The following is a 144,179-nucleotide window of genomic DNA, read 5'->3' on the forward strand; positions in this document are numbered from 1 at the left end:
TCAGTTCTGGCCCTCTGGACACAGCTGAGGACTTCTGAAAATGCACTTTTTTTTTTTTTTATAGTGCCATTGAGAGAGATGATACAGGATATTAGGGTATAAACTAGCATCTCATAAAATAACAGTGATTGCTATTCCACAGTGATCTCTTCTTACTGTACTAATCACTCATGATCGTTTTAAATGGGGAGCTGATGTACGTCCTTTGTAGGCTGGCTGGGAAATCAGATGATCTTAACAAACGGAGAAGCCACAAATGTTCGTGGACATTTTATAAACCGGAAAAATTCCCCACTCATGCATTTCTGTCCATATTAGTATTCCAGGCTTTTATTTCCCCATTAAATGCTACAAAGGACATGTAAAATGCTAGGAATGGTCTCAAAAAGGTTGTCCCTGCAAGGATATGCCATTCATCTTTTTATTTCTGCTTCCCAAAGATCAATAATAAGCATCTTATTTCAGGGTTGAAAGAGAAGATTTTTAGTATCCGGCAGGACATCTGAGTTATTGACCTTGAACACTAATCAGTATGTTTGAATGTTCTCACCAGGTTTAGAGCTGAGGCTAAAAAAAATCTAATTAAATCAGCAGGGGGCACGATTTCTTCAAAATATCACAGGATTATCTTAGCAATGTGTTGGGTTTTCTTTCTGTTACACAGCACAAGGCTGCTCACCAATACTATCTTTAAAGATCTAATGTAATTTCTCTCAGTTAACCTGTTCAGGCCATTGCCATGAACTCATGATTCCCTTAGGGCCTTTTAGGGGGCCCTGGATGGTCTTTGGGGGCAATAAATAGTCTGAGGCTGCAATGCCCTCAGCTGCCCAAAGGGAAAACTCAGATGTTCATTAATGTCGTTCATGGTGCTGCAGGAGGACCCTTGGCCCCAGAAGTGGGTCAGACCTGCAGGGTGAGGGAGTCACTCTGCATTTGTCATCTTGGAGTCCTTTTTTCATCTTTTTCTGGATGTCCCAATTTCATGGGACATCCAGGGGGGCCTTGGCTTCCTCTGCATTAACCTGCCGTATGCCAAAGAAGTGCTAGATCGCATCTGCCCATGGCAGCAAGTGCAAGCAGGGTGCTGGGTGCACCAAGCCAGAAAGTCCTGGGGGTTGGCTTGAGGCTTGCCCACACCCATGAAATCCTTGTTAGCAATATGCAAACAGTAAGGCAAAAGCAAGATGAACACATACTAACATGAAAAATCTAGGATATGTAGCTGTCCCATTTCTGTAGACAGCATAAGGAAAATTTGGGGGGGTTATTACAGCAGTGTAAGAACTGCCACACCAGATGATACCCTAGATAAGGTTAGAGAAAGATCCACCCAGCTCAGTTGGCTCAGGCTGATTCAGTCCATCATGCCTTATAACCACAAGTGTTTTTATTCTCAGAGAAAGACCTCAGGACCCAGCCTGTAGTAGAGAGGCAAGCAAAGCATTTGGGGTTACTACCCTCCCATCTGAGTCTAGCTATGGCTTGCTATTTTGTACCAGATCTCAAATCTTTAAAAGCTTGATTTTTTGGTCCTGTTTTTTCCTGAAAGCTTATCTTTAAATGATAGGAGCTCAAACTCTCCAGCAACACTTGCTGTCCTGGGAGAGCACTGGCTTTCATAAAATCACCTAAATCGTGACTGTGCCTGAAGCTTATTCCTGCTTGCAGGTTGGCGTTAACACCCTGAGGAACCTATGGAGTTAATGCAAAATTGCTAAGTAGAAAAAGAGTAGATGGGCTCAAAAGATGTTTCTCCTGAAAACTCTCCAGACCCCTCTCTCCTTTTAATCACCAGTACCATAATCAGGCTTTCAGTGTAATAGGTACTGTTGGCTTTGATAGCCTTTCTAGACCATTGATTATCCAGACTTGGCAAAAGTAAACGTAAATGGAGCCTTGATGCTGTTATCAGTGACTTCTCTAGGAGCAGAGAAGGAACTCTTAATTCTGTATTTGGAAATGGAGCAAGTGGCTGGCTGGGCTGGCAGCAATTCCCTGCTGGACTGGGATGGTGAGAAAGGGTTTTGCAAACCAGTCCTGCCCTGTGCGATGGAAGGCAGTGAAAACTGGCTTTTACTCACTCCGCTACTGGTTTTACAAACAAAAGAAGGGATGAATTCTTGGGAATTTCAGCTCTTCTCATTTGTAATTAGCAAACTCCTATTAATTGCTGTGAGTAGCTTTATGTGTGTGTTTTGTTTCCTTCACAGAAGTTTTTGTGAAATGGCTTTACTCATTTCCAGTAGGTGTTTTGCATCTCTGTCTGGATACAGACTGTGAAGACTGCTATTGCACCTGCCCTGTATAAAGAGATTGCTTCTCCTGCTTGTACGTAACTACGCACACTAGGACTCAATGAGACAAATAGGACCTTCAACTCCAAGCTGTATATTTCTGTGCAAGATATGTATATATTATGTATATATATGTGTATATCATATACATATAAACATGTACATATACACATCTCTATTTATATTGCATGCATATAGATATACACATACATATATGTATAGTGTAGGTATAGTTGTTTCAGCTTTCCTTTGAATTCACTTTGGCAGCCAAAGCCCCTTCCTTCTTAGCCTTACGTGACAGGACCAGTGGACAGAAGGGCTGGCTTTCATCTCACCTTACGTTAGCCATTTGCAGAGTAGGCGTTTGCCTGCAAATGACTCCCTTTGTATTTAATGGAGCGAAATGGGCAAGTTCTTGTCCCAGTTCATCTCATGGCTGAGTATGTGTGAGGTAGACATCTAAAATCGGTGAGCCAGTGCTCTAGAAATGCCTTTTTTTCCTCTTGTTTATTGATTGTAAACAGATTGGATTAAAAAATAAAGGATAAAGCAAATGTTATATCCAGGGATAGCTGTAAGGGAATAGAATTTATCCACTTTTACTTTGGGATAATGCAGTTTTCCCATTTCTCTAACATACCAGCTATGTAAATTTGTCATTCCTTTACCAATTACACCACTGGCTGGTTTTCATGGTCCCCCGTCTACAGAGCAGTCAGGACAAGAGCCATGAGCATGCAGAAGGTGGCCAGCAGGATGGTGTTTTAAGGTAGGAAGCGGTCAGGCCTGAGTGTCCACAATGATATAGACAGATTAAAAAAAGAAAGGGAGATTTTCCTTTTTTTGTCCTGTGTGGTTTTCTGTACCTGATCCAAAGGCTCATGCCATTTTCATTATGAAGTCTTATTCAAGCTCTGCTTCAGGGTTCTTGGAAAGTCCAAGTTCACCTTCAGTCTTTGATGATTAGAGAAGAGGATTTTCTCCTTGGTAACTGTAACAAGGAAAGCACATAGATTTGGATGCTCAGATCAACTGTTTGATTTTTGACTTGGCTATGAAAATTGACATTATAACATAACTAGACAAGTAAATCAAAGTTCAGAATATAGTATAAGCCTAAAGATATTGTGGTTTATCGTGGTTTATAAAGCAACATTAGTGATTTTAATAATAACACAGTGTCTTTTTGTTTCATCCAGATTCCCTTCCTTCACTTCAGTGCACTTATCCAGGCTTCTAATTAGGTGCCTTTGATTCAGCCATTAGTAACCTTTCATGTGCATCTCCCCCTTCCCATCTTTTTGGTACTTCAGAAAATAAAATGGGGCTGGTAACAAGCCTGTTCAGGCTTCATTAAACAAGTCTAGGTGACAATATGATATTCCAGTTTTTTCTAAGATGATATCAGGAGGAGACCTGCACTGTAAAACAGGTTTCCCAGATGAAGCACTTCAGATCTGCTGTTTGCCCCGTGAATATGCAGGTGTCGATAAAGGGCCCCCCATCTGTTTCTGATCTCAGGGATAAATCATGTGCTCTGAAGTGGGTGCGTGTAACTGTTGCTGCCAGTTGCTGGAAAACCTTGGTGATGCTTTTAAAAAGAGCTATTAAATGCTGAGAAAAACAAAATAAACAAACAACCGTTTTCCACTGGAGAAATATTTCCTGACAAGCTTTAACGAAAATGTGGAGGTGATGGGAACCAGGCTGCAACCCACGAGAAATTCTCCCTCTGCCAGCCCCAACCTCCCTCTGCACGTGCACGTCTTCTGCACACACACCCCTATGACTTCCCAGTCTGAACTGGTAGGTCTCTACATCTCCTGCCTACAGTCAAGATCTGTAAACCAGTCAGAGGGGTGCTTACACCTGCCTCGAATCCCTCTGAGACCTCATTGTAGCTGTATGTGCCAAGTGAGTTGACTGGACTGGATTGCTCAGTAAGCATGGTCCTAGCTGTTTAAAAAACAGTGATCAAAGGAAGAGTTAATAGTCTCATCACCCAATCTTACCAACTTACTGTCAGGGTATTACTGAGAGAAGGGAAAAAGAAGATGTACATAAGTAAAACCTGGACTTTGTAGCTTCATGGCTAAGGAGGGGAGCAGGAATTCCATATTTGCTTACCATATTGGTCTTGTATCTCAGTCAGTGCCTATAAATTAAGGAATATGTCTGTAATCTTGGTAGCCCTTGGTCTTATTTTTCATGCATTGTGGTTTATTCTCTGAGCTGGCTTCTACCAGTGCACAATCTCCCCAAAGGCTGTGCAAGCAAACCTTTGCCAACCCAGACCATGGCAGCTGGCCGTTATGTATTGGCATCTCTCGGCAGGCTGCTAAGGAGAGGACGTACATCTGGAAGGGTGGACAATAGGCTGATATGCAATTTGCAACTGCCACAACATAGATCAAGGTCTCTAAAGTCTCCTTGCACTTCTGAGAATAGCTGAAAGCCCTCTACCTCCAGCTCAGGGTTCAGCTGAGAGGGGCTTTTCCCTGTGGTCACTCATTTGCTCACCTATTTCTGGAGCCCATTAGTTTCTGCTTCATGTACTTTAAGATGAGGTGACCAAAACAGGATAAAACATTCAAAATGCAGGAGAACCACCGATTTGTTAAGCGGGATTTTCTCACTTCTCTATCCCAATCTTTTCTTTGTTCTAATCAGGGTGACTGGATTAGAGCTTTCACTGGATTCTAGCTCCAAAGGTTGCCCATGTCTTCTCCAAGAATGCTTAGTTTTAACTGAGAAACAAACAAAGAGACAGAACAGTTCAAATTATTTATTTTAAAGCTCATTACCTCATACTAAAAACAGCCAATTTTCTCTATCATCATGCTTCCCAAGTACCTATTTTTAGGCACTTTCTCCTGCATTTCCGCAGCCCAGGAAAGACTGATTTACCTAAAAAAATGCTGTCATGTGCAAATTGTAACCTTTGGGTTTGTAATTCTAAGATCTCTAAATGTGTTTTAAAATGGTTGGTACACTTGCTTTCCTCCAGTCTCTCACAGTAGTGTCTACTTTTACTAAGCATTTGATTTTTTTTGTTTTTGTTTTGTTTTTATTTTCCCTTTGTAAAAAGCTGAAGAAATCTCTTCTTTTTAGCTCCAGCCTTTTAGCCAAAATCATAACTGGTGTGTGCTCTTATTTACTTAACTCTCTGGTCTTATTTGCCCCTTGAGCAATAGCTGCAGGACATAATGAGCAAAATTAGTAATGACTGAGCTTGGCAATCCTTGACAGTTTGCTCTGAAAGTACATTGCTACCTTTTGCCCCATTTACAAAGGCACTAAGATCTCAGGCACTCTGAAATAATATTTGCTGTAGTGAAAATAAAAAAAAGATTTTTTGAAGAAGTATTTTCTTTATTTGGGAAAAGAAACAGTACCTGTAATGAAACCATAAATGATTCCCATTTGGGCTCTAATTATTGGTAAATGTTATCATAAGGAAACTATTGGTTGAGTCCTTGATGATAACCCATAAATCTAGTTCTTGTTCTCTGGCAACTACTGATGTCCATTTGGCACAAAGAGCGATTTACAGATAGCTCTTCCCATCTTGCTGGATACAGGACTAGCACTGAGACAGAGTATGCCTTTTTCAAGAAATCAGTTCACTCTGCTCCCCCAAGATGGGAAGAGCTTTTCTAGTCTAAATGAGAGCAAAGGCTCCTGTCGCCACCTCTCCCTGGGCAATTGTTTGCCCAGGGCTTGATGTACCAGCCTCTTCATCTTCAGCACGATACTGGTCCCACTTCCCCTTAGGTTTCCTTTTCAGTCTTTAAGAGATGCTTATTAATATCTGTCCTGGACAGAGTAACAGGAAAGCAGAAAAATGTTAAAAGAGTAGGATAATAGAGGAATGAAATGTGTCAAAGTGAAAGAAATCATTTTACAAGCCATGGGTTTCTTTATTATATAAAGTCTCTTTATTAAAATTTCTTCATTAGGTTCTTTATGAAATATTCACTTATGCCATATTTATTTACTTTAAAGTATCTTCCTGCAAACATTTAAGTGTGCCCTTAGTTTTCTGAATAGAATGATCCCAGGGAAGTAAATGTGCATAAAGTTAAATGAATATATTGTCAGATCTTGACCCTGACTTCATATGTTTTTATGAAGTTGATTGTTTCACCTCTATAGCATCAAGGGAACAATCATTTACTAAATGTATGAAATAGTTCAGCCTGGCAAATCCTTGAAAGTCTTCCAGAAACATCTGCAAAAGGTCACTGGAGCGAGCAGGGGAATCTCTGCATATGGTGTGAAAGCTATGCAGACAAACCTTCAAAAATCAATTTTAGATTTTTTCTTGCAAGTGATTTTGTGCTGTACAATAAGCTTTCCATCTAACATTAAATGGGAAAGGCAGGATCATGTTCCAGGATAATTTTATGTTTAAACAGAGGAAAGTTGTAACATCAGTAAATATATTTAAAATGGAGGTGAGGTGGCAAGGGGCAGCCTTAACTCCCGATCCAAGAGGGTCATTTACTGCCAGACTCTTTCCTCAGCCCACCACTGGTGCCAGGGGTGCCTCGGTCTCCCAGCTTGCTGCCACTGGTGGGCGACTTGTGCTGGGAGGCCCCACAGAGAGCCAAGCTCAGAGAAGACAGAGACCCTGTCTCCCAGGGCAGGAGGACAGTGGCTTGAGCAATGCCTGTTTGTAATAAACAGGCTACAGCTGCAACCTAGTGACTCACTGCTGGGCTGCAAGACTGCAGAAATGCTCCTTTCTGAGCAGTGTAAGTGCCATGCCACGAGTGCCGGTGAGAGACAGTAGAGGCTGTGAACCAAGAAGAGCTGTGCTTTGGGGCATTTGAACAGGAGGGAGCAGGGGTAAACCCCAAACTTTAAGTCACATGGCTCACATGCCTCCATTTCAGGTTGAAATGAATTCAGGTCAGACTGTCATTGAGTCTACTGAACATCCTCCCGGTTTAATATTCAGATAAAAGAAGCTGTGAGTCTTTTTCATATGACATTTTAAACCTCATTCATGGATATCTAATAGCAGCACTTTTCTGTCACAGTCCTGGGGCAAAGCTACTACTGGAGCTGGGTACCAAACAGAGGAGATGCTGTGTGAAAGGGAGGAGAATTGTGAGGGCTGAGGTCTCACAGGAGCTGCCCTTGGGTTGGAGCCCTGAAGGAGAATTGCATCCTTTCAGTCTATATAAGTGACACTCCACATATTATATGCACCCATTGGGTTAAATTTCTCAAGCAGAATGAGCGACTTCAGTGAGATTACAGAGGAATGCTTTCTTTCCGTTTACTAGGTTGTGTCATCATACTGATGTATGAACTCCCAGGAATGCATCTGTCTTGATTTACTCATTACAAATGGGCAATACTCTCTTTGTTTTCCAACTTCTCAGCAAAGCAGGCCATTAATTAAAATATATGGCTCTCTCAAGTGCTATTTTAATTGCATTTCAATTCCAAATTAAAGGGCCAACAGATAATAAAGCTGGGTATTATGTACATTCTGAAATGTTGAGAGGTGTAGAGAGAACAGACAACCTCTGCAATCAATTTATTCCCCGACACTGCTGGAATTCCTGGGAGTGCCATTTGTTTGATTAATGAGTGTTATTTTTTCTGTAAAATTCAACAATTTTTTTATTGTTTTCTATCACAAACTATTTGTGTCTTAAGGAGGCAGCTCTTTAGCATCTATCTATCTCACATGATGGTGAAATCATTAACCAGAGCAGTCTCTCCTGAACCTGGCCTGCAAGGGGCAGGAGCTGTACCTGGCATACAGCTCTGAAGGATTTGCACCTCGAGCTCCCACACCTAGGAGTGCCAGCACCCATAATATCTTTACATTTATATTCAACTTGCTGGTGTCCAAACCTACATCACTTGTGGTTCATCCACCACCCCTCCTCCCTGTCTCCTCCATCAGGAGGGGAAGGTGGCCGAGCCCGGGTGCTCTCAGCAAAGAGATTGTCCCTGCAGGGCTATAAGGAGCTACAGAGTTGTGTTGTGAGCTCTGTACATCACAAGGGCATGTACGGTCTTCCACAGGAACCTCCTTTCCAAGCAAAATGTACCTTGCCTCATTCTCACTCAGCTGTTATCAGCAGAGCTTTAAACTTTCCCTCCTCAATCAATACTATCTTATCATGGTTTTCTCTTGATAGAGAGATTAAGTAATTATGTTATGACTGAGCAGTTGCATCATGCTCCTAGATGCCACTGACTCCTTCAGAAACTCCTTCTGTCAGCATTTACTCTCACACTTCAGTTTTCTTTCTCCACAGGAAAATAAGAAGTCAGAGGAAAATTGTGGGATTGAAAGCTCTTTTCAAAGTTCCCGTTAATGTTCTTACCTGATCTACAGACAATATTTTTTTAATTACTGGAAGAACTCTCCAAAAACACAGTCTACTTCTTGCTCCTCACAGAGGTTGTATCTCCATCTGTATTTCATTTGACCTGGCCAGTGCAAATGGGCTGGAGCCTGCAGTCAGCCTCTTTGGTCTTTGGTTAACCACCCTGACATCTGCTGGTGGGAGAACACAGCAGGGCACAAGCAATCCAGCAGGTTTCTGGAGAGCATCAGTGATGACTTCCTGATACAGGTGATAGAGGAGCCAACAAGAAAAGGTGCTCTACTGGACCTTGTACTTACAAACAAGGAAAGACTGGTTGGGGATGTGAAGGTTGGGGGCAACTTTGGCTGCAGTGGCCATGAGATGGTGGCATTCAGGATCCTGAGAGGAGGGGGCAGGGCAAAAAGCAGGATCACTACCCTAGACTTCAGTAGAGCAAACTTGGGCTTCAGGACCTGCTTGGAAGAATCCCATGGGATAGGGCCCTAGAGGAAAGTGGGTCCTCAAAAGGTGGTTGATATTCAAAGATCACCTCCTCCAGGCTCAAGAACGGTCCATCCCAATGAGTAGGAAGTTGAGCAAAGGGGGCAGGAGACCTGCATGGATGAGCAAGGAGCTCTAGAAAAACTCAAACAGAAGAAGTAAGTATACAGAAGGTGAAAGCAGGGACAAGTAAACTGGGAGGAATATAAGGACATTGTCTGAGTATGCGGGGCTGGGGATGGGAAGGCCAAGGCCCGTTTGGATTTTAATCTGGTGAGGGATGTCAAAGACAGCAAGAAGGGCTTCTATATATCAGTAACAAAATGAAGACCAGGGGAAATGTGGGCCCGCTGCTGAATGGGGCAGGGGCCCTGGTGACACAGGGCACAGAAAAGGCAGAGATGCTGAATGCCTTCTTTCCCTTCGTCTTTACTGGTAAGACAGGCCCTCAGGAACACCAGGCCCTGGAGAAAAGGCAGAAAGCCTGGAAAAAGGAAAACTTTCCCTCTGTGGAGGAGGATCAGGTTAGGGGACATTTAAACAAACTGGACATGCACAAGACCATGGACCCTGATGGGATGCACCCACGAGTACTGAGGGAGTTGGTTGATGGCATTGTGAGACCACTCTTCATCATCTTTGAAAGGTCATGGTGATCAGGGGAGGTGCCTGAGGACTGGAAGAAAGCCAACATCACTCCAGACTTCAAAAAGGGCAAGAAGGACGACCCAGGGAACTACAGGCCAGTAAGCCTCACCTCCATCCCTGGAAAGGTGATGGAACAGGTCATCCTGGATACCATTTCCAAGCTGATGAAGTATGGGCTAGATGAACAGACAGTGAGGAGGATTGAAAATGGGCTGAAAGGCAGAGCTCAAAGGGTTGTGATCAGTGGTGCAAAGTCTAGCTGGAGGCCAGTAACTAGTGGTGTCCCCCAGCTGGGTCAATACTGGGTCCAGTACAGTTTACAGAATATCTTCATTAATAACATGGACAATGGGACCAATTGCACCTTCAACAAGTTTGCTGATGATACAAAACTGGGAGGAGTGGCTGATACACCAGAGGGCTGTGCTGCCATTCAGAGAGACCTGGACAGGCTGGAGAGGTGGGCAGAGAGGAACCTCATGAAGTTCAACAAAGGCAAGTGCAGAGTCGTGCTGCTGGAAATCAGCTATGCAGAGATGGCCCTGGGGCTCCTGGTAGACAACAAATTGACCACGAGGCAGCAGTGCGCCCTTGCAACAAAGAAAGTCAATGGTGTCCTGGGTTGCATCAGGAAGAGTGTTGTCAGCAGGTCAAGGGAGGTGATCCTCCCCCTCTACTCAGCCCTGGTGAGGCCACATCTGGAGTGCTGGGTCCAGTGCTGGACTCCCCAGTACAAGAGAGACATGGAGATACTGGAGTGAGCCCAGCAAAGGGCTACAAAGATGATGAGGGGACTGGAGAACCTCTCATATGAGGAAAGGCTGCAAAAGCTGGGCCTGTTTAGCCTGGAGAAGAGAAGACTGAGGGGGGATCTTATTAATGTGTGTAAATATCTGGAGGGAGGGTGTAAAGAGGACCGGGCCAGACTCTTCTGGACGAGAGGCAACAGGTACAAACTGAAACACAGGAAGTTCTGTCTGAATATGAGGAAAAACTTCTTTACTGTGAGGGTGACAGAGCACTGGAAAAGGTTGTCCAGAGAGGCTGTGGAGTTTCCATCCTTGGAGATATTCAAAATCCATCTGGACATGATCTTATGCAACCTGCTCTGAGTGACCCTGCTTGAGCAGGGGGTTGGAATAGATGATCTCTAAAGGTCCTTTCCAGCCTCAGCCATTGTGTGATTCTGTGATGCTGTGGTCAGTCTCACGCTTGGGGTTTCATGTGCTGGGACGCTGCTGTGCTATTTGTTTGGAAATGGAGTAGACGAAAGCTTACAAAGCAGTTTCCATTAGTGATGACATGAAAATTAGACAAAACTAGGTGTATGTATGTATGTGTGTGTGTGTGTATGTATATGTGTGTGTGTGTGTGTGTGTGTATATGTATATATATGTGTGTGTGTATATATATATATATATATATATATAAAATAGATAGAAAGATACTTACATTTTTTGTTGTCTTACATAATCTGAATTCTGAGTTAGATGTCTCCTGACTGAGGCCCTGCAAGTGCTGTAGTGTTCATGCAAGACAGCAGCTTCACAGCCCCAGAGATGACAGTCCTGGCAGGCTGCCCAGTGGTAGAGGCAGCGGTCAGGTGGACAACAGCCACACTGCTCACAGGGACAACAGGCGGCCCGAGTGCTGAGGCTGGTTGCCGGAGGTTTGCAACTTGCTGCCTGTGCTGAGACATACACTGCCCTTCAAGGCAAGCTGTGAGAAGGGTCCGACAGCTGAGAGGTGATTTTGGTTGCAGGAAACTCCTGGTTTCAGGTTTGTCAGAGACTTGGTGCGTAACCTGGAGAAGGCACAGGTCAGCTGGTGAGGAAAGCCGTCCTCTTCCAGCTCCTGCCTTCCTTCGAGAACTCAGTTCTTCACCTTGCTGATCCCCATTTTCAAAATGCTGCTAACAATTTTTCACAGCTTCACAAGGGGACGGTGGTTCACAAAGGTTTCAACATGTTAAAGGCTGTAAAACATTTAGATAAACATATGTTTAAAGTCAGTATATATCAATATATATAGTTTAAAGTCAATATATGCAGGAGCAGTACTTGTAACAGGAAGTCACTTCTCCTGCTTTACATTTATAACTTCCCAAGCACACCCTCTTACTCATGCTGAGTACAGCACACAGGTATTCCCACTGATTTCATGTTCATCCATATATATGAAAATTAGGGTTCTTAAATTATCATTGTAGAGGAAATGTTTTTCTTTATTAACTATTAGCCCCAGAGTGGCCCATTTGAATGCAGTTCACTCTTCACTCATATAAATTTTATACCACTCTTAGGATTGTATAGATTGGTCCTTTGTTTAAGAGCACAGCTGGTATCAAAAAAGATGAGCAGATGAAGAAAGACCATTGACTTTGACAAGAAGAATCGTTATCATTCTCGTATAAGCAATTGCAATGGGCAATGTGTGATGTCCTGCTGTAACAACCCAATCAGACATGCTTATCACATATACGAACTGTGAGCTTAATACAGTTCACGCCAACACCCTAAATTCTCACATGGGGACTTCTAATTTTCTATTTGAACTGCTGAGTTTTATTGTTTTGGCAAACACAATTATTAATCAAAAAAAACCAATGGCAACAGATGCTTCTTTAACTTATGGTATATAATAATTGTGCTGCTTGTTTAGTCACTTGTTTCATAATATTTGTTCCAATTTGAGACCTTTGTGCCACATGTTAAAGCTTGTCTCCTTTAATTGAGGAGCGTATTCCTGATTTAGGCAGTAGCAGACTTCTGATTTATTGAGATTTCCTCTACCTCTCTTTTATTAAGACTAACAAGAGTCAGTTCATACAGAGTGTCTAACCTTAATTTGTCTAGTATTCCTTTAAATATTCTAGTCAGAGCAGTGGGAGGGGGAAGCTTGGTCTCATTAATCGGTACACTGAAAATGTTCATGGATAAGTTCCTGAGGGAAGAATTGCAGGATGTGAGTTATTTTAAGCAGCAGTTGTCTGCCTGTGCGGCAGTGAAAATACGTGTGATCTACAACGGTTGACAAATAAAAATTTGAGCAATTATGTGAAACCAAGGAAACCTATTCTGTGCTGAATTACAAATCACTCTACATGGACAGGACCGAGGGAGCAATTCCACCGACTAATGAAAGTCCAAACAAGTCTAATTACATAACAATGACATCAACTCCAACTTTTTATCTCTCCTCCGACCCACATAAATATGAGGAAGGGAAAATCTTGGAATGTTTAATTCATTATCATGCATTTAAAATGTATTAAACACCCTGGGAGCCTTAAGAACTTAAAATCTATGCTATTTTGGACAAATTAAAGTTGGCTATGAATAAATATTAATTTTCCTTTCATGTGTTGCCTCTTAACTCAGTAATGTGTCATCCAAAATCCTTTACCCAGAATAAACTCTCAGTGAAGTGCGCCTGGGCATATTTGGTTGCATCAGTCACATACTCTGTGTGGGTTATGGTTAAATTGTTTGAGCCCCTACTAGATAGATACATAGGCTTACTAAAAGCATGTTTTAGGACAATGGTTATCCATAATTTAACAGCTGAATTACCAAAGACACCCAAAATACTACCTGCCAGGCTATTTGACAAATGTTCCCTTTGATGGCTCCTGCCCCTCCCCGTCTCTCACTGCTCCCAGCCCCTTATCACCTGTCCCAGTTCTGCCTGTACAACTTTGTGGGACCATAAAATGGACCTGATCTGGGTTTGAAATAAACTTTCTTTTCTGTATTATTTCTAACTAGATCAGGTCCTCAGTCTGGTTCCATATATGGCCCCACTCAAAAGAAGTGGAATGGTTTGTCCATCAACTGTAAATGCTGCTTATCATTTATCTGAATGATTATTAGAGTTATCTATAGCATTTATGAATTGCAGAAATAAGTAAACAAATACATAAATAAAAGATAAGAGTCTCCACCCAATTGGCCAACTTGTATAAAACTGCATAAAACTGTGGCCAGAATAAATAGTTCTATCCTGATTTACAACATTGGGGATTCCAGATCCCCTCTACCTGACCACATACAAACATAGGAGACTTAGATAGCATCTAGAAAGAGTTACCAATTATCTTAGTACTAATAAATCAATTAAGCTGATAGTTATGCAGCTGAATCTCCTATTACTGCAGTACTTCAGCTCACTTACATGTTTTACCCTAACAAGATCACCATGAGCTAAGGACATATCCTCAGAGGTACAGAAGCACTGAGATCTATAGAGATAAGAAGCTGGCTTTTAAAATATACATTGGCACTCAGAGATGCAGGGTGACTCTCTGAATTTGCAAAAACACCTGACATGCTGAACTACCACTGAAATGAACCTATCCATATCCAAGTAAATTGTCCAAAATCACACAAGATATTTATGGTGGAATTGAATACAAATAGGTCAACTCCTCAGCCCCAGTTTAAGCAACGTGTCAACATTACTATTTCATTTTTATCTCTGAGGATGGTGTGTAATCACAGAGAGGCATTGAGAATGACTATTCTAGACTCAGTGGCCATACCCGTGTTAATAAATAAAATGGACCAGAGCTCATTTTTAGTCTTTGAGGTCAAGTGGTATAGCAGAGTCCACACAGGGCTAAATTCCCTTCCTCTTCGCCCAGCACACCTTGTGTATCCCTGTCTATACTGCCTCTTGGAAAGGGTCTGAAATGCATGCTGTTCCCCAAAACGTACCCAAGCACTGCCTGAGAGATTGTAGTTGGCTCAGGCTAGAGACAAGCCAAGGAGCGTGCTAGCATTTGAAAATTATGTATGATCATGTGCCAGTATTTCATCCAGCACCCCGGCTCCATTTTATTTTCTGCTATAGACATAGCTGTTGATTATCTGAGTGAAATAATAATAAAGTAATTAAAAAGTGATTGAACTGAAGATTGAAAGTACAGTTAAGGTTCAAGATATAAGGCAGGAATATTATGATCATTTCAGTAAATGTAAAAATACAGAACAGTTAGTTTATGAAAAAATACTGCCTATGCCCACTCTTCCAGCTTATTTAAGCTGATTCTGGCCATTGATACCAAACCACAAGAGTCCATGCAGGAGGTTTTCATAACCATAACTTCAAACCCAATTCAGAGCAGCTAAAAAGCAGCTGTTTGGAATATGCGTATTGAGATGAACAGGCTGTGGGGCGGCTTCTTCTAACACCAGGAGACCCTGCTGTAGTTACTTGGAGGAAGTCACACATCCCATAAGGTTTCCTTCAGCATTCCCAGCGTGGAGCTGGGGTTAGGCATGAGCACAAGGAGAGGAGCCAAAACATTTGGGAGACTCTGGGAGATGCTCCCTCTTTCCCACTGAAGGACAACTCTAGAAACTTCCCCAGCCAATCTCTTGCACCTGGAAAATTTGGCATAAATATGACTGAAAGTCAATAAACAAGAAGAAAAGCAATGGATGGCACAAAGCATCAGCAAGGATGAGGGAAGGCATCCAGTTTATAACCCACCCCCATCTTTGCCGGGGGTGATGCCAAAACGAAGCCTCCTCAGAAGAGGGCGACAGCAGCCCCACAGGAACAGAGGGCCCCGAGCTGCCAGGGTCCCTGCAAAGGGCACAGCTAGTCGCAACCAGAAACCATCGGCATTGCCAGGTTATGCCAACTGCAGGGCTCACGGAGAAGAGCATCTTCTAGGGGAAGGAGACCATTACTAGGAGACTTGTTTTAATGCTGCTGTGATGTGTTTTACCCATTTGTCTCTTCTTAACACCCACGCACCACAAGTGCAGAATGCAGCTGTCAAAGCACACAGCTGTAGAAATTAACTCCTCCAGAGAAAACAAATAATGATCCTGCTTCAAAACAGTTGATTAAATTTTATTTCAAGAGATAGCATTACCTGGCTTTAGTACCAAACTTCCTTGAGCTGATTTTTTAAGCTTCTGAAGCTTGTTATGCTTGCTGGACAGCGAGTGATAAAATGGACACCAAAACTGCAGCTGGAATATTTAAATAGATGAGCTTCTATGAAGTATAATTTTAATGTCAGATAATGAAGGTTGGAACTTAGTTTAAAATTCAGGGTTTTCAGCAAAGTACTAGATTTCTACTTAGAGTGCAAGGATTTCTTATAAAGAAGTACTTGCAACCTCCCATGGCTTCTTCAAAAGTCTCTGTCATAGCCTAACTATTTGCAGGGATATTATATTAATAATGACACAGACTGCATTAATGTTTATGGACACCAGATTCATGCAAGACACTGTACCTGTTAGAGAAAAGATCCCTGGGCCAAAGAGTTTGGCCCAACTCTGTAGACACTGGGGAGCTTAAGGTAACTGTGAAACAATTCAAAGCTATGTAAAAGCAGTAGCCCTTTTTTGCAGTGGCAAAATATTTTAATTGTTGCTTGGGCTATATCTAGACGCTGTAATTGTGACCATGAAATCAAGCTGGGAATTTGGAAGAGAATAACATGGTGGACATATGAGAGAGTTTTGCAGGCTATGTTTTATTTATTTGAACTTTTCATTGCTCAAAACTTACCCCTGAAGCTATTTAATGTCTTGGGCTGCCATGGTCCAGACATACTAATCTTTAACACCATCAAATACTGTGACTTAAAGAAGAAAGACAATATCTTTAATTACTGTTGTTCTAATGGATCCAAAAAACAACCTAAAAGAGGTGAGAGACAATGCTTGCTAATATTGTTCTTTGAGTTTATTTTAGCAGCTGTACAGAACAGGTTAGTGATAAAATTGAAAAAGCCAGCAAGCTTTATTCAGTGTTAAAACAATGACAATATTAATTGAAAAGAAAATCTAAAACACATATTGTCAAGGGATTGATGATGAAATGCATGTGGTTTGTATATAAACTATGCTAAGGGAGAAATTTTGAAATGTTGTCTCAAAGGGACAAAGCTATGATTATCTCTACTGACATATCCTAAGAGAAGGTAGGAAAAGTGAGATGGGACACTCTGTGCTTTTGTATTTCTCTTTCTCTCAGCATAACAAACCAATATACATAAAAAAGCAGTTGGTCTTCTTCCCCACCCCTTCTCTTAAGAAAAAAAAGTAAACACATTTTTCCAACCAGCAGGAAGATGATGCGAAATAATTATAATGTCTGTAATCTAGGAATGAACAAAAACACCAAATACCATAGCAAGCTACTTCATATGCAATCTTTTGGGAAATCTTAAATTTCTAAATAATGCTATCTAATTAGAATCTGACTGTAACTGAACATCTATGCACATAAAACTAAATATTAAAAGAAGTGCAGTGGCTGGAACCCAAATATAAGAGGTTCCATAAAATGAAAATGGTGGTTTGTTTCTGGTAAGCCCAGCTTTAAAGAGCAGTAATGCAGCACTTCAGTGTTGCTGATTTTAGGGTTGCTATCTTCTGTTTGTAGTGTGCTTCTGCTTGTACCTCACACATACTCTTCACAGAATAACGGAGATTTGTTATGTGTCTCTGATAACACAGTGCCATATCCAAACTGTGTGCTATGGCACAAAGGGAGATTTTTAGCATCTGCCACAGCAGAAAGCACCAAGTCGTTCAGACTTCCAAAAACCTGGGGGTGGTCCCACCCCAGTCTTGGTAGACCTTGGATAAAAGGGCCATATTCACACAGACTATGACTGGGTGTCTAGCTGGGGTATCATGCTCAGCTCTTTCCATCGGTTACAGGAGGGTGGAATACAGCAATAGGGCGTCTAAATCAGCCATTGCTCTCTGTAACTTTGGCTTTGCAGAAGACGGTCTGAATATGTCCTACCATGACTAGCAGCTGTTGATCTTTATTCAACTGAGGTCTGTTTTGTATTTATTTCTCTGCTATTTAATAAAGCAAGATACCTTGTATACATGTGAAAATAAAGCTCGGATTTCAGCTACCCATTCTTCTGCTTTAGCCACAGCTCAGCTGTTTGGTGCATTGCTCTGGACGATGGAAATATCATCTCATGGCATCAGTAATCTAATTCACTGCACTGATGTTTGTGATGATTAAAGCTAAATGCTACACAATTGAGAAGGAGGATGGAGATGTCCCCGTTGCTTTCACTGTGCTGCTGATTGTGAGAGTATCAGAAGAAACGGTCCTAGTCCATGCACATGCAATAAGGAACAGAGAGTAATGTCTGGCTGGAGCATCTTCTTCAGACTTCAGGTAGTGCAGAATTTTTCCAGTGGAGGGGTTCAGAGTGAATCTTAAAAACCTACATGTTTGAGCAAAATTCACTGAAGCTTCCTTCTTGCTTTTCCTCCCCGAGTTGTGAGTTTGCCTCAGGCCAGCTATTTCACAGGTAGCTGTTTACCTTAATCATCCTGTGCCTTAGAAAGGTGGGAAACGAGGCTAGCAGCACCTCTCTGCCCCTGTAGGCACGCTGTAAAGATAATTTAATTAACATCTGTGAAGCAGTCGCATTATGGGGTGATGAATGCCACAGGAAAAAAAATATCTGGGAATTAGCACTTCAGAGCAGGGTTTGACTAGCATGCAGTAAATAAGGCCTTGGGCCACACATTCAACACTGAGGAAAAACAAAATATTGAGTCCCTATTCCTAAAGTGAACCTAGGCCCTTCCCAGCTCCGGAGGAGGCAGAAGTCCTGTGGGAAAAGTGAGACCAGGTAAGGAGGGATGGCCACAAACAGGTACCAAAGGGCTGCGGACAGGCTGCGGAGGCAGGTGTGTGTGTATGATATTACCTCTACGAGAAGAAAAGGAAAATGAGCTGAGCTGAAGCTCGTAACCTCTTTCTCTTTGAGAGTCTGAAGACAGTGCCAGCAATGCAGGTCCACAGAAAAGTCTGACACTGAGATTTTCTATATTCCCTGCTCTATCAGGGCTATTACACAGACTTAAGCACTACTGAGACTAACGTGAGAGAAGGTTATTTCAGCCTTCATTCGTTAACTCTTCTTTTGTCTGTTGAAGCACTTGGGACAGTGTAGAAGTATATTTTGGTGATGGAGAGAGGTTATGGTGAGTAAATCATGCTAGCAGCATACACCACATTGTCATCAACATTCGTCTAACTACCACAGCATCTCACTACACTTCAAGCTCTCCCCAAGAAATAATATTTGTATGAAAGGAGAATTGTTGTGACTGCAGAGAGGCAGAGGTCCTGATTTACTTATCATGGAAATTTAAATGGTCAAGGAAATATAATATAGATGCCTCCAACTTTAATGTGAAAAACATACTTCAAATCAGTGAGGGGAGGAGGGGAGAAAAAGTCTAATTTAAATCCTGAAAAAACACTAATTTGTTTCTGTGTGAAACCTACAGACATGGAAATACATCTTGCTGCTGGTACCTGGATGTCAGTGTGGAAGGTGTGTTAATAGCATACAAATACCTTATCGTGTAAACACTCTAGCTGGATTTAAATCCAAAGTAACCAGCTTCCAGCAGGAGTGCTGAGAGAGCAATAACAAATGACTCTATTAGTATTAATGCAGTCAGCTTGTACTGTTTATAATGTAAATATCATCTGAGTATAAAAATTGCCTCATTGGCAGAACAGAGTTAAAATTTCCATTCATCAAATTTTAAAATAGCCTAATCACACAATATGTACTTGGTAACCATAAATGAAAGGGTTTTTTTAACATTAAGATGATTAATAATAGGCAGTGTTATGTATTTTCCTACTGAGGGAAAACATAAATATTTTGTCCTAAACACAAATACTCTCATTGTATAATGAAGTGTTTACATTAATCTATCGAATAATTTCTTTTTATTCCTGCAGGGATTAGGGCCTTTAAAAGCACATAAAGGAAACATGATTATATCTTATTTGACTGAAGAATGAAATCTACCGAATAAGCTGTACCTGCAGTTAAGGTTTTAACGCTGTTACAGTCCACATCACCTGGGACTCAAACTGCTCCGAGGTGGGACACTTGCCCACCGGCTCCAGCCCTCAAACAGTGGTCCCATTTTGACCAGAGGTGTTTGGCTGATTTTATTACACAGATGATGCTGTTATAATGCAGTCAGTAGAGCAGTGGTCAGAAGGTGAAGGAAAGCCCTTTTTAGGGTGCAATGCCTCTTCACATTTTGTTTTTAGCCTTGGAAGCATGCGTATTTGGAAAATTAAGTATGAAGTAATAAAAATAGCTCCCTCCCAAAGGCTCCTTGGGCATTTGAAAGTAGGGCTAAACAGAAGATACAGCCTGTTGGGAGTGCAAGCACAGTCTGCCTCTCTGCATGCATGCAGGGGTCTACTGCCTTTGCTGCAAAAACACCCCCTGAGCAAGATTTTGGCTCTGGGACAGAAAACACATGTACAGCCCATCTCTGGCTAAACCAGGGTGATGCCAAAGCCCTTCCTTAAGCTGCAGGGAGGAAGCTCAGAGCCTCAAAGGGCAGAGGTGCCTGACTGCCCACACCTGTGACCAATGCTTACGTGCATATATAGCCTCCAAACCATGGTCAGCTGCTGTTTTACCACCCCCTTGGTTGCCATATTTCTTCTAGGGAGTATGTGTGCTGTCAGAAAGAGCCTGACACTTCTAAGCTGCTCAGAGCTTTATCTCCTATCTCATCCACAGGAGGTTTTTTAAGCTAGGCGTTTCCCCACCTGCCTTGTCTGCAAAGCCCTGCTGGCCTGAGAGCTTTTCTCAGAGCGGATCTGCTGATTCAGACTCTGAACAGAAGATGCAAGTGGCCAAAACATACCTGAAATATAAAAGTATGTTTTAAGACCCTGCCTTCCCCTGTTCAATCTGGTCACTATCTGGATGGACCTCCCTGTCCAACCATGGTCTGACATGCATTGGTGATCACCGAAGCAAAAAGTGTCTGAAAGGAAGCTAGCATGAGGTTCCAAGTGTCCTGTCCCTAGCGCTGTGATTCAGACTATCCCATCCATATCTAGCACATAATTCCTTGCAGGTAAGGCAACTTATAATGTACTCTACTCCCAGAAATATAGGACTGAGGGAGATACTTGAGCAATTGGGTTAGCTCTAGAACAGCTGGCAGGCATATTATCCGATACCTTTCATATATTGTTTAAATTCTGCTTTGGAAACAGTTGTGTTTTCTGTATTCAGCTGAAAGTTTTTCCAAAATTCATAATTCAAAACAACATCTAGTTAGAAATCTGTTCTTTCCCAGTGTAAGTTTACTCATGGCCAGTTTATACCACTTGTTCTTGTGCCTGTCATCAGAAGCACAAATAGCTCCATCCTTTCTGTTTATCCTTTCCCACCCTTGAAATGTCCAAATGCAGTAAAAATATCTCCTCTCTGCCTTATTTTGCTAGGTGAAACAAGCCAACCTGCCTCAATGGCATCCAATAAGATCATGAGGGGAAAGAGAGTGTAATGGACCTTTTTTGCATCTATTCCATTTTTTTTCATCTTCTTTGAACATGGAAGACCAGGACTATGCACAGCATGCCAAACAATGTCTCTTCCCTTTCTTGCTAGTATTTCCTGCTTGCTACTTTGGGCAATTTTCAGTTCAGTTGGGTGGCTCTGCAATGCCCTGAAGTGCCATCTTTCCCCCAAGGAATGCAGGCACATGACGTGCACTGAGGCCAGGATGACGAATGGGTGCGTGCCACTGCTCCTGCACCTCACTGCAGATTGAGCCTTTACCCCTAGGAGCTGCTGCGGGTTTCAGACCTGGAGAAGGCAGCTGGCAGAGGCGGCCCATTAGGTAGTTTGGTGATTCAGCTGAAGGTGCCATCTATATTTTCAGATGTGCACGTCTGGTTAAAAATATTAACCCAAAGTTGGTAGAGGATGACAGGGCCTAGGTGGGTGTTTGAAGCAGTAGATGGGAAAAAAGATTCAGCTGAATCAGAGACTCTTTTTGCCCCATTTTAATTAAAGATTCACTAAAATGGGAAACAAAGCTTGGCAGAAACAATGAGGATCACCCAATTTCAGACTGCTCACACCAGTTGGTAGGAATTATTTAAATTCCAAATAATGTTCAGGAAAAGTAAGCTTTTGTGCCAAGATTCATTTCAGAATAAAACAACTTTGGACATTGCCGTGCTTCTCTATCAGTTGGAGGTACGTATCATCCTTAACCTATTTCAGAGTTAAGCTTACAATTACCTGTTCATAAGAACTGCCAAAACTCACAATTCTGCCTCTTATATCAAAAAGGCTCCTGCTAATCCAAAAGACTCAGCAGAACAAGCAAGGTAGGTTGGTTATGATGTAAGTAAAAATAGTAGCAAGCAGTGCCTACTCTTTATTCAAGTTCCCCTGATAGATTCTCAGAAGAGGTGGGAGACTGTGATGAAAAAATGCATGTTACCACACACCATACCTGCATCTTTAAAACGTAGCATCTCATACTCATATACACCTTACAACAGCAGGGTTGTACCGACTTCCAGTCCAGTACCCTCTCAGGAACTAATGTGGTGTTTGCTAGGGGTTTGCTAGGGATTTGTTAAGGATCCTCCAATTCTGCAGTTCGAAGGGAGCTGAAGACCACTATTCCCTATGCCCCAGCAAACACAGACATAAGGGATATAATTTTGAACAGATCCTCAGTGAGTTTGGTACACAAAAATAACTTAAAATGTCATATAAACTTGTTCCATATAAAGACCGGCATAAACACTGCCTAGCTTCCACTAGACACAGCTTAATTCTAAATATTTTGCTCCTCAGACGCTCACGCACACACTTCTACCACCCGTCTGGGATACTCTGATGTTTGTAGTGATTTCCCTTTCTGTCAATAAATTTTGCAGGACACCTTAAAGGGCGTTTCAGGATGAGGCTGGACCAGCTTGTTCCTGTACACCCACAAAGATGGAGAAGCCGCTTTGCTATTTCACCCACAAGGCCTGGCCCGGAGGCCTTTCAGAGGACACTGGCCAGGTCTCATCCCTGCAAATCACTGCTGAAGAAGGTGATCAGCACCCAGAGGAGATCACCCTTCTCCAGGCTCAGGTAACCCCAGTGACCTAAAGGGCTCTGTGACGGTGTGCTCCTCCTCCCCCACTGATGTGCTCTCTCCCCCTCAACTTGACCTCCCTGTAAACAGCACATATGTAGGGGCTGGTTGAGCGTGTGCCAACTAAGGCCCGTCTAGTATGCAAATATGACTATGAGTCAATCATCTCCCCCCCATAAATAGGGGGCAGCCCAGAGCCCCTTGAGCTCTCCTGCACGGCAGCAGGCTGCACTGCAGAACCTCCCCTTGAGCAGGGACGCCTCTCAAGGTTACTCCTCGAGGTTGAGAGATTCCTTACCTGCGACAGATCCTTGGTAAGTGATTAACAGCATGCTGAACTTTTGCGAACTTCGTGAAACTTTGCTGAGTTATATCTCTGACTAATTGCGCACATAATCCCTTAGACATAAACCGTTGACCAAGTCTGAGACTAGGACTGGATCCAGCCGCACCTAGGCTCCTCTCCGAAGGAGTTTAGAAAGCAAGGGGGTCCCAGTCTGAACCTCGTGACTCAACGGGAGGGTCTCCGTTGCATACACATCTGACCCTGTCCTTCATGCGGTAAATAACTGAGTGAACCTTGCCAATCGAACCTCATTAAATTGTTCTTATTTACGACTGAACTTTGTTAAGTCGCTGTCTTACTACAATAAACTTAGTCCTGCTTCCCTCTTACGAGTGAAGTGCATCACTCCTTTCACGACAGGCTCAAACCCACTGGGGTGCATTGACGCTTTGATAAATGCTCGAACCATGAGGTGAGACTGCTTCAAACTGTCTTCCTGGCTAAATATTGCATGCAGGGACTTGGCTTCCAATGTTATCTCCAGTGGTTATTTAAGGGACTGAAACAGGCACCTCCACAGTGCCTCAGCCCCTTGACAAAGGTATCATTCCCTCTGTCCCGTCTTTAGCTAGACAAGTGATATTTACCTGATTCTCCAGTCTTTTTATGCCAAGCAAACAAGTTATGTTCACAGTGCAAACAAAACTATACAAGCTATTGGCCTAATTTCCAAATTCCTATGTGTATTATGATTAATTCTGTTTCTCTTTAATTTGAAAATTAGAGCTGAAGTAGGGAATTTATCCAAAAGAAAGAAAAAAAAATACACTGGGCTATTGATTCAGTATATAGTATTACTTATAACTTACATGGAAAAAGTTTTTGTTTCACCTGGTTGGTAACGATAGCAAGGTTTGGCTACAAGTCTTTCAGGCAAAAGAAGGTGAACATTCTTCTCAAATCCTCTGATCTTTCCCTGACCAGAAAAGAAAAGCAAAAGAAAATATGAGAATTCAAAAAGTGCATATAAAATCACGGTGAAATGAGATATAGATTTCCCTCATCCTATAGGGCTGATCACTTGAAAATAACTGAAATAAAAGTGTTTAGAATTGGAGTAAAATTTGATATTGGAATGGGCACTATGGAGTAAACTCTCCTTTTTTGTAACTACCTCATGAGTAAGATACTTTACAAGATGATCATTATCTTTCAAGGAAAACCAGGCTCTAGCCAATTTTTTTGGTGTGTGTCTTAGTAGTAAAAAATCCTCATAGGAGCAAATCACCTGGAAAAATAATTTGTCTGTTCTCCAGCAGAGATAACACAAGCTAATAGAGCAGAGTTTTCAGTGAAATGCTGAGAGCAGGTTGTATCCACTGGCTTTATGAAAGATACCTTTCAATCACGCAGCTCACTTACATGCCTGCTTTATCAGTGGCAATCAATTAAAAATCATGCAAAATGAATTAGAAGAATAGAGTGGAATAGATTCAGTCTAAGTAACTTTTCAAGTTACTTGCCAAAAAATGGAAAGAACTGTAAAAGACACCTTGATTCAAGATCTGAAAGATGTAATCATAAACTAAACATGCAATTGGAAAATGGAGATCTTGAGAGCATCATCTCCCAGAGGAGTGAGGCAGGAATGATCAGACAAGATCACAGACCTGAGACAGGTTCTCAAAGAAGAAGAAGAGCACAGGAGAGCATGATAACAAATATGTAAAAGGCTATCACAAAGAGAAAGTGAATTACCCATTCTCATGCATACGGTAAATAGGACAAAGAGCAAAAACTTAACCACAAGAAGCTGGGAAGATGTAGCTGAAATGTTAGGAAGAGCTTTCTAGCTGTAATGATAATGAAGCACTGGTGTGGATCACCCAGGGAGCATGAGGAGTCTCAGGTATTGGCAGGTTTTGGGGTTATTCAGACCTCTGGTTTAGGTATAGCTTATCCTGCTCTGGAGCTGGAGGATGGGTTAAATGGTCTCCTGAGAGCCTATTTTTTATAGCTGTATATTCATAATCTTCCCCAGCTACAATAAAATCCTAGTACATCACTGAAAATAAAAAAGAACAAAATGTAGGCTTACCCAAACATGTTTTCTATATCTGCTCCAAATATTATTTAAAGGGAGGCATCATGTTGGAGTGGGGCCCTGGTAGAGCACAGGCATTGATTTCTGCTGCACCACTGGGCATTACCATGTCCCTTTGCTCTCTCTCAGAGGGCATGAGGCCCATCTTCCCAAACATGCTTGGCCACAGCAGCCTCCACAGGCAAGAAAGCAACACCTTCCTTCTTGCCCTTTCTGTAATTCCCAGAAGCACCTTCAGTCAAGGTAAGTTGTGTCTTTACTAATTTGAGCCATCTAGGAGGGGGCACCTGGTCATCTAGGCTTTCTTGGCAGTTAGAGGTGAGAAACAGGACTGAGCCAAAATTTATCTTATTTTCGTTGCAGGAGACCTGCAATAACATCTATCAATCAGCTGCAGTAGGCATGATCCTGGAAATCTGCCTGCCCAGGATGGATTAGGACACAGACACATCCTACCTCCACCTAGAGTTTAAATCAGTCATTTAACCTTTGTGCTTTAAGATGTAAGGTGGTGAGATATAAATTTGGAATAATATTGAAACATAATTCTTAAACAACTCTCTTGATGCATATTGTGTTAAGTATAAAGTATCTTTCCCTTGCTGGCTGTTGAGGAGCTGAACTCACAATTCTCACTCCCATCCAGTCATTATTACTTGAAGTGAATGAATTAGATACCTAAACTCCATTAAAGCAGAGAACATTTTTTAGATTATATGACAATGGTTAGGGAGATCAAAGAAGGGAGAAGAGAGGGAGGATTAGAAGAGACACAGAAGTAGACTTAATAATATGAGCTCTCATTAGATGATATTTCTGCTCTTTTGTAACCATCCATTAAAATTTCTGCTGTAATTTTCTAAAAGATATCATTTGGGAATCTGACTTCAGGCATCTCCTATTGCAATTCATGTTCTTGGCCAATCCCCTCTGGTAAAACTTTTCACGATCAACTTTAATCTACCATTTAGCAATAAGTGTCCAAATTCTTTGCAAATGAGAGTTTTGGACCTAAACCCCTTATGTAATTTTTACTATTTTGCATTTTGTTATAAATTGCTGGATTTTCTTAGTGGAATGATGAAATTGTCCAAGGCTAAATAACTTTCAGCATTTTCTAAAGATGTCCAAATTGATTATTCTATGTTTGATTTAAAGTAATTAGTCATCCACACTATGCTATTAGCAGCAAATTCTTATCTTTGTGTGGAAATTCAACTCTACTCTCAAGTTACAAGTTTGCTTAACTTAGAACTTGAAGTGGAGATTTATTTTTAGAAAAAATGTTTAAATCTGATTCTACCTATTTTATATAGAAACACATTTATGTTTTGGTTCTAAAACAATCCTGAAAAAAGACATCACACAGTCCTGCTTTCATGCAGTGTTGTCCATTCTGAAATGCAATCAGAAGCCGGTGTTCATTTTGGAAGGTTTACCGGAAGCCACATTTTAAACCCTTTTCCTCATAGGTCCTGGGACAGACAGGGACTGGGACTCAGATTGCATTAGTTCTCCTACAGTTTGATTTTAAAGATATGCTGCTAAATCCAACTTTATCCCTTCCTGTCTATTCTAAAACAGTGGGCTAATGCAGAGATTATACATTCAACCCCATGCATATTTTGAGGTTTTAATGTGAGAAAGCTGTGTCTGCAGCAGGGAGGAGAGGAACACAGAATTATATTTCAAAAAGTTAACAATTATGAGAGTAACCAGTGTTATCAGATGCAACCTGACACAATAATTACAGAGGAAGTGCTTGTAATGCCTTGTTTGGCTTAAAGACTTTTATTGTCTTATAAACCAGAAATTAAGAACATGTCCAGAAACAAGAAAATACTATATGGAGGAGAGACCCAGGAGTTCTGCAATATTCAATGACTCAACATGCCTCTCTAATCTAACACATACCCTTGTGTCCATGCTGGTGAAAATAATGCCACTACATAGGAGAGTGGGGAGAAACCCTTCCGTTAGTCTGGAAACCATGAAGTTGTAAATTAATGAACAAGAGAGTCTCTTCAGGAATTCATACAAGCTGGGAAGATTTTTCCCAGCCATCCCATCTTGTAGAAACAATTGTGGCCATTACCAGTACATTTCCTTGGGCCCATAGCAGTTTTGTTCTGTACTGTAATAACTGGTCTGGGTGTTACCGAAGACTCAAGGGCAGTATCTTCTATCACTGCAGAAAAAATAATAAAGCTTTCTTTTGACTAAATTTTAAATATCAAATTTTGAAATGGGCTTTACTAATCAAGAAACAAAGTACCTATCTAATTTTTTTAACGCTGAAGACCATTCACTCTTGATGATGGAAAAGTGAAGCATAGAAATACAAAGATTTTTAAAACCAAGCTGGACATATAATATAAATTTTATGAATAGTCTGATGAAGGCTAGAAGAGAAGTGAAAACAAACATCATTGGAGAATGTATATAAGAAGTAGACAGAAATGTGCAGCTGTGGTCATTAGCAGCAGAAATAATAAATTATTGAAATGAAGCTATTAGCAGAATCCAAATTAACTCAACTCATGGACATATAATGACTTCTTCCCAGTGGATATCTGGGAAGAACATTACTTAACAAGCGAAAACTGTGGGCTGTCTGCAAGCAAAGGCATATTTACCACTTCAGGACTCAGAAACCAGAATATCAGTGAAAACCTCTAGAGACAGTTAAAAATAAATAAATAAATAAAGCTAATTCCTACACTTCTTTTCAAGTGTGAATCTTGCAGTTTTGAACTAGCTCAGTGCCATTATACAGCTGGTAAAATCAGTGATTCCCATCATACTGTTTTTTTTCAAGGAAACTTGTGTCAGTTCTTAAGGGGAACCCTCAGGAGATTACATGGAATATACATTTACATAGAGTGTGGTCTATCACATACATTATTTAAAGCACTGTAGGGGAAAGGAAGGACTAATGACCCCTAAAATGAAGGTGTCAGGTGGGAACAAGGTGTGAGTAAGCAGAGATTGTGGTGAGGATCACAATACAGGTGAAATTCAGGTCACTTAAGGCCATGTGTCATTCACACAAATGCGCTGCAAACATGACAGGAGACCTCTTGCTGCAGAAGGACCCAAGGACTGCGGATGGTCAGTCAGTGCCCAGAAAAGGAAGATGGCTTGATTCAGTTGCCCACACACGTGTCTTGTGCCATCCGAGGGTCACAGGATGTCCAAGATGTCTTGCGGGTGTCAGGACCTAGGGCAGCTGGAGGGTATCTGGGCATCCTAACTGGCATCAGACATCTATGAGAGGGCCATCAGGTCAAGCCTGGGCTATCCTGTCAGGCTAGAACAGCACAGACTCGAGAAGAAAAATGCAAGTCTACTTTCAGAAAAGGAAGGATTCTTTAGGAGAAAATCTAGTAAGTAATTTTAAAAAGGGAATATAATGCTTCAAGTGCAGCAAGGCAGCCTGGTTTACTTGGTTTCTCAAAAAGCTTTCAGTATTTCTCTGTTAAGAAGCTATTAAAAGAATGGAGTGCAAGGAAAGGGACAAAATCTTGGAATGGCTGGAGGTCTGTTTAAGCAACAGAAATCTTAGCAGATGGCTGTTTCTGAGTATTGAGAAATATTGAACCTCACTGATGGATGCATGTATAGATTTTCCCCAAGGGGACCAATAAGAAGTTGTGCTTTGTAGTGATGACTGGGCAAGTCAGCAGAGAGGGGAGGGATGAAATTTGCTACTGGCACAAGTAATTCAATTGCTTTTCAAAGGTGAACAGATAAGACACAGCAGTGCTTTTAAATTGGAAAGGGAGCTGTAATTCCAGTAAGACAGTGAATAAATTTTGCCCAAATCTTTGCCAAACACAGCTTAAAAGCAAACAGAAATTCAACCATTCATGGGTCCCAGCATATGCAAATCTGCCCTCGTTCTCCACTTCTCACACAAGCTGGTTTCTCATTTCATTATTTTATTTCACAAGAGTAAGAGTTTTTCCTTAGGATAAGTTGAGAAACTTGGTAGGATATAGAAGAGTTGACAACAATCCTTAAAACACCATTATCTTAGGTTGCTTCCTCATCACCCTTTGAAGAGGTAGCTGACTTCCAAATCATAATTGCATGGTAGATTGGCTTCATGCAAAGCTGGCACAAGTCAGTCCTCCCCAAACCTGAAGCCACTTGTCTTTGCCACTATTCCTGTGCTCCTGTTCATTTTCTATCCCCTGTTCTGCAGTTGTTCTCTGAGATCCATACTGTAAATGGGATCGGTGAAATGATAAGAGCTAAAAACAACCCTTGTAGCACCACTGGTGAAGAGGCAACTACACTGCCTTGGGACAGGATGGAGAAACCAGGAAGGGGAACAAATGGCCTCAAGCAAAGGCATTGGGGTGAGAATTTCTTAAGCTAGCAGCACAGCCAGAAGAAATGCATCTCTTGTAAAATGGTACATGACAACAGGCTTGGGAATGCTTTTGAAGAGCCACAGCTGTGTGGAGGCCGTCCACGGATGGTCAGGCCAGATCAGGGAAACAGACATATTTGAGGGTTTCATTTGATAATATGTGTCCCCACAGTTAATTTATAACAAGAATCAATGTAATTCTTTTTAATTTCTTTTTACAGGAAAAAAATATCTTCAGAGCCAGAAAAAGAGTCCAAGTTGGGAAATATTTCTGTAGAGAAATTCTAATCCATTTTGATTATCTTTCACAACAAAAGAAAGTACATGTGAAGGAAAAAATTCCAGCTCTCCTCAACTTCCCTCCCTTTTCCTCTAGAAAAAAAAAAAAAATCACATTAAGTGTAAATGATAACATGAACATAGAACTTCAAAGCAATAACATCTTCTTTTGCAAGATCTTGGAAGGGAATGAGGAATCATTCCAAATAGCCCCTTACCACCTGCCCACAGTACGGTGCCAGTTTAAAATGAATGCAATGTTGAGTATATTAATAACAGACAATGAAATTAAAAAATCATGCAAAGTTATTGAAAAGAGATAGGAGATTCTGATAATGCTAAATGCAGATGTTCACTATATGTATACGGCACAAATGGAATGTCAAAAAGAGAACTGGTCAATAAAGTCCACCTGGAGCTGCACCTGGTGAGTGACTTGAGGGGCTTCGACAAGTATGTCATTGGCAAAAGGAAGATGAGGGGAAATGTGGGTCTGCTGCTCAGTGGGGCAGGGGATGCAATAAAAGGACATGGAGAAGGCCAAGGTACTCGGTGCCTTCTTTGCCTTGGTCTTTACTGGTAAGACTGGCCTTCAGGAATCCCAGGTCCCTGAGACCCATGGGAAAGCCTGGAGCAAGAAAGACCTACTCACAGTCGTGGAGGATCAGGTTAGGGGACATTTAAATAACCTGGACATACACAAGTCAATGGGTCCCAATGGGAGACATCCACTATTACTGAGGGAGCTGGATGATGTCATTGTGAAACCATTCTCAACTATCTTTGAAAGGTCATGGTGATCAGGGGAGGTACCTGAGGACTGGAAGAAAGCAAATGTCAGTCCAGTCTTCAAAAAGGGCAAGAAGGAAGAACCAGGGAACTACAGGCTAGCCAGCTGCAGCTTGATCCCCAGGGAGGTGATGGAGCAACAGATCCCGGATACTGTTTCCAGACATGTGAAGGACAAGAAGGTGGTTGGGAGAAGGTAGTATGGATTTATGAAGGGGCAAAAATGTGCAACCAACCTGATAGCCTTTAATGATGAGATGACTAGCTAAGTGGTTGAGGAGAGAGCACTGAATGTTTAGCTTGACTTTAGCAAGGCTTTCAACACTCTTCTCATAAGCACCCTCATAGGCAAAGTGATGAAGTACAGGCTACATAAGTGGACAGTGAGTTGAATTGAAACTGGAATGAACTGCTGAGCTCAAAGGGCTGTGATCAGCGGCATGAAGTTCAGCTAGAGGCCAGTGGCTGGTGGTGTAACCTAGGGGATAATATTGCAGTCAATACTTCTTCACTGACAACACGAACGACAGGACCAAGTGCACCCTCAACAAGTTTGGTGCTGATAGAAAACTGGGAGGAGTGGCTGCCAGCCCAGAGGGCTGTGCTGCCATTCAGAGGGACCTCAGCAGGCTGGAGAAACAGGCAGAGGGGAACCTGCTGAAGTTCGTTCAGCAAAGGGAAGCACAAAGTCCTGCCGCTGGGGAGGAATAAGGCCAGGTGCCAGTAGAAGCTGGGGGCCGACTTGCTGGAGAGCAGCTTTGTGGAGAAGGCCCTGGGGGGTCTTGGCAGGCCTCAGGTTGAGCATGAGACAGCAGTGCACCCTTGTGGCAAATAGGGCCGATGGTATCCTGGGCTGCATTAGGGACCCTGCGGCCAGCAGGTGGAGGGAGGTGATCTTTCCCCTCTACTCATCACTGGTGAGGCCACACCTGGAGTGCTGGCCTTCCCAGCACAGAAGAAACAGTACATACTGGAGTGAGACTAGCGAAGGCCACAAAGATGATGAAGGGACTGGAGCATCTGACAGCACCTGACATACAAGGAGATGCTGACAGATTTGGGATTGTTTAGCCAGAAGAAGAGAAGGCTCGGGGGAAACTTTTGAATGCATATAAATATCTGCAGGGAGGATGTAAAGAGAATGGGGCCAGACTCTTCTCAGTGGTGCCCAGTGTGGGCACCACAAGAGGCAAGGGGGACAAACTGAAATACAAGAAATTCCATTTAAACATAAGAAAAACTTTTTACTGGGGGGGGGGGGAGGTGTTTGAACACTGGGACAGGTTGCACAGAGAGGTTGTGGAATCCTTGAATATTCCTGGAGATATTCGAAACTTGACTGGCCATGGTCCTGGGCAACCTGCTCGAGCTGACCCTGCTCTGAGCAGGAAGGTTGGACTAGGTGATCTCCAGGCATCCCTTCCAACTTCAGTGATGCTGTGATCCTTTGAAGACCTACTCTCATCTAGGCATCATTTCTTCCATGTTCCCAGACTGCAGAGCACAGGGCTGTGTGAGCCAGGTCAGCCAGGTGGATGTGTAGTCATGTCAGTATGGCACCAAGTCCACATCACTAAACTCACCTCTCAATCACTATCAAAAAAAAGAGCTGTGTCACAGCCTGTACCACACTGATATCTGCCTGCAAAGGTAGCACAGACATACCCACTAAGATTCCTCCCACCCAGATGATAGAAACGTGGTTGGAGAAAGATCTCCAAGGACCAGGGGCTCAGTTTGTTTGCCCACTCATAAGCATTCGGTGCCATTTCAGATGCTTTTAGGTATATGTTTGCTCTCCAGGTACCAGCCCAGAAAGGTTCCTGTTACTACTGTGTCTTATCTACCAGCCACATGCCAAAGTGTCAGATGTTGTAGGCACCAAATATCTGTGTTTGGAGAATGGAGTTGAGTGGTAAGTGTCTTGAGACAGATCGGCAGCACTGGCTGTGTGAGGGGCTGGGATGGGGTCTCAGAAGACTGTGGCAGGGGTGCTCCAGTGGGACGTGTTCCTGGGGCTGTGGGGCATGGCAGGTTGCCTGGAAGCTGGAACCACAGGGAAGGGTTTCAGCTCTGCAGTTTAGCTTAAAAAGAGAGACAAGACTTCTCAGCTCAAACTGTGGCTGTCCCTCAGAGCTCAGCAATGGACTAAGACCCCAGTGTGCTAGATTCAGTACAGCCACGGACCAAAAAGGCAGTCTGTACTCCAAAAAGAAAAAAAAATAGATATCAAAGAAAGAAATAGAGCAACTGGAGAACATTAGAAAATGGTAAGACAAAAGTATCCATTTTTAATCTCTGCCCATCATCACCCTTATGGCCAAAGCCATACAACCTGGGAGTGGAAGATAAAGCCTTGTATTCCAAGTAGGAGCATCATGGGCTGCAGAAGAGAAAAGGCCTGTGTAAGAAGTGAAAAAGTTTCACGCTCCAAAAAAGGTACTTAAAAAATAGGAAAAATCTTGGTAGCATGCAAGAGCTTTGAGGATGACAAAAGACACATCTGCGTTTTTCCTTGTCTCAGCAAGAAACATGCAGATTTGGTCTGCTGGTCAAGTCACCAGCGAGACAGCCCCCAGCACCAACATAAATTCTTCATAGAGGAAGACTGCAGAACTACAAAGGGGAAAGGAAGTATAAAAGACCTAATATTCCACCAGGTAAATTGTCACTATCACATCCACATCTGAGGCAGAAATAAATATTTAAAATAAGGAAACAAAAGGTTGTATGATAGTAGAGTTTCTGTGAAGACTTAAAGAAGTGCACAACAGTATCATATCACGGCATTTTCAAGGAACAGGCATAACTCTAGCCCTGTCCAGCCAGCCAGTCCCCCCTAACTGGACCACATTATATATCAACACTTGTATTTATGTATATTTTAAAAATCTAGAATATGTAGGAGTCCCTGTGCTTCAAGGCATTCAATGAGAGCCACAGAAAAAAAAAAAAAAAATCCCTGCTGTTTGTCTGAATTCAGTGTTATTAGTGAAACGTACTACTGCTGAAAAATGCATCTTTTTTCCTGAAACAGTTAGTGGCCTTTTGTCTATTTTGTCAGTCTCCTGAGTTAACAGTAGATTAATGGTGTTACATTATGCCCAGATTTCGTCTGAATCCTTATGCAGGCATTAGAACGACGTGTCTGATTGATATGTTGTTACTAATTTTGAGAGGGACCAGCGTGCTCCCTTTGCACAGTCTGACACCCTCAAAAATTTGTGTGGACTGAAATGACTCCATTGGCAAGGTCAGCAGGACATCAGCTGCTTGAGTCCAGACCAGCTTAACCAGTAAGCAGATTACGGGTGCACTTTGGGAGTTTCTGATTGCTTAACCCAATAAGCACTTGTCGTTATTTTGCGCTCCCAGACCTGTGTTGATGTGCAAGACTGCAGAGATGCTTGCCTTCAGCACTGAACCATTATCTACCAGAACAGATGGTTAATAGGGAACACTACTACATTATTAGTTTACCAACCCACTCATAAATGATGTATACTACTCATTCAGTTTCTAAATGCATCCATGTTTCATCACTGTAAACAGTAAAACCCAAGTTAACTACACATCTGGCAACAAATATTTCACCTTAACTGTGCATGTATTAAGAAATCTGTTGAATGCAAAGATGGCTTTTCAGCAACAAGAAGGATGTTCAAAACCACATGCAAGACATTTTTAAGAATGGGTGATAGCACTATGATTTTTCTGTGATTGAATAAAGTTTTATTCTATTTATGAGACTCAAAGCTCTCATGGGAAACTGTAATAGTTGGCAGATAATTTAGTTTTATGTGAGTCCCTTGAACTGAACATTTCTGTTCCGCCTTGCTTCTTACACTTTAGGCTCCCCTGTTTTCCCTCAGTTGTTCTGGTCTCCCTGTCCTCAGCTCTCCTTTAATTCTGTATCCCAGATTTGTCTAACAGAAGCTGCTTGCCTCCATCCTGCTGATGCAAAATGGCTTCTGTCTTTAAATCAGTGTGGCTTTCCTCCATATCACTTTCGGTTCTTGTGGGGATACTGCCTGTGAATGTCATTTTGCTTTTGCACAAAACTCTCTTTTCTGAGCATGGTGATGCCTTAAAACTGGGCTACCTGGCCTTTTGCTACTTCAAAGGCCAAATCTTGCCCCTTAGATTGTAGACTTGAGATGGAGCTGATTGAAGAGATTATAATGCTTATTTATTAACATACTACTAATAATCTAATAGACCAATTAAATGATCAATAAACTAGTTCAATAAGAACCCACCACTTTCACCAATTTACAGTTCTATCATTCTTTACACAATTGCACACAATTATTGAGTTACCTTTTCTCACCTTTAAGGCTTTTTCATTACACATAACTACCATTGAATCCCAGCAAAGGGTACAGAATTCCCTGTACCCTCTTGTACCACATATTATTAAGGTGCAATTCTACCCCTCTTTGCTCTATCCCCCTCCCACCAAGTCTGTCAGACATAGACCTGATGGAGAGTCAAGAAGGTTGTCCAAGGGGTTTCCACCAACGTCCTGATCAGCTTCACCACCGTCTGTAGGTATCTGCAATCCTACCATCAGAAGATCCCACCTTTGTTTGTTCACTGACTGGTTTTAAACTTTAAACTTTATTCTCCACTTTTTCCATTCTGGCCCTTCTTTTTCACCACCTTATACCTCCCTTTCTCCACCCAGTCTCCTCCCAAATAAACAACCCTTCCCTTTGCTCCTAATTTTGTTACATCCATACTTAAATTTAGTATTTTTGATACCATTACCTAAGCAATCTAAGCATTATATGGTATTAATGATATGATTTCCTCGGAACAGTTGGCTTTGCATGGCTGCACTCCTGAAAAGATTCCCCAAACTCCTCTTCAGTTATCTGGTTCACGCTGGTTGCATATTGTTTACCTTCCTCACTTCTTAGGACATACCATCCTACTTTGGCCTTCATTCCTCTTCTTAGTTACAATTAAGTTCAAGCACTTTCTTTTCTTATACGCAAATAGTCCACATGCCAGAAGTTATCCTCTAACATGTTTTTCCTCTCTTTGTTTTTGTGCTCACACAGCATCCTGCTCTCCTTTAGCTGCTTAATCACAAAACGTTGGCCTTGACGTATTCCTGGGCCAATGGCTTGCTTTCCCACAAGGCCCTGTCTGGAGATAGGCCGGACCTGCCACAGAGCAGAGCTCTACGGTGACACTTTCCAGGTGTCTTAGAGACACCTGGGCTGAGCACAACATCATTATGGACATGAGAGCACAGGTATGGCAATGGGGTATATACAACAGGGATGTTCCCTCCAGGGCTCCTTGACTTTAATGTTCTGGTGATGTTAGACCTTTATCAACCATCTGTGCTCAAGGGAGGGTGATCAGGCTGGCTAAAAAGGGAGACCTTTTGTCAGAAATCAGCCCTCCACCTGCACCAACTTAGCTTCTTTGGTTTTATTGGCAGGTGTAAATAGGCTGGGCTGCTACAGCTCACATTACAAACAGATTTTCTCCTGGGTGCCTGGAAAGCACCTCTGGAGGGGCCAAATTTCAGGCTGTGGAAGTAGCACCAATGTGCTGGGATGAGAGTGGAATTGGTGCATGCTAAGAGAAAGGCATCAAAGTAACTTCCTATTGACCGGAAGCTATGCAAAACATCTCTAGACCTCAAATCTGCCTCTATCTATTACTGCTACAGGTTGTTAATCTGCTTCCAGGTTTTCATCTGAGCAGGTGCATGCACTGCTGCTTCATTTTCTTTCATAGACAGGGATCAAACACACTTTGTAGAGGATACAGCTTTTATGAGAACTGCCTGAGTCTGATTTGACTAAAGAGCAGAGTAAGAAACAGATCATTTTGCCTCATTACTTGACATCTGAGGGGGCCAATGCAAATTTGCTTTAAAAGTATCTGAGAAAGGTACTTTCTATTGGCAGTTATTTACTTCAGAGCAGAAAAAATCATTTATTGTAGTAATTTTAGTAGGAATATAAGCGTTTGGGGTATCTGGAGAGAAAGCAAACATTAGGGGATCCAGACTGTATCCTGGCTGTTGAGACATTCAACAATAAGGGGACAATCATGGATTTTGGCTCTTGCTCCATATTTAAACAAGTGCAAGTGCCAAAGCTGCTCTGAACCCCAGAAACCCGGAGCAGAGCCATCCAACTCACAACCCGAAAGCGGGGCTTGGTGCAATCTTTCCTCAGCCCCCGCCAGCTGGGGCAGTGACCATGTCAGTGGTGTAGAACCGTTGACTGTGTAAGCAAGACAAGGCATTACATGAGGTTGAAAAGTGTGTTATGACCAGGGCAGCTGGTGCAAAAGAAGAGGGAAAAATAGAACAAACCTGGGATTTCTTTAAAACAAAAGTGCACTGAGAGAAATGGAAGTGATCTTTCACTTCCCAAGTGCAGGTGAACAAGATATTGTTTGACTTGTACTCAGGAAAAAACATTCTCTCTGTGCAACATCATTTATAAGGAGTTACTTATTCCGTTTGCTTGATCTTCCTTCCCCAATACTTAAAACAGATGAAATGCCAGGTGTGTAAAAAAGTTTGAGTGAGTGTTACCCATGTAAGATATTCTTTTTAATGATCTGGTATCAATAAAGACCCAATAAGGTTCTTATCTGATCTCTGTTCCTATACAGAAAATATTTTTATAGGTTATTGTTCGTAGTGTCAGTGTTATTTCTGCCAAGCATTGTGCCCCTCCTGGTCTTTCCTGATGCTGCTACTGATGAACTGTGAAAAAGGCAGCTCCATCCCCAATAATCTCATCAAAACAAAAGTCATTCTGTATTGTTTCTAGTTTAGTAATTTACTGCAGTAAAAAGACATGGACAATGCCAGTATTTACAGAGGTAGTTAGAAAAGAGAGATTAATTAAAAGTCATTTTGAAAGGAAGATGGTCCCATTGCTTTGAAAAAATAAAATATAGACCATGCAGTTGTAACTGCTTTGGGAGGTTTACTTTCATTTTTAAAGCAGATGTTTCTGATGCTATTTAATTATGAATAAACTAGAATAGCTGGATGCTCTGGAAAATCTGCTGTAAAAGCAGATGTCAACCAAATTGTTTCAGTTTATACAGAACACTTGTAAACTCCAGAGGGTTATGGGCCTCTTTTGCTTAAACTACACAGCATCTGTAAATGCCTGTGGTCAGATTAATGCATACTGTTTGCTATTCATTAAAAGCAACTTCTTAAAGAACTTTGACCTCATTCTGCTCTTTCTCTTGTCTTTCTGTCAAGAACATTTCAAGGATGTTTTGCCTTTTCTTGGTACATGAGATCAGGTGTAACCACAGTAGAGCTTTACTAGCAATAAGTATATTTTCAATCAAAAAATTCAACCCTTTGCAGAGAAAAATATGTTAATTATCTATTTTTCCGGTTCTGTATTAACTCTCAAAAGGTAAAAACTTTGTCCCCTGGAAATAATGATGCTGTAACCTGTGTTCTGTACACACTCATCATTTTGGACTTTAGGATGGCATGATGCTAAAGGCAGAGTAGCTGCATGATGAAAATCTGTGATGCCAGGTGCTATGGGTGATAGTTCTGCATCTGCTGATGGTGGATTTTCCTGCCAAATACCCTTCCTTAGACCACCTTGTTTTTTAAAGGCATTTATTTGAAGAAAAAAAATGATACATGGGGCCTATTTCTGAGTCATCACTGAGATACAGTTACATCAGTTAAATATATAATTAAATATTTTCTGAAGTTATGTTTATTTTGATCAGTGCACTGTAAACATACAGGTTTGGAGAAAAACTTCTTTAGCACAGCTGAGACTTTCAAAGTTGTAAGATAAAATCTGGCTTTGACTGGTCTTTTATGTTGAAATAAGTTTTTTTCCTCTAAAATACAACCACTGTTAAAACACCTTAGGAAGACTTTTTCTTGTTTGTTTCCTCCCATCCCCAAGCCCTTGCTTCATCATTTTAAGGATTTTCGCAATTATAGTAGGTCAAGTAGAAAGAAAATGAATCCCTGAATGTCCCAGCCCTCTAGGAGCTGTAACAGCTGGTGTATCAGAGATGGGCATAGGATAATAAATGGTCATACTTATCTTTCCCACAGAAGACAGGCTTTGGGTCCACACTTACGCTCCCAAATGTATATACTTGCATGTAGGCCCAGCAGGTGCCTACAGTGCCCGTACACCCTGGGGAGCAACCAACACGGTCGCTGTAGCCTGGGGAACAAACCAGCTTACACAGCACCACATCCGCCCCAGGGTGAAGGCAAACATATTAATCAGGACATTCGCTCAGTTGCGTAAATATAAATATCAAGTGACTTCTGAGCTGCCCTAGGACTTCCAAGGCATCTGCGCGGGCCTGGTGGATGGGATGTGGGAGCTGCAGAAAGCTTCTGCTTCTCTGGAACAGCAGCTGGAGGCCCAGCGGGATACCGTAGCACATTTTCAGTGGCACTAAATGCCTGCATTTAGGCAGCTCTACTGAGCCTTCCCGAAATGTCCATTGACTGCAGCAGGAACTCTGATACCTTGCTCACACATATGTACATACTTTTAGATATCTTACTATGGAGCCAAATCGCATCCTTGCAGTTTTTAAACTGGGTGAAAAAACAGTAAAGCCAAATGCTGCCTTCAATATTTGGATTATAATTAATGTCAATAGAATGATGATGCATTTTGTTTGGTGATAAAGCTAATTGATGAGACGGAGTTTTTGACAGGGTATTTATAGGGTCACTATGACCTTGATGATGTCATTAATTGTGGAAGGGATGTAACCAATCCTTAAGTAATGGAAAAAGGTGCTACTGATGTCTTGTGGGTACTATGACCATAAAGAACTTGTAGTCCAGGTGGTGTTGGTTATAAGAAAAGCACATTTTTGCTTTCCAAAAATGTAACATCAGTTGGTCACTTTGACCATCAAGCCAAGTGAGTGTGCAGTGCTAGCAAGCTTGTGTTTTCTGTGCATGCTTCTTTGAATGTAGCGATAAGGAGGATTAACTTTACCCCTTGAATTTTGGTAAAGTGAACTTCTGGCATTCTATAATAATTTTGGCATGGTTGCTCAGAAATGCATCTAGCAGAAGCAACACTTTTTAACTGAGGCCTGTCGAATCTCAATCTAATTCGCTGGCTAACATCAGCACTGAAATTCTCTGAGGGGGTTATCCCATTTCTATATGTCCATGGAAGAAGAGATATTTCTTTCCTATGCTTCGTTTTCAGTGTAGAGCTCCTGTCAGTGTCAGTAAAATAGCTGCTTCCCTGGAGAAATCACTCTTAGATATGCAGATACTGTCATGAAACAATAACAACTTTTGTAAAACAGGTTTGGGATTGCATTTTGTACTTTAAAAACTTATGTGGTAAATATTTAACGCTGAATATTATTATTAATCTGTATTTCAGCTTTTCCTTATTCTATTTCTAGGCAAAGCAGGGATGAAAATAGGGCTTTATATAACCTTGATGAAAGCATCTGTCAAGTAATGAAAAAGGAATAAGTACAAGAGACTTGTTAATAAAGCAGTAAAAATACCTAGAGACACAGCTTTACAATGAGCGAGCCTGGTGTTCTAATTAAACCAAAACCATCTGCTTTTAAAATTGATTTCCTTTAACAACCAGCTTAAGCACTGGAGCCTCCCTGCTTGACACTGAACTAAGCCTCCTGGACTCGTGGTGTTCAATCTTCTTTTAAGCATATAGGCTCCAATTCTCCACAGCTGCTTTCTCAAATGATGCAAAATGGCCCTAAAATGGTGGCTCTGGATACACAATGATCATCCTCACCTAGGAGTACTCTGGAGAAGTGGCTCCTGGCCCAGGTGAGCACATTGTCCCTTCTGAGGTGGAGGATTTCTATGTTGTCCATACATCTTCTTCATTAGGGTTCGTACTGAAGCCATACCTGAGAGTTTCCCATGGTCTAAGTATAGTGAGTCTCCGTAAGGCAGAGATTCCCACGCTCAGTGGGGATGCAGAGAACCTGCGTTCCTGGAAATATTCATTTCTGCAAAGCAGAACTGGAAAGATTGTTTGAAACCCACTGCAGAATTACTGGCAGTCTGGGGACTGGCCCTGGCCACTTGGCTACTAGCTATTTTTGTAAAGAAAAAAGGCTAAACACATGTGGTTTTGTCCCGGAGCAGAACAGGAAGAATTTTACAGCTTTGCAAGGCAGGAAATCCCTGTACTGTCCAACTCTACTAAGACACATAGACATCCACTTGCCAATGTATTTATTTCCCATGTGTGATACATTTTCATTGCAGATGATAGACAGTTTTCATCCTTTTTTTTTTTTCCTGTTTGTGCCTGTCTCCTGTTCCCGGCATGGTGCAGAGGGGCAGAGGAGGGCCAGGGTGCTTAACACCTCAGTAATCCGGAGCAGGTTCACTGATGATCTCTGTCTGCTAGGACTCCTTCGTCAATCCAGTAAAATAAAATAAGACTCTGGAAATGTCAGGAGTTCGTGACCTGGTGGTTCACAGCATGTTCACAGGTCTTCAGTGACACTGCTTATAAACCATCAGGAACCTACCGAACTGCAAAATATGCAGAAATGGGGCTGGCTGATGGGAGCATCGCTCAGATGAAGTGCAGAGCTGCTGAGAAGCAGCAGGACAGGTTACAACTGGCATGTTACCTGCCGTCATTTGCCTCAGCCCTGTAAATTCAGGGGACAAAGCTGAAAACATAAGACAAAACTAATTAAATGTAGAGTTAGTTCAATTAAAATCCCTCTAAAAATTTTTATTAGCTTCATGCAAAACAGTTTACTCACCCTCTTATTATTCTGCTCATCCCCTCCTTTATGAAGACACAGTATTTGTTAGCATTAGAAAAGACATGGGGTTACCTGTTGATTCTGGGAAATAGCTCCATTAAGTGCCTATTTGGCATGACCTAAACAGGGTTATGAGCTGCTTTGTGCATGCTCAGCACTGCTGAATGAATGAAACGGCTCCTTGGCTTTTGGTGGTTACTGATCATGTCCTGGGCCAAAAGAAAGCAGCCCAATCCAAAGAGTTGCAAATGGTTAAAAATTAACCCACTAAGACTTTCTGGAAATAGTGTGAAGCCCTGTTTCAGCCTCTCCAGCGATACATCTGCAAAAGTGTGGTGCTGGCATAAAGACTAGGAAAAGATAGCCTGTCTCCAGTAGCTTTTACCTTCATTGCTTTCAGCTGTGCCAGGAACAGGAGCTGACTGTGAAAATATGTCTGAAATTAAAATTAATTTCCCATGAATCTCCCTACTCATTTTCTTTAATTTAGAAAGCTGTCTTACCTTGCATTAACAGGGGCTTAAACAATGCATCCTCTTCGCTGTTACAGATATTTTAGAGGCAGGCATAAAATACATGCAATACAAATTAACTACAGGACTTCACAGTACTCCTGGCTGCTCTTGGAGCTGAGCGACGCAGCTTCAGCCCCTCCACTCCTGGGACAGTGGACGCACCTTGCAGTCACCTGATGGCACTGCGCTCAATACGCTGCTCTCACCCCAGCACAAGACCCTGCTGACATCTTGCCTCATTTACGTGTCCAGCTGTGAGGTGCCACGACTGTGCAGTGCCATTTGCATGTGCACCGGCAGCGGCACTGCAACCTGGTGAGGTGAGGAACTCTGGGGCCGCAGCAGCCCCAGGGAGCTGAGCCCCACCAAGGGCATCCATCGCTCCACAAGAGACAATGGGTGAAGCAACGGCGGTGCCCACGAGGCGGGGAAAACCACAGGATCCTGTGATAGCACAGACCCCTCAGGAAATTACCAACCTCGCTCGTTTATTTGCTCTTAAATCCATATGTTTGCCTGGGAAGGGAAAATTGGGGTTCCCATGGCTCCAGGAGGCTCTGGGAGAAGTTAGCAGTACTGGTTCCTCACAAAATGTAATGTCAGTGTCTGGACTGAATAAAATGCTTAAAGATAATCCCAAGCACTAATCTGGAAAACCGGAGACTTTCATGTGTGCATACTGTTGTGCCTGTAAGCTGGACACACCGAAGGAAGACTCAGGTGAAAGAGCTCCTTGTGCCCTGATCGATTTGCTATTTCCTCCATGACTGCCTTGCACACCCCTGCCTGAGACAGCTGGGCTGTTGGATGGTGCAGGAAGGAAGTGGTGCAAGTCCCAAGATACTTGATCTGGCATCAGGGAGCGCAGTAAAAGTGATGATTGATAGTCCTTTTGTCCTACTCCCCTTATCCCTCATGGTTTTGTTGTCAGAGCAGGGCCCACATTACTCCTTGTCCCATGCCGATTAGTTCATCATGAGTCACATGGAAAAAGCAGGTAAGCAATCTGTCTGTTGAATATCTGACACTTTGAATTGATGGGGTTCATTTAAACCTTTCTGTTTGTCAGATAATTAATCACAAAAGTCTTCATGCCCAAGGTTTGGTTACCTTATATGTACCTTCTGCACTGTCCTCTAGATGTCAGTGACAGCCAGCGCATCCTGCATCCACGGTCTCATACACACCTCCTGACAGAGCTGGGCCAAAGTCATCCCTGGATCAGCTTCACTAACTGGATTAGTCTGGTGATGAAATTCATCCTTTGTGACAGTGTGCCTGAAAACCAAGCTGAGATGCAAATCTGTGAATTAATTTTTTGAAAAGGCCATTCTTGGATTTTCCTAAGGGCTATCAATTGTTTATAATATGGTTTCTCAGTATGTCTGATAGGATTAGATGATCGAGCTCAGCAAGTTCACAAGGAGGTACTTTACCTTCCGATCAGAGGAGGCAGAGCAAACCTTCTACCATCCCCTGATCAGGCCTCTCCTCTTATACAAGATCTGTTCTGTGCTAACTGCAACGGGATGTGGGCATCAGGCACATTATTCCACCTTTTGCTGGTGATGTTATAGAAGGACCTTCAACAAGGTAGATAAGAAGTTGCAGGAGAAACAAAAAGGCTATTCAACAAGTTACTGTGTTAATTAATTCATTTAAAAGTCTCACCACTTCTTTGTTGGAAAAACCACTGAGGTAGTCACTGTTTATGTTTCAGCCTCAGTGGTTTTATGAGATATGCAATATTGTTCTTGTTCTTCCTATTAACCATGAAAGTCTCTTTCTGGTTGGGATTTGGAGAGAATATCCCTTGTAACGCCCCTTGCAGCAGTGATGCATCTGCTCCATGGGATCTTGGCTAATATTGCATGAAAGGTGGTTTCTGATGGATGTTACTTTGCAATGGAGATTGACTATCTATCTCCCAAAATGGGTGTTCCAGGAGCTTGTTAGATTTGTCCCCATCAAATATCCCAAAACATCTAACATATCTCCATCGCCTCTCAGCTGGTGACACAAGGCAGAGCTGAAGTGGGGAGACTGAGGAAAAGTTGGGAAGGGAGGTAAAAGGGAGAGAGCACTGGCACAGAGACTGCATTTGAAGCCATGATAAGACGCAAAGCAAAGAGGGAAGGACAGACAATATACCAATAAATGTGCTGAAAGTTCAGCTAGGATGGCATGACCATGAGAGACAGCTGGAGGAGCCCGCGTGTTCAGGAAGCAGCCAGCTGTGAGGAAACCAAAAGGAAACGTGGCCACAGGAGACCAGGGGCAAACACACCAGGAGCAATTCTGGGGCAAACACAGCGAGAGCAGTTTTGGCTGTGTGACCTGCAGGAAAGCCAAGTCACAGGACTGTGCTGAGAAGTGAAGGAGTCACAGCAGTGACAGCCAGCAAAGGCAGGGAAGGTGAGCCTGAGCTCTGTGCAGGAATAGCAGACAATATTTGGCTGTGGAAAGTGCCAGATTTTGCACATGCTTGGGGAAAAGAAGCCGTCTCCTTACCCCAGTTACCACAGCATACACAAATAAACGCATGACAGCAACAGGTCTCAGACGCCTCACTTAAGGTTTTTTGTGCCAGGCTGACTATTGACTCCCATGAAGAGTCATGTTCCTTCTTTAAATTAGTGTAGAATTAGGATCTTCCTTTACCAACTTTTTTTCACATATATGTCTATACATAAAACTGAAATATATTTTTAAAAGATTGTTAGCTTAAACATAAGATATGTTGTTTCTAAGAGCTTTATTTTACTCCTGAGGCTGGTATAAGTTCAAGGAGCACATCCAGCTATCAATTTCCTGACACCTTTGATTAATTGAAGGTTAAAGTGTGTCAAGAGAATGTTTAATTCATGTATTTAGCAAATGCAGTTCTTTCATCTGCCCACACAATATGCCCCAGAAATATGCTAAATTGGAGCATTAGCACAGTCAGGGCTAAAATGGGAAACTGTTAAATGACAAGACTTCTGCCAAGACACTGCAAGCAAATATCAAGTTCATCTCTGTCTTCATTATATCTCTAAATTAAGGATTTTGCTAGCTGCAGCAATTAAAGAACTGATTTTGATCCCTCTCATTCTGGACTTGCTTCGTGGTGTTACTCCATGCTACTGCACAGGGGATAAATCCTCAGCCCAGTGACCTGAGTCTTCTCAGGACATCAGTGGAGCCAGAAGCTCCTCTGCACACCTGGGCTCTGCACGCTACCAAAGGCTCTGGCATCAGTTCAGCCCTCTTTAACTTCTATTTGCTTTCCCACACATAGGATTCCTATGGGACTGTTAACGATGAGCTAAGCCTGTCCCTGTGTGTTTTATTCAGCCAGGGCCAGAGTGTGCTGTCTCCAGATTAAGTTAAAATACCAGCAAATGAGCACTGAACAGTAGCAACAAGAAACACAGTCATCAGTCTAACAAGCAACCCCAGCACCTGAAGATGTGTAACGAAAAGCAGTGTTTAACACTGATGGGAAAGAAGATCAATGTTGATAAAAAAAGGTTGCAGGTGACAATGTCTTAGGTTAAATACAATTTTCTTATTCCAAAAAACACGGAAAATTACTAATGATCTTCTAAATAAGCAAACAAATGCATAGAAGGCTGCTGCAGTGAGCAGGAGGTACGCTGCTTTTTCAATCTGACAGAAGCATAGCTAAGACAGGACAGAAAACTACGGTATAAGTATATATGATCGGTAAACTCTGATAAGGGAGGCTTATTTAAATGAACGGACACCGTTGCACAAGAACAAGGGACATAAAGTGGCCATGAATAAACTTCAGCTGGAATCTGGAAGAATTAATTTTTGATGCAAGACCAATGGGATCTTGAGACAACCTTCCAACTGGCACAGTGGACACAAAAGAAAAAAGAAAAAAAAATCAGCCCAAACCCAGATTGGTGGTTTTAGCTGGAAGTTGATAGTTTTATGAAATGAATTATGTGATAACGGAAATGGCAGAGGATTTGATTCTGTGACCCAAGAGATCTCCTCCAGGTTTACTAGTTAATGCAGTCTCTGAAATTTTCTTACACTGAAATGCTGCTACTTCTGTCCTAAGTGGGTTTGATGGATACCCACACTTTGCTCAGAGCACAAACGTGCCAAAGGAGTTGAAATGACCAGTTAGGGCTTAAGTAGCATAGCCCTGATGGAACACTACTGATGTTACAGCAATTTAGCTTAATGACTCAATACAGCATTTCACAGCAATGCTACACAGCTGTTCTGACCTAAAAACTCCGCCATAGGTTAAACTGAAATTTATGCTACTCTCATAAATCACCTAGAAGAGAAGGGATACCTTATAAAAACAAGAAGAAAATTGGAAAACTATAAAGCTATGAAAAACTAGAGAAGAAAACATCTGGAAGGAAAGTTATATCAGTACAAAGCATCGTGACGGGAGGGTTGAGTGAAGCAGGGAAAGTCCTGTCAACCAAAGAGGTTTCAAGTAGAGCCCGCTGCTGACACATGGCCACACTCGCTCCCCTGAGCAGCTCTGATGCACCGTCTGGGCACTGAAAATTATTCTGAAAGTTTCTCCTGCTGTAGCAACTGATTTTTTAAATGACTTTGTGAAAAACGCTCGCTGACAGATTGGCTTCCGCCAACTTTGTTTTGAACCATGGGCTGTGGGCTTAGGGGCTTCCTTCTCCCTCAGCAGAAGAAAGATGTTGTGAGCTGGAGAGCATCGCACCTTGCAGGTAGTCTTGGCCAGTCCGGTGAGCCATTTTCCTACCGTTTTGCAATGACATATGGCAGCGTCACCACTGCAGGCAGGAGGCATTGCGGGAAGACTCTTTGCAGCCTCCATTCCCAACAGAGACAGTCATTTGGCAATAGTTAAAAGCAGGCAACGTGGGTATGTTGGCAAAGGAAGCTGAGGCAGAGAGAACCAGTTGCCTCTCCAGACACAGCTTTAATAAGACAACTTACAATTAAATGATGAAAAATTAGGTATTTGAATGCATTAGTATGCTGCTCATATCATGCTTAAAAGTAATTGTGTTTTACTAGTTCTCACATCTGAAAAGCTGATCAATATGTATGGAAAACTCTGGTACTTCATCCGTCTATGCCTCTTTACAATTATATACTTCCCTTCTCCCCCCATAAAGCACATCAAAATGTGAAATTGAGAGTAGCTAAAGAAGAAAAGGACTTGTACCTTCTACTAGTGCTGATTTGTTTCATACTCCTTCAGCTGTACTTTGGGGACATGAATCCCTCGAGCAGGGGTGCAGCTGGAGACAGCCCAGTTTCTCCACGAGGAAGTTGGAAAAACAGCCACGGCTTCTGTTTGGCAACTGGGGCTTGAAGCCTTACAATGCCATTAGCTCAGTCACTTTACAGCATTAACAAAATCTTGCTGATGCAGGAAGCACCTCACTACAGTGTTTCATGCATGCCCAAAGAAATGAGGCAAAAAATGAGCCTATAGCAACTTTTTCCATTGGCTCCCAGTAGAATCACTTAGGCCACCAAGTTTATTTACTTAATTGAGGTACTGTAATGCAGAGACATCTAGGCTCAATTCTCATTTCAAATTAGTTTTACACATCTTTATGTTCATTGATTTCAGAGGAATTGCTCTTGATCTATCAAAGATGTGTAAAGACTGGTAAGCACAGTCTGTTGCGCAGCACAGTTATGAGAGGCTGCATCTCTTACACGGACCAGAAAGAGAGGCACAGTCTTTGGGACTAGAAAAGCTCAGAATCAGCATACTGTTTATTTTCCTGTGTATTATGTGAAAAACATCTTCTCATTCCTGCATGAGAGAGCAGGAAGCATTCCCAGGTGGATGCAGAGCTGCTGCATGATGTAAGCTGACTTCAAAAAGCGGCAATAGCACCACATAGGGTTTTGTTTTTCAGTACAGGATGATTCTCTTGCTAGGACCATTTTGGAGTACAGGGAGAGGGAAGGGGGTATTCATGAACCTCCCTGGTTTCCCAGACATGATGAAAGGAATTTCTCTTACTTTACAGAGCTACACTGTTTATGCATATGAGTTCCTCTCTATACAGCTAGAGGGTGGTGTATACATAGCTAGAGGCAGCATCATTTCTAAGACACAACTCATTTGACCTTTGGATATTGTGCTAGGGTGAAATGAATAATGGACAGAAGTAAGTATTTTTCCCTGGAGAGCATAGGAGGCCTCTATTGAATGTAGATGTACGTATCGTAGACAGCTAAAGTTGGACGGGACAGTTAAACAGGGAGGGACTGGCAAACATTTCACAAGGACTTTGCTTCTGAACTTCCTTTTTCCATGTCAGAATTTAAAAGGTTTCTTTCTCACCTTTTTAACACATTTTTTTTGTATGCAGCTGATCTTTTCTTTACAGTGCTATTCACTTAATCCTGTAATTTCCTAATGTTTCCCAAATTCATCAAGGGATTGAATTATGCACAGCAGTCACCATTTAGGTAATCAGTTTAGGCAATAAAGCTAACAGGGAGGATTTGCAGCCAGAACCACATTCACCTGTGTTATGCTGTACTGCCTGTGTGAGGTTATTTCAGATGAAAGTGTGAATGTGCCTTTAGTGACAGCCTGATCAGAGACTACAAAATGAACACGGAAAGCCCCTCTGGCGCCTAAAAATCAAGTCAAGCTAATATTCCAGTTCAGGAGCACTTTCTCACAGCCCAGACTGAGAGTCTGAGGTGGAAACAAGAAGGGGACATAGACACACACACACACACCCCTGTGTGCATGCACACACAGATGACCTTTGAGTACTTTTGCACATCGATGCTTTTATTTAAAGGCTAGTATTTGAAGGATATAAGCAGTATACTAAAATAAAAAAGTGACAAAAGTGTCTTCAGCAATGAAACAAGTTGCTGATTGGGGGAATGCAAAATGAAACCTTTGCACCTCCCTCCCCTGTAATGTGGGAATGTAGCTGAGCGCTGCCACAGGGAGCACACACGGAGCTGTGGATACATGGGAAGATGACAGCTAGTGGTAAGAAATCATATACTGTGCATTTAGCACGCAGAGGTTGCACTTGGGGTATTCTCTGGCAGGCACACAGAAAAAATTGCAACTTCACGGGATGCCAGACAAGAAGAGTACTACAGAAAATCTGTTCATCTTCCTCTCTAGAAATCAAGAAGTGCTTGCCCCCCTTCAGCAAAATCTGGCTGCATCTACCCACTGTGATACAACACATTTGAACCTGCATTTCCTCCTTGGACCAGTCTACCCTGTGGTATGAGCTGCTACAGTTTCGCTCACTTCAGAGAGGTCCTACTGATCCTACTGCATCTGAGGAGCTGACCAATCCTCCTGCCTGCACAGAATTAGCTTTTCAACCTTGTCTTCCCTGTGTGCTCATTCACATCACTTTTACCTGTCTTGTCTTACAGCAAAGTGACAGTATCTCACTCCAGGGTACAGAAGAAGCCACAAATTGCTAGAATTTTTATCACAGTGTTTATACTGGAGATAATGGATAGGTATTAGACATGAACTGGAAGGGATTACAAATTATATATTTGAATGACAACCTAGGGGAGACTGAATTGATGCAAACTTCTACCTTCTGTCAGACACTTACAGTGTAAAATGTATCTAAATACCTTACATGGAGAGCTGACATGGATGTAACTTACTCAACTCAAAATTGTAACTTACAGACAAGAAAAAGTGTAAAGTGTTCCTGAACATTTTAGCCCCAGGAGCAAAACTTCAATGTGTGAAAATTTCCCAGCCCCATTGCCCAAGCCACTCCCAGAGGATCTGGCCTTCATTGCCATGGTATTTATCAACTAAGTCAAGTGAAAAAATGGAAGACAAAAAAATCACTGCTCTTTATCAGGGAGGATCTAGAGCCTAACCCTGTAGATATTCTGCATATTATAGTTCCCACTAAGTCAACAGGGATCAAACCTGCTTAGCATCCTGCAGAATTGGGTTCTTTCATCCCATGGGGAGAGCTCTGAAATGCTTTCCTCTGCTGAGGCTGGCTGAGCTGAAGCACCAGGCTGTTGCCAGATGGAGCTGCAGCAAGAGTACAGATTCAGCTTATTTTTTCCATTGTTTTCTTTGGTACAAACAACAGAGTCCAAGCATCTTTTTTGAGTTACATTTTTTTATTAGATGAACACAGTTGTAATACATAATTTAAAACTCCATGTGTACACAGCCTAGGATGCAACATGCTCCCTCTCCCACTGGGTTACAAAACATGGATGCTCTCAAGGTGCCTGCCAGCTCTGCATTTGCGATGTCAGAGGAATGTGACCAAAATGGTCAGGAGTGGAAGCTTTGCACAGAGGTCTGCGCAAACCAGGACACAGCACACCAGGAAGAGGGACAGAGTAGGAAGAAGGGAGTAAGCCCAGTCTGCCCTGGCTGAAGGAATGCTCTTGAGAAGCCATTCTCCATTTCCCCTCCCAAATCTGTAAGGGAGCCTTTTGTATGCAAGAGGATAAAGGATAAGCCAATGAGCCTCTGTAAGAACAACACTTCAGGGTGACATAAAGATGCTATTCGCCATTCTGCAAAATTTCTTCCATTCCTGCTCTCTGAGCAGGGTGAATACATGAGGCTCACTCCTCCTTGCACTGCTCACACAAATAGTTGTATTGAAATCAGCGGACAAGTCAAGGAAGACTGATGGGCTTTGGCACTTCCTGGCTAAGACCCCACTCTCACACTCACGTGAAAGCAGTTCCCTTGCCACAAGGCACTGCCTAAAATCTTAGGTTCCTACTTTTGAATAATGTTATTCCAAGAATTGGGCTCCCTAAATAAGTGGCCTGACAGAGGGTACAGGGAGGGAGAACCAAGAAGGCTACTGAGAGCTTGGCAGCTCCTCTTCATTTCAGTGATAGTGCCTGGGCTGCTCAGCACTTGAAACAGATAGTTATTTTTGAGCCTAAACATGGATTTAGGGGCTTTACTCCAGGACCACTTCCTTGGAAGGCTTGATTCTAAAATAATTTCATATACCAAAAGAAAAAAAAAAAAAGAGAGAGAGAGAGAGAGAGAGAGAAAGCCACCCTAAGAAAAATCAAGAGTTTACAAGACTCATCGAAAACTGTTTCAACCTTACAAAGCATGTGTCTTTCTTCTCAGGCCCCCATATCAATTTACTGATTAAAAAAAATAATAGTCATAGAAACTACCCCTTTCTGAGTTCAAACTTGAATCACATCTACGAAGCCCCTACAGTAACAGTCCTCTTTCTGACAAGGCACTAACCAGCAGTGTGTGGCACAAACAGAAACATCTCTTATCAAAGCCACTGATACAGTGAATGTGTGTGCACACATACACCCACACAGCAAATTTAGCTAGGTATGAAGATTTAAAGTTTAATTCACACTGCTCTCCCTTTTAAAAAGTGGGGTTAGTTACAACTGTTAGCTAAAAATGGGACCATTTGGTTCTCAAGCATACCTTCTTTTATGCAAGCATTTTAAACAAAATTAGGAATTTTCTATTTCTTTCAACAATGGCTCTAATTTCCACAGAGCTTTTCAGTTACCTGATTAGTTACATTTCATTATTACAAAACTGGTTTAAAAAATTACAGGTCATCTTATGTAACAAACTAAAACTATACTTGCTTTAATTACAAAAATAAGGCTGTAGCACATTAGACAAAATTCACATTCAAGCAGTATACATACTTTTTTTTTTTTTTAAGGTAGCCATTTTCAATTCAAAAGCAAATATTCTAAGGGACTTATAAAGCCAATCCATGCAAGCAAGCAGGGTATCCCTGGAGCTAGTGTTGTCCTCCATACAACTGATTATGCCCATATGCACGCTTTGAAATAAGCTACTTTTACGTAACAGGTATAACAGAATTTGCTCTCCACTGAACTAGAGACTTCTATTCTGCAATTATCAAAATTCAAGCAGTTTTGCAAAACTGATTTCAGCCTGGAGAAATCAGTGTGAGTTTTGCCATTCACATCAGTAAGCCTGGGATTACTCATGTGGATATGCTTACTTCTGTAAGTTTTTCAAAACTGGATCTTCAGGCAGTTCTCAAAGTTTACAATATATCAAGTACATGATAAATCCAGGATGGCTTCTCTGTAATTAACTGTGTAATTATTTAAATTTATATCTGTATTCTTTGCAAAGTTAAGTAATTTTCTTTTCCTCGCTTAGAAACAGTCATATAGAATTTGTTAAAGTTAAGAAAGTACAGCTCTGGCTCATGCCTTATTTGTCACATTCTTATAGTAAAGTTTGGGTCTCATAAAAATATGGGATTAGCGACAAGAATGCCACAATAACTTACCACAGGCAACTATAAAATTCTGAAAAATATATATACATATACGTATGCTATCAGCTCCCACTCAGGATTCCTCTAGAGAAGGTGTTGTAGCCAAGATTTTGAATAGTAAATATGACCATGGGGTTAAAATCTGTGTGTGCTCTTGTTCCATCTACCTCCTTTAATTGAGCTGAGGAGGCACAGGAGAATCAAAAGAGAAATTGATCTATGGATGGTTTCCTTTAGCTTCTCCTTTCTTAAAACTTTTTTGCCTTTGTACTAAAGGGAAAAACCATACAGTTGTAAGCAGACTGTGGCTGAAACAACACCAATAGGAAGATAACCTATTCTTTACCATAACAATCAGCAGTCATGAACATTGGTCACGTCATACCTCTGTAGTCTTGAGCAAGCTCTTACCCAAAATCTGGAGGCTACAGTTCTCCTGTCATTCAGGATCTTCATCAAGGACTTGAATGATGATCCCAAGTGTACCCTCAGCAAATCTGTGAATGGCACTGAACTTGGGAGAGGGGCTTACAACAGATGGCAGAGTCTCAGTCCAGGGGGATCTCAATAACCTTGAGCCAACAGAGACCTCCTGAGGTTGGATAGGAAAAAGTGCAAAGTTCTGCACATGGAGGTGGCCATGCATCAGTACAGGCTGGGAGGAGCCTTCCACCAAACTAAGACAGACAGGGGCCTAAGCACACAGCCTGTGAAGAGAGGCTGAGGAAGCTGGGTTTGCTTAGTCAGGCAAAAAGAAGGCTAAGGGGTGACCTAATAGTAGCCTATAACTACCTGGAAGGCAGTTACAAAAAGGATGGTGCCAAACTCTTCCTGTGAGTGTCAGATAACATTAAAAAAAAAAAAAAAAAAAAAAAAAAAAAAAAAAAAAGGCAACAGCCACAAATGACAGCTTGGGAGTTCAGGTCGGACATTAAAAAAAAAGTTTTCAATAGGATAGTAGTGCAGCACTGGCACAGGCTACCTAGAGGGTTATGAGATCTCCATCTTTGGATGTATTTAACACTCTGCCAGACAAAGCCTGAGCTAGTGTTGGTGTTAGCCCTGATTCTGACACAGTGCTGGACTAGATGACCTTCAGTTGTCCCTTCCAACCAACTAGGATGCTGTGGTTACTGATTTGAATAGAAATGTCATTTGTTACTCAAACAGAGTTGCTTTCTGATACTTCTTACAAGAAGTTTGGCTTCCCTCAAGCCACAATCTGAGCGATGTTGGGATTGCAGAGAAGCTTTCACACATAATGATCATTTCTCATTTACGCAAAGACATAAGGACAGTTATTGGAATAGTACTACCCAGACATTATGAAATCGCTTGAGCATAAACTACATTACAGCTTAGCTGTTATTTAAATAGCTAGAAGTGATTCAAAATGCAGAATGTAATTTGACTTCTTGGTAAAATGCATTTTGCAATGCTTATTGGCAAGTCAAGGGTTTAAGTTCTGCTATGTACATCAAAACAATCCCTCTGGGGTAATCTCCACTTCCTTTCCTTAGATCCTGCTCCTCAGCAGGGCTGACTTCTGTAGCTTCATCCAGCAAAGCACACATCCAGCTTTCTCACTGTCTTTGAGGCATACCTCCCCATATCGGGGAGGGGGGGGCCGTATGGGAACAACAGCTGAGCAAGTCAGGTGTGCTCCAGGAGCAGGGCAGTGTTTAACCTTCTATAGGATTGAGCCCTCATTCTCAAAGTATCCTCCTGGCTCTTATGTGGATAATGGTGGAACAGTGTGTTATTGGAGGTAAACTCAAGGTTTTGGCAAATTTTCATTTTAAGACAGTTCAAGTGAAGAGCTCTAACTTGGGGTGCTAAGTCTTTCTCACTTAAGAGATTACTTAATATAATCATTAGCTGTGAGACCTCTTCTTCTGAACTACCCAGTATTTTCTATCCATGCACATTTTACCTGTATTTGGAAAAGGACCCATGTCAAAACATTTCATCTTGGCACCCCTCCCTGATAACAACTGTTTTTAAACAGCCAGTTGCAATGTTCTTCATAAGGCAAATCAAGTTTTCATGACCAAGGTTAGCAGCCCATGTCTCTTACAATAAACATATGCTAGCAGAAACATCGCAATAAATAAAGGTAGATCAGAAATATGGCAGTTCTTAGCTTGGACTGAGATCTTAAGATTGACTGTTTTTACCTTCTGGATTGTAGATAGCACAGACTTTCTAATAAGCACCAGCATTTTAACTGTCATGATGAGCTAATTCCAAGTGCAGTAGTTACAAGAATTTAAAAAGGTAATGAATCTGACCGTGTAAGTGCATCCACTAACAATACAGGCCCTACATGACCATTTTTCATCCTCAAATGTATGTATCAGACAAAATGTCAGTGCCAGTTATAAAAGCTATCTAAAGACAAATGTGAAACATCAACAATGAGTATTTTTGAAAAGGAAGATGAGTAGCTCAGTCTTAACCCCATTTCATATATAAGTTATTAACTCGATACTGTTGGCGAGCACCACCCCAGTGGCAAGCAGAATACTAATAATGATGCGTGTTGCTCTATCACAGTGATCCATTAGGGAAGCCATCGCGTGCTGAAGAACAGGGTCATTCATTCAGAAGCTGTGCTTGCTGAAGCTTCAGACTGGTTTCCTAGGGTTCTGACTCCTACTTAAAAGAAAAAAAAAAAAGATTGTTAATGCTATTAACATGTTCTTAAATTTTCATCCCCTTTGTTTGTGACCTTCAACCTCTCTCCCTGCCCCTGCCAGCCCTTCCTCCTTTCTTGGTCTCTGGCCCAGGGAAATCCTTTGGAACATGGGGTGCCCCTAGCCCTAGTCCCTGTAACAGCTGAGGATGCACCACTTTCAAACACTACCAGACTCAAACAGTAATCTGACTGCATTTATATGAACATTCCTCCAAGCCTACAACAGGTTGTATTTCCCAGGAATATAGCTGCAGAGAAGCTGTTATTTCTGATTTCAGTAGGAGATCATCTTTTTCCTACGACTAATTCTTCAAGATAGAAGCAAGGCAGGCTGCCAAAATAACCCGTTTCTGTGGTTCCCTGCTGAGGTTCCCTCCTACTCATCTCCCCCATGGAGTCCAGAAATAAGTGAATTCCTGGCAGAAGAGGAACTTTATAGATACTCAAGGGCTACAATTCAGGCCTGAAACAGTACTACTAACCAAACCCAGAAGAAAACCCTCCCCTAGGTATTTGATCTACTGCCCATAGAAGCATCACACATACTCTCCTTGCATGAGTGTCCAGGCCCATTCAGGCTTCCATAAGGCAATAAAGTGTCCCCTGTTATACTGTCCTCAACAGAAACATGTTAACTGGCTCTGTGCTCTGTCCTGTTATATGCGTTCTTTAAAATTTAATTCTTATCCACGAATAAATGTTGTCCCGGCTGGCCCATTATGGCAGGCTGGCCCAACAAGATGATGTTTTGGTGTCATTAGCTGCAGATATTTCAGTGATTAAGACCCAAGTTCTGTTCTCTGTTATAATTAAGTCAGTTGCTTTCAGTTTACACTGATGAAGCAAAATGTGTTCCTTGAACTTGATTCATTTGCTGTCTCAAATTAACTCACATGTAAAACTTGGTTTCACTTAAAATGCTTTACCTCTCACTGCAGCAGTTTCAATTACCTCATTAGCATTAAGTTGATATGGATAGCTATCAAGATAATGGTCCATCTGAACACACTGAATTCTTTCTTTTCAAAGAACATTCAATCTCAATATTTCACAAATTCTGTAAGAAGTTTGCAATATTACACTTACCTTTGATGTCAAACTAGGTTTCAGTCCGAGAAAGGAGAAGACAGTGTTGCTTTCCTTTGATTCAAAAAAGCCATCGTAATCCTAGAGAAAAAAGATCAGTCAATATTTGTACTAGTGTTCTCCTGCTTGATCTTCTCACACTATGTATTAGAGTGAAGGGTGATATGTAATAATGTTCAGGAAAATATTCACTGATACTTACCCATATTCTTTTATGCAAACCTAACAAGTATTTTAAACTGTAACGATATCACCAACTCCAACAGCAAAGAAAAATACACAAATTCTCTAACACCTTTCACTACTTAATTTGACAGAAAAATATAAATGCTGATTTGCATTGTGGGCATATTTTAAAGGTAGTTAGGTGCCTAAAAGTAAGTTTCTGATGGGATTTTCAGCTAGCATTTTAGGAAACAAAATACTTTCAAATATGAAAACCTTCAAGGAAAAGTCCTATAGAAGCTGAATTCCTTAAATAATTCTTCTGTGGTGGAACAGTGACTTCATCACCAACACATCCTCTGAAATCAGCAATCATATCTCAGGCTTCGACAACTACATGGTTAAATACAAAATGTTACCATATTTTTCTATAAAACAAGCTTATTTATTATGAATAGGTTACATCTAGGGTTCACCTTCTTAAGATCAGGCTCCGATCTCAAAGTGTTACTACCACTTTCACCAATTTGCTTATTGCATTGGACACCTGCTACTCTTCTATTATCAGATGAGCTGACAGTTTTCAGTTTTTAAGGGAAAAGGATGAAAACAGAAGTCAGTTTAGTTAATGGATTTGGCACATGGCAAGAAGCCATGAAGTTGAAGGTTCTCTTAGTGGTTTGGTGAGGATTTCTTCTGTGACCACTGGCAAAAAACAACGCACTTCATTCTGATTCCTTTCCTCCTCCACGTAACTGCAAAATGGAAATATTAATCCTTCCATAGCCACTTCTGACACATAAAACATTGTCATAAAATTTCAGGTATGTGCTCACCGTAATATTGCAATTACCCCTAAATATCTAAGATTAGCAGTTACACTTAGCTTGAAAGCATTCAACAGGATAAATGCCTTTAAATATTGACAGTACACGGACATGCTTTTACTACAGAACAGCAACAGGCAGTCTCCCTGCCTCCATATGCTTCCCATCAGTGTAACAGTTCCCAATGTCCCTCTCCCCACAAATTTAGCACTTCTTTTGTCCTTTATCCTTTAATCTAGTTAATTTTGGGGTGCTCATTTCTCACTATTTCAGTTGTGTAACGAAGTGCTTTCCTTGCAGTTGGACCTTAATTTTTCCCCAGTTGACAACTGCTTTGCCCACTCGTCTCCTACCACTCCTGCCTTCTCCAGAGCTTGTAACTTCACAAACCATCCCACAATGACAGGTGACCATGTCAGATAAACAGAGGAAGCTCTAGCTGAAAAGCAGAAATCTTTCTTTGATCTGACTATTACTGGAAGGCCATCATAGGATCTCCAAAGATTAGGAACCTTCTTTTAACTTCCAGCCTACGTTTATTCAGTTTAACCAGTACCTATTTGGGCTTACATTTTGACTTCTCAGCCCCTAAACAGAAAGTAAAAATGGCCTGGGCAAGCACTCTGCTTCCTAGTATTTCACTGGGTCTCTATAATGCAGCGTGAATCCCTGACTAGCCACCTATAGTCCTTCATCTCACCTGCCAGACCCAATCTTATCTTTGCAGAAGGCTGGTTGCTATTTTGTGAAATATCTTTGGAAGAAAAGTGTATGTTAGTAGATGGAGACTTTACTTGTCTCAGTTCTCTTTTTTTGTTTCCAAACTGAAATAAAAGATCATTTGGATGGAAAATGCATAGCCTTCACTTGTATGGCTAATATACCTCCCATGAGATCCATAATCACTCTGCAGACATGCAGAATTTCTCTCAAACCCTTTATGGCACACTAGACAGAGACACTTTATCAGCATTCCCGTAGCGATATGCTCCTATACTGATGCGAACACAGTCGTCCTAGCAAAGCTGTACTTGGCAGTTGCACCATCAAACAAGTACCTTGGGGAGGGGGAGGGAGACAGACAGTTTTAAGTTCCCTCTGTTAGCTTTAAGTTAGGGTCTGTTCTACCTAATCTGGAAATTAAACATGTAATAAAACAGAGTAAATAGACAAATTAACATCAATTTTTTAAAACAAATTCATTAAAGGTGATGAACTGATGCTAATTTTTGATTTAACATAAATTCACAATTAATAGCCAGACAGCAAATCAAAGTAAAATAGACAGATCTCCTAACTAGGCCATGGCAAAGCTGAAACAGTAATAAAAGCAACCACATCAATGCCATAGATGAAAAGAGGACAATTTAATCATTAAAACACCTAGAGGAGCAACAAGTAACATTGCAGCTCTGCAGAAGGATGTTTGATTAAGCCTTTGACCTCTAAGAGTGAGACTTAAAAAGCTGTATGGATGTTGTTGAATCTGAACGAGATCCAGGCTGACACTGTTAAGGCAGATGAAAAGCAATGAGGGACATGCACTAGATGAGCAACCACATGTGTAGCTCCTGATCTAACCGAGAAATAACCTTAATTTTCTCCACTGGGTTCATCTACAAGCCAGCCCAGCCAGCCCTAGAGCTGAAGGCAGGGGAGGAGTGGGAGAGTACACCCCACGGCAAGGAGAGCGAGGGCACCTCTTCAGCTGCAGGGCAGGTTTAGCTTGGCTTAAGCTGCTCATTACAACTCCTATAAGCAGCTAACCTGCAGGGAGGCAGCTACCAGGAGTGTTTCTGCAGCAGCACAGCACAAGGCAGACACCACTTTCTTTCCCCACCAAGAGCACCTTTCCCTCCTAATGCAGTTTTCACGGAGGCCAGAGAACTGTTGGCGTCAACACTTTGCCCAAGAGGTGACTCCTGGTTTGTTCGGGTGAGCTATCACCTCTCAACTTGTTCTCAGGCTCTCAGGTTCTCTTAGAAGCATTGGGATTCAGACGCTCTATTAGCTCTAAAATCACCTCTGCTCTAAGACCATACTTTAACACCCTTGTTTAATAAATCTGAAAGAAAATCAGGATGGGCAAGGATTTGTAGCCTGAAAATAGTGTCATAGGAAACAGTGCTGCATTCCTGGCTCTGACAATGACTTTGTGACTCAGACAATTCAACAACATCTGTGCAAATCTGTTTACCCTAACCTCTGTAAAGTAAGTTAAGACCTAATCATCAAAAGCTTTCTGCAAGTGCTAATTTTTACTTCCATAAATGCTCAGGCCTCATTTAATACATTTTCTCTACATTTTTGCAGACTATCAAATCTAGATTCATTCACTGAAAGAATCGTGAAGGTTAAACAATGAGCTAAACTAAGTAACTGTGTGTTTAAAAGAGCACAAAGATCAGTGGATTCTTTTATTTTACAAAGAGGAGAATACTTACACCCACAAGAAATTATCAGCCAGAAGCAAGTTCCCCAGTGCTTTAAAATATGTGTATTGCAAAACATACTAAAATGCTATTGACTCTTTCATGCTGTGAGGGAGAGGTGGAAAGGAAGCATCATGCTTTTAAATAAAGCGGCAATAAAATTTTAAATAGGAAAGTTTTCCTACCAGTTTCTGCAATGAAAACAGAGCATCCTAAAATACTGAAGTGTTTCAAAAAAAAGTTTAAAAAATGTATAATAGTCCTATAAAACTTGAAAGAAATCCCTTTAGTATGGTATTTTCTTAAGAAATTTTTGAGAAACATAACCTCAAGCACTCTTCAGTTTTGTTTTGGGATGGAGGAGGAGTTCAAAGCAGGCAACCCTGACTTTCCCAGTAATACGTGCAGAATAAGAGATGTTCCACAAACATCCCACCTTTGACCTTACATTTATAAGGAGAGAAGGTCTGCACAGATTTGGGCCATATGTAAAGACACCAAATCAAAGTGTGGGGACACGAAAAAACATAAAGATCATCTAGTGCTATCAGCAGTAGATGCAGAGGTTGAAGAAGGAAAATGGTGTGAAGCTCAGAGGAAGCTGAAAGCTTCAAACACAGGCAAGAACCCAAGTTGCTTGCAAGCCACCAGGTCCCACTTGAAAAAGCTCTGTGGGACACCCCGCGTCCCACAGAGGAAGGAGGCCACCATCAGCTCTTTTTGCAAGTCAGTGGCTCCCTGTTCCTGCATCAGGCTTCATTGCAGATGGCAAGTTACTACAATTCCCCAGGCAGCTCTACCAAGCCAGCTGGGATCAGCTGAGCAGCAGTATCTTGCCTTTTTGCAAGGAAGTGGCTCCCACTGACTCCCTGGAGGCATTCAGAAAGCAGCTGTTAACCTAAAATTATACAAGCATGGTGGTATGGCAAACTGCCACCCACTGCCCCACTTCTAATGGAAACTATATGTATAAATATAATTTTGACTGTATCCCTTTAAATTATGATCTTTGATGCTTTCCAGAGCTGCTAATTACATGCTATTAACATATAAAATTTTGGCAACATTAGTAACTAATTAAAGCTAATAAAACAAAAGGGACATAGAGACAGTGAACATGACTCATCACTGAGGCAGAGATGCTCAGTCCCTCAGGAAAAGTTGAAAAACCCCAAAATAGAGGTGATACATCAAGAAGACAAGGGTATGAAAGGCTGCAGAGAACAACAAATGCCAGTGAGGAGAAAACATATAGCTCAGGATGATTTGAGGGGATTGAGTAGTGACAGGTGTGAAAATAAGGTAAGTTAAAAGCTATTTCAAGTCAGAAAATGTTTCTTAATAGGCTACTAGCCATCTGACTGCTTTACGCCTGGCTTCTCACCATTAAAATCAATGGCTTGAGTGATTCTAAACCAGAACAGAGAGGAAGACTGTGGTCTTCAGGACCAAAGTAACCCCAGATGGGAGATGGGAGGAAGGTGGTGAAGCTACTTGTCTTGCTCATAGTCCTTCCTAGGCAGATGTTCATGACCACTGCTGAGACAAATCTGGGCTAGATGAACCTTCAGTCTCACATAATAAGGCCACTTGTGTTATCTTAGGTTATATGTTATGCAAAGTCAAGTGCAATCGTCCATTTAGTGTGCTAGTAACAAAAAAAAAAAAGAAAGAAAAAAAAGCAAGCCTCAAAACTTTATAGCTTTGTTTTCAAAATCTGAGATCTGAGTCCTTCCAGTGACCCTCCAACTAGGAGGTGCAGTGGTTGCTTTTCATTTCTTTAAAGCCAGATTAATCAAAGGCAGAATTCTTTTAATGTCTAGATTATCCAGAAATCCCAACTACCAGCCACTGCCCAAATGCTATACTGAAGTAAGATCAGCTTTGTCCTTGAGATAGTGGACTAGCAGTCAGAAAATCTGGATTTAACTCTTCATAATGACACGTCATTCTGGCATTTATGTGGGTTTTACGCCCATCTGCTCCGGTAGGAAAGCTGTTGGTTAGTGGGAATTCTCTCCTCCTCCGAAATTCCACTTGCTGGATAGCTCTCCTCTCTCTGCAGCCACTGCTATATTCTGTTCACATAGCTCAGCGTAGCTACAGTGGTAGCTGTATCCTGAATGTGATGTGTGTGCCTGAAGTGTGCTGTTTTCCTGGTGCTGGGAGATCAAATCACTGTAGTGATATGATTAGAGACAAAGCCATAATTTGGCTCAGGTTGTTAAGCAGGTACACTGAGGCTTGTTTAAATAAACACAGTCACTGCTGGGAGAACCTATTTTCTGCACACCAAAGTTAAAACTGCAATATTACAGATCAGCATAAAAAACAATTTGTGCTTCAAGAGACATACACAAAAATTATGGCATTGGGTAAGCAGTAAAATATAATATTAACACAGTAGATTTCATTTACCAGTTAGCACTTATATTGATACTGTCCAACCATTACTGCAACTGAGATTAGGAAAATATTATCTTTTATGAAGTTTCAAAGACAGTAACTATGAATAAAACTCCTCCCAATAAGTTTTTTTAAAAGAGAAAATTGGCTCTGTTGCTTTTAGTTTGCAATGAGAGAAAGAGCTTGCTAAACATCTCAAACAAATTTTTATTGCTTATCGGGTGTTTTACCTTTCCACACCAAGAAGCAGAAAAAGAAGCAACTTGCCCAAATGTAGTTTACACTGCTTTTTATATGAATATTTTAAAATATATTAATTATCAGACATCACATAAAGAAAAGTCTATTGCCATGCTGTCAGAAATTGTTTCTCTTTGGTAATCACTTATTAAATATGATTATGATCTCTCCATTCTTACAAAAGAGACAAGATAATTGCTCTTACAAGCAATAGTGGGGAACTTATGATTTAAATGAACTGAATTAGCACCCTGCTCCTGAATGACTTAATACCGCTTGCCACCGAGAATGAGACATTAGCATCCTTCCTGAAAAAGGCACTTCAGTTCACTGGGACAGATGACATTCATTCATTGATCTGATTAGGATTACAATGGAAAGCTCTTACTCAGCACAGCTCTCCTCGGTGAATGAGTGTGCGCGCCTGTGTGTTAGCCCTTTTTTAATGTTACATAAATACACACGCAGAAAGAACTTGTCTGCACAACACAGGCCAGTCTACACATGATGCAGTTTTCAATTAGCTAACCTTCTGATAAGATCTCTGGACAGGATTTTTAACGAGCTTATATCATTGATTCTACAGAGCAACCTGTTACCCTCTCGTAAGGGCTAGGTGTGTATTTTGCTAATCTCTAGCAATAGGCTTCCAAAAACAGAGGCTCTAATACAAGGGAGGCAGATGTAAGGGACAGGTCTATTGTTTTGGACAGCACATGACAAACTGCGGCTGATGTGATGTTTGCCGGTAACTCAATGACAGGGTACACAGATATCAAATATCCAAGAACCGATATCCCTCATGTCTCCGACAGGGAGCCCCAGTGCAAAAGGGCTTCCCACAGTCAAGCATGAAGGACTTCAAACTGGCACAGTGCCCCTCTGGGGCCAGGCGATCGCTCAGGGGAAGGCAGTGGCAGAATCAGGTGACAACAGGGGCCCCACTGCTTTGCACCTTACAGCTCAGCATGTTATTTTATGAGTTAAGTTGCTTGGGTAAGAATATTATCAAATCAGTCCAAGACAGGAGTTTGAGAAGAGGGAGTGGTTGAAACATGGGGGAGTTAACTATGGCAGTCATCCTTCTACAACCAACCATGGCTGAAAAACATAAATTAGCCACGCTGCACAGAAGCTCTGCAAACACATTTTAACTCAGGCCTGTTTTAAGGCAGCTGTAACTTTATAAGGACATGACAAGCACATAAGTTGCCTTTTTGTCTTTGAACACTACAGTCATAACAATATTAGGTGACATCTCACAGCACTTGAAAAAGGGGTTTCCCCCTTCCATTTCTTTGGAACTGGACATTGGCAGGATCGCCTTTCAACCTTTCCTTTGTTTTCTGTGCTTCTTTAACAGAAGAACAGAAACAGGAAGGTTTTAAAGAAGAAAGCCATACTAATTGTAATGGCACTATACTAGAGTAATACCATTGTTACTTTCAAATGGACTAGAAATTTGCTATACCTTGAAAGTGTTTCTTAGAAGGCAGTCACATTAGCATGATGGGCACTGAATTACTTGTTTCACCTGGTCACTCCCTGAAAACAATCATGACCTTCTCTAGATACTGCTCTAATATGCCGCTACATCCGTATCCTGTGCAGTACTAGGTAATCTCAAGTACTTCTGTCACTTAACAAGCTTTCTTATCCTTTCCTCGGTATATTTTAATAGACTAGGTCCTTTATAAAACACCATTTAACTGAAGTAGTCACAACCCCTTCAAGACTAAATTCCCTCTCCCCAAGAAGGAATGGAACAATATGGAGTTTCCATTCCATGCAAAGGAGAATTTGGATCCCAAACAAAATTGTTAGTAACTTATGTCACGTTTAATGATTATTCACGAATCTTGCAGAACATCAATGTAATAAAGATACAAATCAAGAATTAAAAAGAATTTGCAGTATTTTCTATTAGTCTGTTACAGTGTCATATTAATTTTATACTGGTGGTCTTTAATGGTTTTAAAATACATATATACCCTACATTATTTTATTTAGGAACTACAGTGTCGCCAGAGTAAGGTATCTCAAGAGATGTATCAAGCCCTTTACAACTTTCATCTTTAAGTGGTAGGCTGGTATACTGGATACAAGAGTTTTTCCCACATCCAATTTGTAAATCAAAAAAGTCTAGAGTTAAAAATGCAAGACTGAGTCCCTTTGTTGGAACAAGATTGCTTAGTTACAAGAAGGTGCAAGAGGCAGCAGCAACATACCTATCTCCCAGTCCTGGGCTCTGATGCAGGAAGGAAAATAAGATATATTGAGCAATTACAAAGTGAGTCAGACTGCAAAAAACTGAGTAGATTCTCAAAGTTAAAATACCTGCTACTTCACCTTGAAACAGCTATTTCATGAAGTCTAGAAAGCAAAAAGGAAAGAGACCAAATACAAATGATGGTGCTCAGCAGGAAGGTACTCTCTCTGCTATGGGTTAAACAGCAGCACTAATACATTACTGATACCAATTCTAACTGTTCTGGAGAGGACAGAATTCTTGAATTATTTTATTTTTACTGAATTGCTGAGTTTCTGTTTTCTTAAGCTCTAACACTGGGTAGGCTGGCTACTCTACCTCTAGTCCCATACCCCCCTTAATGAAGTACATATTACAAAGAACTGAAGTTCTTTGCCCCAGGACATGGATAAACAGCTAAGAAGTGGAAGGCGAAAGCACAGATACAGCCTGCAAGTTACAACTGTACGGACCCCATGAATTGGCTGAGCAGAATCCTGCCAACATGGAGAAGAGGCATGGGCAGGAGGTGCCTTTCCAATGACAGTTCTGCCTTCTATATTCCTTGCTTGAGAGACTGCCAATTTAGGAAGATAAACAGTGCTGTGTCATTGGCCCTAACTCACTCACGTTCTGCTTGCGGTACACAGATGCCTGGGATCCATAAACTACTTGTAAGCAGCTGCAGAAGGTAACTAGAAACAATTTCAAACAAACAGCTTAAACTGACCATGCAGGGAACTGCCTCTTGGATAGAAAAGTTCGGGGGGGGGGGGGTGTCTTATAATCAAGAAAGTTTCAGCATCATCAATCATTTATCTGAATAGCCATTACATGATCTCTGAGCAATTAACACTAACTTCTATCTGGTGAGGTTACCTCTTTCCTGAAGACAGAACTGGACCACTAAGTGAGTTGTATGAGACATCTCCAAGGCTGCAGGGAACAGAACGCAGACTTGCTGAATACCAGTTTAGCTTCACAACTGCTCTAGCTCCTGAAGTAAACACATTAGAGCTGGCATGCTAAGGTGAACTACTGCCATGTTGCCTGAGGATCTAGAGATGGAGTTCAAGTTCTGCATTATCTCTAGGCTCCAGAACTATGCCAAACGCCCCCATAACAGGTCAGGGCAGACACTGAGGTGGTCTCTAACCACCTTTCTTAAGTCCTCTTTTGCTTCTTCTTTCTCTTAGTTACTGACTTGTCATTTGACACACACAAAAAAGAAGAAGAAAATACATCCTTTTCTTTAAGAAATGTGTGTGAATCTTTTCGCGATCTTAAAAAAAACAACAACAACAACAAAGGAGACTGGTATTTCACAGGGTAGAGAAATCAGTGCCACAGCAATTGCCTGTGTACTGAATAGTTTCTTGAGAACACTGCATCCCTTTCAGCAGTCTGTTTTGCTTCTTCCTTGTCTATAGGCCTTTGCTGTCCTGATGGAGTTGATATCCATATATTACATTTCAGGGAAAGACAATAAATATCACATATCTTTGTGTCTACTGCTCTGCCCACTAGGCAATCTACCAGGGCTTACCTTAACACTCTAAACCATTTGAGCAGCTTCCAAGAAAGAAAGAAAAAAAAGAAGTCAGCCTGCTATGTAAATATTTGCTCCTCAGTTCAAACTCCACCTGGAAACAGATCTCCTTTGAATTTTAGTTGGCCTAAATTTCAGGCAATCCCACATCAGTGGCAAACTTTCTACATATAAAACTTTCACTGCTTCAAAGTGTTAACTTGCAGTTTTGCAAGGTTAAAATTAGAGTGCTGTTTCACTGAGAATTGGAAATTTCCAACCTTCTAAAAGATCCAGGATTCACTTCTAGTCCAAGATGGGTCGTGTACTCAGTTGTGGAGATTTCAGATATAGCAGGAGAGGGATGTATGAGGCACAGGCCCAGTTTCAGACACCAATTTTCCAGAATTTCTTGCTTGCTGCTTTAAGAGCTCTCCATGTTGAATGTTCTGGCTGCTGTAAATCCTGTTTAGACATATGTATCTATAGCTTCTCACCTACTGTGTAAAGAAGCTGGAGCCCTACCTTGGGGCTGCAAATTCCACTCTGGAAGCCACATGCCCAAAATCTACGCATTTCAGTGCCTGGCATCATGCCACAGTCCCTTTGTGAATCTGGCCCTAACGTACCAATCTGCAGTGATCTTTCCATCTACCTGGATTTTCCAGAGTCTGGATAAAAAGCATAACAGTAAGCAAGATAAGTAATTATTATTTTTAAATAGTGTTTATAACCTGTAGAATACTGAATATTGGTACTGTGGTGTATCCTACCAGCAAATCTTTAGAATAATCTGAATAGCTCATATGCAAAATCATTGATGTGACCGGGTGCAAATAAATTCACAATGGGAAGTTGAGCACTTAGAAAATTTTCTGTAACCTTGAAAGCAGAGGGTTCAGATAGTGAAAACTTAGAAAACCAAATACAATCTTCATCTTCCCACCAAAACAGTATTTTCTGTCCTCCATTACTGTACACAAGGACTCAAGTGAAATTCATTTGAAAAAATGATACAGACAGACATTTAATATGACTCTAAAATGTCAATTTACACTCTAGTAAGGGAAATAACAAGAATCCTGCTGTCAGTAGGCCACATAGACAGCTTCTGCAAAAAAAAGAAAGAAAAAGGCTTAAAATCTAGTCATCATAGGCTTTTGTACTGTCCCAGGGCAACAAATCTATAATAGCTGAGCAGTAGATAGTCAACAGAATAATGCAATTCTTCAAGACAGTATCTCAGTAGTTAAAACAGTGGTGAATACAAACTGGTCTACCTAATAAGGACATTTTTTGTCCAAATAAGCACAATGATGATCTCTTAGAGAAAGGATTTAAAACACAATACACAACAGAAGTGCCAAATATCCTGATTCTAAAACTTCTGTCTTCAGTAATTCAGACTCATGACTCCCATCGATTTCATTAAATGCTGAAACTGTTTTACAAAAAGCTATCTAAATTTTAGTTACTTTACAATGATCTAAATAGAGGACAGAAAACAGTTTACAGTTGCCTTTAGCTGTAGCAGGAAGTGACAAAACTACTATATGAAAGATACAAAGCATTAACTGAAGGTCTAATTTACAGCCCTTTATCTGATGCTATATCATCCCTACAAATTTGAAAATTCCTGAATCAAAAAGCTTTAGATTGCCAGTTAAATAAAAATTCCTTCAGAGTTTAAAATATTAGCTAGTTCCTACTGAGGAAAATGGCTCTACACTGTCTTGTCTTTTCCAAAGTATCTCAATTTTACTTTTCTTTATGCAGAGTGCAGGAGTTCCTTCCTGGAACATGCACTATGCACTGAAATTTCCTTACTCTTACACAGCATTAACTAGAGAAAGATCACTGTTATAATTTCAGATTTACACCATTGTAAATTAACTGAGCAGGTTCATGTGTCTGATTTTTTTTTTGAAATGTAGACTCTTTCCTCACACACTTACAATGTTATAGCAATGTCACTAAGATGAAACAACAGATTGCAAAGACATAAAAATATGTAAATTATCATAGTGTCAGTGCTATCACACAACACTGGATTATCAGTTAAATGATTTGTGTTCTTCTGGGATCACAGCTCTTATCTATCTTGTTAACAGGAAGTAAAAATGGCTCTTGCTGAGTACTGTATTTCAAAATCCCATTAACAGAACTTCTTACTGAAAAACCAGGGAGCAGATCTCCAAAGACTGAGAAAAGGACAAGACAGATTAATGATGACATTTGCAATTACATCAACTCAGACCAAATTTGAAGGTCTCACTCATGCATCAAGACATGGAGTTGCCTTTTGATACCAGGAGGATCCCTCCTTCTGAAGTACAAGACATTTTGTTTTGTGAACCAGTAAGCATTGGTCAGCTTTTTTACCTTTTTCTCCCTAATACAAGCTATCACAAAATCAAATCGCTGAAACCAACCTGTGATAGGTGATAATTTGTTACATCAACTCGTGAAGTGATTTTACCATGAAACTAGGCACTAAGTACGGGCTATCAACTCGTGAAGTGATTTTACCATGAAACTAGGCGCTAAGTACGGGCTATCACCACCATGATTGTACTGAGCCAGCAGAGCGATACTGCATTGTGAAATGTATGCGCGCGACCTGAAGGGCACCACGCACAACGCAGAGGAAGACCCCAGCCTTCATCCCGACCCCCCCCAGCAACAGCCGGCGCAACCACAGAAGTTACAGGCATATAAGGGGACTGTGAGCGGGGGATTGCGCGCGCCGTTGGTGGAGCAGGAGGCTCCCCGGCCGCCCAGCGCTGTTTTGCTTACTTGTGACTTGCTCAATTACTCTATTAAATTGGAATTTATGCAACCTGGCCCGAGTGGTTGTCAATTTGTCGCGTTTACCTATAACAAACCTGTTTCGGATGTTTAAGGAAAAGACTGAAGACGAACTTCGTCTAATGTGCAGTTACATTCTGAAAAGTGATCGATTCAAATGATAATTTTCTAGCCAGAAAAATCTATTCTCAGGTAATACCCTTGAGTATATTGCTGAGGTTTTCTACCAAGGAAGCTGACGGGCGAGTGAAGAGTTAACAGGACTGAAGTTTGTCAATTGATATGCAGAAGAACTGATAGCACAAGAGCTGACCTGCGCAAAGTTGCTGAACAGAGGACTTAACAGGACTAAAGTCGTCTACCAACCGATATGCGCAAGGACTGATATGCGCAAGGCTGCGGAATGATTAACAAGACTGGAGAAGTGAAGTCTGCCACCTGGAATCTGCACGGACCCCCGGGGAGGGGAGAAGCAATACGGAGGTGCTGGGGTCTTGCCTCGCTAGCAGGGTCCTCCCAAGCAGACAAACAGACAGTCCTGTGATTGTGAAACTCGCAAAAAGTCAGCAAAAGCAGTGTTTGCCCAGAGCCCCAGCCGTATAAAAAGAGACTTGGGAGCTAGGAGAGTTTGAGCAGGGACGGGAACGTGACCTGACCATCCTCTCCGGCTGGACCGTGAGTATCCCCCCCCTCCCCTTTTCCTGGGACGCTGGGTTAAGGTAACTCCTCGAGGTTGAGAGTCCTCTCACTAGGAGAGTGAACAAGAAAGCTTTCAAGTAGGGATAAGCAGTCCTTCCAATTAATAACGCAGTAATCGACGGTTTCAGGCTATCCTTTCTAAATTAGTAACTGCTGGTTTTGTGTTATCCTTCCTAAATTAGTAGTCGCATTATTCTAATGGATGTTACTAATCCAAGAACTTGTGTGAGGAAATAAACATCTTTTTTTATTATTATTATATTACTGTCTCAGTCGTTGCTATCGAACCTTCATAGCATGACGGCATGACAGAAGCGATGGGGAGGGCAAAAAACAGCTATTAATGCTTTTCCTAACACAGAAAAAATAGTATAGCTATGAGCACAAAATAGAGTCTATTTTGGCTTGTACGTCATTCCTGTGAATCTCTCTTGAAATAACATGAACAAAATAAAAAGTGTACCTATTTTGCTTTTCCCTGTCTAGCCTTAATCTATTTGGAGAAACAACAAAGGATCTGACCAGTTTGTACTGTCAGTAATAATGCATAAGCCAGAATGAGTATATAGGTAGTTTTCTGGTAACATGGTGAGACCGCAGAATTGGCAGTCAGAAAAACAGACAGTCCTTTGTGATCAGAGCAAACTGGATTAAGAAATTGCCTGGACATAAATCAGGAACCAGAAGGTACAATTTTCACTAATTCAATTGAGAGAAAACTCTGGGTAATTTTTTAAGTTCTTTAATAATGATTTTTTTAAAAAAAATTGTGTCAAGACAAACAGATGAAAGACCTTAATGTGAAATCACAAGAGGAAAAGACATGTGCAACGTCTGCTTACTTCAGCTAACTCCTTTGCCCCCTTTCCAGAGCTGACCTCCTTTGTCTCCTGCCTAATGTTTTGTCTCCACTCTATTACCTAAGAACCTCATTAACTAATGCCAGCAGGATAACTGATGAAAGTGTTACTGCACATACTTTTTCCTTCATTCTAGAAAATATAGTTTTTTCTCAAAGTATGTTTGTTCTTTAAAGATCTTCACACTGGCAGTGAGGTCTAGTAATAGGATTACCTCTGCTCAACCAAAACAGCTATCAGCTAAGCAGACAGATTAATGAGATCATCTCCATGTTGCATGACATCTTCTGCCTTGCTAATTCCAAACAGCAATTAACAGTTTTTTTAAGACTGGGTTAAAACATACTATAAAGGAAAAGCTGAAATGATGTAGAAAGGGTAAGAAACAGCAGCTCAAACATCATGTTTCCCAGGTGAGCTAAAATTACAAATAACACCACTTCCACTGTTCTGTGTAAGTGAGGGGCTACTCCGTAAGTGTGGGTCAAAATTCCTTCCACATCCCACTTCCATTTCCTTAATAGACCCTTCTCACCCTGAAGTAGAAAGATATGAGTTTTATAGCTGACATATGAGGTAAACAAGTAAAACCAATACAAAACATATGGGAGGGATGTTAACTACCTTGCCTCAAAAAGCCAGTCAGCTGCTGCAACATACCCAACCCGTTTGTTGCAAAGGATCCCGAATCACCTTTTGCGCACTTTCTGCAAGAAGCTAACCACTGCAGTGCAGTTTATAGGCTCTTGGCAAGCCTGAATGCTCCAACCACCAGAAGCAGCCTAGCTGCAGTACCACGAACCCTGGAGGGGCTAAGGTACCCCTTGGGATAAATTCTTTGCAGGCTAAGTGAGCTAGCAGAGAGCTTCCAGTACTTGTGTTACAACACTTAGAACCAGCTTGGGTGTCTCTCCACCATACTGTGGTCAGTAGCCTACACAATACCCATATCTACTCTGATCCAGCTATTATAACCACAGAGACACTCTTCCCCATTTTATCCGCCTACTGAATTCACATACAAGCGTTACCCACTCATTTCCTGATGCATCCAGGGTGGCACATCAAACATCCCCTTCTCCCACCAGCCAGTCTAACAGGTACCCCACACCTGCCTCCCATAAGATGTGCAAGTCACAAGGTTAAAGTATGAAAGGATGCAGCAAGGCAATGAAGTCTCAGCTGTCATCTTTTCACAATATTTTGCTCAAGGATGAGTCTAAGTTCAGGGAAGATACTCCCAGATTATGATAGTGCCAGAGACTCAGGACTGCAGCATACCATACTGACTAAGTAGGAGAATAAAACATTCATATGGTGCCATTCTTAACACATCAGTCAAAGGCTAGCACCTCAGCTTGCAGTAGTGGATAGAAAAACTATTACAGCTTACATACCAGCAGAGAAATCTGCCCATCCATCAACCTGCTGTCAGTCACAGACTCTCGGGCTTAGCAGTCTTTCAGCAGAGGAAGACAACTCTCAAGCTGCTTTTCTTTATGGAAAAATAAAACTATTCTACATTCTGAAGAGCAAATAGTTTTCATTTATCCTAGAGACTTTGACTGCATACAGGCTCTCTGAGTGTAGATGCAATTAACCCTATGACAGCAGAAGAGAAAGAGCTTAATTACAATGACAATATAACTCAGTCTAGCCAGTGTTCTCATCTACGGTGCCTAAGATTTCCTTCCGAATTTTTATGCTTGGGTTAGAACAAGGCCAGCAGCAAAACCAGGAAGCCTCAGATTCTGGTGCTCTCACAAAGCGCTTTACCATCAACAGGTTGTACACAAAGTACACGATATTCCCAATACTTGTTTTTGTGAAGGGAAATTCACTAGTTGAAAACAAGATTGGGACTTACAGATGAATGATCTGAATTTTCATTAATGAAAATTACCTGTTTCTATCCCTGTAAGCTGTCACCATTAATTCAGACAGCACTAGAGAAAGCTCTATACCAAGTCCTGACTTTTTAAATGGCAAACAGTGCATCACTAATACATTGTCTGTTGACAACCATAATAGCTACTTACTCCACAGTACCGATCATCACTAAATATCTGTGGTGGCAGGGGATTGCCTTGCGCAGGCTGCCTGTCCTCAGGAATATTTTTATACATCCATTGTCTTTTCTCCTCTGACATTGTGATATCCACCTCTTCAAACTCGATACGATTGGCTTCCAGAAACCTCACCACATCTTGTTGCCTCTTCTTTATCTAGAAGAAAGAAAGAAAGAAAAAAAAAAAAAACACACATCAGAGCAAGACCACCATAACCAAGACATCTTTACAAACATTCCTCCTCTCCCTTCCCACTCCCTGGGAAGCTCACTAGCTCAGGAAGGCAAAAGAGAAGACATTTTTTGAGTTTTAAGTTCATAGAAATTAAATACTGCTGTTACTTTACAAGTTGGCAAAGGTTACACTTATTCACCTCATTTCTAGAAGGCTGTCTCTTTATTTCCACTATGGGAATTTCAGGCTTTGCTTTCTAAAGATACTTCTGTAAAGACTACTCTGTATGGGACTCTAAGAAGTAAGGGGTAACTGCTTTTCAAAATCACTAGGGGCTACATTTTGAAGAATATAGGCACGAAGAAATGCAAGGTAAGCAACTTAGCAAGTCCCAGAAGAATCTAATCCCACTATTCACTGAGACAAGTATGTTGGTACCTCTGAAAAAAAACCCACCCCTGCTAGACACTTTTTTGCCTCTCTAGACACCTAGACATCTTAAAAATGCAGTCCCATGGTTCCCTGAACACAATGTGTTGAATCTTTAATTAAGAGTGTCTGTCCACACATCATACATGCTTAAAATTAAGCACGACCTCATCTCTTGATAATTTACTTCACTGCAAAAAAATTGCATAAGGTTTGTACTAAATGTATGGGGTTTCTGCCCCTCAAAAAGATTACCATCTTTATACTAAAGTTTAATGGAGGCAGAACACAGGCAATTTTTAGCTCATGGTAAGGCCAACTCTTGACAGCTAGCTGAGCTTCAAGCAGATACACTCAAGTAAAAGCTACCTCTTCTCTGCCCCCAATAGGATTTTATATCAAGACAGCAACCTTAAAAAAAGCCTGTAAGGCTGAGGAAAACTAGCTGTGCTCATTCAGCAAGATCTGCTCTGCATTTTCTTCAGTCCATGCTGTACCTCTTGCATCTACATAATAAAATTAATTCATTCAGAAACGAACTATAAATTACATGCTGTGTTTCATTTTTTACAGCCATAATCAGGAGCATTATTTGAAGAAAAAAATACAGCTTTAATAATTTTGCAGTATTCTTGGGGTGTCAGATCCACGCAGTTGCTGATTGGCATAAAGCCCAGGTGGATGAATCATGCCTGTGGGTATCATATGACCTAGATACTATTTGGAAATCAGAGGATTTTTAAAGTTTGTGTGCTGGTTGTTCTTGTCACACAACTCATTTTGTCTACCTAAACACACCACAGAATATTCAGCTTTTGGTGGTAATGGTGATGGAATTGCTGTTTCCTTGAAATAAGAGGGTAGCCTTCGCAAGAAAGGACTGGAAAGACAAAGCTTTAAAATGCTTGTTGTCTTTTTGAGAAGCAGATGGCTTAGAAGTATGTGTCTCAGTGTCTTATTCTTTTTTCTTTTCTTACATAGGTCATATTGATTTTTAGGCATATTGTGAAAAGAACACTTTTTCATACAGAAGGCAGCTCCTAAAACTGTGTGCAAATAATACAGTATCAACAGCAGCAAAATTACTGCATCATCATCACTGCTGGTACTGAAGGCAACATACCTTTTACAGCCTCCCTAAAAAATTGCAGGGAGGAATTCTGCTGTCAATATAGAAGTGAAAGAGAAAAATACTTTTGTTCTGTCTTTCACCATAAAAAAAGCTGCAAGACAGGCCCAAAAGAGATGAAGACTGACATTTTCTTAATGCAGATATTAAGTATTTGTTCAAACAAAAAAGAGACACCTAAAATCATGTGTGGGGGAGGGCCTTTCCTTACAGTGGAGCACTGCTAAAACCAACTACAATTCCCTACTACAGTATTCACCAGTAGCCCTGCCCAGCATAACTAGTGCTTTACACAGTGCCCGGGCCTGTCCTCTGGCCCTGAGGCCAAACAGCATGCTCCGGCCAAGTCCTATCAAACCCCCATCCTCTCAGCCAGAGCAGCTGTATGCAAACTGTGTATTGAGAATGGTCCCTGGCACACTGTAACACCTAAATCATGACCAGGAACTGTTCATAAGACTATGAAACCGCCTTGGCCAAAGGTGTATGTGCTAACTGTGCTCCCAGTTTCACAGTCTAGGCAACTGAGTTGCATTGCCCAGCCCAGGTCATTTACCAGTACACGTGGACCCATTTTAAGCTGCTGACTTTCAGTAGTCTGTACATGGCACACAAGCTTAACAACTGGAACTCAGATTTAATCAGATCCCCAATATTTCCCTGTTCACACCATGAGAATTCTCCCACAAACACACATTTCCTAATCTCTTCTTTTTATTTTTATAAAATTAATTAAGATGTTAAAGGGAAATAAATTGCCTTTTTCAGAGAGAAGCCTTGCAATTCTCCATACCACATCTGCATAAGTTATCAGCCGTGGATGTGCCAGCTGCATAAATTCAAACAAAATGCCCTGAAAATTTCTAGCCCAAAAGTAGCATTTTCTCCTCCCACAAGTGATTTAATTCAAATCTGTAAGCTGAAGCAAGAGTGTTACTTACATTAGAAATTCTATTAAATTATGCCTTGTTGTTTGATTGACGCTCAGAGCATCTGCCACAGCAGAAGCCAGCCGATTATTCCCCAAGAAAACCACAGGAGCTTTGTCTTGCCGTAGAACTGGATCTGTGCCGCAGGAGTACGTCAGCCTCCGAGTCCTGCCTGCAGCTATCATTTGTGGTAACTCTGAGCTACAAAAACTTCCAGCATTGACCAAATACAACATGCCACAAAGAGCAACAGCAGTTCTTCCTTCCTCACTAGTCTATGCAGAGGACCTGGGCTCTGCTTAGGAGCCCAGTGAAGATGAATCATTTGACAAACTATGGAGGTGGACACTTTAGTCCCCTCTGTGAAACCCAGCCTTGCAGCTTGCGGCATCCTAGGTTTCCAGTGTGCTGCAGCTGACGGGAACCTGAAAAGAGTCTTCACAGAATCAGTGGCACCATGTTCAGAACAACTCAGTTCATGGCTATTCATACAACGCTTTGGGAGAGCATTTGTATTCTTACAGAATAGACTGCTTCAGCAACAAAATATGTTGCTTTTAAAATGTCTCAGCACCCCTGAAGACACTGCAAGATGCACCATCAAAATAGATATCCATTGTGAAGTCTCAGAGCAAAACACATCTCCTACTTAATTTTGTATTCCATAAAGAGACTGAAGTCTCCATATGCATTTCATTCATCTCATCTCAAACAGACACTTCATTGCTCTTTTTCCTTTTTGAAATTTCCTTCCAGTCATGAAAGAGTATTAGCCATAAATACGAATAAGAACAAGCAAGATCATCTCTTCTTATTAAGCAGAAACACTAACTGTGAAAATATCAGTGTTCTTCTACGTAACTTGATCCTAATCCATCTCTAACATAGTGAGGCTCCATCAGAGCTAATAGACTACTATTCAGTGTTTGTCTCCCATGTTTTTAGTAGGCTGTTTGCAGAACATCTGTTCTCTGGGTTTGGTTTTAATGCTAATCTACACTTCTATTCACAAAAATAAGATGGGAAAAAAATTCCCAAAGACATCTCTATTTTATGCCAGTATTTGGAGCTTGTTTCTTCATAAGGATTAAAAAAACCAGCAGTAATAGGATGACCATTTTGATATATGGAACTGCTAAAATGAGTCAGTCACTTATCTAATAGTTCAACTTAAGGAGGCGGCCTACCCCAGCTAAAGTGTCCAGGCTTTCTCCCCTAGTTTTCATTTCTTTATATGGATTTGCAACAGGTAACAGGAGGATACACTTTCAGAGAGGACACACTGGTTCCGAGAAATACTTCAAAGACATCTTCAGGCCAGGTAGGACTACTGGGATCATCTGTTCTGACCTTCAGGATAATATAGGCATCCCTGAATTAATTTCTCTTAGGAATAAAGAGTCTCTTTGGATTGTTTTCCTAAGCTCCATTCCTGAACTGATGACAACAGAGAATCTACCACAGTCTTTGTAAATTGTTCTCACAGTTAATTAACTGCCTTCACTTAAACATTTACCTACTTCTGTTTGGAATCCACCTCACTTCTAACTTTAAGCCACTTACACTTTTTATATCTTTGTTAGACTGAAAACTCTTCTAAGATTTCTTTTTCCTACATAACTAATACAGACTTAAGTCACTCCGTGACCACCTCCCAGCTAACTTGAACAATGATCTCCAGTAAAGAGAGAATACCTACTGCTCATTTAACAGCAGAATAACAAAATGAGAATTTTACCATCAAAAAGCATGTCCAGACTGGACCAGAAATTCAGCGAATATATCACATTCTCTGTCCAAAATTCCCTTAGTTTCCCATGACTTTCAATAGGTCCAATCTATCTCTTTCTTTCTTCCCTCTCTGTGCTTCCTGAACATGTTTTCAGAAGATCTTATGTACTAGAAGGACTTGTCTGTTGACAGCATCTGAACCAGAGGAGGCTTTTGTATGATCTATTACAAAATGACAGCAGTATTTCATTATTCTAAACTATTTTAACCAAGGTCTTCAATATATTGCAGAAATCTCACTGGTACAGGATCTAACTAACCTCGATAAGCTATATGAATATTACTTCTGCCATACTACAGGCAAGATGACTCAAGTAGCAATATTAATGGAAATTCTGCAATAGCCATCATAAAAGAGAACTTCTCTGCCTTAGTTTTTTAGCCCAGTTAACATAAATGGGACAAAGCAGTCAAGTTCTCAGGTTCAGATCTCCCAATGGTGTTAGGAAGCATTGCTGAGCATCTGGTGCACACAACGCAGATGCAGGAAAATGGTTGTCTGCTCTGACTCTACCCTGACCTTCAGGAGGTAGAGCATTCCCTCTGTTTCAGTTCTCCTGCATGTAAAACGCAGGGAATGGCAGCAGCTACTATTTAGTGCACTGTCCACAGAGCAAGACATATAGGACTGACCGTCCTGCACTCTCTTCATCTTGGAACTGCGAAGGGCCAAAGCCCAACCTGAACTGTTCCCTTATTACAGAGAAATCCCAAGAACAAATCAGCTTTCTTTGTAACACAAAATCCCACCCCAAAAAGATTCAGACCACAAGCATGCTGAGAATTAGCCATTATGATAGGTATTTTCTGGGCTGGACTCTCAGACCACAAACACATTTTAGAAGTCTGACATTAAAAAATAGTCGTAAGTCCATCACAAAAGCTTCAGTATTCCAGACCGGCATACATCCACCTAGAACTGTGCCACTAAAGACACAGTGGTCCTGACAGTTCCCCTCCTTCTTTTTCAGTCTGGCTACTCTTTTCTTTCCCCCTCTTATACCAGAACAAACCCTATTGCAGCAGCCAAACCATCCTCTCACTGACTCAGCTAAAAACTGAATACATTCCTTTTGGCAGGGGCACCTTTAGAGTGCAGTTTGATGATATAAGCTAAACAAATCTCACAGCTAACTGTCACCGAGATGGTGCAATGTTGCTCCCTCCTGTCAAGTAGCTCCTGCAACTTCCCTTGCACAAAGCTAATGCAGGAACCAGGGGAAAAAGAGAGGGACCATCAGTAATGTTCACAACATAATCCGATCATTTTAGACCAACAGTGAAACCACACCCTGAGAAAATGGCTCAACAGAAGCATGGCCGGCTACAGGTATTTGAAATATGAACTGCGTAAACAGTATCGATGTTACAGAAACGCAAGTTCCAGCTCACTTCCACAGCTGAAAATATCAAACAGGAGTCTTTGCCTTTAGACATCATGCAAACAACCAAAGGGACGGTTGCAGCATCAAAAGCAGATGTGATACAGTTACTGCAGTGGATTACTAATCCTCCACTTCTCATAGAGGTGAGGCTTAAAATATACTCCCAGATACTCAGGAGATACTACGCTTTAACCAAGAGACGCAGCAAGTCGTAACCACCATCAGATGAGCAGAACTCTAAACAGTGTTAACTGCAAACCCACACAAACCTCCCTTGGATAAACAAGGGGAAAGCAATGCCTGTTATAAACACGCCAAGCAATATCTGTGTTCTTTTTCTTCTGTTTCTATTGTCTTTCTGCCTGCATACAGAAGCACAGAAAAACAACCCCACACATTCACTCAGATGGACATGCAAACCCTCACAGTCTTGTTATATTAAAAATCAGGAGTGACAGAGACATTCTGCTGACTTTCTCATCCTCTGCATTGCTTAGGAAAAGAGAGCACAGCTGACTTCTAGCAATTTTTACTGCAGAGAGACGGCAGTGCTGTGACAGACCTTTACAAAGGTTCATATGATTAATTCGCTGTTCTTGGCACAGGAAAACACAACTCAGCTATGCACATAGGGAAAAAGAGATGAGAAACTGTGGTGAGGTGGAGGACGGTAGGAAAGAAAAAGAAGGGAAAAAAAAGTCAGTATTACATAACTATTCTCAACAGCAAAATAAGTGACTACCTGCCACAGCAACTACTGCTTTACATGTGATAGAAGGGAAATGCGGTCTCCTCAGAGCAGCCGTCCAAATAGCTCAAAACACTCTGCTTCATCCTCAAGAAAAGCTATATATCCATGTTTCCAAATCCTAAACCACATAACCTTTAAATCTGAAAAGAAGCAGAACAGCGACCACATGCAGCCTGCAGAGCCCTGGGCTGCAGCTAGCAGCAATCTTCCACTTGCATACAGAGACATAATTAAGAACGCGCCATATGAAATACTCTCAAACTGAGGAGGCAATCTGTTCAGCTTTATGCAAAATAAGCTGCAGTTCCCTGGGAGCTGCTGAAACACTGCTTAGCCCAGCAACGTGCACACCTCTACCTCCGTGTAATATGTGCATGGTACCTCTGAAAGATTCCAGTATTTAAGAAATACAATTACAACTTGAGGTAGGTTTGCTTGTTGAAAGACTCCTTATCAAAAGCAGTCAGCAAAGAAAAACATATTATTTACTTTCTCTATAAAGCTATAGAAGACAGTAAACTTTGTTCCATGCCCAGTGCCTGCTAAACTCATATTTTCCTTGTCAGATGCTACACTGTGATAAAATTGTTTTAAATCTATTTCAGTGTATGTGTTTCCATTGTGAGTTTAAGAAGAGACAAAGTAAGAACCCATCGTTCTCTGTGCAGGTAACAGGTAACTTAGAAACATTAAGGAGTTGCTAGCAAGTACACATACACCTACCACTGCTCAAAAGATGGGTATTTGCTCAGGGGTTTACTTGGTATTATTTCAGTAAGAACGTAAGGGAAAAGGAGAGACTGATACAGACCCAAACAGAAAAAGTGGAAAGAGCAAGAGAGGAAAAAGAGAAGGCTCTACGGAAACACCAGCTGCAGGCCATGCCCTGCAGAGCGCCGTGGAGCCCAGTGCGGCTGCGAAGACCTTGCAGTCACTCCCAAACCTACCTCGTTTGATTTCTTCTGGGTTTCAGGAAACAAGATTTGCCCATGATGTACATGAATGAAGTAACTGATTTATCATCACTTTTTCTTGTAGTAGGAACAATGTGTCCCTACACTGTTGAAAATCCACTTATCTGCGAGCCTGTGATAGACTGGATGAAACCAGACCCTATGAGATCCCAAATCTTTGCTAATTATTTCCCATCAGATGAGTAGCAATGACAATGAAACTGGATCTTCCAATTAATTATAATACGAATCTGTATTCTGTTACATCAACATGAAACCCAAAAAAAGCATTACTTATGGAAATCAAAAATGGCTAAAACTAAGTGAGATTTGGAGACCTTGCAACAGGAACAGAAGCAGAACTGGAAGTCTCATCGAGCACACAGGCAGGTAGCTCCTAATCGGACACCTTAATGGAGTGTCAGCCAGAAAGCTCTGGGCAGACGGAGAAACACAGTAAGAGGATTCCCAGCCTCGCCTGGCAAGCAGCAGGTGATTGCCGGATTGAAGGCTGGGGTGGGTTGCTGGTTGTTTTAATGAAAGAGGAAGCTCACAAACCCTATGGCCAATGTGAAACTTGAACTACAACATGAACTCCATTGCGTGGAATTACACTACCCTGAAAACTTGGACATTTCTACTAGATAAAATGCAGGCAGGAAATGATATTTATGCCACAGAGACAAGATCTTTTCCAGTCACAGGCACATTTTCCCATGAGGGTATTGGGAAGTCATGCTGGTGCTTACCTGGCTGAGCCTTTAGCTAAAGCCGAAGTAGATTATCAGTGCATGCTGGTAGCTTGGTCTGTTGCCAAAAATGTCTCAGACAACAGGAAACCATGAAGATACACAATAATCAGAACATAAATGTTAGGATAATTTTTTTTTTCCAGGTTAGGGATCCTGGTGACTAGCACAAAACACAAGAGAAGCTCTAAGCAGCCTGCAAGATTTTAGGGATTCATAAAGCTTTTACATTCAGCATATTCTCAGTTATCAAGAATTTCTCCATCTGATGGAACCATCCTGCAGGACTGGAATAATTCATTTCAAAAGACAAACAATTCAAACTAGCTGGCAGCTAACTTCTTTCAATAGATAGATGTTTCTGTTTGTAATTTACCATATGTTTCAGTAATTCAAGAGAGTGGTTAAAAAGAAAGTGTTATTTTCATGCATTTTTCCAACAGAAATCTCTCCAGGTTGCCAGAGAATAAGTTAAATCTCCTGTTTAGAATTCCACACTTAACTCCTCCTTGTACTATTCTCTTTAGTCAGCGGCATATTTATAGCAAGTATTCTGCATCATGAAAGAAACCCTTTCCACAAGCAGCATCTATCTTCCTTTTCAAAATGTATACATAAATACAAGTATGATAACCATAACACTTACTAATTCAGCTATTCTTTAGTGATAGGAGAGTCTGCCTCCTAATTAAATGCAAGTTATTCTCCGATCTCCATGCTACATTAATTTATTCATACATTTATTCCTTTTGATTTCTGTAAGTTATTTTGATTCTGAAGAACATCACTTCTTCTCAGTGAAGTCCCAGTTCAGTGAGGTAGTTGAGAACTTTCAAGGTCTGAACTACTGAAAACTCGGTCTTTGGTCCTACAGTGATGAGCATAAAATTGATCTCTGAATCTCACAATTCCTCCTGCAGAGACAGGAGAGTGAGGAACAGTTCTGTATCTTGCACATGAAAGCCCAGTCCTGCAAGAGCTGAAAATCTGCAGGGATTTATGAGGTATCATTTTGTTCATGTGAATCAATGTTGCTTGTTAAAATTACAATTTCTTGGAGGAAAGAAAGATGCGATAGCTATGCTTTGTTTCTTTATTTTCTTAAAATTTATTAAATATTTGGTAATTGTTTAAAGCTCACTGAAATATCACTGATGACAGCATGTTTAGCAGCAGGTTTTGGAAAGTAAGCAAATGCTGCAATACTTATAAATTGTGCAAAGAAAGATAAAGGCTTGTCATTAAAAACAACAACAAAAATCCCCCCAACAAGAAATCCACACACACACTTCCAATTATGCAATGATGTGTCTATCACCTAGACTTCTAAGCTGCAAATACACAACTGTGTCATCATTGTTTTGTGACGTGGTGAGCCAGCAGAGCCCAGAAAGTGTTGTGAACTAGTCCTGTGTACTTTACCAGTCAAATTGTTTTGTAGCAACGAATGAAGTATCCCCAACAGTATTTTCTGTACTTACTGCACATGTGATACAAGAGTACATTTCTTGGCACTAAAAATATAGCTCATGTTTCTTCCCTCTCATTAGCTTTAAGCACCCAAACCCAGTGACACAGGAATATTTAACTATTAGAATGGATTAAAATATTAACAGCTAAGAGCCCATGAAACATAACAAGTTATTAGCCCTGTTTCATCTGGGTGGGGTCTCAGTTCAGAAGCCAGGTAGCACAAGACAGAAGTCCCACTGGCCACCCCTACACCACCTGCAAGGCTAAGCCTTCTCCGTTTTGTCTCTCAGGACCCACAGCCCAGCGCCCAGTTACGCCCAGCTGCTGCTCCCGGTATTTCCGAAACAGCAGCTAGTTGATGAGGACTGTGGAGTTCCAAGAGTTTCCCATACAGCAGAGTCTCCCAACAGACTGGTATAGTTTCCAAGAGATGTAAAGGAAGGCTTCAAAGCTAGGCTTGTTCAGGCTAAAGTACTGCCTAGCACAGCATAGGGGCATAGTGGGCTTCAGGGTTAGCCCTGTTCCCACAGAAATGCAAGGTCACGTCCACCCTTCTCCCACATAGCCACCAATCCCCTCTACAAACTAGAGCGAATGACAAGACACCTTGGAAACAGCCACGAGCCCTTCCCTAGGAAGGACCAGGCTTGCATTTGCTTTCTGATCCCGAGGGATCAGACATATTTGGATTCCAAAATGTTCCAAAGAATTTGAAAAACAAGTTTGTGTGATAAAACTGTCCATATTTTCACTGTTTTCTCCTGACAACTACTATCCGCACAGCACAGATGTGTCGTTCTGCCAACTACAAATATACACACCCTTGATAAAGCACTTTAAAGTGACAGCAGTGCAAGTCATTCAGAATTTGTTGTGCTAAGTTTTTAAGGATATTTACAGTAATTGCCAGCAATATATTAAACAGCAATAGAAAAATGCATTTGCGACTCCAGCTAAATGTCAGATTTCAGATAAAGTTGGACTGTATTATTGCAAAGATCTGTCAATATGCTTTTGTAAGGCCAGGATGATAGATTCTCTTGATATCGTTCTCTACACTAGGGCTGACTGCCGCTGCTTTTATTCAGATCAATAATAAATTCCCACTGGCTCAAGTGAGAGCAGAATGAGGATTCTAACTTTATTAATAAAGTCAGTGCTATGCATCTTTCAACAAACACAACTATATTCATGCAGCTTTTGTCTTCTTGCAGCTCCTGGATGTGCAAATTACCTTTTCTTTGATATTTATGCAGCCTCATTCCTTGATGATTAGCTGCATCCCCGAACACAGCAGCCATCTGATTATTCTCCCACAAACTGCAGATACATCTCCTGTAAGGTCAACAGGAGTTACCTCCACACCGCCAAAAGTATTGCTGAATACCATGTTTAATATGATCCACAGATTTTCAGACTCCTTTGAGACCTGATGCTGGGAAGCTTTACTAGAAAATAGTCCTTGGTGCAGGCAGGTCAGTCTCATCAGGTAGGAAGGGACTTCTTGCACACCAGGCCCTTCAAGGCAGCTGTCTTCCCTGATCAGACTAGTTTTGTATCTCATTTCTAACTAATTTCAGCTTCCTAGCACATTCCCACTGAAGACTGTGATGTGATCTACACCCTTCAAATGCCACTCCTGTCTCTGCTCCTGTACAAACATACCCGACCACTCAATTAGAGATGCTACAGGAAAACTGTCTGACCTTAGGAGATGCAGATTCAGCTCAAAGGTTTCATGCATACATGAATTGTATTTCTTTTGATTGGACAAGGAGGATAATTTCACTCGCACTGCAGCAACGTAATCACAGGTTTCAGTTGCTGATTCTCTATTGTTTATCAGATCAAAGGAAGCTTTCTTTCAACAAAGACATAGGAAAATTCACTTCCCTTTGTCTGGAAAAAGCACAGACCCCAGTCTTATGATTGGGAACCCAGTTTTTAATTGATTTGCAATGTTACTATTAAATTGTTACAAACTGTGATTCATAAAGGTTTTAACAGCACAGACAATAGCTGATATCATGCTGTGCAACATATGAAAATGTCGGGGAATAAAACAAACTAATTTGTAAAAGTTGTGTTGCAATCTTCAGCATTAAATCATGATGAAATTTTTTTCTGAGACATATTCTCTTCCTCCAAAGGGATTTATCCAGTGAATTCAGAGGACCCAAGTTACACAGCAGACTGGTGAAAAGGATCACAATGGGCCATACCTGCTAACATTTGAAAGTAAACGAAGTTCTGGATTTTTGTAAAAGCAGAAAAAGCCAAAAGCCAACAGGAATAACTTATCAGCAAGTGTGAAGGGAACATACAGACAATTGCATGTTTTGATTTATATTTAACGTGGAGTTCAAGTCCATGGTTTGAGGGCTCTGTCTACAAACAAAAGCTCTACCACTAACTCTGCTGGTAGAGTTTGCAGCAGCCAACCCCATAAAATGGGGCATTCAGAAAGCCAACAACTGTGGCTGTTTTAAGGTTTTGTCACAAGCAGAAGCTTGTTACTATCCTTCTGCCAAGCATTATCATCTCACTGTTTGCGACAGTGGCAAAACTGGACACATCCTGGTGCTTCAGATACTATTTTGGATTGTGAAATTGAGTAGGAGCCACTTTCAACAGCAGCATAGGCAAATGCACAGGGTGGAAAAAGCAGAGCGGAGAAGGAACGCAGGCCCACATTCCTTCCTAGAGGCTCTGCAACAGGCAGAAGAGCAACCCTGATGTTAGGAGCAGCAAGGTCTTTAATCGCCACTGCTAGCCTTGTCAGAGCTCTCAGATAAAAACCTCCATGACAGAGTTTACACTGATGTACTTTTTTCTCATGCAGGACAGGAAATAATTATATTGGTGTATGTCACCATTAGCTAGTAAACTATATTGGTAGATCTCTTCTACTGGTATAACTATTTTCATTTTTTGTAAACACCTCATTATCTGAAATAAGTTACGTAAGCAAAGCCTTTAAGTGTACACCAAGCAACACGTACCTTAGCAAGCAACACAATTTCAGCCCTCTAGTTTTTACACAAGACACAGCCATCCGCAATTACATTTCCATGAGATCCGGCCGCTCAAATAACAGAGAAGTCATTTCATCTTGAGAAACCAATGTGAGGCACCAGATGTACCTTTTCCTCTCTGCTGGGGATAAAAAAAGCAGTATTTTGTTTTTACCTTGTGATAATTAGCATCTATCAGTAATCCCAAGGTTAAGTATACACACACACACATATATAGCGTGTAGTGTGTATGTGTGTATATATATAATCTATGTGTGTGAAAACATACATACATACATACATATATATATAAAAACAAAAGGCAAATTGATATATTTGCAAAGGTCACTCTTAGGCATTAACTTCTGCAAGTTTGTTCCTTACAGTGAAATGAGAAAAATCTTGATGTTTTTCTGTTTTCTTAGGAGTGGTGGGGATTAATTATCCTGAAGCAGAAGAACAACACAACAAACCTCTATCATAGCCACAGGAGATGGTTAGCAACAGAAGGGCATGCTGTTATTGGCGATCAACACGAGTCACTGGACAACCTGTATCTCCTAAGAGCTTCTCTTCATAAATCAGCTAGCAAGACAGTCCCTCCTCTTTCTCGGTGCCAAATTAAATTAAATCTGATACCTCACCGTAAAATAATTTAGACTAAACACGCTTTTTTACTGTTCCAAAATCCTGTTGTTTTTCTTTCCCCCCCCACTAACTACAAGATAGAAATGGCTTGTTTTAAAAAGGTTCCTCATCACTATAGCACTTATCACCTCAAAAGAATGATATCCACATGCTTTAGACTCAGCTGTTTCAGGGTGGTGGTAAATAGCTCTTCTGAATGGAAGAATCAAAAGATTTCACCCCAATTCAAAGATGGAGGCCTAAAGCCCCAAAAAAGAGAAGAGCACAAATTTTGTATCCACGATGTCTTGCTATGAGACAAGCAATATGTTAAGTGAGTTACCTGCACTATGCTTGTATCTCACAGCCCTCCCTTCCTCCCAGTCAAAGCACCTGAAGTCTGCCAACCACTCTGACTCATTTCTAGAAAGATCAGGTCACACTCTGCTCACCTGCGTGAATACACTGAAATTATCTAGTGTTTATTTTTAGCAGTGTGAGTCAACAGTGACTTAAGTTCTGAGCAGACTCCACGTGCCCATCTGATGGGTACTGATGAAACAATATACAAACTCCAGGAGAGAAGGCTGAGGAAACAACCTCCCCACTGCTGCAAAACTCAGAAGCTCTTTTGAGCTATTGCAGCAAACTGCAGGCTGTTTCCATCAACAGTCTCAGGTGAGAAACACTCCCACCGCCTCCACATTTTCCCCCACTCACCGAGAAGGAAATCCACCAACTTAAGGGACCTGTGGAAGGCTAACTATCCTCCGTAAAACAGCTTATCTGAACATTAAGCTGGTAAAAAAAAATTGACATACTGGGACATGATTATGGTTTTAGATACACAGAGTAGATTTCATCTAAGAATAGTTTGCAAGGACTATGGCATTTCTGTGTTCACTACTCTTCTTATCAAGCTTTCACACTGCATGCAAAATAAAGATTGCAGCATGTCTTTCTGGATACAGACTCTCTTACCAGGCCAGCACTTGAGGTTGCAGCTGATAACTTTTGCCCTTAGTGTATTTGCTAGCAAAATGATAGTCTATATTTCCAGCTCAGTGACTGTTTTTTACTGCCAACTTGCACCCATTGCTAAAGACAAAAGTGATCCTGAACTTGTAGAATAAAGAACATCCTTAAATCCTGAGTACTTCTCCATAAATCCTCATTTCTTCTACATTTCTTTCTTTGAGTAAACGGAAGTATAAACTGTGTGAAATAATTAAACTAGATGATGTACTGTACAGAAGAAGAATACCAGTGAAAAATCTAACAGACATCAACTGAAACATGATGCGTTCTAGAGCTAACTTTTCCTTCAATTTTAATTAAAACCCAAAGCATTCATACAGCAAGTGATATGGATTTATTCAGCAGTATATTTTACTTTTGACAAGACTATTAGAACCAGAATACTCAATATAGCTGTTACAGTGTAGGATATTTTTAAAATAGTACTTAAGTGCATAGTACAAGTACTATGAAAGGTCAATTACTTCATGTAAATATTTTCCCATTATATGGGAAAGTTTTGTTTTCTGGGCTTTCTGGCTGGTACTATCAGACAACTGGTATGTCTTCATTGTTTCTTGAATTTTACCTAAGGGTCCTTACATTTTAAAGATGAGAGTATTCAGGAACGGAAAAGCTACACGTCTTCAGGAAAGCTACAGCTGCTTGTTTCTAGCCTTGCAGCCCATCAGGAGTGCTTCACAAGAAACTGAGCTCCCCTGTTGGGCATGTGGCCTGTAATCAGGCAACTTGTGCTTACTTGCTATGATTTACGCAAGCACAGAGGCTTAGGAGTCCAATACAACCCTTTTGCCAGCAATCTAGTTCTTGCAGGTTAGGGAGAAGATTATATCCAGCGGTTCAGTTCTCCATACTGCTAACAAGAACACTGTGTTATGTTTGCAGATAGCATTAGAGCAATTCAAAGCTGGAGCCAGCAGCACTGCATATAGTTTACATGCATGAATAAAAATATTTAGAACAATACACGTTATTAAAGACCTGAACTTACACACACAAGACACCATTTAGGTTTAACGCTTTTTTTTAAAGCCCATTTTTAGCCCATTCAGTCAGTGTTTTCATTAATTTTAACAAGCTTTAATTCAGATCTTACATGAATTTATTACAGTAGACACCACATCACAATAAACAACTGCGCCCCACAGGCCTGACATTAGTTCAGTAGTGACTTTAACACAACATCCTTTTTTAATGCCTCTTTTTGATCCTGTGTCTATTTTGACAAATTAAAAAGATACCTTGCTCCAAAAAATAAACAAAAAAACAAAAAAAAGAAAAGATGCTCTGGTGCTCACAATATGTTGCCCTATCAGACTGTCTTGAAAAAAATCTAGAGAGGAAGAGAATATTTGAAGTAAGTTTACATAGGAATAGCTGAATAACTTTGGGAAAGACAGTTCTGCAGTGCCCAAAAGTAATGGAAATGGTTCATTGTCCCTCGGCTTGAGCGGCCTTTGCAGTGACAAGAAACAAGACACCGAGCCTGCAGCAGGACGAATACAGGAAACTTGCTGTATTCAATACAAATTTACCAGATTAAAGTTTCTGGTACCAGGCCCTCCAGTTCACAAGCCCTGAAGCAAGCGGTTGCAATGACTCAACGTGTTACAGCATGAAAGCCGCCAGCCTTGCCCCTCTGCTAGAGGTTGCCTCTGCAAGAGCAAAGTTGGCAGACAACAACGTGACGACTACTGCAAATGTGGCAGTTTATATGTTGATGTACTAGCGCCAGACAGTAAAAAGGGGACAACCAAAGCATGGCATATGTTTCATACCCTGCCTTTCCTCCTGGGTTGTACTCTCCAGAAAAGAGACAGATGAGTTATGTGCCTAAGTTATTTTTCAGTTCATAAAACAATGTGGAAAATAAAAGTAATCCGAAAGTCATTTGTATCAGCAAATTGCATGCAAGTTAGTTATTATGGCAACGATTTTTTTTAATGAATGTAATCAAATTCAGTTATATATGATCTCCTGTGATCAAGACATTACGAACAGTGTTAGGAAAATGAATTTCCAGACTTTGATGATATTGCTGGGAGATTAAGGAGAACAGGTCACCATGTGAAACATGTCTATTCAGGGACTTGCACTTTGACACTGTGGTACTCTACAGAAAAAAGAAGGGGAAAAAAAAACCTCCTTAAAATGAACAAGTTGCCTTTCATTACTTATTTTATTCTTTCTGTCCATTTGACTATATTCAAAACAGAAGACTAAACCTCCACTGAGAATGCTATTGTATAGTTGTTAGAGATCACCGAATCATACGACAATAAAAAGCAGATCAGTATATGGAGAGTCAAAGCACACGCTCCAAATGGTCTTCGGGAACCCGGTCAGAACAACACTTCCTTTGAAGTTTTATTACAGTTACAGTTGTAATCAAAGGTCAGAAAAAGTCCTCCTGTTCACAACACTATAAGGTCTAAAGCATGTTCATCAAGGGAGCATTATTTCTGACATAAACTATCTGCTGAGAAGAAATTAAGTGTTTGGAAAGCACTATAGCATAAAAAAAGAGTGCAACAGTTTGGTAAGGAATACCATATTCAGATGGTCTCAATTGCAGCCATATCCCTGTGTCTAGGGACTCTGTTGAACACATTCAAGCTGTCTAAATCATTGCTCGGAGGCTCCTAGCTCTCTCCATGGCAAGGCACAAGGATGCAGTTAGAACTGGCTTCTTTGGAACAGACACTTGAGAGCCAGATTCACATTGGGTACAGGGGGTGAAAGATAGGTAACGCCTTCAGCACTGGCTTCCCTGCCTCCAGGAACTCACAGTCACGAGCAAGGCTCTCCGGCTCCCTCTGCCACTGTGAATCCCACCAAGAGGGCTCGCAGAAGCCAGCAAAGCTGAGTATGAGCTACCTGACATGACAAATGGGAAACCTGGGGAAGGATGAGGGAATTGAGTTCTGCCGGTTGAAGAGACTGGGTCCAGAAAGCCCTTAGACACCTACTGTAGGCAGAATTACCTGCCAAGGTCCAAGAACCACATAAACCCTGATGTATCATGAGGCTGAGGAAGAATCTGAAGGTGTCCAATTCTTTTTTCCAGTACCACTACTTTTGCTACAACACCTCTCTAGGTACACAACCCTGAACACCACCATCTCGACCAAGCAAAGTGGCATAGTGATGATGTTCATGCGGGATTCATAAACCAGGCTTTGAGGATCCAATCCAACAGATGTGTCCTCAGCATGCTGTCATGCCAAGCTCAGCATAAAACACAGCAGTCTTAAGCATATTTGCTCAAGAATTTGGGAGCAGGAGTGAAGAAGAGCATGCATTCATTCTCAGCCTCTCCCACTAAACCTGGCCTGTGGTAGAAAAAGGAATGCAGTGTTGTCCTGTAACTACAAAAATTGTCCATCCCACTGGAAGTATTCCTCTCCCCCTCACACTCCACTGTTCATTTATATGCCCGCATTATTCCAGATCAGGGCTTTCATGCACATGCTATCCTAGCTTCACATACAATATGACATGGCCATTATTAAGCTGACCATTAATTCTCAGGAGCACAATCTTGGGATTATAATACACAGTTCTATTAAAACATCAACTCAGTGCTCACCAGCAGTCAAAAACTGAAAGGAAATGTTAGGAAATACTAACACAGGAACTTAGGACAAAAAAGAAGACATCACTGTATCACTCTCTAAACCCGTAATTGGCCCACACCTTAAATACTATGCAATTCTGGTGCAAATAGTATGCAATACTGTGCAGTTCTGGTCCCTTCCCCTCAAACAGGAGGCGCTAGAAGTGGAAAGGGTTCACAGAAGGGTGGCAAGGATGACCAAGGTTATGCACATGGACTGACTGAGTAGGCTGGGAATTTCAGCCTCAGGAGGAAAAGAGGTAGGCGAGCCGTAACAGAGATCTGCAAAATCAGAAGTGGCGCAGAGAGGGTAGATAGGGGTCAGCTGTTCACTGCCTTTCAGTACCAGAACAGCATCAAATGAAGCGAGTACAAGCTAGCTTTGAACCAAGGCTGCCCTTCAGGCAATGACTCAGTTTAAGACCTATGAAACTTAAACCATATTAACCAACTTAACCAACTTAACAAGTTCCCTGAGCTGAAATAGTCAGAGACTGAGAGAATATCCAGAGGAAGTATTTGGTACGTTTGCCCGGTTCTTATTCTTCCCTGGCCATCCATTTATGACTACTATTGAAGAGAGGAGTCTGGGCTAGGTGGACCTAATGCAAACTGGCATTGCTATGACTAAGTTCTTACAAACCTTGCAGAAACGTGTGCTTGCTTTGTTTCTAAGGTAGCTCAGTTCCCCGATCCTCTTCACCGCGGGGCTAGGCAAGTAATCACACCAGTATAGCTGAGGGAGGGGAAGAAGATCACAGCAAAAGAACAAATCAGAAGGCAGGCTTTACATTTTTGCACTTTGTATGGCAAAACCACAGCCCAAGACTCATGAACAAAAGAAAGAGGAGACTAATCAGAACCATTTTCAGTTCTTACGACTTTTAAGTGGATATATTATGAACCCCAAACTTTAAGGAGCTAGAGTTACTGCCTAGCTCTGCTCTAAATTAGAAACTTAAGATGTTACTCAATAATGTGGTTATGCATTTAAAATATTGCTATGCCCCATGTAAATATTGCAGGATCACTTCTAGTTAAAAGGAATATTATTGCTCCATTTCTGGAAAGCTAACTTACATGCTGCTGTTATGATCTGGTTTTACAAACTTCTAGTATTAAAACTTCATTACAATGTTTGTAATCTGCAAAACTTAGTATTTTATATCACAGGTAGTTGAATTTCTGTAAATCACATGCAACAAGTTGCAAATCCCTCCAAATGACCACCTTAACCAGCACAATTTTCAAAAAAGGCACTTCTATCACCCAACTAAATCACTTTCAATTTTGTTTGACGGTTGCTTTTTGGGGATGGGTTTTTTTTTCCTCATTGCACCCCAAAACTGCTAGACGGTAGATATTTAAAAAGTGACGTATTCTAAGTTAATTAATTCTACACTTCTCAGCAAGGAGCACATTCTTCCTGAGAAGTGCTATTAGAAATGTTGAATTACTTCGTACAAACAAGGGTGGAGATGAAATTCATGATTATCGCTAGAAGACAAGCTTAGCCTTAAGAATTTGACATTTGTCTTCATTATATTATCCAACAACCTGTGAATCAAACAAACATGATTGTAATTATTTTTTCATTCTGTTGTTTTACACTGTAGTTTAAAAGACACTCCAGGAAACAAAAGATTCAACTTGTTTGCTCTTCTACATTGACCTGTATAATATGTTTAAACAAAAGCAGAGCTTTAGTCTCATAAAACCAATATTTGCTATAGAGGCAATTATAACTAAACCTATCTTATCAAGCGTACTATTAAAACATCCATAATTATCACCATTAGACATCAGCAAGAGTCAAAGTCCAACTTTCAGTCCTTTTAAAAAGTCTATTGTTTTCAGGTTTGTGTTGTTGCTTCTCAAACTCCCGTCGCCCCAAACACATTCTCACGAAGAATGTGGCTGAGCAGTGCTTGCCCTTACATTCAATATAATTCATGGAAATCATTTCGGTTTTGTGGTTTTCAAACCTCATGAGCACGCAAAAATGTTGATGGGAAAGTGTTTTATATCTCTCATTAGTCAGAGGAGATTCTATTTTCTATTCCATCATTTCAATAACTTCCCTGTAATATCTGTTCACTTTAACAGACACAGCTCCAAGGCAATAAATTATTGTCACAGAGGAGAAAATACAAGTGAGACAGTTATTTGAAGTTTCTTCATTATTTGAAAGCTCTTCAATGACATTCCCCTTACCTGAGCCTTAATACTGCATATCCTCTCTGACTAGGTATTTCTAGATAATTGTAACAAGTCCAGGCATAGAGTTACTTAGTTCATACTACCTGCTCCCTGTCAAAGATATATCTAGCTTTAAAACATTGAAAGTCATTTAACTGAGTCATATATATTATATTAGCACAATAAAAAGTGTAAATTTTTATTCATAGACTGGAAAATATGAAGCAGACTAAAATATAGTCACCTTGGAATGATTTGCTGAAAAATGGGAACATAAACTATTTCCTGAAAACAATGAACCACTGCTGAGGGAGAAAAGTAAAGGCCAGTTTTGAAGGAGCAGCCATCCATCTTCTATGCACAAAAGAACGTTGATTGTTTTTATGCAGGAAGAGGAGCAAAGCCTGCCTCCCCAGTCCTGCACACAAATGCTTGGAAGTCAAGATACAGCCTACCACCAACAAACAGAAGTTTAGGTCAGAAAAAGTAGAAAATGGTAGAGTTAGTTTAAAAAAAAAAAAAAAAAAAAAAAAAAAAAAAAAGCCCCCTTGCCTATTCAGAGGTTTCCCATTGTGATTTCATTGGATCTGCCTAACGTGTGCTTAAAACCACACCGGGTTATTTAGAAATGTACACATACACACAATGCCTCTCCCTTCCCTTCCCGGAACAAGACCTCAGGAACTTGCCTCCAGCACACATGAAGGGCAAAGGCACAGTCCAGCTTCAGTAAACACTGAAGAGGAAAGTTTCCACTCAAACAATAACTAGGTTTTGTGCTCTGCGGGCTCTTTTAAACTCACGAGGCATTTATATTCACAGATCTTATTTAAACAAAACAAAATAGTAACTATCATTTACCTCTCAGGAGTATAAGAGCCTTCAGATGTGAGGAAGATGCTGCAGAGTGAAGTCCAAGAGCAAGTGGGGGGGAGGTTCATGTTCTTGGCTCCTCCATATCCACCGTGATGATTTCCTTTTCTCATTTTCCAAAATGACCTCCAAAATATTTTATCCACTGAATTTTTAGAATTACATATTTATCATCTTCTTTAGCATGACACAAATTGCACCAAGTATCAGGATCAATAAACTTTAAAAAATTTTCCAGGGAAAGTTGTACTTACGCAAACTGAAATCTTTGCCAACTATATGATCAGTATATTTCTCTGGAATGTTTCTGCTAAATGTACATCATTCAGCCAGGGCATTTTGAAGATTTCAAAAGGAGTTTAGCTAATTATATTTGCTAGGTAATATCATCTTCCCCCAGTTAATATCAAGGAATTGCTGCATATTATCTTTATTTAAATAAATCACTCTTCACCCCTCCTGCTTTGCAAATGTATTCAAACCAGACGAACTTCGGGAACCAAGATGAAAGAAGACTGAGAAGCCTCCCTGTTTCAACAGCACAATGCTGGTAAGGTAAAAAAGGAAGCCAAAAGCCTACTCTAGAGACTAGATGGTCTTTTTATTTTAAAATAAAGAATAATTTAACAAAAATATCTCTAGTGAGATTAGAAAAGTGAATCATGTCACTATAACTTTGATTTTAGTTTGCCAGAGAACATTACACATAGAATGTTTTGGTCAACCACAACAGGTCAGGCACTAATCTCAGTCACATCCATATACACATATTTGACACCAATGGATTTATTTCTGAATATTGTACTGAGTCCAGGAGAAAGCAATGCACTGATGAGTAATACGTAATAAATCTGTGAATCAAATCATTCGGTAATTGAATATGTGAGATCGAAATTTGGAAACAAGCCTTTGCAGAATAAAAGAATCCATCACACCAGTTTTTTATAGAATTGCATGACTTGTAGACTACAAATATTAACCAGCCATCGTGTTTAACATTATCCAAAAAACATTTTATCACGTAGGTCAGAACTGTGACAACCCAGACATGAAGTTGTCACCCACCTACATTACAGATCTTCATATGTGTAACTTCCATACTCAAAAACTTTTCATTCAAACCATATGCCACCCAGATAATGAGAGCACCTTTTCTCTGTTGCACTTGTGTTCCAGATAAATCAACTCTTTAGGTGGCCATTTAATTAAGATTTGAGCTTATTACTAGAGCTTAGCTATAAACTAAAGTAGAGATGGGTATTCTGTCCCCAGAAGAGCCACAGTTTTTTCTCTGCTGGTTAGAACAAGATGATCTAAAATTTATTGATGGAAGCTGCACACCCTTTGCATGCTACAGCTCCTGGCTGTAAGTGCCACACCACACAGAAAAGCTGTCAGAAGTACTTCCCACTTGAAGGTGGCAGCTCCTTTAAAGTATAAGTACTGTGCTGGACGGAGGGATTTGACAGCATGGATCCAACCAGTTGAACCAGCTTGGCCTACGAGACTTCAAAACGTGACTGGGTAAGACACTAGCCCACAGGGAATAGCTGTTCTCACAAACAGCTATCCTACAATTTGACCCAAGATGATCTACAAGTGGAAATTAAATCATCAATTCTGACATTGTTTTCAGTAGAAGACAGACTAGGATCTCTGAGGGGTATTATTTTCTTCAGACAAGGAAGTCATCCTGCCTTATAAATTGTACCAGATCTCAAAAAGTAGCTGACCTAGTTGTGCTGAAGGCAGAAGTAGAAGACAAGGAATTATATGACCCAGTCACTTTTCTTTCCCTTCACTAAAGCTTAGTTCTAGTTCTTATGTTCAGGAGGATGAAATTAAGTTTAAAACTTCCCTGCTTAGAGATGTGCTAATACAGCAACTGCCCTTTTCTCCAGATGTGGGTTCCCATATAACCCTCTGACAATAGGCTTTTTTGTTTGTCGTTTTCCTCATCCACTTAGCAATGATCTATAGACACCCCCTGCAAAGACCCCACAGAAAAAAGCCTCTCGGATGGAACATTGAGCACAGGAGGAACTGAGCCCATAATGAATGTTCCTAAATGCTGAGATAAAACAGATGAAGAAAAACAGACGGAAAAGAGATGTCGTAGTTTAGCCCCGTGTTACAGTACCTTCACTCACTAAATTATCTATTTTCCTCTCGCTAGGTTGTACTCAAATGTACTGCTATCTATAAGAAAGTTGATTATAAGCAGCATGCAAACTGTGGTCCACATGATATGACACCTTTTTGTTGTCAGACTCAGAAGAAGTCAGCAAATGAAATGATGTGCAAACTAAATTACTTTTCAGCCTCAGGTTTGGTTTGTTGGGTTAACAGACGGGGAAGAGGATGACATGGCCACTGCTAGCTGGCTATGTACCTTGCAGGCAGAGACAGGGGGAGGAGAGGGCAGAATCAAAAACTCCAATCAATAACCTATCTGCAGACTGGTCAGAACCGGAGATACGAGTGAGCTAAATATGTGGCCCTTCCCTCCCCCTCAACAAAAATAAAATCTGAAACTCTGCATTATGGTTTGAGCTACGAAGGATGAAACAAATTAAACCTATCGATACTGCACTACCGCAAGGTGAGCCCGCAGCCAAGGCAGGGGAGGGACTGTCTGTGTTACAGATGTGGGATGAACACACACTGGTGAGCTCTGAAGTTGTTCTGTATTTACTCAGTTGGCTACTGAAATGGATAATTAGATTTTATTAGCTGTAATGCAGCTTCTAAGCATTTTGAACACTTCATGCAGAACATATCAGAACACATACCTGTCACCATGTCACTGAACTGAAAACAAACATTTCACAGTAAAAGGCGAAAGGAAGCAAACCCACAATAAATCTTCAGATGGGAAAATAACAGTGCTACATCCTTCTACGCAGTACAAAAACAACGCTGCTTTCCCTGCTGAAGCATAAAGAATATCAGTCACAGCTAATCCTTCTGATGTTTCTCATTAAAGAACAAATTTAGTTGAACGCTTATGCTCAGATTGTCTTAAAGTGAAACCAGAGCTGTCACTTTACATGAAAACCTGGAAATGCACAGGTCACACGCGTAATTAATTCACTCGAGAGGAAAGCCGCAGCAGCTGCAGTTCGCCAGGGACCCAGCGCTGCCTCCCGGCACGGAGTTTGCAAGGAGCGCTACCTTTCCCGGGGCGGTCTGCCGGCAGCTCGCCTCCAGGCTGCCCCGCGCTGCCCCGCAGCCCGCCCGCCCGCCCCCGCGGCACCTCCGCGGCCGCCGGGCACCGGCACCGGCCCGCCCGCCGCCCACTCACCGCCACGGAGCCCGAGGAGGAGGCGACGAAGACGCGGATAACCATCTTCGCCTCATGAGACGAGACGCGACGGGACGGGATGGGGCGGCGAGGCTGACGGCGCGGCGAGGCTGACGGCGCGGCACTCCCGGCCGCGGGGCCGCGCGGGGCCGCCCAGCCCAGCCCAGCCCAGCCCAGCCCAGCCCAGCCCGGCCCGGCCCGGCCCGGCGCCCCGAGGGCGGCCGCGCTCGTCGCTGACAGGCGTTGGGCGATAGCGGCGAGCGGCGGGAAAGGTGGGGCGGCGCGCGGGGGCCGACGGGCCTTGTAGTTCCGCTGGCGCCGGGCGCAAACGCGCCGTTTCGGGGCGTCTCTCCAGCAGCGCAGAGCCGGGCGGCAGCGCCTTTGCTTCCCGGGGGCTTGGGGACCATCCCCAAGGCGCCGGGGGTGCCGAGTGCCCCCTCTTCCTTCGGTGCTTGAAGTGGAGAAGGGGCACCCCTGCTTGTGGGGGCCCTGCCAGGCCTGGCTGCCCCCTGACCACTGGGACCCCCCTCGGCCCCTTCCCGAGAAGAGGGGCCTGCTTTCACTCACTGGTGTAAATACACAGCTTTCGTGGCAGGGACAGACCAGGTTTTGTTAATCAGTGGAATAAACAGCCCCAAAGAACCCTTCATCATCTGGCTCGCCTGCGGGTGACCACGAGGAATCCCTACAGCCCTTGCGATGCTTTGGGCACCCTGAGGCCGCAGCCTGTCTTCATTTAATGATGCAAAACAATGTAGCTAGCACACATATACGCGCTACTGCAATCACAACCCTCATCCTCTTGTTTCTCTACACACAGACAGGTGGTTGCTCATTTCCTCTGACTCAACTTTCCCTCCCCACCATTTTATTCCTGACACCCAAGTACTTCGTCTCGGCCTCTTTAGGACCTTGGTGTTATCACTGCCTTTGATAAAGTTGCACTGTCCAAACTAAGCATTGAATATGACTCTTGGATTTGGTTTCTCAGTCAAACAGTTCTGACTGCCAAATATGTTCTTAAAGCATTTTACCATTTATAATTTATTTTGAAATCCCGAGGCATTTGCTTGCAGGCATAGTGACAAGTACCTAACAAGAGCAATAAAAAATAACCAGGACACTCAGTGCTCATTTTGAGCTTGATTCATACCTTATGGAAATCTTTGGAAGGCTTCCCACTGGCTTCACTATCTTCAGCATCAGCCATTAAAGTGTAATCCTATTCGGGTACCACTTCTGCAAAGGTTTATGACTATGCACTACTTGCTTTCATGAGAAAGCTTGCTGAAACCAATGGAAATGACCATCTGGGTAAACTTAGGTACAAAGGTTAAGATTTTCCAACTCTGAACCTAAGTCTTTTCCATTCTTTCTTGCATCAGTTTAAGAAATTTAAAATGAAATTATTTAAAGAAATTATAATGAAACTGTAAACACTACAACTAAAGTACTTTTAAGGTTGTTTTCTCTCCTGATAAGAGTTCTCTGATTTGTCAGCTCCAAAAGCCAGAAGTACATTCTCCTTTCCCACCCAAAAAACAAGCAACTTTCATTTCAGTCCACTTCATTGTATTACTGAGCTGCAGAAATTCTCAAAAGCTGTAGGAAGAAAGACGTGGGAGGAAAGGCAAAACTAGCACTTCTTAGAAAAATTCAAACCCACTACTCCATTTATGAATGCCCCAAAGAAATCCCCAGTCAGCCAAGCCAATGTGTTTTTTTCTCCTCATGGTTTTAGAGCCTCCCTTTTGTTCATGTAGCCCTGGGGTTAGTCCGTTCCTAGAGCTCTCTCTTCAAAATAGAGAGTTTGAGCAGCGAAACTCCTGGCCAGAGTTTATAGGCCCATATTTAGCTAAAGTGTCAGAGCTCATGCAGATCTTTCATCTGTCATAATTAACATACCTCCTAGCCAACACTTCAGCTTCCTTATTCCACCGTTATTTGTAGACACCATCTAAGACAGAACAAGAGGCTTCCTGCCTGCATTCACACTACTTGACCATGAATGGAGCAAATTAATGGAACAGTGTCCCTTCAAACACCCTTTGAAACAGATTTTGTTCAATGGCAAGCTGTATTTCAATGCATTTTCTTATAATCCTCACTTTTTATAAGTCAATTTATAATATTTTGGGCTCAAGATCTTGCACCTGTAATTTCTCAGTATCAAATTTGATGTAGCACAGGCTGAAAACTATTGGGAATCCAGACAGCATTTCTTTTCTCTCTTTTGTTAGTGCTCCTGTATAGACCATACCTGTTAAGGAGCTGATTCTGCCATGGAAGTAATCCAGAAAGTTAGAAAAAAGAAATCTTACACTGAGAAGTTAAAGATTCCAGAGCCACTGCAGGTACATGTCCTGTAGCCATAGCTTTAACTCCATTTCCATTGTACAATTCTAGAGGCATGAAGACCAAATGGTAAAAACATTTGGCTGAGTATAAGAAATGTGATAAAAGAAAACATTATTAAAATGATTTATGAGCAGTTTTCCATGTTTACAGGAGGTGCAGAAACACTGCATTCTAAAACTGGAGTTGAAAATGGAAATTTATGGAGGGTTTTTCTAAAGATTTCATGGTAAGAATGATTCATTGCTATGCCAGATCTTTATGGAAGATTGAACAGAGCTTTGCTGCTACTAAGGTAAGAGAGGACACACAAAACAAAGGCTTGCAAATATATGAAAATAGAAGTATAAAAGTACAACACTGGACAAAAAAGGTTCTAGTTATAATAAAAGATTATTTGTACAGCAAGATGCAATAGGGATGGGATGAAAACCCTGGAGAAACAAAATTTTTATATTCAGGACTGAAAAAGTGTATAACGTGATTTTATGTATCCCTGGAAAAGAGCAGTTTATCTGAGACTTTTTAGAGTTTTTCTATTCTGTGGATTGCTGGTACCCATCAGTTATTTCTCTAGGATCTATGAAAGGGTGCTAAGAAATAATAAATTCACATATACACTGCAACAATTCACCTATTAGAAATTTCCAAATGGGTCTTTAACGCCTTTGAAAGATTCTAAATATCAAAAAAGTTGAAAATCACTGTTTTAGAGTGTCACTAAAAACTATGAGAATCCTGAGCAGTTTTCCTTGGTAGAACTGTGACCATCAAGCTGGGGAGAAGCAAAGGGGAGAAGATAAATAGCACAGAAAACAGAGTACTCCAGCTGCAATATGGCTACAAGAGTATCATCACATCATCTCTCCCTGCAAACCCCAAAAGAGTAGATAACTTAAAGGCTCCAAAACATGTAAGATGGCCAAGGTAATGTAATGTAAAGTACAGGATTGCTCCACATGTCTAGTAATGGCACTCAGTATGCTGACTGATAGCCTGTAAATAACATGGCTGGACACAGCTCAGAAGCATACAAGCTAATGCTGTTTGGAGGCTGATTCTGCTCAAACTTCCTAGAAGCCACTATGTTTTTAATGTATCAATTTAATTGCAGGAGAAATCTTTGAGGCATGCTAAGTGGTGCATTAATGTCTGCAGTCATGGATTGTGCACAATATCCTGACTTCACTGCTAAATGCACAGCAGGTCAAGCAGCCCGTAGTCTAGATCACCCTATCCCTTGCAATAAAGGCTTTGGAAGTTTTGTAAATCACACCAAAGTCTCTCAATAACAAACTCAGTTTCACAGAGGACTGTATTCTTTCCATAACCTTGATTGTGGCCAAAGGTTTATATTCAAAGCATTTCACAGCTTTTCCCAGTCAGATTTTGGAGATAATGTCAACAGAATTAAACACTGTCCCAAGAGAAAGTTTTTCTCTTTTGACTTGAATTACTCTGAAGTCCTTTTTGTCATCTAAAGTAAACAAAGTGCAGGTATTAAAGCAGGCACTTGGGAAGAGAGAATGAGCTGGAACAATTTAGACAAAGGTTTTGATTCTCACATTCACTAATTTGTGGCACATTGACGATAAAAGAAAGGTACTGCTGTTCTTGATTTCAGTGTGATTTTTATTACATCACTTTATAACTGATAGCAAAAAAATACAAATTGCTGAGTGAGCCTTCCTTCATGCTATTTAAATCTACATATATCTAGATAATGCTAAATTTATATAAAAGTCCGTGCTTTTCAGCTGCTGCCCTTTAGTCGAAGCCACGATCTGCTGCACTTTGTTGAAGCATGACTAATTGTTGATATCTGTGGCTGCCCTGATTCCCTCCATGAATTCCTAATACTAAGGACCTTTGAAAAGAAAAACATTTTCCTAAGAATTTCACCATCTGATCTAACTCAGTCATCTGACTTGCAATAACTGAACCTGGAGATAAAAACATCTTTCATACTCTGTTTTAAATCACTCATCATTCCTTAAACTTACAGCTACATTGTCTAAGAAATGCCAGAGTTCATTTTGTAGTCATGTCTAAAAATCCCACAGTTTCTGAAGTCACTGACTCTGGCAGGGGAGCAGGAATCCAGGCAGGTTTCAGTCAGCACCCAACCTCATACCCCATACACTTGTTCAGCTCAAGATATTGCAGAAAAATCAAGCTCAATATTTTAAAGCCCTACAGGCTTGCAGTTCCTGGTGAAACCAAACTTCTAAGCAGCTGTCTTTGTTTTCACAATTAAGTGAAAGGATTCTTTATTATATCTGCTAACTTGCATAACCTGTAGTAATCGACATGACTGCAGAGGAATGACAAATGAAAGCCTACACAGATCTCATTCCCCCACCTGCAGTTCCAATGAAATTTAAATTAGCGAGTACTGTAGATGCAAAGCGCACTCAGAAAACAGTCATATAGCATTATATCACTGCCAGCCCTTTTGGGGGGACGTTCTGCCAACCCCTTGAAAAGCGGTCTAGCACCACATTCATTTTGACTGTTTTCCTCAATTGGTTTTCCATGTCTGTTCAGTTCCACTCTGTCAACACACTTTAGAAGGTTCATTTCTTCTAAATGCTTCAACAGGATGCATGAGAAGTGGGTCAGCAATAATATTTATGTATACAAGGACAAAGAGTGAGTAATCTTGTGGAGAATAAGAAGCAGCTGAGTACATGAATACTGGCAACTTTCCTAAAGTGCATGTGCCAAAGAAGCTAAGAGTATTTATTATTTTTATAGTACTCAGGAGTTTGTTAGATGTTTCACAGAACAGAGAGAGAAAACAATCTCTGACTTGGAAAGCTGACAAAAAATTGAGCATAAAGCATATACCTGTACTGCATTTCAAGCATGGGTTGAAGCCCATGAATGCAGGCATGTTTGCCATCACCCTGACATTGTGTGGACACGAGACCAGACTCAGGCATAGGTTTGAGATGACCTTTGGGCACCAGCAGGGAAGCAATCTCTGGCTTGCACTAATCATTAGCACAGAGCCAAAGGTGTCTTGATTTGTAGTGTGGGTGGGCCAGGTGTGTTGTGCTTACCCCCAGCACATCCACATCTCTGGAGATGATGCCATGTGACTGGCCTCCCCGGCAGAGGAGGTTTGTAAATGCCATGAACTTGCGCTGCATAAAAGCAGCGCAGACCACTGCTGTCAAGCTACAGGCATCTAGTTCGGGGTGATGCCTGTCAGCATCACTCCCTTTGTGAGCAGGGGCCAAGGAAAGCGATGATAGAGGTCAGCGTGGGGAAAGAGCAGGGATTGTTTCCCAAACTGGATGTGAGAAAAGAAGACAAGCAAGTGGGACCTTGAGCTGGTGGAGGGAGAAGGTAGAAAAGGAAAATAGGGACTCCCCAGAAAAGGCAGCAGCAGCGATCAGAGATGTGCTGCAGAGAGGTTGTATCAACCTACGTGGGATCAGATCGTGATTTCATGAGCTGGTCTGCATAGAGAGGACAGAACCATTCCCTGCCCTGATATAACTGGAGTAGATGTGGATCAGATCAGGCAGCATGCTAGGCTTAAAACAGCTCCCTGGTCTGGCACCATCTGGTCAGCGTAGACATAACCTGTGCAACTAATGTGCAGAGCAAAGGACCATGTAGGAGGCAATGTACATCAGACTAAACAGCAGCTAAATAAATGAGAAATCATGCAACTTCTCAAATAAAGTGTACACAAATCATTGCCCTTCCATGCAGCTTCTCATTACTGTCACTCCAGACTCTCTTGTGCTAAATTTGCACCTGTCTGTCAAAGCAGATACACTTTTTGTGTTCTTCGGTATAGTCACCCTGCAAAAGCTGCTAACATTTATTATTTCATTCAGATTTGTATGTCTCCACAACATAAACTTTGCTATGTTTTGCATTTCCACACTGCTGTATCTATGTCCTGTTTTTGCAACCTGTCTTCCCAGATTGAATCTTTAATGCAGCTGTTATTCCTTCTCAGAGCTATCTGAGACTTCTTTTCTATTAACATGAAAGTACTGGGGCTGGGAGAGTTGAAAGGTAATATTTTTCATGGTGGGATAATTAACCTAAAACTGTTGTCCAGTTCTAAAGTCTGAAGTGGTGAAAAGTGCCACCGAAGTGGCATTTTTAGCACTTTCCAAAAGATAGCTGGGAACTGAGTACCTCTGGTCACATTTGACCTTGCCTGCTTTTCATTGCAGTACAATTAACATGCTTTGTGTCCATGTTTTTCCAATGGGAGAACTGCCGGTTGACACACAATAAGTATTTATTACTTTTGTCAGTGAAGACACAGTTTAGGACTGCTTTCAGACTATTCAGAGCATGACTTGGACAGTAAGGACAAAAAACTAATTCACCCCCTTTTCTTAAATTAATTGAAAAAGGGTGGTGAAAGGAACACAACTGGTCTTCATCGGAAATCTGTAAAACAAACATGGCAAGCCAAATGAGAAGTTATGAGAGGTTAGCAGAATTCATCTTGCTGCAAGAAATATTATTTGCTTGATTCATCAAAATGCACAGGCCAGACTTTTCAAGATACATGTTCTTTTTGTTTCACTAAGCAATAGACATATCATGCAGCCAGCAGGGTCAAGTGTGTTGTACTAATGGCATGGCAGGAGTCAAAGCTATTATTGATTTTTTTCTAAATTCAGTGGGACTGAACTAGAATTACGTTCAGAATAGCAGATATTAAATAAGTCATAAAGGTATGGCCAAGCAACTATGTTACTAAACCTAATAGCAACCTTTTGCTCTTAGATGCTTTTGGCAATGAATCTGAGAGCACAATAGGACGTTGGGCTATGTAAAAATACCAAAGACTGGACTAAAATTTAAAAGCTAAAATGATTAAGGAGGTTGTATAGCAAGTAGAAATACATGTCAGATCTTAAGGTTTACAAGAGCAATGCATGCAAACTGGTCTATTTTACAGAGCATACCTGCTTAAATCATAACCTATTTCAGCCATGAATTTGTTAAGGTAAGCTGCTTCTAGATAACTCCTGAAAAAGAAGCTACAACCAAAAACCTCATTTATTGTGAACGATTTCCTTAGCTTTATAAAAAGTGTTGTCATTTAACCACAAAGGGACATATATGCTACAACAGCTATTTCATACCCTAAGTGGATAATAACTGATGATGCCCAGCCTGCTTTCTTCACTTAAAAAATAAGTAGTTCTATTTCAAATAACATGAGATAATTTGGACTTGATATTAACTTTTTAATTTTGATGACTGCAAGTCTGGGAAATATTAGTTTCACCACAGTGGATATGCTGGTGAGAGCATATTGTAACATATCATATTATGATATGCTTCATATCATAATCAGATGCAATATTTTTAATGGAATCTAGATCACAGAATCACAGAATGGTTGAGGTTGGAAGGGACCTCTGGAGATCATCTAGTCCAAACCCCCCTGCTCAAGCAGGGTCACCTAAAGCACGTTGCACAGGATTGCATCCAGATGGCTTTTGAATATCTCCACGGAAGGAGACTCCACGACCTCTCTGGGCAACCTGTTCCAGTGCTCTGTCACCCTCACAGTGAAGAAGTTTTTCCTCATGTTCAGATGGAATTTCCTGTGTTTCAGTTTGTGCCCATTGCCTCGTGTCCTGTCGCTGGGCACCACTGAGAAGAGTCTGGCCCCATCCTCTTGACACCCTCCCTTTAGATATTTGTATACGTTGATAAGATCCCCCCTCAGTCTTCTCTTCTCCAGGTTAAAGAGGCCCAGCTCTCTCAGCCTTTCCTCATAAGAGAGATGCTGCAGTCCCCTCATCATCTTCGTAGCCCTCCGCTGGACTTGCTCCAGTAGTGCCACATCCCTCTTGTGCTGGGGAGCCCAGAACTGGACGCAGTACTCCAGATGGGGCCTCACCAGGGCTGAGTAGAGGGGGAGAATCACCTCCCTTGACCTGCTGGCAACACTCTTCCTGATGCACCCCAGGACACCATTGGCCTTCTTGGCCACAAGGGCACATTGCTGCCTCATGCTTAACTTGGTGTCCACCAGCACTCCCAGGTCCTTCTCCGCAGAGCTGCTTTCCAGCAGGTCAGCCCCCAACCTGTACTGGTGCATGGGGTTATTCCTCCCCAGGTGCAGGACTCTGCACTTGCCTTTGTTGAACTTCATGAGGTTCCTCTCCGCCCACCTCTCCCGCCTGTTGAGGTCCCTCTGAATGGCAGCACAGCCCTCTGGTGTATCAGCCACTCCTCCCAGTTTGGTATCATCAGCAAACTTGCTGAGGGTGCACTCTGTCCCTTCATCCAGGTCATTGATGAAGAAGTTGAACAGGGTTGGAGCCAGTAATGACCCCTGGGGGACACCGCTAGCTACAGGCCTCCAACTAGACTCTGTGCCACTGATCACAACTCTCTGAGCTCTGCCATTCAGCCAATTCTCAATCCACCTCACTGTCCACTCATCTAGCCCACACTTCCTGAGCTTGTCTATGAGGATGTTATGGGAGACAGTGTCAAAAGCCTTGCTGAAGTCAAGGAAGACAACACCCACTGCTCTCCCCTCATCTACCCAGCCAGCCATTCCATCACAGAAGGCTATCAGATTGGTTAGGCATGATTTCCCCTTGGTGAAGCCATGCTGACTACTCCTGATCACCTTCTTATCCTTCACATGCTTGGAGATGACATCACCTTTCCAGAGATCCATCACCTTTCCAGGGATGGAGGTGAGGCTGACTGGCCTGTAGTTCCCTGGGTCCTCCTTCTTGCCCTTTTTGAAGACTGGGGTGACATTGGCTTTCTTCCAGTCCTCAGGCACCTCTCCTGTTCTCCATGACCTTTCAAAGATAATTAAGAGTGGCCTAGCAATGACGTCTGCCAGCTCCCTCAGCACTTGTGGGTGCATCCCATCGGGGCCCATGGAATTGTGGGTGTCAAGTTTGCCTAAATGATCTCTAACCCAATCCTCCTCAACCAAGGGAAAGTCTTCCTTTCTCCAGACTTTCTCTCTTTGTCTCCAGGTCTGGGATTCCTGAGGGCTGGCCTTAGCAGTAAAGACTGAAGCAAAGAAGGCATTCAGTATCTCTGCCTTCTCTGTATCCATCGTCACCAGGGCCTCTGCCTCATTCAGTAGCAGGCCCACATTTTCCCTAGTCTTCCTTTTGTTACTGATGTATTTGAAGAAGCCCTTCTTGTTGTCCTTGACATCCCTTGCCAGATTCAATTCCAAATAGGCCTACCTAGTCGCATCCCTGCATACTCTGACAATGTTCCTATCATGCTCCCAAGTGGCTTGTCCCTGCTTCCATCTCCTGTATACTTCCTTCTTCTGTTTGAGTTTTGCTAGAGTTCCTTGTTCATCCATGCAGGTCTGCCCCCTTTGCTCAACTTCCTGCTCACTGGGACGCACTGCTCTTGAGCTTGGAGGAAGTGATCCTTGAATATTAACCAGCTCTCTTGGACCCCTCTTCCTTCTAGGGCCCTATCCCTAGGCCTTTTCAGCTCACAACCAAATGACCTGGAACATTTCCAAAATGAATCCACATCAGAGTACCAACCTGTATCATGGATCAACCTAGCGTAATTCCTGATGCCCTCATAATCTTTGCCCAGCTCCTCAGCACCTGCAAGGGGGCTATAGGGTATGTATATCAGGTGCTCAACTGCATAACAGCAGGATGTACACGGCATCCAAAATGCCGTATGCATTAACTCAGGCTGCTGTGCTGTCCTTAACTTCTCTGAGGCTGAGGAGCATTATCCCACTGGCATAGGACTGAGCAGGATCAGTACCCAGGGCCACCCTCCTGAGCAGGTACTACCCAGACTGTCCAGACTGGCCCAGGGCGACCTGGACTCCCCTCTGCTGCCCCAAACTTCCTGCTGGGCTGCATCTGGTAGGTGGTGAAAAGTCTGTTTCTGAAAGCAGCGAAGGATTTAATGAGTTCTGGTAAATTTGGTGAGGGGGTTCTTGCCCACAGCTGGCACTTCACTTGCTGGTGTGCATGCTTGTCCTGGTGAAACCACCAGGCAGTGATTCCCTCTCTCATCTCATTTTCTCCTTCCACAATCAATGGCACTCATTTTGCTTGGTGTGACCCCCGCTAATTGGGGTCCTCAACTGATGTGGAAGCTGTAGCAGCTTGAAATGAGCATCACAACTGTTGAGGGGCTCTGCTGAGATAAGGAAGGAAGAAAGAAGTGTCTAGAGATGATGGCTGTAGCCAGGCTCTGCACTCATGTATGTGCTCGTGGGTGGCTCAGCCCAAATTTGGATGCAAACCTCATCTGAGATGTTTTCATATCACCCCACACAACAGACCGTTTCTCAGAGCTTTGGACTGCAGAGTAGCATGCACTGGAGGCAAGTGTTGAGAGTTCCTTCTGAGATCCCTCATGTCATCAGTGGGTCAAGGCCTGGCAAGGGTCCAGCAAAGACCTCATGGAACACTTCACAGAAAGGAAAAATATGCTTCATATGCCCACAGGGCCAGTTCAGGTTTCTTTGTTTCAATTCCTTTGCCTTATAATCACTAAAGCCCGTATCTGCAATCCTTATTCCTCACCGAGGCAAGTAGCATTCAGTGGAATAAATGTGACTATCTGTGTGAATGAATGATATTCAATAAAATGGGTTGCAGTTTCAGGCCTTCAGATAGTAACTGTGAACCATGCGAACTCACATAGCAGATTTCTCTTTAGCATATGAATAGTGTTACCTTGCAAATGGGAATGTGAGCCCATACAAACCTTACATAAGAAGTAGCGAGACCTAAAGGTGAGGCACTGGCTGAAGAGCCAAGAAGCCTGGGCTGACAATGAGTTTTGCAGCTGGCCTCGTGCAGGTACATCTTTTTTAAAGCAGTTTCTAATACACAGTCTCTCTTTTGATATTTCTTTTGGGATATTTCCATTTTGCCATTCACTGAGATGCAGCCATTGAGCATGACAGGCAGTAGATAATTTTTGATCGTGTTTTTCACAACTAAAGATATCTCCATCTTGCTCAGATTCAGCTTTACCTGTGATATCTTTATGATACCTTCTTGCTGCTGTCACTTCAAGCCTGGGCTGTCTGACCTGTTTATCTGAAAGCTGCATGTAGATGTTGAACTGATGAGACTGATTTTAATGGGACTTGGATTTAATGAAGATAACAGTTGAAGATTTAGTTTCTCTCATAGGCTGGTATTCCTGTATTAAGAATAAAACCCCTAGGAATACACGGCAAATTTCTTGTGATGCTGATCAAAGACAACGCCATGAACTTCCCCAGGAACTAAGGACTCTTTATAGTTCTTGGTCCAGATTAAATTAACAAATAAGTAAAACTAAGTGAATTGGGTTATAATATTTCTTCCATGTTTGGACCTTGCTGAATTACAACAGAGATAGATAGGAACCTTTGTCAGTAAAGCAATTCTTTTTTGTCTGTCACATGGAAATTAATGCCTGGCACTAATATGGGAAATGAAAGATTGCTCCCAAATGTTTTTAGTGCCATGGAGCTGATTCTTGCAGAGAAGCAGCTCTCTTATATACAAAATATTAGTATGGACTTGTTAAATGGGAATTGCATCTGCCTACATAACACATTTTATGATTTTTAAATTCTTCAGGAATTTAGCAAACCAGGGGAGAAAATGGGGAAAAAATTCTTAATCTCAGTTCCCTACTCTTTGGTTCTTTATCTGACATTGTAGGATTTTTTAGTATTTATTTGTAGCATTTCCTTAAATATTCATTTTTTAAAGATTTTGCTGTCCTGATTTTTTGAAAACTATTTCATGTTTTTTTATTTTAATGAAAAAGATTAAAAGTTATTTTATTTATAATGAATGATTCATAGCTCCTGCTGATCATCCAGGGGCTCCATTCATACTTAATGATTAAAATGGGGTGATAAAATACAAAATGTTTGAAAGCCAACAGTGATGCCTCTGAAGCTAGATCTTTGATAGAAATTGCTGACAGCTTCAGAAAATCTCCTTCTGTAAATGTATATTCAAACATTCTTCTTTCTCCATTTATTTTTTTCCTTTTACCTTCTCTGTCTTGCAGGTGTCTTCTATTTGTGCAATTTCAGGTCAATATTCCAGCAAGATGACATTTTCCCTATAAATTAATTTAAAGTTTTTCTTTCTTAATGTACATTTTTTGCTAATTTTTAGTCTGCAGTGATTTTTTGCATGGAAAGAAATTGTCTTCAAAGGATATATTTAGACTCTAATATATCGGATTAGAAATGTAAGCCAATCATGCAATGAGGTTAATTTTAAACGCTGTGGAAATTGCACAACTCCATTCAGTTTTCTCAGCATGGGCACCCATCTTGTTTGGGGTTATGTGACCTTTAACTCCAATGTCAAATGTAATTTCCCATCAAAAGGAGTACAAGCAACCTCCTTAAAATAGACTTTTGTGACACTGTAGAATTTAAATGTAGAAGACTGAGCAAAGTTTTTTCTTAAAGTCAATGATCTGATGGCTGCCACTGTGTTTAAAAATATACAAAGAACAAATAGAAAAGTAAAGCGAAAAAGCAGAAACTTGTGTTTGTTCTCCTTTTCCTGCCACAAGCAATGTACGGCAATTCTTACTTCAGGGTCACCCACCGATACTGGTGGACCTGCATTTTAGCCAATGCAGTATTTATTATATTTAGCCAATGTTTATATCACTTAATACTATTTCTTGAACTTTACAGTTGCCTCAACTGCTTCCTTCCAACTCAGTTTGTCCCCACTTCCCCCCCAAAAGAGCCAAATATTTTGGATTTTTTTTTTTTTAATAACATTGCTGTTTTCACGGCAGTGCCTGTCTAGGGATGACTATCACATTCGTCATCCACATCAAATCTATTTATATCTATCAGTTAAAATTCAGCCTGCAATTACTGAGCTGCAGATGGAGCTCCCTAAACAGCCAAAGGAGTCCACACATCTGTGCCAGTAACAGTTGGAGCCACAGTGGCAATGTGGCCTAGAGGATCTGTCATTACAGAGAGTCTTTATCCCTTCGACCTCAGAGAGGTGTCAAAAAGAGGCACAGACTGCTACCTAACCCATGGACTGGTGTTGAGGCTTTCAGCAGATTGAAGAGAAGGGGTAGAAATCGACTCCTGCCTCTGGAAGGGAGTCAGTATGATCCCTGCGCCTTCTCCTAAGTATAGCCTGATTATTCAGGCTTTTTTGCAGGTGATATGAATTTTACCAGTAATGAAAGAAAGAATATAGGGAATAGATGTGATTGTCAAACTTCCAATGAAATATTAACAAAATAATGACAAAATATATGTTTAAGTACGGAAAACAGAAAGGGTAGGAATTCTTTTTAAAATGTCTTTTTCAGACAGAACTCATTAAACAAGGCATCAAAGCAGTTCCATTATAACCTACAAACTTCTGGATGAATTGCTGAAGGGATATTTTTGTTTTCTAGGGCATGGGCTCATTGGAATGTTTCATTTCTTAAGTGCATGAACAGGAGTTGAATAAAAGGATTTTAGAAAAAAAGGAAGGATCAGACAATTCGAAAACATATTCTCATCCTCCAGGACCATGAACCATGCAAGAGGGTCCCTATCCCTGCCCAGAGCTGCAGTGATTTCAGAAGGCTCCCAGACAGACATCGGGGCACATCCTCATGGTGCACTGCCAAATTAGGCTAAACTGAACATATTTAAAATGATCTCGGACAGCTAAGCTGCTTATCACTATATGTCAGATAATACATTATACAGCTGAGTGACTAATAGATTAAACAGAGAAAGGCTGATCGCAGCACATTTTCAGTTGCTTTGAATTCTATTCCCCCTCTAGGAATGACACTGTGAAGTTGGAAGGCACAAGGAAGATCTGCAGTTTCCTGGTTTTCCAAGAAACCTGCATAAATATATACATATATGTAGTAAATACTGTCTTCTGTGTGCAAAAGATTTGGGTGATCTTAAAAGTCATCATTTTTTCTGAATCTTCATATAAATGGATTGTAGCGAGGGGTAAAGAATTCATGGATAGAGATAAATGTTATTACAGAAAATTTGTCAAACATTTAAAGGACCCTTTAGTTTGAATCTGAAATTTAAGTTTTGATTTTCAAAAAGATGTTTCAATTCAGAAAAGTATAAATGAAATATTGCTGCTAATGAAAATATTTCCATATAGTTGTGATGGTGCACACAAGCCTTCAGTTATACCTGTCCAATATTCAGCCTTGGAAGGATCAGGATTTCACATTTGTAACTACTGCCATAAATGGGAATGAATGAAATGAACATGTTAACAATATTTATGTATTTAAATAAAGCAGAGTTTTTATTTTCTATTTCTATTTTATATTTTATGTTTTTATTTCTAGAAACTATGTCTATTTAATTAAACTATTCCAGAGTCCAGGCCTGAGCATTGGAACTTGTTCTCCTTCACTGTTAAGTTGTTACAGTGGTCGGTGGAGTGGTTTTCACCCTAATCAACTAGCAATCTCCTGAGCAGTCCCCGCATATGGTTTGGGAGATAGCACAGGCCAGGGAGCATTGGTGGTTTGGATACAGCCGCAGTTTTAGAGTCATAGACTCATAGAATAATTTAGATTGGAAGGGACTTCTGGAGCTCGTCAGTCAAACAATCTACCCAAAGCAGGACCAGCTGGTTCAGGTTGCTGTGTCCACTCGAGTTTGGAATATTTCCAAGGATGGAGACTCCACAGTCCCTGTAGGCAACCTGTCCCACTGCCTGACCACCCTCATGGTGAACAATATTCCTAATATCTAATCGGGATTTCCCATGCTGCACCATGTGTCCAATTTCCTCTTGTTGTTCCACTGTGCTCCTCCAGGGAAGAGGCTGGATGGATCTTCTCTGCACCCTCCCAGCCAGTAGCTGTAGACAGCACCAAGGCCCCCTTGAGCCTTCTCTTCTCCTGGCTGAGCAGACTCAGCTCCCTCAGCCTCTCCTTGTCCATCCTGTGCTTCAGCCCCTGTTTAGTGGTGCCATGCTGGACTCACTCCAGTTTGTCAAAGTCTTTCTTGTACTGGGGTCCCAAAACTGGACACAGCCCTCCAGATGCTGTCTCAAACAGTGCAGGCTAGAGAAGAATCGCTTTTTTGGACTTGCTGGCTACAGTCTTGCTAGTGCCACCCAGTAGGCGAAGGACTTTTGTTGCTGCCAGGGCACCCTGCTGACTCATGTTCTCCACCAGGACCCCCAGGGCCTTTTCTGAAGAGCTGCTTCCTACCTGCTACTTGCCCAGAAGCAGCCCCATTCTCCAGTGTATATACCACCCTACCCAGTTCGGTATCATCCATAAATTTGTTCAGAGTGCACTCTGTCAGGGCACCGTGCAGGTCAGGGCGCCAGGGGCTGAAGGTGACAGTGGGGTGATGGGACCTTGCTGCCAGGGCCGAGCCCCACAGCTCAGAGCGAGGCCAGCAGGGCCGGGCCAGGGGCGCTAACGGGGCCAGCCCAAAGCCTCACAGTTGCCCAGCTGGTCTGTAGCTGGGGGGCAGGCTGTGGATCCGTGTGTGAAGCAGCAAGTCCATGGCCAGGTGCAGGTCAGGCTGCAATGCCAGGCCTGGCGTGAGAGCCTCGGCTGAAAGCGGCTCCTGAGGGAAGGGGATCGGCCCCAGCCTCCCTGCCGCCTGCCTGGGAGCCGCCCATGACACCAGAGGGACAGGGCCACCCTCGGCTGTGCTGGCTCCAAGCCCTGGCAACCAAACCCCTGGGAGGGGGGACATACTCCAACCCTGACATAGTCCATCAGACTCTCACATTTGGCATTAAGCATCCCATGGGAAGCTAAGAGAGTTTAACAGTGTGCAAGTGTGCAGACCATGGCAACTGGCTGCAGTGCCACCAAAAGGGGCCCCGTACTGCTCAGCTCCCTGCCGGATGTGCAGGGTGCCAGTCCAGGCATGGGCCCTGCATCGCACCCGAGCCTGCTCTCCACCCACCTGCACAGACCTCTGCGCAGGACCAAGATGATAAAGCTTCTTACTAGTACAGGTTTGGGCATATTTTTAAGATATGAGGTTGAGATATTCAAAATAGTTTATAGAACTTCTATGCATATCTTCCATTAACGAGGCTGCACCCTGCACTGCCTTGGAAACTTCCTCTGTGCATACTGGCTGCTTGCCATAAACATAAGGATTTTAAGGAAAGATAAACAGCACCAGACAAAAAGTTTTTTCTCATTAAGCAAAAGGAAGCAGCCCACCAATAAAGCCAATTTAAACAGCTAATTAGATCAAAAGTACAGCGAAGAATTTAGAGACGGGACAAAGCTGCTTCAAATCCCTGCATCGCCTTCAATGGCTCGTTTCCTTCATGCAGATCCAAAGGGAATCGGCGGGTCGCCCCCAGCTGCCGCCCGGGGCCGGGATGCGGCGCCTCCGCCGGTGTCGAAGCTCCCTCTAGAGCATCCGCGCACAACTGCGGCCAGGCCCGCGGCGCGCCGCCTCCCGCGGAGGGAAACCCGGAGGGAAACGCGGCCAGCGGGGACAGGAGCCGCGCGGGCCACGCTTCGGGGCCGCACGGTTTGGGAAACAGGGCCTCTCCTGCTGCAACGTGCAACGCCACCATTTTTGTCGTAAGCGTTTCAGTTGCCTTTAAGGAAGCGGAGGAAGGTTGAAAACCCGAGAACGCAATATTCTGCACAAAAATTCTGTGCTTCCCTTGTCAGGTCACTTGCCAATTATACTTCTATAATTTAAACGTTGGACTTTTTACAGAAAAAAAGTTAATGTTGAGCCAATATTTTAATGCAATAAGTAAAATTGCTTGGGTAACTACAGGCAGGTTTAGCTAGCAAGTGATCTCAACCAAACTAATGGAAATGCTGATATGGGATACTAATGAAAGAATTAGCAGATTACGGATATATTAATATCAGCGTACATGGTTTCCTGGGAACTAGGACTGTCGAAAACATTTGTTACTGTTTTTAATGAGATGAAGCATTTGACTGATAATGAAGATAGCGGTTGAAATAATGTCTTATTTCATTCATATGAATGAATCAATTCAAACATATGACATAATCTTGCATTAAAAATAACTCTAAACAAAATCAATGCAGCACATATTACATGATTTTTTAAAACTGGTTAACTACCAGGTCATACAACCACCAGTATCTCTGTCCCAAGTGATAGCACATTTTGTGATATCCTACTGTGAGATCTGTTTTGGGGTGAGTCTTTTCAGTACATCTATCAATCTTCTTCATGAAAATGTGGCATTGCTGCAGGTAAAATTTACAATGTGACACACAAATTGATAATGTGGAAAACAAAAAAGGGAACAGTTCTATTATACAAAATGACTTGGTGAAATAAAAACATGACCAGCTTTGTTAATATGACCAAATGCAAGATCATGCACCTAATAATCAGATTTCTAGATATGGGGCTGAGTCCTAAAATGCAATGAGACACTGAGAAGGAACCCCATCAGGAGAAGTCCTCACAGGTTTATCAACAGCACTTGGGTGCTGATGCTATATTGAAAAGTCCTAACAAAAACATTGCATACATGAGAATTCAAATTATAAAAAATCTATAAGAACCAGTCTCTTCAAAGCTTGTTTTCCTATCATGCAAGAACCTCAGTCAACCCACCACAAACAAGATTCATCACTACAACCACCAAACACATTTCTTTTACTAAGGCAAAATAGCAAGGAGCTATTGTGATTGCTGACCAACCAAAAACACAGGAAGGAATCATCATCTAGCAATGTAAGTTGTCAGCCACAGCACCCCCTGCACATAATATGCCTTCTGAAATTACACAATCATAGCATCATTGAGGTTGGAAGGCATCCCTAGAGATCATCTGCTCAGAGCAGAGTCACCTAGAGCAGGTTGGCCAGGTCTGTGCCCAGTTATGTTTTGAGTATCTCCAAGGAAGGGGACTCCGCAACCTCTCTGGGCTACCTGCTCAAGTGTTTGACCACCCTCACAGTAAAAAATTTCTTCTTATGTTTAAACAGAATTTCCTGTATTTCAGTTTGGGCACATTGCCTCTTGTCCTGTCACTGGGCACCATTGAGAAGAGTCTGGCTCCATCTTCTTTACTCTCTCCCATCAGGCATTTATACACATTGATCAGATCCCTCCCTGAGCTTTCTCTTCTCCAGGCTAAACTGTTCCAGCTCTTTCACCCCCTCGTCATACGTCCAGTGCTCCAGTCCGTTTGTACTCGCTCCAGTATGTTCATGTCTCACTTGTACTGGGGAGCCCAGAACTGGACCCAGCACTCCAAATGTGGTTTCACCAGCGCTGAGTAGAGGGGAAGAATCATCTCCGTTGACCTGCTAGCAGTGTTCCTCCTAATGCAGCCCAGGATGCTCTTGGCTTTCTTTCCCAGAAGGGGCACATTGCTGGCCTGTGTCCATGTTCCTAGATCATGCATGATATATCATATCATGCATTTAGTTATATGTTATGTTCAATGTCCCTGATTATGTTCCTGTCATAGGTATGCAAGTATCTTTGTCACAAAGGCTGTTGCAGCCTGGAAATGACCTATGAGCTAGTATCCATTTCAAACCAGAAAGTCAGCTAATTTCAGCACCCTGTTTTTGATAGCTAACTACCAAAGCCTGTTTCATCATAACTATTTCATCAGCTGACACTTAGTCACAGTCAACCAAGCCTTACAGGTTGTTCTTATAGTGTAATGAGGACACAACTCACCAGTTCTGGCAAATATTGCTATGGTAATTTAGTGTGATACAATTCCCACTTCCTGGAATAATAACTTCAGTCACCAGTGAAGGTGGGTTTGACTAAAAATGACAGACTTGTTCTGAAGTACCTGAGATACAGCCCCTCCTCTCCTTCTCCAAGCTATTTTAAGAGTAGTAAACTACAGCAGATGAGCAGAGCAGACAGCTGGGGGCAGTCATGACTTAAACTCCCACATCTCTTTTGCTCAGTTAATCTGGGTAAAAGCACTTCCTTTCACTGTTAAAAATGTGCACTTTCTTACTTCTTTGAAGTAGCTCCAACTTCTAACCACTATGTTTCATTATACCTTTTTACTGCTAGACTAAAAGCAATCTACAATCAGAAACAACATAACTCACAATCAAATGATCTCTTAATTTTCATTTTTATTGAACTTTCTTTTAGGTCTCTCTCTGTAACAGAGATTTATAGACCTCCAGTGATACCTGAAACGAGTTTGTGAAGCCTTTTCCATTTTTCAGCACCTTTCTACAAGAGTGGGCACCAGAACTAAATACAGTATTTCAGTTCACAAGTTTCACTAGTGGCACAGAAAGATGATGCCACTTTCCTCTCCAAATTGATATTTCCTGGTAGTACCCAAGGAATAAACTGGACTGAAACCCCAATGATCACTATTTTCTATCTTTTTTTTATTATTTTAACTAAAGTGGACTTGGAGCCCAATTGCAAATTTTCCCTTTCTCCAGCCTGAGAACTGCAGTAAGCCCATGACCCTGAAAGGTGCAGGACAGAAGGAGAGGAGGAGAATCTGCTTTGTGATAACAGGGGAAACCTGCAGCTACAAATCCAATCTTTTCTATAGTAAGTATTCCCCATCACCTCCTTCCCCCATCTTACAATAATGGGCTTACCACATTTAAGATGGTGAATCCAGCAGGGAGACAGCTCATATCACAGTGCTGGGCTACTGGGGGAAGAGGTATTAACTAAGGCTAGCTTTAAGAAAAGGAGGCTAGTCTTTAGGTTCCATGTGTGGTTAACAGAAAGAAATAAAGCAAGTGAGAGCAGAACCTAATTCACATACTCTCTATGGGTCTCTCCCCCTTTTTACTGATGATACAGGTTCCCTAGAGAACTAGCCTCTTGAGCCTAAGGTTGGTCTTTCTAAATATCCCTCACACAGCTCTTAAATCTGTCTGAGCAGGGGAGGATTTTGCTTTAACTCTCTGAAATATTTCTTCCCTGTTAATTTGTTAAGCTGCATTCCAGTATTGGCTCAGTTATCGTCCTTGCTTTTACTCTGACTACAGTGATTGATCTCATTATTTAGAAGGTTTTAAAACAGGATTGACAGTTCCAGTTATAAAAATGGAAAAGGAAAAAACACCCATAAAGCAATCTTCATCAATCAAAGCATCCTTGAAATGCAATACAGAGGCATAGTATGAATAACAGATTATTCTAGCTTTTATTGCCAAAACAATATATAGTTAAATTATTGCAAATCCTGCAAATCAGAAGATGAAGAGGATGTTGGTTTAATGGTATTTAATTCCAATAAAGAGAATTCCAGTAAGCTGGTGCCTACATTGTAAGACTCTCTATATATTCAAGCTGTAAAGGCTCAGATTTACCCTAAGTGGAATTTTAATGAATTCAGGTAATTAAGTCAAGAATGAAATCTCCAAATCCCTGTTCTAACCCAGTGATGCCCAAAGTTCCCAAGGCACTTGTTCTGCTCAGAAGCATCTCAGCCTTGGCAGTGATGGGCAGGTTGGGAAATATCTCAGGGATAACGTCTATCTGCCTACATCCCCTTAACAAGCTTGATTTGGGAAATGCATCCAGAGTCAAAACCTGGGGACCCAAGTTTCAACTCCTTCCTCTAGCTGAGTGAGTACAAATCCCTACCTTCTGCTCCCAAAAGTCTGTGATATATAACACAGTGGGCTGAGAGGTGGGCACTCCTCCCCCCTCACCAAAAGTGTTCCATTCTGCATTAAAAATTCAATACAATTTTAATGATATGATCAAGTACCTAAAAGTGGTGTGAATTGCCTAGGTCTCCTTGTGAGTCAAACCCTAATAATCAAGATATGTTTTCATTTGAGTAAATATTTTTTTAAGAAAAAGAAATTTTTTCTTAAGCCTTATACAAGACTTGTCTAACTGGGGCAATAAAAATGTTTTCAGAGCAGTCACATTAAACACTAAGGCCAAATTTATTCTGATATAACACTCATTCTCTTCACAGGCATCATATCAAAGATACATTTGGCCTTATTTCTCTACAGCATAATTTTTATCACTAAACCCTATACAGACAGAACAAAATTCATTTGCTAGGCTAGCAATAGAAATGAAGTTTGAAGTCAAAAGAGACAGATGTTCAGAAGCAGCCCATATTGCTTTTGATTAAAGAACATGTCAAAATTATTTGGTCACTACATTTTTTTTGTCAAAGACTAATACACATATTGTGAATACAAAATTGTAAATTATGCAAAAGCAGCAGAAACAAGTCCACAGATGCCATATTTGTCCTTCAAAAAAGGCTTGCTGGAAAAAAATTACTAAAGTCTACTAAGAACAAATACAATATCTAATATAAGACTACTAGATTTTGAACATTCTGCGTGAAATCTTCCTCCCATTAACACATGACTACTGGAGAAAGGAAATCTCCTTCACTGAAATGTCTCCTTCACATAATCTTTTTCTAACCAAACATTCAATAGTTGTTTCTTCAGTATCTTCTCCACCTTCCCAGGCTTTATTGGGCTTGTTATTTAAACTGCTTATGAAATCCTTGTTGCTACTCTATAAATGATAATTACCCTGTTTTAATTTGGGACCTTGTTTAAAACACAGCTATATTCACAATGTGAACAGTTAAAGCTTCATATTGTAGGAATGGAATATTTTATTTTATTATGAAAGTGTTAATTCATCAAATTGTAAATTATATTCCTGTAATTCACCAGAAACAACTTTGATCATTCATCTAATATTTCTCAACAATGCAGTTGTATTTAAAAAGTTGTACTGTAAAATTACTGCAGGTGTATTAAAACAAAGAATTTTGACAAATTAGCAAAATCTGTGAAATTAACCAGTGGTGTGAGGTACACATAACCTTTTTTTTAATTGCACTATATTTTCCCCCTAATATTTCAACATTTCACAGACTTGGAAAATTGTATTGTTAAAAATAATTCAGCGTGAACAATGCCAAATGTGCTGCTTTTCTACTTCTTCAAGTTCAACTCAGTTCACGGAAGCCCATTCTTTGTTGCCTGTCAAGGACACAAAAGGGATGTCAGTAATGCCATAACAGTCCTAATGCCATTGCAGTCAGAGAATGCACAAGAAAATCCTCTTGAGGGGGCTGCAGATAGTCATAGTATGAGAACTGACACCAACAGAAATTCTTTAAAAGAATTATAAAACTAAATTGTAAAAGGTGAGCGGTCACTTCTGAGCAGATGACTCAGGAGTACTCGAGAAAAAAGGAACAGTGAAAAGATTTCAGGTTGTTTTAGAGTCCAGGGCATGGGAGACAAGCTTGAAAGTGATCTCGGGCTTCTCATTTCTCAAGACAGTTAAGGACACAGGAACAAAAATAGCCTCCCGTGAAAACACAGCTTATTTTGACAAATGTATTAAAAATCAAAAGGAGACTGCAAATATTTATAGCATTGAAACAGACTGACATTAAATGTTATTTGTATTATAATTTATTTTAATGATTTGGTTGCAGACAATTGACAGCAAAAGGAAGTATGTGCTGATACTTACAATACATCACAATGTATCTTGGATGCAGGAGAATATTCCAACATGTATTAAAGGAAAAGAATGTCAGTTGGCCCCTAAAATTCCCATACTTCTGCTCTAATACTGACATCTTAGTCACATCACAGGCCACCCTTATAGCAGTGGAGAAAGGCAGCAAACATCTAGCTTGCTACTAGAGATAGCAGCCAGAACTGGCACACTTGTCTACCCAGATCTGGGGAACTGACTTGAGCCAAAATCTCTTTAGTATACACTCCTGGATTTTGAAAAGCTTTTCTGCAACAATGTAGATGCAAGTTACCAGGTCTGGTGTGTACATATATATGTATATGCATATGTATACATATATGCAGATGTATCTAAATGTTTATGCATCCATTTCCAATGTGCAAGACAATATCAAACTATTGCCTATTTTGATGGAAAGAATCAGAAAATCTGAAGGCTGAAGGAGCCAAAAGGAACCTTCTTTTGCATTTCATACTCCATCTGATTGGTTTTATCAACTTTTGATCTTTCACAGAAATTGAGTATCTAAGTTTAAATCTCATAGTGAAGTTTTACATCGTGCCTTACTCCTGGTTAAAGCACGCAGTAAGTCACTTTGACTCCCTCATTTATATCATTGTGCATTCATGAAGTCCCCACTCCTTCACCAAGTTATGGTACTCAAAACATTACCATAAAGACTTTCTCTTTCCAAATTCAAACACCATTTTTGTTCCGGTAATTCAGGGAATCCGTTTTATCCATCACATCAGATACAGCCATTATAATAGTTCCCACCCAGTATGCCACAGCCATTTCTACGGTGCAGCGGAATTCAATAGCGTTTTTCTGTGCATTAGGGATTTTCCATCGATATTTACATGAAACAATTAAATGAGCAAGGGTTCCACTAATCTGAATAAGCCTGGGAGCTGTATGCCTGTTGTTACCTCTAGGAATATCAAATTGTGTGACACTGTGACCTGATTTAGTTTTCGAAGGTTTCCGTCCTCCTTTTTAAAGCAGCCCTCTTCTCAGTTAAAAATGGGGCTAGGGACCATTCCTTTTAAGCGTATGACAACAGCCTTCCACTTCCCCCTCCAGATCTTTACTGCAATACTCTGTTTCAACAACTTTCCCATTCAGGCAAGCAGTTAAGGTGTCAATCTTGCTTCACAGAGACAGAAGAAAACTGCAAAACATTATTTCTTGCTCAGGTGAATCATATATTTGTCCTGTCCAAGGGAATCTGAAATGTCATACCATTTATCTATACTGTATCAACTGTTATGTAGAGGGCAATACCTTAAATACATTATTTGGAGGTTTTAGATTAACAGGTTCAAAACTTCCATCGATTAATCCCTATGCCAACACAGCACAATCTATTCCAGTTCAGCAGCTGATTTAACTATGTTAACATTATTCTGGCTCGAGCAGTTGATGGAGAAGTCTGAACAGATGTCATTTGTTCTGAACAAGAGGCTCTATTCCCTATATTCAGTAACTAATGATTAGTCAGTTGCTAACCAAGCCCCCAGTGGTTAGTCATGATAATTAGTCTATGAATTATCAACACAAAAAAGTCTCTTCCACATTTTTTCATGTTTTCTCTTGTTTTTTAATTGCTTTCTCTGCTTATAATTTTCTTAGCTAGAGCGGGTATAGAGACAGATTATAAATCCCTTTCATCCTATTTACAGCAGCAACTGCATTTCAGATTCTGGTCTGGCTGGCTGCCAGATACAAGCAATACATTTCCTCCAGTTGCAAGCAATAAAATTATTCTGTCTTTGTTATCCCACATTTCCGTGTATCTTTCTGAAGGACAGCAATGATTCTCTGCCAACATTGTTGTGATGAATTATATGCTTTAGCTGTTTAGCACAAGGGTGAGCTATACAAAGCCACAGGAGGTTGGATTTAAAAAATGATTCACAGGAGTTTTATTGTTTTTTAAGCCACTTTCATAATAGTAATGCTAATATGGCAAAAATATTAAGTGCAATTAGGGAGATGATCAAAATTAGAAAATGCACAGCCTTTTTCTTTCTCCTATGCCTGTTTTCCATGATATTAGGGTCAAAAATTAAAACCTCTACTCAGCTTGGGAGACTCCATGTCAGCTCTATGTCTCCCAGATGCCTTTGAAAATATCTTATTTTACTGGAGTTTATCACAGCATGTTTATGATTATATCCTAGCCTATTCATTAAATTACACGTTCAAGAAATTTAATTGTGTATATTCAGAGTTCTTGTGCACAATGAATATGCATAAGTCAGTTTGAGAATCTTCTCCATTCTGACTTACACAATCATGAACTAAAATTCCTTTTTGATTGAAATGGACATGATTTTTCCTCCTAAAATTTGCATTTTTTAGGATGGAAATCTTTTATGTTGAAGTGCATTAAAACTATTTTTCACATATCTGTTTATATTTTATAGTGAGGAAGTTATTTTGTACCTCTTTATATTAAGCTGATTTGCACAACTGATCTCTTATCCTGTTTCCTACAGTTTTGTTTAGTCATCAATGAGTATTAATTTTGAATGCTCTAAAATGGAAAGACAGTTCTCTCTAGCACAAAAACTCAGTCTCCCTCTCTAAAATGTTTCTGGCTTTCCATGAAGGTAGATTATAATGGCTTTCATATGAAATATTCTATTCTGTTCTGTTCCATTGAATTCTTACACCACTTTCATCACTGTGCTATCCTAACATCTTCCAGAAGTAAGTTAAATGAGATAGATAATATCTGCTATCTGTTTCTTTTTCCATTTCTCTGTTCAGAAAGAAGTTTTATTGGCTAGATTTGTTATTAAAGGTTATCATGAGAAAAAATAATAGCAGGAACCTGAAGAAATAAAAGCTGAGGTCTTAAAACCTTCTTACTTTGAGGACTAAAATGCCACAGCCTTGGTAAATTGGGCTTGCCTTTGAATTCAAACATATTTGACAAGTTTTCACAGTACTTTTATCCTTTTGTCAGTATAATCTGTTTTGTTTTAAGCTTTAGGATATTTTATAGTTTGATACCATTTCTCTTTGCTTTCCTGTTGGTTTAGGTAGTTTTGTTTTTTAATTATTTACACACACATACATGCACGTGCACAAATATACAGAAACCTGTCAAATATCGGTTAATTCATCTAACCTCCCAACCTTCTTAAATAGTGAAGCAGAGAATGTGGGATTTTTTTTTCCTTTTCACTTTCTCCTCCACCAAATTCACTGGCTGCCCAGTTATGACCTCCAGGCTTAGCTCTGAAGTCTCGTTTTAAAAACCCTCGATGAGGATACCTGCTGGAGGCCACCACCGCCCTTGGCTTTCCCTTGGCCAGTGTCTTTTGAGCAGTTACGAAGGACCTGGCTCGTACATTGCAACGTGCGCTAATACAAACCCGGACTATTGGCCTGGTCCCCCAAGCTCAGGGCACATCTCTGACTTCGCAGTGGACACCTCCTCTGACGAGGCAGGTTTCTCTACCAAGGGAAGCGCCGGCAGCTCACCAGCGGCCGCGCCGGGAGGCCGGAGCCCGGCGGGGCGCCACGGGCCAACGCCTGCTTCTGCTTCGTTTCGGTACTTGAGCGCATCTGCAGCCGGTTGGGGCGCCGGCCGACCTTGTTTACAGGCCCGGCCGCTGTTGCGGGCCTCTAAGCAGCGCCCCCGGGCAGGCTGCGTGCGGTACCCGCAGGGCGGCAGCAGCAGCCAGCTAGGGGCGGCCGCGGCGACGCCCACCCCCGCCAGGCGCCGCCCGAGCATCATGGGACGGAGACGGCACCTGGCACCGCCGCCGAGGCTTTCCGTCCCGCTCGCCCCGCCCGTCGCAGCGGCTCAGCCAATCAGCAGCCGGGCTATAGCTTCCTGCCAGCAGGAGTGCGCTCGCCCCTTGACAGCTCCCCGACCTCCCTTACCAATCAGACGCCAGGAGCCGCGGCGCGCCGCCGAACTGGCAGGGCGGACGACCAATGGCAAGCGGCGGGGCCCCTCCCCCTGCTCCCCGTTGCTCGGGCAGCGACTGCGGGGAGCGCCAGCGGCGCGGCGGCCCCTTTAAGCGTAGCGTGGCAACGGCCGGCGCGGCGGCGGGCGGCAGGTAGCGGGCGGCGGCGGCGGCGGCGGCGGCGGCGAGGGGCCGTCGGGTCTCGCCGCCTGCGGGCCAGCGGGGGCAGGCCGGGGGGGCCCGGGCTATCGCGGGGCGGGGGCGGAGCCGGGCCTGCGGGCGGGGGAGGGCCCGGGCCTGTGCATTTAGCAGTGGTTAAGTTGAAGTAGGTAAGTCCAGGCCTGTAGGAGGTATGGGTGGAAACACGGATGGTGGTGTGGGCCTCCTTGGCAGAGGATTTGAGTCCGGAAACATAATCCCCTTCCTGGCTGTGGGACTGGCCTGTGTTTTACCTACTTGGACTTCTGTTTCCTCATCTCACTCCTGGGGCTGATAGCAACTTTTTTATTTTGAGATCAGCTGATGAAAGTAACATTAAGTATTACTGTTATGCAATTAGATAACTTTAAAGTTGGCTTTTAAAACTGTATGGCATTTTACTTCCTGGAAAGGTGGTGGACTTAAAAGAAATACATTACAGTTCAGTTAGCAGCTGTGGAAAGCTTCCCAATAAAATGTCTGCATCTCATTTAAGTCTTATCAGTGAATATATTTTGATGCAATATAAGTTAATTCCTTTGCTCCTCTCCTTTTCTGGAAAAGCTACAGCATTTAGATGTGAAAAGGATAGCTGGAGGCAGAGGGGAGAGACTGCTTTCTTTTTAAGTAATTCTTTGCACTTAAATTAGGCACTTCAGTAATCTGGATTGGTGCTTTTGTACTTGTCTGAATCTGGCTCTTTCACTGTCTCTCACTGAGAATAGGTGGGAAAACAGAGTGGACCATTAGAGGTCAGCAGTAGTACCCAGGAAGTGGCATGTGATGACAAGTAAAAGCATCTAGCTTTTTCTGGTCTTTGGAAAGCATTAGGTTTGAAAAGGACTTAAAAATTGTATGAGTCTTGCATTACAGTACTCAGCTCAGGATGTACTGTGAAAGAAGAATTACTGAGTAATTTTCCTTTCTCTGTGTTGCTTACTACCTGTAATCCAATAGTTTAGTTTCTGTGTTGCCGAGTGATAGGGAAACAGTATTCTGTCATCATTGCAGTTGTTTTGTGTTCTGTATTTTGTTTTCTGTCACTTGCTTTGCAGTGGCTGGAGCGTGACTACTTTTTGTAATGTTGAGCATGTTTTCAGTACAAAACATGTAAAATAGTAGGTGGAAGCTGCTGAACTAGAGGAGTGTGAAATTCTGAAAACAGAAAACTTTCTGAAGTGTGTACAAGTCCCAGATTTACTTAATATGTTCTATATTCATCTGATTTTGATGTAGTAGACTTCTAAAAGCATGTGCGAGGCTTTTTTTCCATTTAATAGACCCATTACCAACCCATAATGTTTCACTCCTCACAAAATTATTAAATGTACCAAAGGAACAGAGATATCTTTGTGGATTTTCCACAATTGAGTTAAGTTGAACTCTTATATAATCAACTCAAACTAGTTGGCAACAGTTAAAAAGTCAGTGAACCAAAGCATTTCTTAATTAGACGGTCCTTATGCTAACTGAAGTAAAACTCAAATATCCTAGTGATTCATTCATTCTCAAGATAAACTGTACGTTCTTTATGCTGATCATACTACTTTATAAACTGGCAGGTAACTGAATTTGGCAAGACCTGTCAGAGTAAAGTTTCTTGTTTTGTATGGAAAATATGATAATATTACCAATTTATAAAACTGGAAACCATTTGAGCATTCAAAAATGTTTTTGGAGATTCCACAAGGGAGCTTTTATTGGTTCACCTTTTTCAATTTGTTTTCAGTCCATTACATCTCAAAGTACCTCCAAAATGTATCAAAAATTACTGTTCGTTTATGTTTCTATATGTGTCAAAATGATACTTAGAAAAATATTCTCAAAATCAAGGAATATTCAGTACTGAAGTGAGAGAGAATTCTTATCCTCCAGTTTTCACATTTTACTTTACAAAATACAATTTTCTGTTTTAAATACACTCTTGAGATATAAAAGCATTCTTCCAAAAGATTATTGCCTGTTCAGTGAATACTTGTGGGACTATAAAATGACTGAGTAGCTTTAAGTCGGTAAGTGAAAGTGAGTATTCTTGTATATATATAATTAGTCATCTTGATAATTCAATTGTAGATACTTAAATTTTTCTCTGAATACAGTTCCATTTGTTTTCATTCACATATGTTTTCTTCTCAAGGAGAAGTCTGTGCAGATTATTTCTTTCTGTCCTTTTGAATCCTGAAGGCAAACAAGGTTAGGGTATTCTTTGCCTATATCTACACTGTTAAAGACATCTGCTCTACAGAGTAATGCCTGCCTCCCCACTTCAGGTTAACACCTCTGGAGTGAATTGGCATGCCCATTCCAGGAGTCGAGGACTCCTCTGGATGTCATGTGTGCCGCTGTGGCCCCAAGACATACTTGTATCCAAGTAATAGAGTAGGTTGCTTGAATTCCCACCAATTTGTTTTATTCAGATTATTTTTTAAGGGCAAGAAAGGGAACACATCTTACATGCAGAGCCAAGAATTTATTGTTAGTCTAATTAAAATCTTAACAGTCTGAACAAAGACATATTATTAATCCAAAGACTTATTATTAGTCGAGATACTAACACAGTACAAAGTCTATACAGTTAAAATTATATATGCATAAACTTTTTAGTACTGAGACGTTTCTCTGGTGTTGTCTTTGCCCATCCACTGTCCTTCTGGGTCCTGAGGCCAGTTGCTTCAGTTGGGAGGAGGGGGTCTTTAGAACAAGTCATCAGCATCCCAGATCCTTCCCTGGGAGAAGTATGATATTGATGCTGTCTTACTCCTCACCTTGGGTCGATTTGGGATCTTTTTTTTTTCATGTTTGTTAACACACTGTACACCTTGCTCTTTCTTCAGTGATTCATAGTTCCACATTACATCTGAATTTACAATAGATGGTGTGTTTTACATATGTTGGGTATTTGCTCTGTGTTCTCTTCGTTACTTATAAAACTGTTTTTACCCAGCTCTCCAAGTTGCCTCCATTTGATGACCAGTAATTGACCCTTGGTGAGCTGTTATAGCCTGGGGCCCCAGTTTCATCCTATGTCTGGGCTTTCAAGCCTCTGCAATCATCCCATGCCTGTACTCCTCTATGCTGCATTTTATTCAAGGATCATAGTTTACTCTGCACAGAGTAACTACTTGTTGTTACTCTCTGTTAGTTATAAAAATATATGTAGCAATAGGTGCTGCAGCACACAATTGTATAAAGGCAAGCAAAGGCTAAAACAAATTAGATAATAGTCACCTGGTTGTCAGATATTTTTTTGTTACAGCTAAACAAAGCTCCAGGCAGTCCAAGGTGAGTCTGGACGAGGTCTGACAAGTCCCGCGGCCCATGTTGTCAGCTGAACACAAAGCCTGTGGCGTTTTACAAACAATGACAACGCTACATTTGGTATAGGCCATAAGGCTATGGACACAATTACTGTTTTTTTAAGGTTTTTCCATTCAGGATGCCTGAAATGATACAAAGTCTGTGTTACAGCCCACCAGAGTACTGTTTTATAATGCTGCTGTTGTGTGTTGCATTCCCTGAAATTCTGTCCTGTGGAGACACAACTGGTATGATCTTATCTGTGCTCCCACAGAGAAAAGATTGTCCCCAAAACTGTGCCTGTGGTTCAGCTTGGGTTTGGCTTGCTCCAAAAGGCAGCCCAGGAGCGAATGAATATACCTGCTGTGCAGATGATCGTGACAAGGACTTAGGAGCAGAGCTGTTTGGCACTATGGATGCACCCAGATATGTTCTAGTATTCTTACATGGTCTTAGTCTCACACTTATTAACACCTCTGACGGTCATCTTTTAGAGACTTTTAGAGACAAATAAGATAGTGTGATAATGGTTAGGTATATACTTTTAAAATATGTTTAATAACTGCATTAATTCAGAAGAAAAAATAACATTCTTTACTAATCATTTGAATGTTCTCAATAACTGACACCTTCCAGCATGTGTTTAGCAATCCCTAAGACATGTGATCTCAAGCATAGCTTGTCTTCTTTTGGGGCTTTTTGGTTTTCACCAAAATACTTTTTGGCATAGGTTTTAGGCATCTGACTTATTTGGACCCCTTTGAAAATATTTAGGTGCCTAAAAATGTACTTTTGGAAAGTTAGTTGCTAAGGAAAGGAAAACACTCTTTTTCAAATAATTCAGTAATAATTTCACACCAGCTGTTTGGTTTAGAAATCTATCTAAAAATCTTGGACAATGTGTGGGGATATTTATCGCATCGCTTTCCGCTGTATAGATTATAAGGGCAAATCCATTCCAGTCAGTGGAGACAGTTATGTGTGCTAACAGTGAACTGGGCCAGAAAGCTTGAATTTGTAGTGAAAACTGTCTTGACAGCTGACGTTTCTTTTCTGCTTGGCTATGCAGTTCTGCTTGTATAGACAGTGGACTAGAAGGCTGAGGAGCATACTAAGTTTATTTTATTGGTAAAGCAAAGTGACCTAATATAGTGAAATATTTACAGCTCATTTACAGGTATGCTGAATGCCCTGCAGTGTAGAAGAGTTGTGATTGAAAGCTGCTCAGTTCTTTATTTGGATATAGTTTGCTTAACCATTTAAAAATGGACTAGGAGCTTGTTATGTCATTCAGCAGGCAGAACTGATGGGCTCTGATGCGAGTCCTGTTTATTCTCCCTTTAGAAGCTTGATGCCTTCAAGTTGGATAGAAGGGAGATAGTGAAATAAGCTTGAAAACCATGAAGGGTGGTGAGAGAGACAAGAGGCATGGGAGATTGAAACACTTCATAAACTGGTGAGGAAATTCTTTTGACTGAGAAGTAAAATTCTGCATATGTCTGCTCCACAATGCAAGGTATCTCAGCAAATGCAAAATAAGGTGACTATACCTTGAGATTAGAGGATTTTTTGGCTTCCATCAAAAGATAGGCTGCAGTGGCAGCCTTTTTTCTAACTGCTACAGCTGACTTAAAGTAACTGCAGATGTAATGTTTACTATATAGCAGCAGTACAGCGCCTCTTATCAGCTACAAAAAAGCAAAGGGCTCTATTTGGATTTTCCCATAAGGCATATGAAACAAATGTATGTGCCAGTTCTTGAAGGCAGGAAGTACTAGGTATCGAAGGATACAATACCCTGATACATAGGTACGATTGCGTTTGGGATAGACTGTTCTTCAAACAAAGGGGACAACTGAGTTTCAAGCACAAAATTTGACATCATCAGAATGTTATAAATTGAGATATGAAATATTTAGTCTAATTCTACAAATACTGTTTCAATTCTAATCACATGACTAATTAATTTAGCTTAAAAGTTTTTAAATATTTGTAAATCAGTTTCTGGAGTAGTTTCAGACTTTCAGTTGTCTTCTCTTTTGTGTTCCAAATACTTTTTATCCTCTTTCTAACCTGGGAGTAATTTATTATTCTAGCTGTGTTAGTTTTTTGATTTCTCTTTTGGGGATGAAGTGCCTCAGACTACAGAGTGAGTGTAGCACTAGCAGCGTTCCTAGAGTGGTGTCTGTCCCATTTAATATAAATATTAAAGCTGGTACACCAAAGCAACTGGTATAAGACTATAGGAATCCTGAATAATTTTGCAGTTCTTCTTACCTTTCTTTCTTAATATGTCTGGACTATAAATACTGAACAGCAAAACCATTCTCACTTTTTTCTCTTTCTAGATTGTTATAGAAACATGCATTCTAAATGATAACTACTGCTTGTTAAAATGAACTGCAAAGATCATGCTTTGGAGATGAAGATGATAAACACAAGGAAATAATCCAGCTGCTGCCATTGTGACTACTAAAAGGTCCTTCATGTCAAAATGAACAGTCTTTGAGAAAAACCTGGAAAAGAGCTAAATCTAAAAATGGGAGAAAGAGAAAGAAGCCCAGATTCTGAACATGACAGAAAATCAGATGAGGATAAAAATAGTGACTCCTATTATTCAGATGAAGATAACGTATCTTATTCATCTGGTCGGTCACCAACACTAAGCTATCAGTCTACAAACCAGGGGAAAAAAGATCACAAAACTCAAACTTCAGACAGCCTTGTGCAGTACCAAGGTAGGTAGATAGGAGAAACTGGTCCTTTGAAACTGCTTGCAAGAGCTGATTATGTAACCAAAAGTGACTATATTCTTACATGAAGGTGTTGTGACTGTAGTGTCTTTCTTGAAAGACACTATTCCCCAATTTAAATATATGGTCAAAAGTGTAAACTTGGTATTGGAATTTTCTGTTCTGCCTTTAATTTGGAGAAATTCTTGAAAGGGTTGGAAATCTAGATTGTGAAGTTCGTGGGAATTTTCTTCATTGGTGATAGGAGTGGTGCCACTCCTGCAGTGTGTATTAGTTAATCTTCTCGTACCTGAATGTGACATAAATGTTCTTTACATAGAATTTTTTTCTTTTGCCCAAGCTGCGGACAAGATGAGCATCAAACACAGAATGGATGAGTGTACATGCAAAATATTTAGAGGAAGTGTAAGAAATATTTTGAAGCTGTTGTTTTTGCTGTAGAATGTTTTTGGTAGAATAGAAACATAGTAAGTGCCGGGGGTGTGTGTGAGGGGTAGTATTGGTGTCATACACATATACAGACAGTATATTTCGTGACTGCCATATCCTGCTTTTAAAGCCTGAAGTATAAGCTGGTGCTTAGTATGTTTCTTCCAAACACTGATCTACCTTAATGAAATATATGCTCTCTATATACACAGCTGTTTTAAGAGTTATTTTCTGTGGATTATATGCTTTGTTCTTTGAGTGTGGCTTGAAAGGCAAATAAGAGAGAAACAAAATGTTTAGCTTTTATCTGTGGAATTGATAATAAAATAGTAACATCAAATAGAATTGGGAGTGATGCCTACTAATAACCAAATAAGGATACTCTGTGGAAAATAACTTGTGTTACAAGAATAAATTATTCAGGAGAGGACTGAATTTTCATGGGATTTATAATTTTGCTTTGGAGGCTTTTTGCACTGAGCCTTTAAAATTGCTGTTACGTCTGTAAGTATGGCAGCTGGATTTGAAAATAGTATTGCATTTGTCTAGAAGAATTACATCTTGCATAATACATAACTAGCTAAAGCTCAGCTAATCATTGCCATTTTAAAAACATAATAACATTGTATGCAATAAGAATACAGTATTTTTATCTTAAGCATTTTAATCAACAGCATCAAATATTAACAAAATATGACTGTTATTACCGATAAGATTAGATCAGTAGATCATCCACTTTTTATCTATGAAAATGAGCGTAAGCCTATTTTTATATACTTTTTATTTTCTGTTACAAAAACTACAGTCTCTGTTAAGTATAATAAAAGTATTTCAGATGGAGCTTTCTTTCAAGAAGGATGCCTGGATGGACAAATTACATTGTCTTACAGTAAACATGCTTTTTATTTTTCCTCTCTTAGCCACAAAGAAACTGGGTTCCAAATATGCACCAAGCAAAAGAGGGACACGGTGGGGTTTCCGTTCCCAGAGCCTCACTAGGGATTCTCCTGCAAAAGATATAGATCTTGTTACAAAAAGAGTTCTTTCTGCTAGGCTGCTGAAAATCAATGAGCTTCGAAATGAGCTGACTGAACTCCACATCAAACTAGGTGAGCTGCAGAAAGAAAACAGGGCACTGAAGAGGCTTCAGCACAGGCAGGAGAAAGCCTTGAATAAGTTTGAAGACACAGAAAACGAAATCTCTCAGCTCCTTGCTCGACACAACAATGAGATTAGAATATTAAGGGAGCGCTTACGAAAATCTCAAGAGAGAGAACGTACCACCGAGAGAAGACTGAGAGATTCAGAAGATGAACTGTACAGAACGAAAACTGTCTTGCAGAAACTAAAAAAGCTGTCTGCAGATAAGCACCTTGCTGAAAGAGATGACCTGGCAAAGAAATTAGCGTATGCAGAGAACAGACTAGAGGACACTGAAAAAAGAATTAAGGTGAGATGACTTTCTTTTTATAAGAAATTAAAGTACAGATATTTCTTTCAAGAATGAATTGTCTTTTTTCACAGTAGTGGGACAAATGGAAAATCATTCTTTTTACACATAAATACCACCACTTAAATTATTTCCAAGGTGATTGTATAATTATATACTCAGTGGTTGTGCATTTAAATTACTATTTACAAATTAAGTATATATTGTCAGTGTGCACAATATAGACTTATTCTTTCAAATGTTTTGGATAACTAGTAATAATGTTTCAGATGTGGATGCAGCTATAATATAGCTTTGTACATCTAATTTATCCTCCTGAAGGGGAAGCATTTATTAAAAACATTCTCTGGGTATTTAAAGACCTATATTGTAAAATTTAAAAAATACGTAATCATTCTTTTGCATTCTTTTTCAATTTTGCTAACTGCATTCATACTGTGTTTGGTTGCCCTGTGTTCTGCGCAGTCTGATGGCTGAGTCAAACAAAATTACAGCAGTTCTTCTTAATACCAAAATGGACTTCAGCACATCTCATGGCTATCCATTTTAGAACCTTGTGCATTGTATTTTAATTTTATTCAGCAAAAATATTTACAAGTATGTACATTAAAAAGTCATCTTATTTAAAATTGTTTTTATTTTGTCAATGTTATTAAATTGTTGGTAGTTGCATGCAATGAAATTAGCTGGTCATTAAAATGATGTTAATATTTGGTATCTGTATTAGTAATTGAGCCTAAAATGCATTACAGATATAATAGGTATTGGAAATCCAAAGAATTAAACTGAAAACTAAGTGTTCATGAAATAAATCCCAAAATACCAATTTATAATGTGATGAGTTACCCAAATAACCTCACCCTGTAGTGTCACCATCTGGCACCTATAGTTTCATAATCAGGTATTACAGCATTTGTAGTGTTGGATAATATTAAAATGAAATATGCCTTAAAAAGTAGGGGGGTTATTCTGCTTTTTTCCTTCTGTCATCATCACAGGTTCACTTAAAACAAGTATTGCAAGGTGAGGGTCTCAAAATGAAACTGCAATCACAAATTTGTTTCTGGGAAAGGAAGGCTGAGTATTATTTCTTGTCCCTTTCCTTCGAATCCCAAACTGTGAGGCAGTTTGAGATTCATCTTACAGATCTGGAGGTCCTCTCCATGTCTGCACCTAGAGCCGAGTAAAATTGAAAAGTAGTGTGTTCCCATTGTGTCCTCAAATCACCTTTCAGTACTTCAGAAGGATGAGGTGCAGCACCTGCAGATGCTCTGTCTGTTTGCCCCCTCAACATTAGGATTAGGATTTAAATCTGGGGTGCTAAATGTTGTAATGGTGGAGCCAATATCTCAATCCAAGATACTGGTTTACATGTGTAATTTTATTTAAGTACCTTGATTGTAAGAAGTAATTCTGGATATTAAAAAGTATTATTTCATTGTTTCAATTAAAGGATCTGGAAAAAAATCTTGAACTAAGTAGTAGCAGTTTTCAACGACAGTTACTTTCTGAGAAGAAAAAGGTGCATGAAGCTCATGAAGAAAACAGAATTCTCCAAGAAGAGATGCATCAGTTAAATCAGAAGCTAAAGGTAAAATGTCAAGCAATACAAGATGTTGACCATGTTCTGGCATTTTATCTTTGGAAATATCTGTAATTAAGTTTGCATAGTTTACCAGTGATTGCACATTGTGATGTGTACTTAATTATGTCACATGTGAGTTCTTTTCCTGCTTTACATTGAAATGTTCAGTGCTTTGACCCTGCAGTCTTTTTTCGAGCAGGAGTGTCTCCATGTTAATCATTATTGTTAGAGTTGGTTAAGAAAAGCAAGATCAAGTACATAGCCAAGAATTACTATTAAACTAAATTTACTAAACTTGCACAAATTATTAATTGCCCCCTATACGTGCCCAAATTCTAAAATTTGGCCGTAAGGATTGTTGCTTTGAAAGTATTATCATATTCTACTTAATCAGTTTGTCTTTAGAAAGAAAATATCAAATTGTTACTTGAACCAAAGTATATAGAAGAGTTTCTTTGAAACCATAGATCTCAAACATGGACATATAATGCAGGCTTACAGTTTACCACCTTGCCAGCTGCCAAGCCAGTAGAATTAATAACCCATAAATAAACTTACTTGTTTAGAGTACATGTATTAATAATATTTTGTTTGCGGAGAGTTTGATATTTTAAACATATTTTAATTTTCGGTTGATTTCTGATAACTCAGTGTTCATTTCTGTATTTCATTCAATAATTGTCTCTGCCTCTATGATGCAGTGAGTCCCTGCTCTGAGGTACTAACACTCCACATAAGTGACAATGCTAACTTAAAACTTTTTAACTCTTTACAATACCGAAAATTCACTTGTGCAGCATATAAATATTATTTGTTTTAACTACAGAGATGCTATATTTTTTCAGAATATTTTGTTCATGATTTTTAGGGAGAAAAAGCGCTCAATGCTACAATTGTACAAGAAAAGTTAAGAATGTGATCATTCTCCTTAAAACATTGGGCTTAACTTTTGATGCCCTTACCCAGTTTCTACTGACAGCATGTATTCTAATCTTATTTACAGCTTTGCTAATGAATAGTAAATAAAATACTCATTCTGCTATATCTACCTCATTCATTCTCAGGAAAAAGAAAGAGAACTTGAAGCAAAAAATATATATGCTAATCGTATGTTGAAGCTCTCGCCAAAAAAAGACATGGATGTTATACAAAGAAAAAAAGGTAACTTAAAGCAATGGAGGCATAAAAATTAATAGTGCCACTTTTAGGTTAGACTCTGTTGCATTATATCATTCATGCTTATTTAGTGTTTAACCCTACCACTGCTTGTTCAAGAACATTTACTGTTTTGCACTACTTTCAACACAGCACTCATCACAAAGAACGGCACCATGTTTGTCTGTTTGACTGCTCTGTCAGATGAGCTCCGCTTCCTTTTTTCCTCAAAGAACACATATGTCCCAGAACACAATATTCCAGAAGTATCAGTGCAGCAATTTCTTCTGGTGTGAGAAGGCAGCCTCAAGCCTTATGCTGCCTGCATATATGTGTGTCTGTGTGTGTACTTGGACTGTTTTCACTGTATCAGTAGGATTTACTTGTAAGAAGAAGCAGGAATTTCTGGGACTGTTTTAAATATTTAATGCCAGTATTTCAAACAGTTTATCTGCTACCCATTTTAGTATAGATATTCTATTATTCCTTTTTTAGGTTCAGATTAAAAAAAAAAAAAGTCATTCCATAGAGATAAATTTATGTTTTAAAGCTGCAAACAAGTGAATTTTAAGTTTGTGAGTTTGCTTCTCTACATGTAGCTTCTGTGACAAGCAATAAGAAGATGAAGAAGATATTTTGTGGGTATTTTAACAAGTGTTCAATATGCCCAAATGATTTTATGAGTAGTTTTAAGGTGTGGGTTTGTGGGTTTTTTATGGATTTGTTTCAGTAGAAATTTTTGCATGCAGTTTTTTTTTTTAATTAGCTTTTACAGATACTGAAAACAATTACATGAAACTTGTCAACGCTTTCCACTTCCATTCATTTTGATATGCTCCTTTGTTCGCTGCAAAGACTTAACAATGGGGGATTGGTATATTGCGGGATATTTTTAAGTGAAAATGTGACTTGTTTTGTTTGTATTTTTTAAAGCCAACAACCAAAATATTAAAAAAGGAGCACAGCTCACAAAAGGAGTGCAAACCAGTGGATACTTCTCACCAGTAGAATTACCTCCAGAATCAGACCTTGTTTGTGATGAGGCAATAAATAAGAAAGAAGGGATTCTTCTCAGAATAGTGAGTTCTATAAAAATTTGAGACTTGCTCCAAATAGTGTACCTATCAGACTGTTTAATGCTCAGTTTATATTTTAGAAAATATATATAAATATACAAATATAAATATACAGAATGTATAATTAATAAGACATTTTAATATTTAAGGAGAACTATAAACTTCCAGGCATACCATACTTCATTTTTGTGACTCTTAATCCTTCGTATTCTGTATCTTACTGGTTACCATTAACTCAGTCTCTTTCTTCTTCTGCCACTGTCAGTTCTTTGAAGTTTTTAACAGACTTCATTTTGTTTTTCTCCCCTTTTCTTTATTTTTAATGCTTATTTGAACAATCTGTTTTAATACAGTGCTGGCTGACTTGTCTCTTTTTGCTTTGGTCTTAATTATGATTTATTTTACTTTCCAGCCTTCTTTCACTATGCCTAAATTCAACACTTCCTCTTATGGTCATAGTTCTGGTATTTCTTCTGTCATTTGTCCAGCTTTGTGAATGTGGTTGGATTTTTTTGTTTTTCTATTTCCCTTTTTATTGTAAAATAGTACCTCACTATTTTTAATACTTTCAAGACTTCAGACTAAAATTAAAGAGGTTTGTAAGGTAGAATCAGACAGATTCTAGTACAAATTGTACAAATCTTGATTACATAAGGCTAAGAAAATTTGTAAGAAGTAATAATGGTTATGGTCTTGATTGGCCTCCTGATAGGAAGGAAGTCTTTTTATGCCTGACAGTTTCATTCCTATGTCCTCTCTTCCAGAATCCTTTCTGTAAGTATTGATATAGTTTAATGTATGCATTCTTCTAGCACTTCAGTATGTAAGTTGCATAACCGCACAGCTGGTACAAGTGCAGTTCATGGAGCCCAACTATATGTCATCTTACAAATCTCTTTATCTAGTGTGTAGACATTGCTTTAAAAAAAGTAAAGTAGATTTGGGTAGTCTGTGCTTTCATCAGTTTTCTAAGTCAAACATTTTGAATATTTGATTGCCATCTCTGGGTGAAGTTTTTTTTTTTTTTTTTTTTAAACAAAATTCATGCACATGAGGGAAAAATATTTGAGGTTGTTTTGGATAATACTGTTTTCATTGTCTGTTTACTAAGCAGAAACAGTTTTCTTGATTTCTCAAAGAAGCGTATTGGACTCTTTTTCTCTAAAAGTATGCACAAGCTACAAAGCATCTAAATATTAGATTAGGCCGTTTTTCTCTTTATTTCATTGCCATTACTTCTGTCTGTTAGTGATTTTTATTGATGACATTAATATCTTTTCTGCAGCTTTTTTCCTTTTAAACATATTTATACTCATTGGCTGATTTTTCCAGCCAAGAATGAACCTTTCTCTTTTGGTGTTTATTACTTGATACTCAATAACTTTAAATACCACTGTGAAACTGTCTGAGTCTATGACCCACTCACTTGAATAAAGAGATCAGACTGGAAATAAAAGGTAACTAATTACTTGCTTGTTAAATGAGTAAGGGGGTGGTCTGTCTTCCATTGAAGACCTTGAAAAGACAGCTACTGACTTCTAAGGAGAACTGTACCCTAATGTGGTGTTAATTTTGCTTTACGACATTGGAGCTGCAACTTTTTTTGAAATGTGTAATACAGAATAGAGTTGATGGTCTATTAATTTTGTTTCAGGTACATAAAGCTATGTTACAGGTAATAAGGTTTTAGGGCCAAACCCCTGGGTAGTCAAAGCTGGTTTGTTTTAGATATTTTGCTCATTTTTATGTTTAGCAGTAAGAATATGATTGCAGAGGGCCATAAAAGTTCTTGTGGATTTTTTTTTTTTTTTGGTTGGTTGGTTGGTTGTTTTTTCTCCCATCAGTTTCTGGTTTGTGTCAATTTATTTCAGGAAAAAGAAACTCAAGACAAAGAATTGAAAGAGCAAGCAGATCTCCTGAGACAAGACCAAAACAGGGAAGGGGAAGAGAAACTGAACCATGTTCAGGAACTACAGGCTTTAGAGAGCAGGGTTCAAAAACTACATGATGGTAAGGAAATGGGTAGCTGCAAGCTGGAAAATATAATACGACATAGAATACTAATCAAAGAAGGCTAATAGTTTCTTGTGAGAGCAGCAAAGCGATTTTGCAGAGATCACTGCAGTGGAAAATTATTTTCAGTTATGTTATGCAAACGGAATCAGAAAGAAATACAGGATAAAGAGTAACCTGTATCCTGTACTTTGCTACTGCATACCCAATCACAGCTAAACATGCTGTCCACTACGAAATATTGAAGCCTGACAGATCTTTGCTTTACAGAGTTGGGATGGCATAACAGCTAAAAGGTGATGTTATCTCTAACTTGCTGGATGTTATTAACGTAGGCAGGAGATTTTTATTATTAGAACAAATCTGTTTTCATTAATATGGCCCATTTTTCCAGTACATTATCTACTTTACTTGTATCATTTGAAATTGTAGGTTTTCTCTTCGCTTGTGGTTATCTGAATCATTTGGCGTGGCTGTTTGAGAGATGTCAGTTTCTATCATTACATTTTCATATTACTTTTTTTACTCATTTATTTTTGAAACATATTGAAATCACTTATGTTTGTAAGTCTCTTAATATTTAGAAGTGTTTTTGATGGACTGCATCCAGTCAGGTTAAAATATTCCTTAAGTGGCTGTGGTGAGTGAACATAAACACTTATTGTAGATGACAAGGAAGAATTCTAAAAATCTATAGCTAGTTTTGGAGGAAAATTCTGTGTAAAGTCTCCTACCTCCACTGCCATCAATGGCATGATTTACACAAGCCACGATTTTGCTCTGTTATGTCTCTTAGTAAAATGATTCTGTCACTCTTTCCCATCTTACTGTATAAGTTGATATTTTCCCACCTTACATACTGAAAGGTATCTACTTACTTAACTTGGTAAAATGATACACTATCGAAAACATTGCAGTTATTTCTATAAGCTTGGTGTGAAGTACAGTAGATAACATGGAATTTAGCAAAAACATTGATCAGCAATTTGAATTAAGTTTTCAAAGGGAAATGCCAATGTGTTGAAGTGGCCAAGTAGTTGTTACTCAGCTTTTGACCTAACGTATAATCTATTGTGTCCTAATGGAAAAATACTTTGAAGAGAGACTTTTTTACATGCACATAAGTATTTGCAATTTCTATCTGGAAGTAGCTTAGTACTGTTGTTTTGCACCTTTCATGTTGCTTTATGGAAGTGCAAACTGACATTTGGTATTTCCACAAACACTGTCATTGAGTTTACGCGGAGATGTGCAGGACACTTGTGTGAAGGTGTTTTGAGTGTACAGCAGATAGTACAGTTTGAGTCATTCACAACTCAAAACTAGTAATGACTTCCTCTCTTTTTTTTTCATCCAGATAGCTTTACAGGAGAAGCTCTCTTTAAGGAAAAAACAGTGTATCCCAGAACTGTCCTGAAGTTAGTGATGCTGACAAAGAAAATAAAGTACTCTGCAAGTCAGAGCTATTAAAATAAGTGATGTTATATTCATCCTCATTCAAACCCAGGAAATGAGAAGGCAATTGGCAGAAATTAAATTCTTCTGAAGCCCTAAAATCTGGATAGTGTCCTAATCCCTTTATAAAATGACAGTCTACTTTTTATATCTTAGTAGAAAACCTGGTGTGCATTTGGTTGCAATTTTTGAAGAATTTAGTTTTGCAATGGAAAAAACATGCTATGCATGGAAGAGCATATTAAAAACTCAATGGCTTTTGGTTGCATTATTTTCGACATGTTTTTATAAAGGCATATTACTTTAAATAATGTTTAAACATTTCCTGCAGAGTTGGAAAGGGAAGAATATGACAAAATGAAAAAAGAAAGTGGCTTTTTATTGGATAAAGAAGAAAAAATAAAGATGGAGACAGAAGTACACAAACCTGAAATAGAGAGAGAAAGCACTGAAATGCTGGAAGAGCAACGAAGAAAAGAGTTGCTGCTTGCTAAAATGTATGAAATTGACAGAGAAACTCAAAATGTGATGAACATGAAACTTGCTTCCCATGCACCACACACAAATACAGCAAAAAAATCTGACTCCCTAGAGAAAAAAGAGAAAACTAATCAATTCTTTGAGATTCCAGAGAAGGTTATTAATGGATTTCCCCAATACGATAGCCAGGATGATGCCACAAGAACACAAGGGCAGAAGCAGAGAAATCCAAGGACCTCAGATTCAAGTAGTGAGTTAACATTTGGTAGTTATGTACCTTCATTTGGAAAAGGATCAGGGAGACTGAGTTGGCTTAATCAAAAAAGTGACCACTTAGAAGAAAATGTTAAGGAAAACCTAGATTTCAATAGCAAGAAAGAAAAGAAATCCAATTTAATGGAACAGCTCTTTGGAAGCAGTGCCAATTCCTTCCATGCTTCTAAAAGTAACGATACAACACCTTTTGACATAGATTGGGATGCTAGTAATACTCTTCCTGTCAATAAAAAAAGTAAAATCAAAGCAAAAGGGGACAGTGAGCTTTTCAGTGAAGAAAGAAACCTAAACAGACACCGTTTGCAACACCCTACAAGCAAGCCAGCAGTTAAAGCCATTGGTTCTTTAGAAGACGAAATTGAAGAAGTAATCTTACAATGACCATATTTTTATATTTTTCATATGTAAATGCTAAAAAAAATTTTTTTCTTACAATATTTATTAGATACAGATTTAAAACATTTCAGATATATTGTAAAGCCTTATGAAGGAATGATTTACATAAATAGGTATATGTGCAGAGAAAAGATGCACTCTGATAGAACAGCATAACCTAACGCCATCTGCAGTGTATTTCTTTTAAAATGGGATATCCAAATACAGACCTCAGAGATCAAGCAGCGACTATTGGGCCATGACTTAGTGGCTTAGGGTTCCTGAGGAATGTTTGCTCTCTGCTGGGAGAGATGCAGGTAGGAAAGGAAGGAGTCAAAAAAGGCTTACACCCACTCTGCCTTCAGTCTCCCACACTCACCCTTCCCTCTTGCTCTCTCTCCCTTCTCTTTCTCTCTCTTGCGCTCTCTCTCCCTTCCTTCTCTCACTCTCTATCTCTCTCTTCCCCTTACTCTCTCTCTCTCTTTCCTCCTGCTGCTTTCTTGTGCTCCCTTCTTACTCCTGCACTCTCCCTCTCTTTTTTTAGGACTCACTGATATGTAATGGTATGTAAAGTAAAACTATACTTCTCAGAAGGGAGCATTATTATTTATTGCAGAAGGAGTTGGCTAAGAAAGCAACAAGCTTTTCTGTGTCAGCACTGGCATTCAGGGCAGCTACTAGACATGCATCTCTGGCTAGCCAAGGTAGGAAATGGCATTTTACCTGTAGGCTGCTCACAGTACACTACTCTTGATTTGGAGTACTACTTTTAGGCTTCAGATATTTTCTTTCTCAGGCATTTGGAGAGCCTCTTAATTGTGTTAGGAGATGGCATGTGCAAGTTCAGTGTTATGAAATTGAAAGAAGAGGCTTAAATAGCACAGAGGCTCAGATAGAAAGAGAATATTGTATACTGCAATCATGTTACCACAGAACCACCTCAATAGAAGCACAAGTAACTCAGGAACAGCTGGGTTTTTTTGCTGCATAGATCCACTGTAGATCTTCCTACCAAACTTGTCTAACTGTTCTAATATATTCTGGTTATATTTATTATGTAATGCCATTTTTGTAATTTCTGAATTTTTATGTAAAATTCCAATCGTCACTAAGTTGTTTTTTAACAAAGTGGTTTTATTAAAAGAGTTAAGTTAAAGTTTTGTGTGTAGATCATCTTTAACACAAAGTTCTCCTGCTTTTTTTAATTCATGAGCATTGGTCCTGGGGGGTGGGAGGGGTGTAGCAAAAGTTCTAATCATGTTATTCACTGCATGGTGTGTGTACATAAATTACAAATGTAGACAAGGAAGTATATATAGCAGAGCCATTCCAGAAAATAAGCTGAAGGTCATTTCTTATTAGAACTATAGATTTTGAAAAGCCTCTTTGATATGCTCCCTATGAGTCTGATTCAAAACATACTAAAATCCAGGGAAGGATTCTCATTATTTCAATATGCTTTGAGTCAAGATTTCTGTGAACACAATGGTTCTTCTGAAAAGAAAAGCTGGTGTCTGCATCATGAAATAACTTTATTTGCTTCCCCCATTCAGAAAGAAAATTAGTCACAGATCTAGACCCATTGTGTGGGGCCATTCTCACTAATCAGTCTGTAGTGAAGAGTAGTTCATGTTCACCTTGTTTACAATCCGGACCTGCTTCTACTGCTGGTATTACAGAATTTGGCTTGTTTGTTTCACATGCGTTCGTACAGACGGTCAGAATAGAAGGACTGATTCTGATCAGAAACAGTGAATTTATTTTTGTGTTACTCTTCCACCATGACTTGTTTTGGGGAATACTGCCTTGTGGGAGGCAAGAGAAGTCTGCAAACCCCTGTAGGTGTATGCGAGTGGATGGTTACTTGTTTTAACTTCATTGTCCTAATCGTGGATGAGTATTGCTCTTCTAGAAGGTGGCACTGTATTTTTAATGCTACTGTTGGTGTGGTTCGTCTTTTCTTTCTTGTGGTTGAGGATGCAAAGACATGAAACAAGGATATAGCCACTGCAGTTATTAAGGATCATGTAGTGCATGGAGTGTTGTTTTTTGTTTCTTTGCAAGTCAGCCCATTAACATCTGCTAATTCTAACTGTCCTGCTGAATCGACTTGCCTTGCTGTTTCAATTATAAATGTGTATTTTCTAAGCTGTTTCACATAATCAGCCTCTTCTTAAGTTCACAAACATTCACATTCTGCTACCAAACTTTTCCTGAAGCAAGTACTGTGCTGCCTTGCACGAAAAGATACATCTGTGTTAGGAGGCTGAAAATAAATTAATCTACTGGGAATGGCACCATAGGTATATTTTCGCTTTTCCCCTGACTGCTTTCTGTCTCTACAGCTAATTCTCTTTTCTTGCTACACTTCCCAGTTTTAGTTACTTGCATGCAATTGCGATTACAGTTAAAATGTATAAAGCAAGCACTTGGGAGCTTGGAGAGGGATTCTTTTGTTTTTTTCATTAAGCCGGGGGGCAGGCTTTGGATCCTTCTACCATCTGCAAACAGCGACTGGAAGCAACTTTTGCAAGGTGTTAAAAGGGTTTACAGACCATCGGACTGAGCTCATTTATCCACAGTAGTCCTCTCTACCTCCTGGTCTCAACCATCGTATCCACGTAGCCTGTGTGTTGCTTTAGATGGTGGCTGGGTTTGGTAGCACTTGACTGATTGCAAAAGAATTCACCTACTGGGACAAAAAGCAGTCCACACATGTAAGATGTTTGTTTGATGATAGAAGGACTTTGTCTATGTACTGTTGTGAATTCTCTTTGATCGGTCTTCAGACTGTCTGGTCTGCCGTGTTTTGCTTTCCTATTGAGCCCACAAAAGGTGATGAGAGAAATTCTGATGTTCTAAGAAGAAAGGATTATTAAAGTTTGATTCACCATTTTAATGGAGTATCCAAACCAGTTTTTCAACTTTGATCCCCAGAAGGGTGGTCATCAAAAAAAAAAAGTGTCACTTGAGCAATTTGATAATCTGATGAAGGTGATCAGGTGTTAGGACATACCTGACAGAGGAAATTGGAAGATTTAAGAGAAAAGTTTTTTCTCTTTGAGAGGGAAGAGATGAAAAGCAGCGTGGGATAGCAGATCTTTTATAATGCAGGAGAAGGGATTTAAGCTCTAGGAGGAGGGCTTGGGATACCTTTGTGACTCTGAACTGAAGCCCAAAGAATACTTAAGTGGTAAGAAAATTGAACGAGGAAATGCTTACATGTATTCAATATTTTTCTCATCTGTGGTGTCTTTGGGCTAGCTAAAGAGTAAAAAAGTGATTTTTTTTGATTTTTTTTTAAGAACCCTAAAAAATTCCTGCATTTCTGATTTTGTGTTGTAAGTGCCCCTAAAGAGATGAATTGCAAACTTATAATGCTTCCAAAGTCAGGACGCTTGGAAAGGATGCGCTTAGGCTATTTGGTAGCTTCAGGTTCATTGTTGGTCCTAATATAGAAGGTCTAATTCAGCTACCGCAGAGCCTGTTTGCACTGTTAGGGGATATGAAAGAATATCTGGTCTGGTATGTTAGGAGTAGGAATTTGTTTAGGGAGACATCTTGGGGAAAATGGCTGCAAGAGCATCAGGAGGGCTTTTGTTGATACTTGTATGCCAAACAGTGCTTAGGGTGAGCCTTTGCTGTTAAAAAATAAATAAATTCTGCATAAGCTCTAAAGCTGAGATTAGCAAGGATCTAAATTGTGGAAGGCAGCACCTTTAAGAGAGTCATGCTGCCGCTTTTGGAAAGCAAGGTTTTGCTGCTGGAATTACATGACTTCACTTAGTCTGACCTACTCTTGTTCTGAGATGACAACTTTAAGCGTAAGAGATGTCCCGGGTGACATTACTCATTTATAAAATTCCCCTTTGTTAGATCAAATTTAATGTGGTCTCCTGTTTCAAATTATCTCTTTGATTAGCTGCAAAGTTTTGATATTTGCAGGAGGAGAACAATCGTATCAGTGTGCCCTGTCAGCCGGGACTTCTGGCTGCTGGGGAGTTGCTAGGATACCTCTCTAAAAGGTACGATTCACTTGATTAACCACCAATCCAGTTTGCATGAGAAATATTTTCGTATCTGTGTTTTGTGCTGGCATCAGCTGTGCATCAAATGTGCATGGGTGTTTAGAGCAAGCTACAGGTTGATTGTCATGTGTGTCTTTTGCCAGCTTTCAACACACAGAAAAGATCTGCGCTCCACAGAAAAGAATTCATAGCAAAT

At 40.8% G+C, this 144,179-nt stretch overlaps 2 protein-coding genes across 6 annotated transcripts; one reads left to right on the forward strand and one right to left on the reverse strand.

Moving 5' to 3' along the window:
• Positions 1–49,973: 49,973 nt before the first annotated feature.
• SH3BGRL2 (SH3 domain binding glutamate rich protein like 2) lies at positions 49,974–96,745 on the reverse strand. Of its 3 annotated transcripts, none has more exons than XM_067294074.1 (5): positions 96,651–96,745; positions 90,918–91,010; positions 72,187–72,372; positions 55,935–56,015; positions 49,974–54,805 (listed from the first exon to the last, which is right to left on the reverse strand). In XM_067294074.1, exons 1-5 carry the CDS (start codon positions 96,693–96,695, stop codon positions 54,791–54,793), a joined length of 420 nt encoding a protein of 139 aa, XP_067150175.1. In that variant the 5' UTR covers positions 96,696–96,745; the 3' UTR covers positions 49,974–54,790. The 3 variants fall into 3 exon arrangements, with proteins under 3 accessions (XP_067150175.1, XP_067150177.1, XP_067150176.1); XM_067294075.1 differs by having other exon boundaries at positions 54,783–54,808; XM_067294076.1 differs by lacking the exon at positions 90,918–91,010.
• A 26,757-nt stretch (positions 96,746–123,502) lies between these two features.
• LCA5 (lebercilin LCA5) lies at positions 123,503–141,111 on the forward strand. 3 transcript variants are annotated; one of them, XM_067294077.1, is made up of 8 exons: positions 123,503–123,566; positions 129,257–129,646; positions 131,011–131,540; positions 132,994–133,131; positions 134,190–134,286; positions 135,214–135,359; positions 137,228–137,366; positions 139,156–141,111. In XM_067294077.1, exons 2-8 carry the CDS (start codon positions 129,448–129,450, stop codon positions 139,959–139,961), a joined length of 2,055 nt encoding a protein of 684 aa, XP_067150178.1. In that variant the 5' UTR covers positions 123,503–123,566; positions 129,257–129,447; the 3' UTR covers positions 139,962–141,111. The 3 variants fall into 3 exon arrangements, with proteins under 3 accessions (XP_067150178.1, XP_013804471.2, XP_067150180.1); XM_013949017.2 differs by lacking the exon at positions 123,503–123,566 and adding an exon at positions 125,549–125,623; XM_067294079.1 differs by lacking the exon at positions 123,503–123,566 and adding an exon at positions 128,250–128,364.
• Positions 141,112–144,179: the final 3,068 nt, after the last annotated feature.

Source organism: Apteryx mantelli, chromosome 3 (assembly GCF_036417845.1).
Source record: "Apteryx mantelli isolate bAptMan1 chromosome 3, bAptMan1.hap1, whole genome shotgun sequence".
Classification (NCBI taxonomy): domain Eukaryota; kingdom Metazoa; phylum Chordata; class Aves; order Apterygiformes; family Apterygidae; genus Apteryx; species Apteryx mantelli.

Excerpts from the sequence above, each read along its gene's own strand:
- LCA5 (XM_067294077.1), top strand. The coding sequence starts at position 129,448 with ATGGGAGAAAGAGAAAGAAGCCCAGATTCTGAACATGACAGAAAATCA. Across the intron at positions 129,647-131,010 it reads CAGCCTTGTGCAGTACCAAG|CCACAAAGAAACTGGGTTCC; the intron begins GTAGGTAGATAG and ends TTCCTCTCTTAG. Across the intron at positions 131,541-132,993 it reads ACACTGAAAAAAGAATTAAG|GATCTGGAAAAAAATCTTGA; the intron begins GTGAGATGACTT and ends TTTCAATTAAAG.
- SH3BGRL2 (XM_067294074.1), bottom strand. The coding sequence starts at position 96,695 with ATGGTTATCCGCGTCTTCGTCGCCTCCTCCTCGGGCTCCGTGGCG. Across the intron at positions 91,011-96,650 it reads CCTCCTCGGGCTCCGTGGCG|CTATACTGGTGTGATTACTT; the intron begins GTGAGTGGGCGG and ends CCCCTCCCTCAG. Across the intron at positions 72,373-90,917 it reads CAAGCACACGTTTCTGCAAG|ATAAAGAAGAGGCAACAAGA; the intron begins GTTTGTAAGAAC and ends TCTTTCTTCTAG.